The sequence below is a fragment of the Nyctibius grandis genome, chromosome 11 (genome assembly GCF_013368605.1).
Source record: "Nyctibius grandis isolate bNycGra1 chromosome 11, bNycGra1.pri, whole genome shotgun sequence".
NCBI lineage: Eukaryota > Metazoa > Chordata > Aves > Nyctibiiformes > Nyctibiidae > Nyctibius > Nyctibius grandis.
The window spans coordinates 13360162-13504340 of NC_090668.1; the positions used below are offsets into that span (position 1 = coordinate 13360162).

The window sequence follows — 144179 nt, forward strand, 5'->3', positions numbered from 1 at the left end:
ATGTTGTTTTGAAGTAAGTTGACTTTTATCATCTCATTTTGCTTTCAATATTACTACCAAAATACCCAGAAGCTTGTCCAGAGAAGAGGTACCTTTGTGAGTTTTCACCAAAGATACCATATTTCAGTGTTTTTCACGTGGCCTGATACAATCTAACCAAACATCATCCTTTCCATTAAAGTTCTATTTTTAGGGTTTATAACTTGCCTACATAAAAACATTCATAATGTGAAGTGGTTTAAGAAGTCTCATCTTTAAAGATTTTTATTTTATTGCATTAAAAATCTTCTGAAATCTGAACTGCAAAACAGCTAAAAGAAATAAAAAAAAAGTTTGGGAGAAATGCGTTTCAAAATGATACAAGCTTTACATGTTTTTTTTTTTCCATCCCATTCACTTACCTCTAAAGTGTAGCCCACAGACACAGACTACAGTTACATTAACATATTTTAGAATACCACTATTTATTTTAAGGCAAACGCCTCAGGGAAATAGTTCACAGTTGTACTAGTTGTAGTATAAATGTGAACTCAATAATACTAAAATAAAAACACCACATACTTTAGCTACCACACTAGTGATATTAAAATAGGAGAACCACGGGCACTAAAAATACTCTTTCATTTCTTAACATCCTTTCAACTCCCTGTGCATTTCAAAAAAAAAAACAATCAACAAATTTAGGAAGTTATGATTTGAGAGAAAAGAACTTTTTTTGTAATGATGAGTCTGAATTTCATTTGCAGCTCTATAGGTAGTTCTGACTAAGTATTACAGCCATTTAGATAAACTCACATGTATACTGTACAAGTAGTTCTGCTTGGCTCCTCACAAGTCTTTTACAGACCATAGCTTCTCTGTGACTGACCTTTGAACAAAGAAGAGAGAGTATTGAACACCACATTTCTTTTTTTAATCCATTCATCCACTATAGTTTACTCATTATTTTCAAACAGAAATACTTTAAGAAACTCACATCCTCAATGATACATACCCCTCCCCTCACAAAGTGCCCAGCTCACCGGTTCACTGCCCTCAAGTACAGACACCCAGAGCTGCTGCTGATTCCCACACCTGTGAGAAATTAAGCTCCACCCTCGGAGCACCTGGCTGGAAGCTTGCGAACACAGGCCTGTGCTCGGTCCCCTTCTCCTTACGAGAACGAGGAGAAGAACAACAACCACCGCCCCGTTCCCGGTAGCGGAAATACTCTTTTTCACCGTATATAGAGCAGGGCGGACACTTAAAAAGTTTCTTGTGCCTCATGACTAAGCAGGGGGTGATCTCTGAGGGGCAGCCTGGGCCCTCGACTCTTAGTCTTACCATAGGTGGGGTACGGCCCTGCCCGGGTCTGTAGAGCCACGAGAGAGAGCGCAGAGGCGCAGGCGGGTGAGTAGAGTGGCCGCAGCGCGGATTTAACCCCACGTAGTTTTAACCTGGCGCGTTTCCCCTCGCTATTTCGCCCTGAGCTGTGAGCGCAGAGAGCCGCCGCCTAAGCTGTTCCCGCCGTCGGGCGCTGACAGGACTGAGGGCGGCGCGAGCCGCGGGAGGCGCGAGCCGCGCTGCTCCGGCCGCCGCGCGGCGGCCAGGGCGGGAGCAGCTCTGGGTGTAGCCGCTCCCGGGTGGGATAAAACCCGTCCCAGCTCCCTCCCCGTCCCCTCGGCGCTCTCGTTGCCGCCGGCCGGTCCTCCCCGCTCGTGGTGCCTGGGAGCCGCTGGAGGTAAGGGGCTGTGCCGCCGGCTCGGCTCCAGGCACGGCTCCTCTCAGCCACCTTCTCCCGCAGGTCCTCCTCCCCGCAGGCTTCCAGCCCGGTGCGGGGCTCCGCGCTGCTGCCCGGCTCGCTCCTCGGCGGGAAAGCTCGGGCCATTTGCTGGGGCTCTCCTTGTGCCTCCGGGTAGCCGGTCGGCGGCCGTCAGGCTCGGCTTCCTCGGGTGCCTCAGGAAAACGACTGGGGGTGGGCCTGGGTTTTGCCGTAGCCAAGAGCAGCAATACTGGGTGCCCAGGGCTCTTCTGGTGGGTGCTGAGAGTATTTGATTCGTGCGGCGTTTGTTCTTCCTTACTTTGGGCAAATTTCATCCAAGTTTCTGGGAGTTCTGTTTGGTCCCTTGTACGTTTAGCATCAGCTATGTAACTTCATTGTATTTCAACTTTGATATCTGATGTTAGATGTCTGAGACTTCTGATTCCAAGATAATCTAGTGGATGATAAATATTCCATCAGTTGTCTTAGGGTATACTTGTTCACTGGACTTGGAGAAAAGCAGTAATGTGAGGATACATGAGAGTTCAAAATACTAGCTCATTGAAATGGGAAAATGCTTTTGTGTTGTTTTAGTGATGCCTTATTGAGTAGAAATGAATTTATATTTGTTTTACATCAGTTCTGTTTTCTCTTGAAAATAGTTCTGGTTAGGGCTTCTTGAGACTTGCTTAATTATGAAATTAGTCAGGATGGCTCACTTAGAGCCTTGTGGTGTTTCTGTCATGATTACTTTTCTAGCCACTGATAGGAACAGTAATAGTGTTTTCTTAATATATCATGAGATTTTAGCATATCGGCAATGCTGCTAGTACAGAACTATGATCTTCTGGGAATACTTGTTGCAGAAATGGCTGTCGTGGTGAGCTAGTTCTGCTCAAAAGGTTTGTGTCAGTTGGTGGGACTGATTACATGACAAGAGCAGGTTTTTCTCATTAAAAATTTTTCAGTGTTAAAATTACAAGTTTACTGTAATGAAAACTGCACTCCATGCATTGCAGTGCATTGAATCGGTTTTGGACTTTGATTCTGTGTCATAATAAACAGTGTCTTTTTACTTAAGCAGATTTGGATGTGTATATATAATAAATTGTTCCAAGTTGTTTACACTAAACAGCTGCATGCCCCATAGCAAAGAACACTGCCCAGAGGCCTGTTGCATAACTAAGAGTATTCGAAGAGCAAAATGGGAAAAGAAGTTCTTGTTGTCACAGTTTGGAAATCTTCATTATGATGCAATTGATACACACTGATTAGTGATTATTACATCACTATCCAAAAACAAAGGCTGATGAAATGTTTTAGTAGTTTTATTTCCAGTGTCTGATTCCAATTTTGTTTGTTATTTAAACATTCCAGAGTACAGCACAGCTGAACCAAAAACATCACCTTTCTGATCAATGTGTTTTTTTTATCTTAAATGAGTTCAAGGTCACTTAAAGCAGACAAAATGAGTGACTTAAAGCTTTGATGCAGATTCACTGCCCCTCAGTTTGAGATTTTTGTAATTTTTGAGGGGGGGGTTTCATGTGCTTTGGTCTTACCAGATTTTATATCTTTTGTGTTAAAGCAGTGTAAATAAGAATGAATTCTGTAGTCTTAATTATGGCTAATTCATTATAGAATCTGTGATATTGCATAAAAATGAGAGTCTTGTATATTACAAATGACTCTTGGTTGCATCTGTGGGAAGTCTTGACACAGGCCTAAAGTTTATTACTCTCTCCACCTTCCAAGTTATGTAGGCCATAAACTTGGAGTTGACACCACTTTAGTAGACCCTTTGATTCATGTGGGATTATGTTGGGATCATTGACTCTTTAAAGGACATAAATGTCTCTCTGCTCAAAAGAAGGTTTATAATTAAGAAAATATAAGGAGATGTCTCTCTGCTAGTATGAGGAAGCAGCACTTTCTCACATGGAAAACTGTTACTTTCAGTGAAGGTAGGCATAACTTAATGTGTATAAAACTAAGGTTAAAACCTGTCTGTAGGTCAGTAAGATGCAATTTTGTGGAAATAAAAGCTTACGTTCTGCCGAAACTGATGGCCCTTTTCTGTCATGTGTGCTTTCCTGTAAGAATTGATGAGTGAATGTCCTAAGACCTGATGAAAGCTATGCTTCAGCAGAGCATTTCACCATTCGAATATGAGTAATTCCACTGAAGATGACTTTTAAGTGATACTATTTGTATTGCGTAAGGCTTTGGAAGTGGCAAATTGTTCACATATATGTAGTTCTGTATAGTGCTTAAGCAATACTTCATTTCCTGTAGGTAACTGTTCCTGTAGTTGATAGGACATTCAGACACTGTATTTCAGTGTAAAAACAAATGTGGTTGTTTTTTCTTTAAAGACATCTTTTATGGCTCCAAACACACTTGTATAATGTATTTCTTTTTCAAATAAACTTTGTATATATGAATGGTCCTTGATATATGTGATTTAAAACCAAGCTAGCTAGCTCACATACGTTAATTGTTGTCTGACATGTTTAAACAACTATTATAAAATTGATAACTGTTGTTGTTGAAGCCTTTAATGACAGTGAAATAAAGTGGGATTTTATATTTTGGCACACATTTTTAATTTTTCTACTTAGCAAAAGAGCATCTCATGACACTTTTCTAGCAAGCTTAAAATAATATAACAGTTTATAGGGTAAAACAGTAACTTCAAGGAGGTGAAGATTGTTCTACTGTACCTTATGACAGTGTGTAAAGCCTGAGTGTTCTGAGTTGCTGATGTTTTCACTGCCCCATTTTCCAGCTTAGGTGCAACATAAACTATTTTAATTAATATTGTGTCACCAAAAGGTTTTGAGATGGCCAATTGAATTCTGCCAAGATAGAGTCTTTTGATGAAAACATACCTTTATTGATTGTAGAAGAAGAAAATAATTCTTAAAATGAAATCCAGAGAAAAATCATATCCCTCAGAGAAAATTTCTGAGTGGCAGGCTGAGATTAACATCATAAAATTGAATTTGTGCTGCAAACCTTTGATGTAATCAGCAGCTGGGAGATGGTGTTGCCCTTACTGTGCTCCTTCTGATTGTGGTGAATTATTGTGTGGAATGAAATAAGTGTTTCTTGTGTCACTCGTTCAAGAAATACAAACAAGGTATTACTAGGTGGTTCTTGCTAGTTAAAATGGGTTGTATTGATTCCTGGTCCCAGTCTCTCTCTCCCTTGGACTGCAAAGGCAGTACGTTTGCACGCCAGGGAAGATGTGGGTGTCACTCAACGGTGACTCCTCCGGCTGATTAGGGTGTAGCCCCGACAGGTCTCGAGGGAAGCCCCATTAAATCTTAAACTGAACGTGCAGTGGCAGGCAGGCAGGGTCTCCAGGATGGAGCCATGAAAAGCAAAGTAGAGGAAAAGGTGTCGAATACTGAGGGTTCTGGCAGAATATATTAAAACACAAGGAAGTGGGTCATAGGGTAGAAATGTTGATTACTGGAGTGTTTTACTTGTAGCCTGCTATCTGATTAGATATATTAACTAAAATATTTGAAATATAGAAATATTTTTGCTGCTGTACCCACAGAGAGCAGACTCTGCATCTTAAAGGAGACAGCTATTAGTGCTCTTGTAAAATGGGAAGACAAACTCATTTTTAATTATCTTTTTAAAAATATCTTGATAAATCTTTCATTGTTTTACTTTTTTGCTATTAATTACTTCAAATGTCTTTTTGTTACCTTTGTCTTGTCTTGCTGTCTTTAGTGTAATTTCTTTGTCATTCCCTTTTCACTTACCTAGCCTCATACATCTTCCTTTTCCTACATTATACGCCCTGCCCTCTTCCCTGTAGCCTCTGTATCTCCATTCTATTTCCATTTCTCTGTTCAGCATCTTTCTCAGTATTGTATTTCTCTCTTCTAATTTATTCCATTGCTCACACCTATACAAATGTGCGTGTACCCTGCTGCTTCCCAAATTGCAAAGTATTGTTGACCTGGATTTTCAGATTCATGGACACAATAGGATTCTGAATAGCAACTTATATAAATAGCAAATCTGTGAGCAGCATCATGAGCATCAATGTGGTACGTCTGCAGGCTTACAAAGACAGCACTATGTCCCTTCTGTATCTTTAGATTTTGTACTTTAGATACTTTTATCAAGTATTTTGTAAATGCAACATATTTTGTTATTTACACCTCTTAGATGGACTTCCTATATATTGTGGACAGTGGGTGAATATAATTTCTTTAAATACGGGAAAATATCTTTGCTGATTACCAGAGATAATATACAACATTTACATGATAAAGTAAATTGAGGAAGTTGTGAAAGTAATATAGAATGGATCAGTAGACTGCAAGTCAAAGCTATTTTTAAGGAAAATAATTCGCTTTTTACTAACAGTACAAAAAATTTGATAGAACTTCTGTTTTCCTATATAGACAGTACGAGAGAATATGTCAGAGCCAAAGAATAGACAGGAAGAGGAGAATGAGATAGGTTAGGAACACACAAACCTTAGGAATTTCTCATGAAAACCTACCAGGTTCTACCTAAAATTTACTTCCTCATGCTTTACTACAATGATGAATCTAAAGGGGTGTTTGGGGGGAACTTACGTTATTTTACTTGACCATCAAGAATATTGAAGCCTGGGCAAATAGAATTTTGCTAGACTGAGAAGACATGTGCTACTTTTATAAAATAGTCAATAATTGTTTTTGATTGTTTTGACCCATCTATCGTGTTTTGGTTTGTGTTTTTTTTTCCCTAAATATTTGTATTTTTAATCCAGTACAAACAGTTAAATGCTGCTAATCTCTTGATATTTTCAGGACTGTAAGCCAATTTCTGCATCTTTTTTGTGCCCGCACTGATTGCCACACATTCAACTGGACTTTGAAACAACTGATCTTGTATTGATAGTTTAGAAAATGTTTCATAGGAAACATGAAATAAGCATGAATATAAATTCAGAAAAGGTTTTTTTGGCAGGTTGACTGTTACTGGTAGAGTGATCTTTTGTTGTACAGTCTTTTTTCCTCCTATAAAACTATAAATTCCTATTTGGTAGCTTTTGTTATGGGCTGTAGCTATGAGAAGGAGGTTTCTGTCACAACCAGTGTTTTATGATGTGAACTGTTTGCGATTAGGTCTCTGGGAAGTTCAGTTTCTAGTTTTAAGGACCTTGGTGTACGTGAGAAGTGGTGAATTCTGAATTCATTTAAAAATCAGGGTATGTATTTTCTTTATCAAGAAATGTGATTCTTATAACTGTAGTTAATAGTTTCGTATTTTCAGGATGTTTCATACGGGAAAGCTTCCTTTATGCTTTTGAGCAAACTCTGCATGTAAATGCAAGGACTGGTAGGGAATGTGAGCTGCAGGGTTCAGCGGGGGCAAAACAGAACCCAGATTTTTTGGGAACCCAGGTGGTTCCCAAATCACCTGCCTTAGGATTATAGTTTTTATCTTGAGAAAATGTACCACAGGGATGTGTGCCTGAGGTTAAGCAGTAATTATGTGGCAGTGATCGGAAGGTCTGAGATGAACCTAATAGAGAAGCTAACAAATATTTTTTTTTTTTTACGGTCGGTAGAGGAGGCAGAGTCAAGATATGCTTACTATATTGGAATTAGGGCTCTATGGGGAAAAAATATGTTGTTATGATGGCACTGTTTGTTTATGGTATAATATGACTGTTTTCATTCTACTCCGTTCGTGACCAGTCCCAGTCAAAAAATGCTGAGTGATGAGGAAAAGCCCTTGCATTAATATGTGCTTAGAAAAGCATTCAAGGTCAGACCTCCTGCTCTCTGTCCTCTAAGAGCTTTTGACTAGACTTTTAGATACCTCACTGCTTCTGTAATTAAAAGGTGGTGTACTCAGCTTTCCAAATGAAACTTTAACACTGTGCAAAGTTGTTAAAGTAGTACAGCCAAAGTCCTTGAAGCTGTGCAAATTGGGATAATTTTCCAAGTTAACAGACATTTGTGGTGTGGTTTCAGTGTGAAAAGTGTTCATAGAACTAGAGGCAGGGTGGTAGAGATGTGACAAGTTGGTGGTGGGATGAAATGGAATGGTTTTAACTAAGAACAGGGTTGTGGTTTTTTTTTTTTCAGTCATGAGGGAGTTCTTTTTGGCAGTGTGATTGTAAGGGCAGGGCAAACAAGTTTATTAGGTTGTAAGCAGGAAGAAATGGGGAGTAGGACTGAGGAATTTGATTTAAAGTTGAATTACAGGTTAATACTGCAAATTAGACATGCTTGAGTGGACAGAGCTAGAGGAATTTGACATGTGCTGATAAGCTACATGCAGCTCAGATATGCCTCAGGCAATATTTGACTTTGTGGAAACAGTTTTTACCTTTTTTTTTAAAGGAACAGTCTGATAAATATCTGTTGATTTTATTTTAAAAGTTTGCTCTAGGTGCCATCAGCATCACTAAATAGCTTTGATAAAGCTAAATATTGTCAGACAAAATGTGGATGCGTGCATGTGAGTATGCAGTATTTCTAGGGAAGTCATGGTATTCTTAGAAGCAAAGCTTTCATGCAAAATACTTACCTTGTACATCAAAATATCTTAATCCAAAAGAAAAGTTAACCAAGCAACAAGAGAAAAAAGTTACACTGTTATATTAACATGGAAGGTCATATACCTTCTCTTTTCCATTTCTCTTATGCTTCAGTCGCAATATAAAGGAAAAAGTACAAAATGTTCTTATAACATTTCAGTCTAAATTAATTCTCTTATATAAGCAATGTTTTGTCCATAGTAGTAGCTGTTTATTATTTCATAACACTCATGGAGATCTAAAACAAATGTGTGCAAATAGATCATCTGTACATTAGCAAATTCTATCAGTTTGTTTAGTTTTTAACTTCTGTTGGTCGTCTTTGAGTTCTCTGTTACTTATCACTTGCTCAGCAGTAGGTCTTCTGCTAAGAATATTGATCTTGATTCTATGCTTCTTTTACAAGAAAATGTAATTTATGACTTCATAGTCAATGCACTACAAACCTGCACGTGCCTTATGGTGTTTTACACTAATTGAACACTCCCACGGCACAAGTATAAATGACTACATGATATGCAAGAAAAAGCATTTTAAAGACTGAAGGTTTGGCTTATTAAAGTGTTAACTTGGCAGACACCGTTTTATAAGCCCTATGAAAATGGTGAATTTTCTTTGCTTAGCTGATACCTAAAAACATATCACTAGAGTTTGGCTAGAACAACTTTCATTTCAGGGCATAAACTGGAAGAGAGAAGGACTTCAGTGTTCACCTCTAAGCATGATATTTCATATGACTAGAGATTTAAAAAATAAGTTTTAGAAAAGTCAAATTCTAAAGCTGAGATCCATAAAATCTCTCAGTATTTTCTGATATGCCCACAAAGATCTTTAAAATGAAACTAAATGTGATTTAGCCTAATAAACTCTTGGCCTCAATTAATTTTCTCTTAGTTTCCTCTTCCTCTGATGTTCTGGCTGAGGTTGTATGGCAGGACCTAGACAGTCTGCCATACCAGTCTTCTCGGCCCTTTTTCGCAGTAGCTGAGCCCTTCATCTCATGTTCTTGTCAGGAAACAAGGCTGTTCATATAGTTCTGTGTCACTTAAGGCTTTTATTAGTAGTAATGAAGATACCTCTTGTCTGTGTCCCTGCTTTCAGCTGCTACTGTGCTGGATTTAGTGATGGTTTGTAGTACTGTTTCTTTAAACATAGCTTAAAAGGCTGTTTCTGTGTTCTGTTTCTGACCTGTGGTCTTTTCTGAATTACCACAACACTTACAAATACCTTAGGTGTGGGTGTCAAGAGGAGGGGCCAGACTCTTCCCAGTGGTGCCCAGTGACAGGACAAGGGGCAATGGGCACAAGCTGAAACATGGGAAGTTCCATCTGAATATGAGGAGGAACTGCTTTACTTTGAGGGTGACAGAGCACTGGAACAGGCTGCCCAGAGAGGTTGTGGAGTCTCCTTCTCTGGAGGTATTCAAAATCCGCCTGGATGTGGCCCTGTGCAACATGCTCTAGGTGAACCTGCTTTGGCAGGGGGTTGGACTAGATGATCTCCAGAGGTCTCTTCCAACCCTTAACCATTCTGTGATTCTGTGCTGTTCCTGTCACTTTGCATCATTCCTCTATTACTTTCTTTGGCTGTCTCTTTCTGCTGCCATGCATTTTGTTCTAGCCAGTTCCTGTCTCTTCTCACAAGATTTTGGCTTTACTGTCATGTCTTTTGGCTGACCTCTACCAACTGCACTGTTCTCGCACCTTGTTACCGGCACCTGTTTAATTTAAAATATCTTTGCTAAGGATGTGCTAGGGGCTCTGTTGTCTCACCTTACTCCAGGACAAATAGGAGCACACCTTCTACGAAAGGTGAATTTTGCTTAGTGGCTGCAAAACAGCTTCTCTGAAGTATCTCTTCAATGGTGCTATTGCTGTTTGGATAAAAAGTAGGTGACATACAATATTTTGAAAAGAATAATTAAGATATTTGTTTATTTAAGTGACCCTAGACAATGGTGGATCTGAAGAGCTTAAAATCTCTTTCTTCTTTTTTTCACTCATGCTTGGGAATAACATGTTGATATATACTAATGTTTTTGATGTTGCTCAATATCTGCCAGCTGTCTGCCCATCACCTGCATGCTGGTGGTAGTCAAAACAGCCCTTAGTCAAGTTTGAGAGTTTCAGTTTTCAGAGGAGTCATTTCATAGGCACAAGTCAACTTCATACCCTTCTCCATCCCTGACAACAGTTAGAAGCAGGTGGCAACAATCTTCTGGCATTTTCTCTACTAAGCTGGAAGGGAAGTAAAGAGATGCTTCAGAAGCGTCTGTACAGGCTTTCTGGAAAAATGGAGAGAAGAGCCATCATAGGATAAAGGGAAGGAAACCTGGAGGCTGTTGTATACTCAAGTTAGTAGTTTGGGAATTTTGATACAGCTGGCTTGTGTATATGGGAATTGTTTGCATTTGGGCTAAGGTAGAGTCTGGCAGCTTAGTGTAGGGCTCTTCCATGTAAAGACACTGATGCTAAAGGTGTTGCTCATCTGCATCTGTTTTTAACAATCAACCCTTTCACATGAATTGACCCAAAAGAGACATACTTGTTGCTTGTGTTACTAGATCCCCCGAAAATTCTTAACAACAGGACATATGTGATTTTTTTTTTTTAGGTGAGTTGACTATTTAAGTGCCAAATTACCTATAGTCAGATACTTGCTGTTTTTTCATTTTGAAGGTATTGTTGGGAATACTCTAGAAATATGTTAGACACTTATGGACGTGGGAATTTGAATAGCAAATGATGTGACAGAAGGCTTGTGAGGTGACTGAGAAAGCAGTTCTCTCAGAGCTTTTGTTTGAAGCAAAACAAGTACGGAATCCAGCTATCTAGCAGAGGTGGTTTTGAAAAGAACAGGCATCAAATTTGAAAAGAAAGTAGAACTTTTTTAATAAGGAGGATTTTAGGATCTTTTGTAAGCACTGGTGTTTGAACAGACACTGAAATAGTTCCTGGAAATGCAGTTCATAAGAATCTATATTGAATTAACTAATGACCAGTAGTCATTTTGGACAATTCCATTAAATCAATTTTTCACAGTAGTGACTAAAATCTATTATATGATAAATTTTTTGGACAAGAGACTCATGAGTTGAGCAGCAGAAAGAGTCTGTCTGTTCTCCATGTTTCCCAGCTTGCAACTATGCCTCCCCCTTTCTTTTTCTCTAGGAGATGCCACTGAATTGTTGAGGGTATAGTGCTTTGCTGTCCAGGGCCTAATTTTTCTCTTCATCCCTGACCCACCACCTGGTCTTTCCTTCCAGCCCTATTATCTCTTTCTCTTGCCTTAACTTCCTAGGAACTACACGGTCTTTATTGACACCCTGCTCCCGTGCCATCTCTGTGCTCCAGCAGTTAGCTGCTGAGAATGAGCAGCACTGCTGGTTGAAGGGAATAGGGGAGGCATGGTATACTCCACCAACCAAAATTAGGAAGATGACAGTGACATGGGCCCATCAGAGCTAATCCAGGTTGTGTGGAGCAGCATATGACTCCTGGTGCTGATATTTCAGTATTGTGATAGTACTGGTCCCTGGTAACTGTGGTCCTGTGTGATACTGCCTAGATTTAAAATAGTCCTGCTGCATATTTAAGTTATTAGTGGATAGCTATCTTAATGAAAGTGTTAGTGTGATGTTGGCAACAGCTAGAAAATGTTTCAGTGCCTCATCAACTTTTTTTTTCAGCAGTATTTTGTAGCTCTATTTTCAGATGTTGATTAAATTGCCTTTTTAAAAATATTTTCTTGCATTTCGTGTTACTTGGAATCATCACGGCTTGTTTCTGTTTTCAGGTGCTGACTATGAAAGTGTTGGTACAGGCTGTGGCAGTATGGGGGAAAGTAGCTCCCTCTCACAGCATCACTGCTATTATGATTACAGATGACCAGCAGACCATAGTAACAGGAAGTCAAGAAGGACAAATATGTCTCTGGGATCTTTCATCAGAATTAAAGGTTTGTGTCCACTGTGCTACAGTCTGCAAAATAGACAGACTGGAGTTTTATCTTTTATTATTAACAACGGGATTATCCAGATTTATATTTACTTAGATTAAGTTTTAAAGATAGCATGATATTTGTTATAGGAAACTAATTAAGTAGAAAGTGTTGAAATGCCTATATGAGCAACCAGTTATTTGCAGATTTTTGGAAAATTTTTCATAGATTATCGTGATCTGTGGATTATAATTCGAGATTGTGTGCTGTGAGTAATGACAGCAAGTAAACATACACAATTATCAAGATTCCTGTCTTGAAGAGGTTTTTTTTTTTAAATCAATTGCTGAGCATGGCCTGTCATGTAAGGAAAAAATGTTTATTTATAAAACAAGAGCTCTCTGCTAGGTTAACAGTGGAAAAATTTGTAGAAAGATGGAAGTAAGATTAAATATATATTTTTGTTATAATTAAGATGCAAACCTCCTGGCATATTATTGCTATTGCTTTGACTATTTCATATTCATTTTCCTGAGAAATCGAACAGAGTCAAAGCAGTTCCAATATTTTATTCTGTGTTCCTAGAACTATGGTTCTGTTCTTTTTGGATTTGGCTGCCCCATTTGTGCTCGAATATAGCCTGAAACTTTGGTTTGCACTTTTATGGGGCTACCTTTTTCCATTAAGATCTTTGCATGCAGTGAAGCTAATCGAAGGGATTCATAAATATGTATAAAACACATACTAAAGAGCTTTGCTATATCAGTTCCCTACTTCACCCTACCACTTGCTGCATGCTCTAGGGTGAAGGCCAACACGTTGCCTGTTTTATAACATTAGATGCTCCATAAATTCTTCAGAAGGTGCAATTTTTAGACTACAGTGAATACAAAGACTGTACTTTACGCAGTTCGCATAATCCATTCACATCTTTGTACATTCCAGAAACATGACTGAAGAACATAAGAATATAAAGCAGATTGACAATTACTAATTAATAACAACATCTACAAGTAGTATTTTCTGGCTTTTAGATTGCCTTAGTTTATAAAGAAAATACTGTGTTTAAGTTAAACCATTGTATTATTCTCCTAGATTTCATCTAAAGAAATTCTTTTTGGCCATACTGCTTCTGTAACTTGTTTGGCAAAAGCAAGAGAATTTGAGAAACAGCCATATGTAGTAAGTGCTACTGAAAATGGGTAGGTAACTGAATATTCAATTATTCATTTCTTAAATCATGAAATGTATGGCAGGTGTAGGTCAGGTTCTGTATTTGGCAGAAGGTTTTTAATCCACTTCTTCCATGATATGAAAAGGATAGCAGCTACTTAGGGTAATGACTATATTGCTTATATACAGTAGTCTAAGAGCTCATCTCTTGGACAGCAGGAGGGATCAGCAGATTCAGATATCCAGGTAGTAGTCAGGAGAATGCATTGTTCAGGGGGTCAACTAGGTGCCATTCAAAGGGAAAGTAATGTGCTATTGAAGGGAATCAGCAGGTTCAGAAGCATTTTAATATCATGGCGCTTTCTTCTGTTCCTTCCTGAGCTCAGTCGTGAGAATTGAATCAATACAAGAGGCTAAGGTACTCTGATCCAGGTTATGCTTACTCGGTGAGTACGTATGGAAGCACAGAAAAGACTGCCCTTGAATAAAAGACATATATACTCCTTGTCTTTGTTTAAATCTGACTTGCAGTTTCGGAGTAGATCCTTTTAGAGGCTCCTGGTCTTGCAGCTTTCTCCTAGAATCATAGAATGGTTTGGGTTGGATGGGACCTTAAAGATTATCTAGTTCCAAACCATTCTATGATTCTCCTATGTGTTTGTTGTGACTTGGCCCATCACTTGAGTCAAACTAATTTCTGTAGTTCTAGAGTAGCTTTCAAGAATTTTTTTTTCTCTCTGAATATTTGATAATCTTTTCAGCTGGGGTCTGAAGCCATCAGTTCAGGATTTCAGCTGTTGAAAGTCGTTAGGGCTGGCTTCTTACTTCCTCAAGGGCTTTCCTTAAACAATTTTGTCTTGCTGCTTAATGATGTTTACCTCTCATTTGGGGTTCATCTTTTCCAACTAACAGGACAACTCTGTTAATACCTCTTCCCCTGAAGAGTTACCGTCAACTGCCCTTCTTCAAGCTATACCTTCCAGCACCTTAAGGCTACTACTTTATTGCTGAGGAGCTTGTTTATCCTTTCCAGCTGCTAGGATCTCTGACTCTTGCTCAATCATGAGTATACAAGAAAGGGATAACTTGAACAAACTGGTTCAGGCTTCTTAATCTTCAAAGGTTAGACTGCCCCACTGGACAGATAGTGGTAAACAGTTCTGGTTGTTATGTGAGGAAAGGAGGATGAGAAGTCTACAGAGCTAGTTTTTTATTGGCCTCTTACAATTCTGCTCAAGGGTTCAGAGGTGAAACTGTTTTTCATCTTAATTCTGAAGTTCTGTTAGTACAGTACTGTTTCCAGATCATACTGGGAGAAAAGATACTGTAGTTCCAAAGAGCTGGGGTGAAAAGCATTAAGAAACAAGTGAGGTTTTTGCTATAGGTATACCATACAGAGAGATGTTCACATCCTGAAGGTTCTGCCTCTGAAAGGGTCATTGGGCTTGCTTCAATGTGTATAGGTAGGACTGAATAGTCTTCTGGCCCCTTAAAATGTTCACTTTGACCAAATTATTGCTGACTTCTCATCCGTGTTACATAAGGGCAAAGCATCCATCACTGATCCCTAGAAGACTGCAACACGAAGTTGAGATAATTGCAAATAGGAAGCCTCATCTTCAGGAGATGCAGGGTTTGTCAAACTGCATTTTCTGGCTTGTGAATCATTCACTTCTGCTGTTTTCAAACTTCCATCTCCTTGTATTGAGGGTGGAGAAAATTGTACGGAAGATGATACGCTACCCCCATCCCACTTCAGAATCTCTTAAGTGTTTGTATAACTGACTTATCCCAGAAGGATGAGTATTGAACAGTATTTTTGTACTTTTTGTATGAAAATCTGTAAATTAATCCATAACGATACAGAAGTTCTCAGGGATGTCCTGTGTGTGCATATAGCATATGCTGTAGGACAGGTTTATCAACATGTGGTATCACTTGCTCCTTGTTAGTACACAAAGTAAATTAAGTGCAACGTGCAGAAGCTGAAGTTATATTCTGGTCTCATTTTTGCATGTTTGCGTGTATGTATCAACTTTACTGCTTCAGCTATGTTACTGTGATTGTCATTCTGATATAAACAAGGAGAGATTCACTGCCTTGAAATGTGTAACAAGCACAGCATAAGCATTCTGGTTAAGTTATGACTTTTGGTCTACCAACTCTGATGCTACACTACAAATGTATATATTTCACTGCTGTTGCTCAGCTGAAAAATATAAATTAAGTAATATTTTTAGATTATTGTAAGATGTGAAAGTGTGTAGATTATATCAGAAATACTTAGTGACTTACATTTTAATAAAACATTTTTTCCTAATGTGTTCTGTAAGTCCTCATATAGAAAATGTCTTACAGTGTCATTTCAGCAATCATAAAATGATTATTTCAACTGTGGAAATAATACTATTTAAATAAAATATTAAAACCATCAAAGTTTAACATTCAATTGCTGAGCTATGACAGCATGCCTCATATAACCTCATTTACAACATTTAATTTGCTTGTGTTTCTGTTGTGCTCTAGTCCCATAGCATGTTGACTAATGTCTAGATGAAGAAGACTGGCTAATGCGTTTTTCTCAAACATTAACCTTAACTGTAATTAAGTGTAGCTAGAATGTGACACGGACATTTAGGTCGTCGAGAGGCAAGTGGTGTATCAGTGACAGATTTCAGGAATAGCCTCATGGTGGCACTGTTTCTTCTTAACAGAAGTTGCGGTTCCTATCAAGAACTGAAGCCTGATGTGGCAGAAGATGCATTTATGTTTTTCAAAACGTGTGGTTTAAGCTCAGTGAAATGAATCGTTTTCAGGAGGATGTAGTTCCAACGACAGATAGTTACAGTGACACGTTGACGAGCTGTAATGGCAGTATACCTACAATTTGTTGTAGACCAGAGTTGGCCTTAAAGTCAAGTTTGCTGCAAGGCAGCAGGGTGTAATTACCAAAACAAAAAGAAACAGATACTGTATGTCATCCCCTGCTAATGACCACAACATTTTCTTACCCGCTAATCTGTAACAAAAAGCCACATAAACGACCAGACTGCACTTAAGTACAGCCCTAAGGAAAAACTTGGTGGCACAAAATTATTCCAGCCAATTGAGTGGAAATGACAGAGAATAATATGAAGTTATCTTTGGCAGGGAGATGTGTGTTTGGAACGTCACTAGTGGACAGTGCATTGAGAACGCAAAGCTTCCTTATAGGCATACAGCAATCTGTGTAAGTATAGCAACTTTTCATGGAATATCTCTGTTCGTTACAAGAGGAGTTTTGTTTTATTAACATATTTTTCAGAAGCATATGTTTTTAAACTTATAGCTCATAACATAATAGGAGGAAAAAAACCTGTTGCAATATAAGTATTTTTATATGTTGTTTTTTCTTTTTTGACTTCCTTCTCAGAAAAGAACTAAGACTTTTATGTTCCTCTGAACTCCTTAAATCAAACTGATTATTTTTAAGCCACAGATGTTTGGAATGCAGTATCAATAGCTGTCTTAATCTTTACTCTTGTCCTGGGTTAACATGGCATGGAAACTTCAAGTTTAATGTTGCCTTTTTGGTGACACATTTTAGAAGTACAAGCAATCCAGCCAAACATTGTGAGACTCTGAAGTTCTTATTTGTAAACATTTGAAAGGTTTTGATGCCAAACTGCTGACCTCCAAAAGACTGTTCTGCCCCACTTCCAAAAACATACTTTCATTCATCACAGAGCTCGGGACAGATCACTTATTTTCAGAGGCAAAATTGCTTTAAATACTACTTCAGATAATTTAAAGTGTCTGCTTTGAACTCTATCTGGGTACACTAAGTATCTAGATGTTGGAGTGTGAGGGTGTGTTTGAATTACATGTGTGTAAACAATTGAGGAATCCAGCAAGTATGAATTTGATTTGGAGAGATGGCTTATTTCTTGATAAATTAGTAGAAGAGCAGCTCAGGGCTCCTAGGTTAGTTAAAATGCTGGTTTTCTTCATTGAGGAAGTCTAGGGTGGAACTAAGCCTCCAAATGATGGAAGTATGAGACCTCATGTGATTCAAACTATGGCCAAATTCAGAATCCAAATGTTTTGAAGCTTTCAGAAGAAACACTGTTCTTCACGACACTGTTTTGGTTGACATGATGAATTCAAACACAATTGTTAATGAAGGGGAGAGAAAAGCTTGGGTAAATTACCAAATAAAAAATATAGAAGAATAACTTCTTAATAATGTATGATTTTACATATATGTGTGTGTGTATATATAAAAAAGCATAGATTGTTAAGAAGTGATTATTCTATAATTTTTATTTGTGTATATGATTAAACCATATATTCTTTTTATGTATGTATGTACACACACAATACAATGCCTCAGTTATAATGTAACAGAGGTGCAGTATGATCTGCTTTGTGTTATTGCTTGATTAGATTTTAATAAAGTTATGGAGGAGTTCTGCAGAGAAGCAGGCCAGATCTGCATTGCGGAGTTTTTTGTGGAGATCAGAGGCAGGATCTTCTTTCATATCCTTCAAGCAGGAGAAGCAAATACTCTTAGAAAATTGTTACTTCTCCTCTATTAGAAGTGAGCTAAGTCTAATTTTGGCTAGATGATGATTTTTGTTCTATAACTTGGGCAAGATGGCTAAAGGAAAATAGGAACATCTAACAGGAAGACTTTCTTAGGAAAAAGAATAGATGTCGCTAGGAGGTGAAACTATTCTTAAAATGCAACCTTCGGATATTTATAAAAAATTGATTTTTTTTTTTTGGTGAGGGTTTTTTTTGGGGTTGAAGTCTTTTTGTTGTGGTGGTTTTTTTTGTTTTGTTGTAGGTGGTGGTGGTGTTCCATGGGGAATGATTGCTTGTGGCATAATAGTACCTGAGGGAGTGTAATTTCCTACAGAATGTTACTGTCTGGGAGGTTTAATGCACACTGATTTTGATAGCATCAGTATTTAAAATTATTGCTTTATTTTTAGTTAATGTTTTAGTAAGTTTTAATTAAAGTACTAATCTATCTGGTCTAGTAGGTTCCTTTTGTTCAGTGGAGGCACTTCAGCTATAAATGGCAGATGTCAGGCAGTGCAAACTGAATATTTGCCATTTGAAACGAAGTTTAACACGAGGGTAAATTCTTAACCATTTATGGATCTTAATCAGTGTGGGATTTTCTCGGAGGACTGACTGACTATACAAGTCTTCCAGTTCAAGCCTAATTTAAGAGTGATGGTAATTACAAATGGTTCATACTGCTAAGCGTTTCTGCCTCTGATCATTCATATTATCTTTGGTAGTATTTGTCATATTCCCAGTTATTTATGCTGCTTTTGTTTTCAGGCTTCAATTAGTTAACTGATAGACCAAGGATTATTATCTAAGCAAAACTGAATGTACAGAGAACTTGTAGTAAATGAGGCACAATTTTGTGGGTGTATCTGATATTTTCCTCTATATGATTGTTCCCTTTACTTTAAGGATACTATTTACTTGTAAGTTCTATTTGAGGTGGCTGCTTATGCATTTATAACAATTATGTTTACAATTACAGACAGATATTACACAAAATGTAAATGGTATTGTACATATAAAACACCTATCAAAAAAAAAATCTTCATAGTCACTCAGCACCCCTGTCCTCTCTGTTCCTTAGTACTTTGCTAGGTCTCTTTTTTTCTTTTCTTTGTGATTGTTGAGAAAGAATGAATTTTCTGAACACTAGGGCATTTAATGTCACAATGAGGAATATATCTTATGGAGTAGAAATTCTTCCTGGAAAATAATGGAAAATTCCTGATGAATCTTCTGCATCTTCACCTGCTTTTTCCAACTTTATGTACCGTTTGATAACTGGAGCTTTATCAAATGTTTGGAAAGAGATGAGGCCTCTCAGAGAAACAAGTTCCAAACTGTTTAGCAATTTATAATGAAAATTAACACCTTGATTGCTTCCAAAAGTCCTAATATTTAGGCAGGGAAGATACTGCTTTCAATACAAAGCACCTCTTATGCAGCTGTATGCCTATATGAAATTGTTATAAAGGTATGTGAAAAGCTTGTGCTGCAAGCAAAATTGTGTATGGTCTCACATATGCAGTAGATTTTTAGTAATGCTACAAGTGTTGATTATAATTCCAAATATGACATGCTTAATGTGAAAAATATGCCTGCACATTTGTGGAGCTCTGTATGCTAACTCTCTTCTTTCCACTTGTACAGTATTACCATTGCTCGTTCCGAATGACAGGTGAAGGCTGGCTTCTTTGTTGTGGAGAATATCAAGATGTTCTTATTATTGATGCCAAGACTTTGGGTGTTCTTCACACTTTATCATCATCTCAGTCTTCTGATTGGATAAATTGTATGTGTATTGTGCACTCTGCAAGAATTCAAGGTATACATTGTAGATGTATTTATGTAGGCCAATTAAATCATGATAAAATATTTCTGTATAGATAGTACAATCCTACTAGATTTAATATCTGATGTTTTACAGAGCTGTTACATACAAGATGTTAACATTTCATTGACAACACCTAAGAAGGTGTGTTTAATACTCCTAGTGCTGGTCATGTTTCATTTAATAAGCTTCTTAAAGGGAAAAACAAGCAGCCTCTACACTGGTTGTAAGCACCTAATTTCTTGGATATAAGTACAAATTAACTTTGTAATACCAGGGAAATTAAGGGCACAAAACCGCTATTCTGTGCCTTTTATTGAAATGTATCTGATTGGACAAAATAAATATTCACTGTTTGCTTGTATGTTTTGTATTTCTGTATACCAATTAGTTATTTTTGTGTAAAATTAGTATTTCATTTAGTGTCCTGCAGAATCCTTGTTTTAGTGCTGTATAGAACACCAGTGTCTATACCAAGGTTCTCTTTTGGTGTTAGGCACTGTTTGAACTTGAAACCAAGTTGACTATCTTGCTCTTAACTTTTCACAGAAGACTCATTGGTTGCAGTGTCTGTAACTGGAGTTCTTAAAGTGTGGGACCTATCTTCGTCTTTGAATAGCATACAGGTCAGTTTGTATGAGGTGTGAAACAGCGATTTGAACAATAACATGAATGTAGTAATATTCTCAAGTAAAGGATACATTGAAGCAGAATATGAATAAATTAAAATCTTCTGGATATGTATTAAACCAGAAATAATTAATTTTGTCACAAAATTCTGAAAACACACCCCCATATTGCTATTTAAAATTAGCTGGGCCATTGGACAGCTCTTGCCTTGACAACTGCAATGGCTTTTGCCGAGACTTCGTGTCTTTCCATGTTCCGTGATGTGGAAGTTGTAACGCTTTCCTTCTGTCCTGGTAATGTCATTCCATCCTTTGAACCTCTTCACTCCTTCTTTTAAACTCAAAGCTCTTCAAAAATGGCCTTTGTACTCCCACTTCACCCTTACTACTTTCTTCAAAATGGTCCTTTAGACTTGGTTTTCCTCTGTCAGTCATTTGCCTCCCACAATGCTGTCTTCACTTGGAAAAGACTCTTGCTGTGTCAAGTGCCCTATTTCTCCATCTTCAAACTCTCCCGTTCTGTGCAACTTTTCTGTGTTAATATTCTCAGCAGCTGTCACTTGATGTGCACAAGTGTTAGAATTGGAGTACAATGTTTTGTGTTTGAATTAAACTGAGAGCTGGATTCACAAAGGGACTTCGGTACTACAGCTAAGTACTACGAATCATCAACAGAAATGGCAAAATGTCAACAGTCTTCTCTGAACATCCATAATACGTTACTGCCTTGCTTGACAAACTGCAGAGCATGCCACAGCACTGCTTGTTAATGGGTAGAATCTGGCCCCTCAGGAGAGTCTGTAAAGTCTGATACCGTACTGATGTTTTTGGTTTATCTGCAATGTTGTGCAGGGGTCTTTTCAACATTCCTAGGGCAAAAAATACTGTTGTGTTGTAGAAATTCTGGGGACTGTAACAACTGATTACAGACATCAGAGAAGCATATATACGGTATGGTGCCATCCTATTACTGCCTAAGGCATTCTTTTGTGAAGGGAGGAGTGCAGAGTTAATAACAATCCAACTACTTCATATGTTGAAGAGCAGTATTTTAATAAATGTTGTTGGATTTACTTGGAATTAATTGGAGCTGCAAGGTGTAGTGAGAGAACAGTTTGCAGTTTGGTAGCCATGATTCCATGATCAGCATACCCCTTCTTTGAGAGATTTTGATACTGGTGGTATCTTTCAAAACAGAAAATATCAGTTATCAGTGATTTAATCAGTAATTAATAAAAATAATTCCAATATAATAATTTTGAGCATGATGGCCTTGATAAGTCTGATATTCACATGAAAAGGGTGAAAATACATATTTATTTTAAACATTCAGCAATACAAAGCTAAGAAAATTACTTTTCCAACTACTTTTTAGAGGTGGTAAGTTCAAACAAGGCATATGACAACACCATACATCTCAGACTGTTCTGTTTGCAACAAGGATGAGTGGGAAAGCAGAATATTCATCAGCCATTCTGAATCTGATACTATCAGTTAATAGGTTGTTGTAGCTACTTTTTTGACTGAAGAATACTTAGCAGATATTACAGCAGATGCTATCTGTGACCTGCCTTTAGTACTTCTACATATTCCTTATTACTTCTTTAAGTGAGATCAAGGTCTGAACCATGCTGAACATCTTCTGTTTACATGGTGCTTGTGAACCCTGCTCTCTTCCTATCTCACTTTTAATTAAGAATTATATGTTCCTTTGCATTTTGAAAGTGTATGTTAACAAAATTATTTTGTTATTTGTTTCTATCCTAAAAGTAAAAGCTCAGGTATCTAGAATAAATCTTATGGCTTTTTTTTTCCCCCCTCTGTGCTGTAAAGGAGAGACAAAGTGTGTGCGAGAAGGAATCAAAGTCTCTGGACTGTGTAAACTGTCAGGCAGTACGGTTTTGTACTTACACAGAAAGGCTCCTTCTAGTTGTGTACTCCACATGCTGGCAGGTACATTATTGAGCGTTATACTTTCTTTTTAATCTTGTTAATAATTTTGAAAAGCTAATGTGACTTTTACATGCAGATACTTGTTTTTCTCTTCAGGTTAAAGAAAAAGTGCTTACTAATTGTCAGATCTAATAGTGCACTGTATCCCTGCTCTGCTTATCTTAACTGCCTGACTGGGATGAAGTGTTTATTTTTTATTAATGAATTTCTGTTTTAAAAGTTTAACATGACATTGGCTGGGTAGAAAGGGGATTACTTTAAGTATTAGTCAGTTTTAGCGCACTGGGTGCATTATAGTCCCCTCCACAGTGCGGTTCAAAAGGAAACAAAGATGCACAAAAACTGTTCAAGTATGACAGAAGTAACCACAGTTGGCAAGTCCTCGGTAACCAGGGCCCTTTGTTCCATCAGGGCCAATAGCCTGGGTTCCACTGATAGAAGCCAGCAAAACTAAAGACCCCAGACTATATCACTTTTTCTTGTAGCTGTAAGAAAATGTATTGTGTAGTTATGGGAACTGTTATTAGTTTATTTTAAATTGTAGTTAAACTGAATTTTATTGTAAGAATTCTGTATTTCTTTTTCCTATTGTTATGACATTCCTCTTAAAATAATCCTGAGCTATTAATGCAACATATGTACCTGATCCAAACACCAGTGCTGGGGCGGGGGGCAGCAGGGGGCAGAAATTTCACATACACCTGAGTCAACTTTGAATAATACAGTTGTGGGTTATCCTTGAGATTTCTCTTGGGCTGTTTAAAAAAAGTCTGTACAAAAGCATTTATAAATAAATTCCATGTATAGAATGGATAGGGTTTTCATGGAAAAAAATGTGAAAAAACATCATAGAAATTAATAAAAAACAATGCATGCTACACAGGAGATACATGTTTCTTTTAATATCTCCATTATGCATTTGAATACTTCCATTTTACTGCTTAAAGGATACGTAAGTCATGTTGGATTTTCAACTTTTATGTTTCAATTAATATATAGCTTTAAAATAAAACATGATGACGATCTTACTTCTCAATTAAAAAGGTATGTAACATGTAGCATAGGAGAGATTTACATGTGTATTTAGAGTGGCTCCTTAACCCACTTCTATAATAATGAAAATATAGAGCAAATTAGCTAGCAATTAGCTAATGAATAGAAAAGTAGCTACGAATAATTTGTAGAAATTCTCATTCTGAAATCTATTTCCTCACACTGCTGGAATAAATTATTAAAATGTAGCTATGAATATTCTCTCCATGAGGCCACAAGGAACATGAACCAGCAGACAATATCCTAGGTTGGCCTAGTCATATCCTGTTTCAACTTAACATGGGAAGGTCAGAGGAAGCAAACAAGTTACATAATTTTTTACCAGCTCTAGAAATGGAAGAGAGAAGAATTCTTGCAAGTAAAGGCGATTATATGTTATTTGCTTTCAATGAATTTGCAAAAAAGAAAAATCTCTATTGCTCTCCAAAGAAGAAAAGAAAAAATCTTCTTTAAGATATGTGCTGTGATTATGCCAGCAGATCATCTTTTAAAGAATACAGACAGAAGCATTTATAGTTTCTATCAAAGTCTTCAATGTCATATTTATGTGCTAAATTCATCACCTACCTCTTTATAAGAAATTAATAGTCCAGTAAATATTAATAATGAATGCAAGGCAAAACAAAGTAAATCCCATCCAAAATCCCCTAGCGTCACAGAAAGCTCTAATTCTAATGCTGCTTTTTGTTATTGTCAGTTCCTTTATCTTTGAAATATGGTTTGATTCTGACTTTGCAATAGTTTGATAGTATGAAAATTGCTTTGGCTTTAAAAGAGGGAGTCAAACTACAAAGAGTCAAGCTAATGTTCTACTTTTTGATCCATTGCCCGAAACCAGCTTGGATGAAAATTAATGTGCCAATACTGTTTGTTTATATTTTATTGTTTTCCTGAGCTTAGGTCTATGATTATTGTGATTTCTCCTTGCTTTGTACTGAGTTCTGTAAAAGTGATCAGTGCTTTGCTGGTGGAGAAGTACTGGCAGCTTACAGACTTATCATCTGGACAGAAGATGGCCACAGCTACATCTACCAGCTGCTAAACAGGTGCGTGCAGATGGGAAATTCACACAAAAAGTTCAGGTACAAGATGAACTTTGGGAGGGTTATTGTGGAAAATCTCTGCATGTTGCAAATGATCAAAAACCAGAACAAAACCACTTTGGCACTCAAAGATTTAGCCTGAGTTTGACAGCCCTCAGTCTTTGTTTGACACAGCGGGGGACACAGAAATAAGATTAGCCATGTAGAACTTGGGCAGCTGGTGCTGTGATTTCAAAAAGTCGCTTGTAATTACTTATTCGGTAACTTTTAATTGAACTTGTGAATCTTGGATGTTACTGTTCTGCTTTCTAAAAAATATGACTTTCTAAAGCTTTTAATTTTTTTTTTGGAATTATGCAGTGGGCTTTCTAAAAGCGTATATCCTGCTGATGGGAAGGTGCTGAAAGAAACTGTTTATCCTCATTTACTCTGCTTTACTGATGTGAAGGAAAATAAGGTAAATTCATAAAGGTTTACAGTGAGCTTCAAAAGTTGATTCATTATTTGTTTGCAGTTACCTGAGTGATGCCTGAAAAATTGTTGAATTCATCAATAGATTTAATTGTTCTATGAGAACAATGAGTAAGACTTATTCCTTCATTTTAAAATTTTTACTTAAAAACTTGAAGGTGGTCATAGCATATTTTTGTCTTAAATTCTGGCGATGTTTACTTTTTCACAGGAAAAAAATTCCAGTATTTTATATTTTTAGTTATAGATATGTTAATTGTTGAAGTGATTTTTCTTCTAATTTTGGCACAAAAAGGGAGAGCTTTTTTAAGTTAAAGGTGGTCTAAACTAGATTTAGAAGCTTTTACTTTCAGGTCTCTAAAAACAAAACAAACAAAAAAAATAAAAAAAACAAAACAAACCCAAAACCACCAAAAACCCAAACCCCAAAAAAAGCCATCCCACAAGCAAAATGTAAACAAGTTGCTTAGTTCTTGTTTTATTAAGAAATGTGTTCATGTTTCAGTGTAACTGCATAAATAGGTTGTTTCTCATGTGTATCTATACTAAATTGAAGGGGTTTTAATCTGTGATATTTTATCCAGAGTACTGTTACCTTGAGCCTTCAGAGACATAATCACATGCCTAATTTTCTTACACTGTGGGCAAACTGACAGTACTCACAGTGCATAAAATTAGACACGTGACTCTATAGTTAAGAAAAGAGGAAGCTAAAAAAGTAGGTGATCTTTATACTTCTGATTGAGAATTCATGTTTAGCAGAGCATATCTCATCAATTTCAAACTTAGAAGTTACTGTTTAGACAAAGTAGCTCAAGTGGACCCAGCTATGTTGGAAAACCTGCATCTTGACTCACTTTTTGAGTAGTGCTTTGTGTGGCCACAAGGAAATAGGTAAGGAACAACTGTTGATTTAAAAAGTAGAAAATTGATTAGAATTAGGAAGTTGGGGGGGGGGAAATCTGTGGCAGGGGTTTCTTATTTGGCAAAAATTGAACCAAAACAAATATAACATTTTTCTGTGTAGCTTTGGTTCTGGTTTTGTTGCTAAGTCTTATTGCTAATACAGTTCATGAAATAGTGATTGTTGAAAGATGTGGATTTAATTCTTGCCTGCAGTTGCATTAGTTTTTGATGTGTATTTGCATGAACTCAAGAAGGTCTTTAAACAGTTTCTGAAGATATGCAAAGGAGACATTTTTATTTGTACCTGACTAGAAACACTGTCAAGTATATACCTATTGGGAGATTTTCTAGTGTTCTTTTTTTTTTTCCTGTTGACAACTGTAGGTTCTTAGAAAGCATTTTTGTTGCATACTCTTGCGAAGCCTGACAGATTTAATTTTCAGTTGAAGGGTAATAGCACAAGCCATTCAGCTTTTCCCCCAAACGCTGGGATCTAAAATCAGATAGGATAACTGCTGAAGGACGCTAAAAGGTCAGATATCGTGAGGGAAAAGAAATAGCTAAAGCATGTGGCTTAGCAAATAATAGGGTTAGGATGGTGGTAGGAAGCTTATATATGCTTCCCCTAAAACATATCCATTTTTAAAATACTGTCCCCTGCCTTTTTCTAGTATTTCTGCTTTAATATTTACTGTACTACCTGAAATCTTTTTATGACAAATTTGTGAGACAACAAAACTGCCTGTGTGATGATCTGTTTTGATCTCCATTCTTTGATTATAAACTGAACCACATTACAGTACAGTTACTTAATGTGGAATTTACTCCCAAACTTCAGTGTTGTAAATAAAATATATCCAATGTATGGGGATGTTATTAAAATGTCTTAAAGGAGCAGACAGAGTCAAGCTGTGTCTATGCTACCTAAGTAAAGGCGATGGGTAGAACAAAACAGTTTGTGCTGATGAGCTTTCATGCACTATATATAGTACAGGGTGTGCTTTTTGGGGTTTTTTGGTGTGTTTCTTGTGTGCTCCTGCACATATCTCCCATTTTACTTTTATGCAAAAAGAATCCTGATTTGGTGCTCCAAGACAGCTCCACAACACAAACCTAAGCATTCACTTCCAAAGTACACACCTGATGTAAACTCAAACATAGCAGTGTTTGGAGCGTGTCCAAACAAGGGCAACAAAGCTGATGAAGGGTCTAGAGCACAAGTCTTATGAGGAGCCACTGAGGGAACTGGGGTTGTTTAGCCTGGAAAAAAGGAGGCTCAGAGGAGACCTTATTGCTCTCTACAACTACCTGGAAGGAGGTTGTAGTGAGGTGGGGTGTTGGTCTTTTCTCCCAAGTAACAAGCAATATGACAAGACAAAATGGCCTTAAGTTGTGCCAGGGGAAGTATGGATTTGGATATTAGGAAAAATTTCTTCACTGAAAGGGTTGTCAAGCATGGGAACAGGCTGCCCAGGGAAGTGGTTGAGTCACCATCCCTGGAGGTATTTAAAAGATGTGGTGCTTAGGGACATGGTTTATTGGTGGAATTTGGCAGTGCTAGGTTAGCGGTTGGACTTGATGATCTTAAAGGTCTTTTCCAATCTAAATGATTCTATTCTATACTAATGTAGACATGCCTGGAGATTTCCAGTTTTCTTGACTTTTGTGAGGGTTTTGAGCAACTAGAAGCTTCCCCTTAGACACATCACCTGGTTTTAATTGTTTGATACTTGAGAATGGAGCTTGTGTAACAACTAAACAGGATGTTCTTGGCGAGTCACCAGCAGGTTATCACATAGTTTGGGTGTTACTGATGTGGTGATACAGAATTATCTGTGGTGTTATACCTACAGGCAAAGAAAACATACAGACTTCTAGTCTTCATGGGAGAATAAAAACATGGTGTTTGTCTGAGATAAATGTAAGCTTTAGTGTGACTAAATGAAACTGGGTAGATGTCAGTATGTCTGTTTATCAATATTATACCTCTGTAGTATCTAACTTTTTCCAGATGACTGAATGATGGTGTTAGAGACTATTACCTATCTATGTAAAAGCATAATTCTTACCTTTCATTATTTGTAGTACTTTAAGCTATCATGATTGAAGCTTTACTGAATTTGTTTTGATGTGAAGATTATCAGTGTTTCACTGCATTTTCTTCAGCCTGATCTTGGTGCTTAGGCTGCCATTTTTTTAATATGCTGGTGATGCTATTGATAGATTCTCCATTTAGAGACAGTAAACCTAGGGAGCCCTCTCATTCCACTTTACCATTTGGGATGTAGGCTTAGCCAAGGATACCAGCAAAGTGGAGGTGATCTTCGAGGGGCTTGCACCAGACAGAGTAGACCTGGTCTGAGCAGGATTTAGTGACAGGTGAGGGTTCAACCATTATTTGTTTTAAATTTCTACAACTTTTGATGTAAAAAAAACCTCTGAATTTGCAATTAATTATTAGATTTTATCAGCTCTTTCATATCAGAATATTGATTTACTGTTATTTTTGGCAGAGTTTTCCTTTTGTCATGGGCTTCATGAATGAAAGAAAGGAGCCTTTCTATAAGGTTCTTTTTTCTGGTGAAGCTTCAGGAAGGATTGCTTTGTGGCATATTCCTGATGTCCCTGTGTCAACGTTTGATGGTTCGCCAAAAGGTTTGGCAATTCTCTTGTTATCAATGCTCTTGATACTGTCTTTTTAATTACATCTTTAAGTCAATTTTAATGAAAACTTAAATTCTCATGAAAATATTTTCACACCAGAAAATGATGCTCATTCATTCATTGTGTGATGATTGCATGTAGTTAGAAGGAGCAAGACACTAACAAAAGTGAGTGTCTAGAAATTCTTCATGGAACTGAACAAATAAATGTTCCTATTTCCTTACCATCTGCCTATAAATGCTTCTCTACCAAATGTCATGAAAATTTACTTAGTGGGCCCTGCTTATGGTTGTTAATAGGGAGGTATAAAAGAAAGGATTTAGTGAGATGTGATCTAGTGTTGGAATAGCAACTGCTGACTTTCTATTGCTAGGCTGTAGAAAGGATAAGCTAGGGGAAGTGATGAAGAGATGAAAATGTATATTTTGCTTTGTTTGGATTTTTATTTTGTTTTGAATTAAAAAAAAAATTTAGAATTCCTGACTTTTTCCCCCTCACCCTCTAGATATCCCAATTACAGCAACATGGACTCTTCAGGATAATTTTGATAAACACCATTCAATGTCAGAGGGCATTATTGATCATCTTTGTGCATTTAAAGATGGAATTGAAAGTGCAGTTGTCAGTTCCTCTGTATACATACCCAGTCTTGATAAGCTCGTGTGTGGATGTGAAAATGGGAAAATTTTTGTAACACCAGGTTTACAAACTGCAAGAGCAAGACTTTTAGAAAACATATCTTTGCTGAAAGGTAAGTTTTAACAATTTTGTCCAAATTCATCTCAGTCAAGCACAGAAGACTGCATACATCTGACATCCCCTCCAGTGATCCTTGTAAAAATTCTATGAAAAATAGAGGTGATGGTCAGAAATTGAATGAGGAAAATGGAAGAATATGATCTTCTTTCTCCCTCTGTAGCTGGTCTGTCAGATCACAGCTTAGTACTATGAAGGTGCTTTGCACTGTTAGGAGTCCTCGAATGGCTGTGGGGATGGAGTCACCTGAAAGTGAGGTGTGGGATGTCATGATATGGGCAGTAGGGATCTTTGTCATTTTCCCTCTAAAAGATCGTTCTGCTGAAGGAAGAAAAAGGGTACATCTCAGTAGGTGAAGCTCAGTGCAGATCTTTGTCCTCCCTTTTAGGAATATGTCCAAAATTTTTTGATCCCATTTGAAGGATTATTGTATTTAGTCTTTTGAATCTCCTGACTTTTAGCAAAGACCTATTCTTAAAGAACACAACTTATGTACCATCTTGTTTCAGATAATCCACCTTATAAGGTTCTGAATGGTCATAATAGCAGAGTCACTTGTTTACTTTATCCACGTAATAAATCAGTAAGATTTGATCCAAGCTGGCTGTTATCAGGAGGCCAGGATTCTATTGTGATCTGCTGGGATATATTTACTGGAGGCATCTTACACCAATTTAGTCTGGAATCTGGTCCAGTGACAGAGCTCTTACAATCTCCAGAAAACTACAGAGTAAGTAAAAGCATAATAAATGATATCTCAAAAAAGAAGTATCTCTATATATGTGTGTGTATGTATATATACAAGAGAAAAAACTATCTGGCAATACTTTTATCCTGCAGCACTTTATCCTTAATTTACATTAATTTGTCGTGTTTGAAAGTTGCTTTTAATTTCAGAGGGTTGATTTCTTGTTATTTTGTAATTTCCAGTGATTCAGAAAAATGATCCTAAACCAGCGACATATTAAATTGAAGCTCTTAACATTCTAGTCACCATTTTTAATATCACGATTATCTATCTATATGTTAATCTGATTATCACCTACCTTCTGAAGTTAAAAAGCATAATTAGTAAGGCTGGGCTTTTGAACGTAGTACGAAAAGAATTAGACCAATAGTATTTTAATCTAAACATATATGCTTGATTTTGTTTCCTGACACATCTTTGTGGACCTTTGCATGTATACTTTTGGTTTTTATGAGATTTAGAATAATTTTTGTATGTTTTTCTTTAAGTGAATTTTAAAGTAAAAATTTAGACGAACACTTTCTGTACTGAATGCTCTATGAAATTTTGTTGAACAAATTCTGTCCCTATTGTATTCCATGGGGCTGGGATTTAATCTTTTTTCCTCTTAAAAAGCCTGTGAAGACATATTTGATACTTATAGTTAACTCAGAGTTCACTTATGTGCCAACATTAAGTAGTCCAAAAGATATTTGCAATGGCAAAAATTCTTAATGCTTATAAGGCTCTCTTTAGCCCTTTTTCTGGAAACTAGGTAGGATGTAATGCCTGCTTTGATGGTGTTTCAGTTGTCTTTACAGGGCTGAATTTTTCTGTAGGGTGAATTCCTTCATGTGTCACCAAAAATTACTTGCAGAAAGGGAAGGCTTTGCAGAATCAAATCCATACAGTGTGAAATGAAATTGTAACACACCCAATTTTTCGTTAGAAATACATTGCCCTTGGCTTTTGTGTCATAACACCTGACATAATTTTATCACACAAACAGCAGTTTGGTTTAAGGTAATTCTTTACTATCTCTTCTAGGACAACTGCTACCATATATTTGGTTATATAATCACTGCTTTGATAGGCTAAGTATTATGAATAAATGGTATTTAAGTTATTTTTTTATAAATTGAAAAATTGGAGGAGACCATGTTTTCCTGTCAGGAGACCAGTTGTACAGCTAGCCTGTTAAAAACAAGTTGGAGATGTAGGCTGAAATAAAACATAACTTTCTAAAATGAGTATGTTCTGGGAAAGAAATCACTGGACAACTTTTACCAGGCTTGTTAAAATGATGTGGTTGTGACTGTGGTTACAGTGTTGAAACTGAAGTTCTTTCTGTTTTGCAGTTAAAAGATCACAGCATAGTATGCTGTGTGTGCAGTGATCACTCAGTAGCAATTCTGCACCTTCAGAAGAGAGTATGTCTCTTACATGCCAGAAAGCATCTGTTTCCTGTGAAGAAGATAAAATTTGACCATGTTGAAAATCTGCTAATTGTTGGATGTGAAGATGATTCAGTTTATATTTGGGAAACTGAAACAGGTAATAACTCAGAGAGAGGGGTTTGTTTCACTTTCCTTAAGTTTTGTTTGTCTGGTTTGGTGTTATACAAACCTAATTTATAGAAGACCAAAGCAGAAATACTAACACATTGCATATGTTAATTAGAGAGTTTAAACGTTTATGTAAACAAGCAAGAAAAAAATTTTTCATATGGTTCAAGGTATGCCACTAATAAAGTATGATAGCTTAAGTCAGATCCTGACCATCAAATGATTAGCTGATGTGCTAATTGAGTAGAACTGACATGCAGTGATTTGAGTAGAATATTTCTGGAAGCTATAAATAAAAATGTAAGTTATTCTGTTTAGTTATTAAAAAGCATGAAATTTTCAGTCCTAACAATCCAAAGTTAGGGCATGGAGGTCTGCTTACTTCAGCAAAATCATCATCTGAGAAACCTTTTGAGTTAATTGATAGTCAGTTAATAGTGGAAGATAGTTGCAAAGCTCACAACTGTGTAGTCAGGAAAACTAAAGCTGGGTGTTTCAAGATAAACTAGATTCCCAAGTGAACTGAGAGTGTAATGCTGATTCGCAAGGGTAATAAATGTAGTTATTTGAACTTTGACAGGCAGAAGTACTAGAAGCTGTAATGGTACTAGACGTTACAATATAGTGTGTCCATGCGATTCAGAGCTATGTGTCCTGGGAGGGGGGAAGTGCATAGTGAGTCTAGAACAGCTGAAATGCACAGCATATTAATACTGTATGAAAACATAGCTTTACTAATGCTTACTACTGAGATCACAATTTACCTTACAAGTTATTACAACACGCTGTCTGCTTAGAACAAAAAGTCCTTTGTTTTAAAGTAAAACATATCTGTGTTTAATGAAGGACTTCATTAAACTTCACAAAATGAGTACAGCAGAAATTACAAGCCTGTTGTGTTAGTAAGCTATTTAATATCATTAAACCACTGGCATAGGAAATGCCTTCTGGTACTTATTCTTTTCCCAAATGTACTGGATTGCTTCTTTAAATAAAAACATTTAGAATAAAATTAAATTGAACTAACAATTAGAATTAGTTAAAACCCCTGGTTTTACACTGGTGTTTTTTTCCTGCAGCTACTAAAAAATATGAAGTTTTTGTATTTTGCGTTGTATTTTGAGATTTAAAAATTCATTTAAATCTTCTTGTTCAAAAACATCGATAAAAATTAAGAAGAGAAAGTGTGACCTTAGGAGACTGTTAGATTGTATATAATGTTGTATTTTTTTTTTTCTGTCTTACTGTTGCTGAGTGACTATATGATGGTTTTGCTTAGAATTTTAGCTTTAGTTGACCTTGAATTGTTTTTCCCAGCAGTGCAAATTTTCAAAACTAAATACTAGACTCTCAGTTAGGGTACTCTAAACTTGTTATCCTGCTTTTATTTGTTGTTGTTTCCTGCATAACTTTAAATTCTGTTTTGTGGTAAATATCTAAGATTTTTCTTATGTATGTTCTGCTATTTATGTAGATGCATGATATTGCAGTTTTCAGTATACTTTGTCAAGTCAGGAGGGCATGGGTTTTATCCTTCTGCTCACTCCTCTTTCTGGAAGGTTTGTGGAACAGTACCTTCATTTTACTAGTCTCTGTCAGCACATCTGCAATATTTGCAAATTGGTATTTCCCTCTCCTCTTTTCTCCTCCCTGTAAAAGGAAGAATGTTTCCTCTCCAATGTGCTCTTTTCTGTTCCTAAAGGTATTACTAGATCTCATTATTTCCTCCCCTGTAATTACAGCATTCACTTTGTCTATGCAAATAGTATTTCTGTTAACAGTAAAAGCTGTAAGCTATATCTGACCCATACTTTTAGCATAAAGTAAATAAAACAGTAAAAATGAGAAATTAATTTGATTCTTATCATTGGCTGACTGCTTCTTTTGTAGGAATTGCTAGAAAGTCACCTTTACTAGAGGTAAAGTATTAAAGGTAGAATGGAAAGATATTGTACTAGATCCCTGTTGTAACTAAGTGAAACTAGAGCAGGCATCCAAATGTTCAGTAATCATTATTAAATATATGTGCTTTTATGGAGAAATTTGTAAAGATGCTACCTGTCTCCAGCTGTTCTATCTACATCTTCATTGTTCTTTTAAAACTAATGTTGAAATGTAGATGGGGGAAATCTTTGCATAGAATGTTTTATTTCACAGCTAAAAGGACATTTCTCGAAACCGTGTAACTGTAGGTAGGCTGTTGCCTAAGTACATATCAGTTTGGGTGAGACATCCTTGAAGGTCATCACAGAATCACAGAATGTTAGGGATTGGAAGGGACCTCGAAAGATCATCTAGTCCAATCCCCCTGCCGGAGCAGGATTGCCTAGACCATATCACACAGGAACGCGTCCAGGCGGGTTTTGAATGTCTCCAGAGAAGGAGACTCCACAACCTCTCTGGGCAGCCTGTTCCAGTGTTCGGTCACCCTTACAGTAAAGAAGTTTTTCCTCATATTTATGTGGAGCCTCCTGTGTTCCAGCTTGCACCCATTGCCCCTTGTCCTGTCAAGGGATGTCACTGAGAAGAGCCTGGCTCCATCCTCATGACACTTGCCCTTTACATATTTATAAACATTAATGCGGTCACCCCTCAGTCTCCTCTTCTCTAAGCTAAAGAGACCCAGCTCCCTCAGCCTCTCCTCATAAGGGAGATGTTCCACTCCTAAATGTTTATTAGCATTTCTTAGAGTCATCTTTTTACCAAAGGATTAGTGTACATTTGAAACTCTGCAATAAAATTGAGCAAATATATGTGATAAAGGACCACAGAATATTTTGTTTGCTTATAAATCGGTTGTCATAGCTATCATTTTTAACTGATTTGCATCAGTTATTTTCTATCAGAACTTAATCACTTTCATTAAATAAGGAAATAGATGAGATATTAAAGCTCTAAAACACTGATGTTGAGCCTGCAATGATTATTTTCATACATGCTTTCATGATGCATTTGTTATGGATCTGTCATAGTCTGTGCTGTTATATTTGTAAGATACAGTATAACAGCTCCTCAGGTGATCCTGTGATGTCAGTTAAGGTTAGAGCTCACAAGGTGGCAAGTCTTAATGTGCCTCTTGACAAGACATTGGATTCTAAGGGGACTCAGATGCCATAGTACATCAATGCAACACTTAATTCCCTTAAAAAAAAAACAACAACAACAAAACAACCCAAACAAACAAAAAAAAAACCCCTCAAACCAACCAACCAAAAAAACTCCAAACTTTAAGCCGAAATAACTATGCTAATGACATGAGAAAGTATAATTTAATCCATCGTAGCACAAAAAGTTAATATAAAAGTTGAATTATTAACAAAGCTTATTTCTGGAGCTGTAGAGGCATCGTAAAGAAATACACTAGTTCATATCAACGCCTATCTTTAGTAGTTGTGTTGTACACTAGGGTCTGCAGGAGGATAGCAGTGTACAACAGAATTGTTCTTGTGTTGTACACTAAGAAGGGGGCTTATGTTTTATACTTTCATACTTTTAAGATAAACGTGACATCTTTATTTTCTTCGTTTTAGATTTTTTGTGGAAAGTGTGTGTTCTGGCAAAAAATTTTGAAGATTTAAGTATATCCCGCATCTAAAAAAAACTATGCAAATTCCCAGCTTTACTTTTTTTAGTCTTTCAGTATTCTTATTACTTGATGGAATATATACTATTAACTAGAAATAGTGCTGACAGGCCGTACCTGTTCCAGACTTCTAAGGCTAAGTAAATAATTGCTAAATAATTCACTCTGTCATTTTTAAATTGAAACTTTTGGCTGTTGAGTTAAAGTCATTATCTGTGTATGCCCGAGAAAAGGCAGTTCCGTGTGTGGTGTTAGAGAAGGCCAGGTCTGCACTGCTCAGAAATGTATCTTTCAGGATTAAATGATACTTAGGCAGTGTATGCCTTTGAATTGACTCCTGACAGTGGGGATATTTTTATCCTCACAGTGTGGTGCGATGAGGTTCTTCCTTAGTTAAAAAAAAAACAAACAAGCAATCAATCATTTATTTCCTAGATTTGTGGACATTAAATATTGTGGAGTGAATTCATTGCTGCTGCTGTGTGTGCTTAACAACATGGAAAATGACTATGACTCGTTAATTCTATAGAGATGCTAGGCCAAAATGCAAATTGCTGCACTCAACAATATAAGAACTAACAGTGTCTATCACCATACAATGCCCAAGGCAGCCTAAAGAAGTTAAGGGTCTGGAGACAGAATTACATCTCAGATGCAACTTTATTTAATACAGCTAGATAACTTTACAGTAAAGTATAGTGAATTCTTTGTAATTGGTGAGATTTAATAGCACAGGACTCTAATGGTACCATAGAGACAAAAATTTTAACTGTCTCTCCTTTAGCTGTAAAAATGCTACCTATTTCAAAACAAAGGATGAAATAAAATTAATGCCACTGCTTATGTATATTACATACTCAGAAAGGATGGAGATGGTTAAAAAGTGTGTTTTATAATTGCTGTTTCTGTATCTCTTGTTACTAGTATCAAGCAAGAATGAAAGATACAATCACCTCTTAAGGAATAGCTGGAACACAAGAAAGGATGCAGTTATTTGCTATGTGAACAATTAACAAATTATTTTTTGTTGTTCCTGTTATGCATTGGTAACTAAAAAATGCTATCTAGGGTGAATACCTCAGAAAGCCTACTAGGATATACTGTAGTTGGTTTAACGTGAGTTATATCTGTATTGCAGGAGAACATGAGAGGTCATGGCACTGATCCTTGAAATTGGCCTGACCTAGATCAAGAGCTATGTAGATACTTCAGTGCCACTCAGGCAGACAAGGCGTTGTTCAGATGTATGGGAAAAATGTATACAGCATCACAGGCAAACCTTTACAGAAGCACAGCAGCCTTTCTTTGATTTTTCTTCTGTTGGCAAATGAACAGGCAGCCATGCATAGTACCACTTGCTTATACGGTTACCTGTGAGCATGTTCCCTGACTCAATTAAATAGGATAAAGTCTTAAGTGGTAGTTTTGTGCTTGGAGTCCTTTACAGAAATGGACATAAGTCAAAGTTTTTGTTGTTTCTATAGTCAAAAAGTGTTTTTTCTTTATTTTTCTTCTGGCTATGCAGTAAGCTTCATGACTGAGGCTTTGCGTCTTTAAGTGAATGTCAGTGGAGGACCTGATTTTGTGTCAGACTCATATATCACTGTTTGCAGTTTAAAAAAATCTGAACAGTGTTACTGTACTAGAGTTAATGGATAACTGGGAAAACAGCCAGTCTGTTTATAGTTTCAGGCTCTGGATTAAGGAATTTCCATGAATACTTCAATATTTACACTGTTGATTCAGCAATAATTCTGTTGAATTTGACAGATGACTTTTCAAAAGTTTAGGGGCATCTAGTACTTGTGACTGTCTTTCAGTTATACCAATTTAGCTCCAAAACTGTTCTTCCACCAGGTAATTAACAGGATGACCCCTCTTTGAGCAACCTGGTCTAGTGGAAGGTGTCCCTGCCAAATATCAGAGGAGTTGGAACTAGATGGTCTTTAAGGTCCCTTCCAATCCAAACCATTCTATGATTCTATTATGCATAACTGTTCATCATCCAATTTCCTATGACAGAGGCTGACACACTTTTTCAAAAAGCATTCTGAAGTTTTAAAAATATTTAAGTTGCCTTTTAGCAGGCTTTCCTAGTAGGTTTTTTACACTTTATGGGGTGGGAGGAACATTGTCACACTGATTAAAATCTAAGCCAGTACTACTTTATGTAAAACTTGTTGCACCCTCTCTTCATGAGATTGCCGAAGATACCTTATTTTACGTGGTCAATGGGAAGTTGCCTGAGTACAATGGGGCTGGCTTTATTCAAATAAATAGGCGTTTCAGCATAGTTTATACTGAATGTGTTAAATACCAAGAGTATACTTGACTTCAGGTGGAATTTACCTTATCTAACTTGAGACTCTTCTATTTATATTGGAGACCTCTACCTATGAGCTAGTAGTTCATGTTGTTTTTATAACGTGCAGGACGAAGTAGGAATAAGTAAAAGTCTGTATCTTTTCCGTATTGACTACAAGAGGAGTCTAAAGAAGAGTGGGGTGGGGGAGGGAAGCAAAGCTAATTCCTGGCTGCTATTATAGGTCTAGAATAAGAGGGATTGAATCCCATCCTTTTTTAGCCCTTTGGTTTACAGAACACAGTAAAATTCTGTTCTAAGTTTAAATGTTATTGCACATGCATGTGAATAGTGATATAGAAAACACAAGCCATGAACTAATACCTGCGTAGTTTAATGTATTTTGCCTAAATTTTAACATATGGATACAGCAACTTTCCATTACAGTGGAATATCTTTCCATGACAATAAATATTGATCTAATAATACATTTGGAATATTAATATAGCATATGTACAGGATATGTTCTGAACTTAGGTGTGCTAGAAGACAAATATGAAAATCAATAACAAATTTTATTCTAATTAAAGTGCAGAATATTTCTTCCAATAACCATCACTTGAAATCCACTTCAATAAGGAAATTAGCAGTTATCTATATTGCTCTTACATTTTCCTAAGCAGTTGGTATCTTTGCTTTTTTTAAAAAGGCAAATATCAGTATGATAACAAGTAGTAATAAAAGGATCAGTGTTGTTTTTCTTGCTGTATATAGCATATGGCAGCACGTCTACTGAGCCACATTTCTATCTAATATGTATTGAGTGAGGAAAGAATGGGTAGACTTTAAAGAGCAATCTTCCTTGCTCAGAGGTAGCAATCTTTATTTATCAGAGGTAGATTTAGTCTTTCAATTAGTACTAATTTGATATGAATTTATTCCTTGAAGTTCATCATGCTTGCAGAATGAATCATCTACTAATTTCCTGTCATTTTCTTCTGCTTTGCAAGTGTTGTTCTATTGTTTTACAACGTGCTTAGTGTGAGTTTAAAAATAAAATAACATCACTTAATAAATCTTTTTGTTCAATTATCATAATACGCAGTTAACTTTACACTGGCTACATTGTATTTTTCAGCTCACCCAGGAAATGCAAATTTAGAGAACTTTCTTCCATATTGCTAGCCCCAACACAGAAAAAAATTGAAATATATGCCTAAGGAATGTTTCTGCTGAGGTCAGATCTCCTGTATAGTTAAAATTAAGTATATGCTTAAGTATATGCTTAACTATAATCCTTACTAGAAAAGGTCAAAATCATCAATAAATAATAGCTTGGAATTGTGTAGTTAACCATGTTCTTGGAAGACTGTGTGCAGTTAAGTCATTCAGAAGGCAGATGAAATGGTTTGGATAGAGAGTATGTAAGAGATTAAGGCAAAACAAACGAGAGATGTGTTGGGGCATTACTGCACTTCAGTTTGAGAAGATGTGGTGGCTTAGTCGCTTTACAGGCTTCTTATCTGAATAAGCTGGGCGTTGTCTTATAGTGTTGCTGTCTGTGCCACTGTCACTACTGTTATTGCTAATATGCTATATTAGAATAAATTCAGGTACAGACACGTCACACTTGCATTCATAGTATCAGTGTAAACAGTACACTGTGATGGGGGAAATCCGTCCAAAATGCAGAAAACCTCCTCTGATCTTTTCAGAGGACCAGTAAGGGTACTTTCACATGTTATTGTAGTAACGTCGTTACAATTTTTCACTACCTGTTTAGAAGCTGTTGTTTAAAACTGGTTTGTGAGCTCTAAAACCAAAGTTCAAAAAACTTTGTGTCATATTCTAAGCCCCTACCCTGGGGGTATTGCTTTTTACGTACGCAGAGACAATTACTTTTTATACACAAAACCTGATTTCTTAATTTTTGCAAAAGCAGTGAATAATCTGAAGGATGATCCAGTCCTTCAGGAACAAGAAACTTCTTCATTAATTTTCTGATTGAAAAATATCTAATGCATTTTTACAAAAACACTTTAGATAATTATTCATATATCAATTTCAAATTCAATACAGTTGTTTTTTTCCACATTGTGCTTGCTATCTGTACAAGAGCTGTGGTGATCATAGTGATTTTTAGTACATAATCTGTTTTTCTGTTAATGGCAGTAGTGATTTTACTGTATCTGCTGGGAAATATAATTAAGATGGCATTTGATTACAAATGTTATAATAAGCTTTTTATTAAATAAACTACCTGCTTGACTTTTCTTTTTTTGATGACTGTCCTCACCTCTGAATCGTTTATGGATCCTTCTCTTTTACTTGTTAATATTCTGTACCATTTAATTACATACAGGACAATTAAATTAAAAATAAAGAACATAACTAGAGTGTTCTACATAAAATTGAATTGCTATAGATCACAAAATAAAAGGAAAAAACAGATTATTAAAGTACAGTTATATAACTAACTACACTTGAGATACATGTTTGAAGGAAAAGAAGTTTATGACGTTAAGCTCTGAAAAGCTCAGAGATATTAAGGCTAAGACCATTTGTGCAAATCTAAACATTTAGCTTTCTTTTCATGTACCTCTGAACTCTTCACAGAATCACAGAATCACAGAATGTTAGGAATTGGAAGGGACCTCGAAAGATCATCTAGTCCAATCCCCCTGCCGGAGCAGGATTGCCTAGACCATATCACACAGGAACGCGTCCAGGCGGGTTTTGAATGTCTCCAGAGAAGGAGACTCCACAACCTCTCTGGGCAGCCTGTTCCAGTGTTCGGTCACACTCCCCGTAAAGAAGTTTTTCCTCATATTTAAGTGGAACCTCCTGTGTTCCAGCTTGCACCCATTGCCCCTTGTCCTGTCAAGGGATGTCACTGAGAAGAGCCTGGCTCCATCCTCATGACACTTGCCCTTTACATATTTATAAACATTAATGCGGTCACCCCTCAGTCTCCTCTTCTCTAAGCTAAAGAGACCCAGCTCCCTCAGCCTCTCCTCATAAGGGAGATGTTCCACCCCCTTAATCATCTTCGTGGCTCTGTGCTGGACTCTCTCTAGCAGTATCTTGAAATACTTGAACTCTTGAAAACAATTACTAAATAAATATCTATATAATATTTTGTTTTATCCACACTGTTTAATGTATATTGCTTTTCCTATTTGTGCCCTATTTTTGAATCCTTTTTTGAATATAATACTTTTTCTTATATTTGCCATGTTGGTGATCACAGTATCTGAGTGCTTAGTAACAATATTTCTGCCATTTTCCTGTCAAGTACAGAAGCATTATGGTTGTCTCTGCTTCTAACTTCTGCATCTGAGCAAAGCAGGAATCCTAAAAATGTCAGTGCTTTCTATAGAATTATTCTTAGAACACCTAGTGTTATGTAATTTTAAAACATATGTTTTAATGTATACAATGCACCAGAGACTTGCATAAAAGTGCTATCTCAATTCTGAGATTTTCTTTGCTATTACTACCTGTCTTTGCAAACTTATGTTGATACTTACACATGATTTTCTACATGTGTATAGTTTGTTTTTTTTAATAGAGATAAGTGAAAGACTCACTTCTGTTCACTGTAATAAGATTGACTCTATGTAGGTTTTCATGTGGGATGGATTCTGTATAGACCTCTCTTGCTTCAGCAAACAGAGAAGGTAACGGTGCTTCAATTAAAATCGTCATAGTTGTGGGAGCAAGACTTCAGCGCTGACAGTGTATTTCACAGAAGTGTAATGATCAGCTTTGAGTCCATGCTTTAAGGTATGAAGATTTTGTGAAACGTCAATGTGTTTCATGACTTTAACATGAATGATAAATGGTTTGAAACACTTTTGCTGAGAAACAAAAAAAATCCCACCACCTTAAGGTAGCTTAGAAAACTTTAGCTCAAGCATTTAAAAACTACGCAGGTATCAGTAAATTAAAACAGGCTTTTAATGAGATTGGCAGCCCCCTTAAAATATGCAGTGTATAACATTAGTCAAATCCCTCTGTATGATTACTTCTAGCGCAAAAAAAAACTTTGCAAAAAATGGACAAGAGTTCAGAAATAGTCTGAAAATATTTCTTGTGATGTTAATGCCACATTGAGTACTTTAAACTGTTACATAAAACCTCTTCTATTTCAGAAGCATCCTTGCTGTGGAGAAAATGAAATTGCTCCATAGGTAGTGGTGTTAGATCGAACCTTTGATCATATTGATGGTCAGACATGCTGGAACATTTTCAAACACTGTTTAAAGATAATTTGTATGTAGTTATATATGCTCCAGTATTTTTAGAATTGGTGCCAATGATAAGAAGTCTTCTAAACCTTTGCTAAACACTCTGCAAGTATCACATGAGTTGCAGAATGTCTGGGGTTTTGTTTGGTTTAGGTTTTTTTTTTTTTTGAGAAGACCCTCATTTAGTATGTCTGACAGCTTTTCTCATCTCGGAAAGAGATTAGTGATTCAACTGTAAGGTTTACATTTCATCAGGTGGCTGTGGGGAAAAAGTTGTACAGTTTCAATGAAACTCTTAGAACTGTATCAAAGTAAACTCGGTCATTAACTTACAATACACTTATGCCTAGATAATTGTAGAAGCAACAATAATTACACTCCTGTGACCCTTTTGTCCTTGCAAAATTTAGTGATGTACAGTCTCTTTGATATATTTTTCATTTTCTCTTTCTCTCCCTCTGTCTCTCCATCTTTTTTACTCTCTTTTGCCCATCAGATCATTGGTCAGGATTAGATTTGAGTGGGTGAATGTGACCCAGCTGATAAATCCTGTGGTTGCGTTTCATATGCTGGAGAGGCTGTGGTGTACATAGGGTCAAAGTCATAGCAGTGACTACCTCTTTTTTTTTTTTTTTTTTTTTTTCAATGAACTCTGCATAGCCTAAAGATTTGGGCTGATGTAAAACTCAGAGTTCATGGTAACTATATCTGGTAAGCCTTTTGTGAAACACACTACATGTATATTTTTTACATGCTTGGGAGCAAAAAAGCCTCTTGAGTTTAAGTTTCTGTGAAGTCTATTTATTAATTAACTTTCTCCTGGCTAACAAAGTTTGCCTGTATCTCCATTGTTAATCTATTCCTATATGTAAAATATCCTTTTAAAGATTATTAGATTTTTAATAGACTGGGTTTTGTTTGATCTATCCCACTTCTGTTTGTTAGATTGCATTTACTTTTGTGTTGATATTGGTTGGAAATACATATGCTTACTTAACTCAGTGTTTCTTCAATCTGGTTTGGGCCATTTGATATTAGAGTGGTAACAATAACAGTTACGAGAAATTTTTCAAGCGAAGTGCTTGACCACTGTCTTGGAGCAGGATGGTAGACTTGTAAAATTCAAGCATCTTCTACCGAGGAACATAAAATTTCTGTTTGCCTGACTCTGCCAGCATAGAAGAAAGTGCGTGGGAGTTTCTTTTCAGATGAAGTAGGTGTTTATGAAAAGGAAGATCTTGACCAAAAATAAAAAGGCTAATATTCAGATAATACTTGTTCCGAGAGGTGAGTGTTTTATTTTGGCCACTAGTAAAGGATTTGTTCTTGACCACGTGCTATTTTTAAATAAAATCAATTCTGAAACTATTTTTCATTCACAGATCACTGTTATGCTGTAAGATTCAGCTGAGTTACTAGGTCACAGCAGCACTGCAATACTGAGGATTTTCAATACTTCAGATGTGACAGCAAACAGAAAGCACTGGAGCCTGATGATATGACAGGTCATGTGATGTCAGAGAATACCTCGTCTTGAGGCAGGATAATATGCGTGACCTCCCCACTAAAAACACATTGTTCAGTAAGAGCAGAATCCGGAGAACTGTGTGGACAGTGCTAACACCAAGAGACACAATTTGTAGTACTTGGTCCAGAAGAAGAGTAAGATGCTGTAACAGTCTCTAGCCAGTCACATCTGGTGGTCTAAAGCTGCCCAGGAGAGTGAAATACTCCACTCTTGTGGGTTCCTGAGACTTGGTTGCCATGGTCACAGCTTTAGAGAGATAAAGACTTTCTTTTCCTATATTTTGTATGTATAGTAGAGGGACATAGTGGTGTTGCTGCGACATAGAAAACCCTATCTTTTCCCTTTCATCCATTGTTATTTTATGCTCCCCAGTTAAAAGCTTTTGAGTTTGCTTGTATTTAAAATTTGAAAATTGTCTTTATTTGTTCTCTTTTCTGTATTTTTGGGTACAGGCTGTGTCTTTTCTTACTGTTTATTTTCCTTCAAAATCAGAGACAACACATTCCTAACAAATAACTGGAACACTGTTTCTGGGACACTAACCACCTTGCCCCAGTACTCTCTTGACTGTTTGCAGTGGTCGGAATGCCTTTGTCACATATCCAGGTTTCTCCATCCTCCCCCTGCCTCCGTTTGTTTCTTTTAAAGATGTATTCAGAAATCATAGAATACGGATCTCTTCCTTTATTTTGTCTCTGCCACCTACTCTGAAAATGAGTATTTTGGACTCTTCAGAAGTGTAAACTACACTGAATAACGTAAATACTTTGTAATACTTTCATGATCACCCCGCTGCTTCCATCACACTCATTTTCCTATGCACTTTGTGCACTTTTGTTGCAGCTCCTGGTGTACACACAAATCTGTACATATATATACATGTACAGAGATCCATGATTAAGAAGTATATGTGAGCAACAATGTTTTTAAGAAAGGAATGATCTTCTAGAAGGTGCTACTTATAAGGGATTTGAGATGTTATGAATGATATACAAATTATTTACAGATGGAACTGTAAGTTTTTGAAATTGATTTTATGATATCATAGCCTTCTGTGAGGAAGAAACTAAGGTGGTTGTCCAGGGCATTGTTTTCTATTCAATGTTTGTCTATAAATGTGCTTTTTAAAAACCAAACAAACAAACAAAAAAACAACAGCCCACCAACACAAAAACACACAAAAAAAACCCCAAAACAACCCACCCCAAACAATTGTAACTCCTGTATGTGAAAGGCTGAGTCATCTCTCTTGCCTACTATGAACCCAGAGGGATTTTTTCGGTTGATAAGAAGTTAATTTTCTTTTCTCCAAACTACACATACAAAATGGTATATTTGCTATGGCATGATTCTGACACTGACATTTAGAAGAGAGTTTGGTAGGTAGCAGAAGTATTCAGTAACCCAACAACCTGTTCAGTTGTTACTCAGTTTGCATCCATAAGTCTATAATATGTAGAAGCACATCTGTCAGCAGTTGAAAATAAGAAAGATATATGTATATATCTGTGTGTGTAAAATATATAAAATATCAGTTTGCTTTCATGTACATCAAGACTGTTTATTCTGCTCAGGCCGTGGTCTTCAAAGGTGAAATGCTGCTGGTCCCCATCTTCTGTAACTTTTACCACTTCTGGTCTGTTTCTTTTTATTTCAACTAAAAATTTTTTCTTCAACCAGAAGTTGAAAACTTGTCTCTGAAGCTGTTACCAGGGAAAGAAGCTCTAATATATGGAAAAAAAACGCAAGTCTTTAATATGTTTTTGTTTTTACTCTTGAGTATATATGTGTTTATAAGAGGATAAAAAGTCAGGCAACTCAGATCTTGATTGTCGTTGGAAACATCATTTTATCCTCTTCTGCCACTGCAGTATGATAGACTTAATTTTATTATATATGCACAAGATTATTGCACAGAATAGTCTGGCTCTGAGGGATGACTGGTGGTGAGGAACTCAGATGCATCTGGAGCTAACAAAACTTGGTTTGAATGTTTGAAGTTCTGTCTAATGCTAAAGAGTATATATAATCAGGTCTTTGAAATTTAATACCATGCCCCCAAAATTCTTGGATTTATTAAATTTATTGTAATCTCTGTCTTAGTTCCTTGCCCATAAAAATAACATGATACTCAGTAATTTCATGGGAATATTATGATAATAGTCTTTCTGAAGCACTTGAGTACTCTAGTAGTGAATTTCACAGACAAAAGTGATAGAGAAAACAAAGATGGATGTATATGTGTGTGTATACATATAAATATTCCCTGCAGAGTGGACTTGCTGCAGAGGGTAGTAGAGAAAGCTTAGTCCTTTGTGCTTAATGATAAGGGAGAACAGCTACTTCCTTGGTGACTTTTGTTCATCTTCTGCTCTGAATGATGCAGGCAGTTCTGTGGGGAAATACGATGCTTACAGCTTGAAAGACTATGTTGTGTATATAAAGAGGCCAAAATAATATTAGCTGACAGTGTTATTTCCAAACTTTTTAACTTTGCAAACGCTGTAATACTTTTAGGAATATGTGTTTGCTCATGTCTAGTATGAATTATATAATCCTTTCTTGTAGGCCTCTATTAATATAGTTTTTTGTGTTCCTGAAATATTGAGATGTTGCAATGTTGGGCGCTTTGTGGCCAGTATTGTTTTGAAGTGTTTGACGGTCCAGCTGTAAAGATCTGTGGACAACTTGCTTTCCTTCCAGTAAACATTCAGTTCTTTAATGATCCCTGACACTGGCTGCGAAACCTGGGGAGGGATGAAGAAAATGACATATTAAAAACGGCTGGTGCTGATCCTTTTTTTTTCAGTGCAATTTTATAGTAATCTATGGTATTCAGCTGATTTTGTAGGGGACAAAGAATCAGTTGCATTACTTCTGTCCAAATTCAAAGACTGCCATATAAGTAACAGAGGTGATACTACAGTGAACAGAAATGGATGCATTTCAGAGAAATAATTTCAGATAGAGATTTTATACACACATACACGCACAAACACTTATCGTATGAGATTCCTCAATCCCAGTCCGATATTTTTATCAGGTGTTACTGATAGAACTTCAATGTTATACATTTTTTCTGGTAGCAATGAAAGGGAAAATTCATGTTGTATTACTTGAGGCTACAAAGAATTCAAACTTAAGGGGAAAAAACATTTCATGTTATATCAGATATTTAATACTTTTAAAATTCTTCATGTCTTTTATCTCTGAGATTTATAGGAAACATGGAATTTCAGCAATTTCTTATGAGTTTAATTCCTATAGGAAATGTGTAGCATATAATAGGAACTCATTTCAAATACATTTAAGTCAGTTTAGATGTCTTTAATGTTAGTTATGCATTAAGTACTATTACTAAATTGATTACTAAAATAATATAACTGGGTATAACAGTTAAAGGAATTGTATTTCCTTGGGCCACACAAGTGGTGAAAGAGTCTGAACCATTGTATTCATATTCTTGACTACTAAGTTACATGTGGTATATTCAGATGTTTAAAAAGTGTCAGAGGTAAAGATGGCTTTTAGGAATGGAAAAAATTGAGCTTTCCCTTGCTATTTGAAATGTAGAACACTAGAGGACAGCACTAAAATATTACATAAATGTGTTATTGTTTACACTGTTAAGGATATAGATGCTCTGTGAGGGCTTTGTGAGAAGAAAAACGATGCTGTTTTGAACAGAGTTTAGGGCAAGTGGTATTCTGAATTTCCTTTAGTCCTTTTGAAAACTGCATCTGACTTCATACATTATACAAAATGTCTTAAGTTCCTTGTGGTCTGAGTCTAAGATATTTACTGCAGTGATTTCTTTAGAAATTAAGCTTTATTTTTTTAACATAGCAATGCTGTAGAACAGACTCTTGTCTAAAATTACATTTTTAAGGTCCAGAAATTAGGAATTAGTTGGCTCACCTGTAAATGTTTCGTGGTTTATCTGCTCACATAAAATGTACTATGTTAATACTATGATACTTAATGCTGAAATATGAAGTAGTTCCTTGAAAACATTACGGCTTCTGTTGTGTTTCTCTAGGCACGCTGGAACGACATGAAACAGGTGAAACAGCAAAAGCAATTCTTACTTCCATTGAAGATTCGGAATACTTAATAGCAGATACTCTACTTCCTGTATCTCAAGAGTCAAAAAGAAATAAAAATGCTGGATACAAACCCTCTAGCTCTTACAAGCATGGCATGACCTCTTACAACCTTACTCATACAGAAAAATCTTCGGATAAGGTAAGAATGAAGAGTAGAGCAATTCTGAAAAGCAATGAGTTGTGGTCCAAATTCTTTACCCTTTCACCTTCACTGATGCATACAGGAAGTATACTTCCTGCATAGGTGGCATGGAGGCTTGGTTTTAAGTTTATAAAGCCTTATTCTGACTGGCTCGGTTTTTATGCCTTAACCTCATTTCATAGAACAAATGGGGAAGATGGGGGGAGTGCCTTTTGCAAGGTTACCAGTAGATCATCTCAGGGGGATTTTCTCAGAGACTTAACACCCGTAGTTAGACCCTGTTTCCTTATGTCTCCGGCTTATGACTGCACCTATTGGCAGTACCCTCAGAACAATTGAACCCACCAGTTTGGATGCATATGTCTTGAAGAAAAAGCACATCATGGCACAATGGTACCGGCCTTTCCATTATTGCTTTTCTATTAAACCACAGATTCCTGTTGTCAGTTAATGATAGTTTTTATTGGGTGTTTGTTTTCTGTTAACATCATCACAGAACAGAGCGCAAGTGCCTTACTTTTATATTAGTGCAATTAAATTTGGCACCTTATTGGTTAAAAAGAAGATGGCAATGTTTCTTGTGAGATACTGGGCTGCAAATAGGTATGACAGTCTTCAGGACAGGTTTGGTCAGGTGATGTACTTAGCTTTATCTAACAATTTTTTTTACAGAAGTTGTTAAACCAAATAATTGTGACTGATGAAAAAGATGTGCTCTTTCTTTTTGTTTTGAAAAGATAATAGAAGGAAATACCATACTGAAACTAGTGTTAATGTGCTGTTAAAGCTGAGAAAATGAGTACAGAGACACTGTATAATGACAGGGTTGAAAATGCAATAGTCATTCAGTTTGCTTGTGGTCTAGGTATATCTATATTTTTTATCAGTTATTTGTAGATATTTTAAAGCCTGTATTTGCTAAATGTAAAACCAATCGTTAAAACTGTCTCAAATGTAATACAATCTCAAATTCAATGAGGTAGGTGTTACATTATTCAGGTTAGAAGTTAGTGTTGCATACGTTTTTCTGAAAACCCTGTTTGTGCATCAGGAGTGAATATATTCATGAGCTCTTGATATGAATGTATCTTAAGAATAGGGCCCCAATTTGTTTATCATTTTTTAATTAATGGGTTTTGGGAATTCCATTCTCTGCAATGAACAGAGGAAGTCATGTCTGCTGTTCGTCAATGCTGAATGTAGATAAAAAATATCTTCCCACAAGTATGGAAAGGTGAAAAATGCTTTCTCTCAGCTCACATGTGGAAACAGCTTTCAGAATTATCTCTGGCCTTTTTTCTGGCTTTATTAAATATGACAAATGAAATACCAGATATTCCAAAATCCTGTCTGATAAAGTACAGCTTAATCCAAGACCTCATTCGTTAATTTTCTTTTCTTGTCTTTTTTCTTTATTGTACATATAAATTTACATGTAACTTTGAGTTTATGATTGTTGTTTAACTCAGTATTTGTCTTTGACAATTCACTGATTTCTCAAGTTCCTTTTGATCCCATTTTCTGAAAAGTCTTATTAGAGTGTAATCCTGCTGAGCATGTTTTGGGGCAGATGGTGTGCTAGTTGGCCATTGACACAGAATCTGATCTCACTGTTAGTTTATTAAAAGCAGTAGTTTCTTTTTGCCTTTTTAAAGAGAAACAACAAAAAAAGTTGTAATAATTGTGTTTGGAGCGTAGTTTTGGTCATATCTATTAAATTGAAAATTGTTGGCTTTAACAGTGACTAAAAAGAAAATGTGCTGCTTATGGAATAAGGGAAAGTAGTTTTTGGTAAATTTTAAAACATGGAGTTTACCATGCTTTGGGGATTATCATGATCTTAAATTGGAAGTAATATCACAATAGGTGGCAGTGGAGTTGTAATAATAATTTATGGCACTTTTCTTGATCAGACATATATCTTGGCAGCTCTGATTTCTCAATAAAATATTCCATTTTCTTGTTTAAACTTTGTTCATTAATTATCCTGTCCCAATGAAAACTTTTTATTGAGAGAATATTATTGATGTCTCTTAGACTTCCCTATGACTGTCAAAATAACTTTTTTTTTAATTTCACCTTTTTTTGTCATTATAGTCATGTTATTTTAGTCTAATTTCCTAAGAAATGAAGTTCTATACTTGGGAAACTGCTTTTCATTCATCAAAAATCTGTCATCCATTACATCCAGTGCTTCTTCCCACCTCCGTCCCCCTTAGAGCAGGTTTCGTACGTTGGTGTGGGAGATGCTGGAGGCTAAATGTATAGGGTGTGGCTGAACCTGGGAAGAATATAATGGAGTTCCCCTTAATGCTATTCCAGAAGCCCAATGTGGGCTACACAAAATGAGCGTGGAGCTCTGTGGCTTTTTTTAATACTGTTTTGTTATTGCTGAAATGAAGGCTTGTTATGAAGCTCACTGTTTTTCTTAGTTCTTATGCAGGAAACTTTTTTTAGGTTTTTCAAAAAGTGCTGTATTGACTCTTTTGGGTCACTGTGTTAGCATCTTGAAATAGTCTCCTGAAATCCGTGAGAGTTCTGTGGATATCGGAGTTCAACATTTCATACTATATCGATAAGTATATAATGACCACACAGATGAAACTATTGTAAAACTTTCAGATTATCAAAAGGTTTTAGTATACATGTATACAATGAGTATTTAATTATCAATTGGCTTCTTTAGAAAATTGTGTATTAGAAATTTAACACACTAAATTGTTAATAACATTTCTATTTAAAAAAACCCAATGCAGTCAATGTTAGCCTGTTGTTTTAAGAATTCGATTTCAGAATATTAATGTAACAGAAAAAACGAGGTAGCTATTCTGTCCTGTTGCTATTACACTTGTGAGTGATCCTTATTTTGTACAATGAGATGATCCACATGAAGATCGCAAGTAAGATTCGGCATTTTTTCTTAATATTTATTATTGCATTGTTTTATCATTAATACTATATTTAAGAAAAAATAACATTTGCAAAGTAATGGTCTCTTTACTCTATCCTAAGAAGAAAAATATCCTTACATAGCAGTCCAGCTTCAAAGGCTTTCTTTCAAAACATTTGTCATCATGTAAATCACAGATAGAAAAGCAGAATGCTTTGATTTCATGGTGTTTTGACCATTTTAATTCTTTTATTGTGCTGCACGTGCCAGTGGGAGTACCAATAACAGATGAGTGTGACAAATGCAGTTAACACAAGATCCATATTAATGTTGTCAAATCCCCTTGATATATTTAAATAGATTTTAATTATTTTCCATGTCAAAAGACCCAAAATATATAGCTTAATAGTTCTTCAAGAAAGCTTTACTTAATATGTGAATGTAAAACCTATCATAAAAATGAAACTTTTATATTGGCCTTAGTCATTGACATAGGGTATTCATCAAGTCAGCAATTTGTGTGGCAAAGTGCCATTTGAATAGTGTATTGTTAGAATACTTATGGTCCACTTGACAAGGGCTCTTGCTGTAAATAGTGCAATTTGACTCCAGCTGTTAAAGAGTGGCTTTGACAGCAGCCAAATAGAATGGAGATGCTTTACTGCACCGCAGAAAAATCAATATTGGGTTCTTGTTCATAGTAACCTGTTTTTTCTTTTTCAGCAGATTTATACAAGATTATCTAGAGTTCATTTGTAGAAGTTTAAATATTATTTTTAAAGTGGATCTGTTTTGTTTTCAGATTAATATTGGTGATGAATGATGCTTGTGTTTAGTAAAAAAAAACCAAACCAAAACAAAACCAAAAACAAACAAAACAACACAACAGTACTTTGTGGATATACATAAACTACGTGGTAATGGAGCATTATTTCAACTCTCAACTTATAGGGATGGACATTAGGAAGTGGATGCATAAGCTATGTAACTAATGACAAAAAATAGTCTCCCCTTCCTCTCTGTATTTTTTTCCTTTTTGTAGTGCTACTGTGGTGTCCCTGTCAATTTTCTAAGCATAGGGGTTTTTTTAAAGCAGTTTTCTTTGTTGTTCTCCCTGTAACAACCCCCACAGGCGTTGACAATCTGTAGTGCCATTGTAGATTTTCCTGAAGCATAGTCTTGCTGGTGCTGAACAGTTTTCCAGCAGTATTCAGTGACACAAGGTTGCTATGATACCTGGCCAGGAGCAATAGGTATTGAATCACTGGTCTTAATTACAATAGACTACACACTAGATTGTGTGCTCGTGGTGTTTATATGGAACTAGCTCTCATTATGCCTTTAAGTCATAGTTATATTTGAAAACTGGAGCTGTGTGAAAAGCTGGTTTAAAAAAATAATTTAAATGCTTCAGTGTGTCATATGAAGATTTTGTTGATGCACATAAAAAGCTGGATATCCCTGGGAAATTTTTTCCTGGTGTTCCAGAAACCTTTCATGTTAGAAAGTTTTCTAGATTTTCAGCTTAAATAATTTGGATATAAATCTATATTTATCATGCACTGATATTTCTAGTGATTTCAATAATGCAATTAGAGCTGCTTCTAGGTAAAAATGTTGGAGGAAGAACAGCTTCTAAAAATTGTGCAATAAATGCTAAACCTTTGACTGCTGAATTATACTACTGAAGGGCTAGACCAGAAAAGGGAAATTTTTACTGTGTGTAGAAGACAAGACAAAGATGAGGGTGGAGAAAATTTGTTTACATATGAACTTTTATAGGAATGTTAGGTATATTTATTGCTTGATATATTCAGTTGACAATTTCTTAAAATCCTGTTCTTTGAGCATTAATGCCTGGTGCAGAAAGTAGAGTCAAAATATCTAAATAAGGGTTTACACAAGATCTGTAATAATTCATTTTGATTTATGCAGTTATTAGAAATAATTATGACCAGCGTAGTTAAGTATCAGTTACTATAACACTTGTAAATGCGTTTTAAACACTTTAAATTGACATACCTAGTGTTAGTTGTTCTGAAGAACTTTTTATTCACTTATGTAATAGCATACATCTGCTCTGAACAAAATATATAAAAGCAAGAAGCTTCTGAAACAGATGTATTTTCTTAGTAGGAAAGACAAAGTTTATATTTTTATAGTTGCTTAAAACAAGAATGTACAGAAATTATAAATAATAAAAGAAATATCTACTTTGTTATGTTGCTGCACAGAATAAGTAAAAGACAAATGAAGACTGTAGGACAATAGCAGTGTTATTTGTTTTATTGTATAGTAAAGGATGCAATATGAAAATAAAATTGTTATTGGAAGCCTGGAAAATCACTGCTGATTAAATCTTACTGATAGAATAATTGATAGAAAAATGGAAATAAGTTACAAGCACAAATACCAAATAATACTTATCAAATACTAAATCAGGAGAGGTACCATAAACAATGGTATGTTAGACATGGATTCCTTTTCTTTCTTTCCTTTTGTAACATTTAGAGTATTATTATGAGGAATTACAGATCTTGATCCTTTGTACGTTGATCATTTGTATGAAGTGGGTTATTAAGAACAAAGCAAAACAAAGTAGTAGAATATTTATCCTTAAAGTTTGTAGCCTTTTTGTTGTTGCTGACAGGTTACTTATATTTACTGTGACTGGTGTTCAGAAGCTATACTTAGTAGCATATTAATTAAACGTAATAGGAAGATGACTGAAGAAACAAAGGTGTGTGTGTATATATATATATATGTATATATTTCCTGTAACTTGGATGCAAAGCATTTCAGTACTATATTTCCTGTGAAATTTCACAATTAAGTATTTTATCAAGGGACAAAGGTAGCAACGTAACTACAGTGAATTAATAACTCTAGAGTTATGAGATTAAATTGGTACCAGTTAAAAGGCATCATGATCCTGAGAGATATTGATAGCTCGGAGCGTATGTCAGCTTTCTGAAAGTTACTGCAGTTTTCTGAATTGGTCCACCAAGTCAAGAATCTGTTGATTTCAGTATTTTCTCCATTGATTACCTCAAAGCAAAATGCAAGCAAAAAGCTGCCATTGTGGTGTACTGTAGCACATTTTACTCTTGCAGATGTGGATAGTAAGTAACACAGGCTGACAGAAATCTGAGAATAAGCCTTAACTATTTATTTCAATGCTTCAGACACTGTTTCTATATACTGTTACAAACTTTTTTGTCTGTTATTATACTGAAGATGACTGACTTAAGATTCCTGTTTTCCCTGCCTAGGCAACTAATTGGACCCTGTGCTAAAGCTAAAGAAGGTGCTACAGTGTCCTACTAGAAATAATTCTAAGGTCAACATCAATAGTCCTTGTGAAGTATTTCACATTGAAGGACCATTTATTGAAGCTAACCTAGCTGCTGTTGTCTTCTTCCTCTTCATCTTCTCCCATACCTAAACTGTCATGCTGCAATTCCCTTCTCTCTCTTGGAAACTGTAGCAAAGTTTGTGTTTTGTGTTTTAGGGACATATCTTTATGGATAGAAACTGTACGTTTCTATCCTACTGAAGTGCTGTTCATGATTATCTTATTCTTCACTTATGATTGTTTCTTTTAGTTCTGGTTGTGGAGTCATATACAGTTTGAATTTTTCTGTCTTACATTTTACCTTTACTACTTTCTAGTCCCTAAGATTGTGATTTCTTCTGTAGATCAGCCTAATAGATTTTCCTTGTAAGTGGTCTACCTAATTCTAAAAGAATTACTACATCTTTGTTGTAACCTTTATATTTTCACATTTTCCAGTGATGTTCTTGAGAATTCATCATTCATGACAGGAGGATGGTGGAATCTTTACACTAATCATCTTTTCTATTCTAAACATTAAGTACCTGGCGTCTTATAGTTTAATTAGTATTATTTTAGTGAAGAAAAGTATCAACAGGAATTCAGATCTGTGAGACTAACCTAGGTTTCTGCCTCACACACCTATTCAAAAAAGAGCAGTGATTTTTATCAGAAATACATTGGCACCTTAAATACAATTATAGAGGTAGAACTTGCAACTCCAAACCATTCTTTGCAAAAGACAGACTTGCTATCTGCTAGCTTCCTTCTGATAACTAATTGAATCTCTTGTCTCAGTTAAATAGCAGAAATAAAATACTAAGTTAAACCATGGCTCAATTTAAAATGAACAAAGCAGCAGCCGTGGTTGCATTTCTGTTCTCTTGACATGCTTTTTCTACATATTAATACTCCAACCTTAATTTGTTCTGGTGGTCAGATATGGTTCTTGCAATACTTACGGGAAAGATGAATCAGCCAATCAGATATGTCTGAGAAGATTTGCAAATATTGTCCTCTTGGAAGCCTATGCAGTTCTACTGCCTTCAGTAAGATTGAACAGCTCTCAAGGAAAGAACAGTATGAAATCTATGGGCACAGAGATTCAGCTGCGCTCCTGATACATCCTAGAATGATACAGGATCTGAAGAAAGTCCAGCTTGCCTATTCCTGAGTTTTCAAGAATGGCATTTTGTAGGATAGATGGGATTTTAATATTTAAGAATTTAATACCACGATTTTTTTTTGTTCTTTTCTTTAGTGGAAAGCCACTTGCTTAGGATTTGATCTAGTACTTTTTATGTAGATAAGTTTTATGGGTGGGACTCTTATAATCCAATATGGGAAATGTACTATCAGAGCAGCCCAGGGCAAATATGTTATTTCAGCTGAAATCAGCACCCAGCCATGGGTTGGTAACTTAATTTTTGTACACATCAATCCTTCTTAAGACAAAGCAATATTCTCATGCTTTACCCTCCTTCTAAGGTCACGTTGGCAGTATCTCTGTGTTCAGCATTATTCTCACAGACATTTGGACGTTCATTCATCCAGTAAATTGTTCAGTATAATAATTCCTAGATCTATGAGTCAGTAGTCTGTTTTATGAATTGCTGTAGCATTGTTTGTCCAGTTGATGATCTAGGAAATGTGGGAGATATTCCATCTTATGGCTTTTCTTCCTAAGTGCTGAGTAAGACTGAAAATGTCTTGGCTACCACCTATCACCAAGTCCCATGTATTTCTAAAGATATAGTTAGGGAATTTACTTCTACATTTAAGATAATGTATTAAGATATAGACAGAGTATTTGAATATTGAGTATATAAATTAATAAGACTTAATGTAAAAACACCTTCTCCTTTCCTTCCATCTAAACTTTTCATAGTGCAGAGAGTGTCCATGTGTCAAAGATGGATCTTATTTTGAGATGAGTGGATGTCCAGTTCATTTTTATATTCTTTCTGTAATAAAAATGTTAGAAGAGACTTTGTCAAAGGTATTGTGTTTAGAATTGCCTTTCTGATAGGCTGTGCCCAGACAGGTAGTGATATGAATTCTAGAGCAAAGCAAAAGTTGTCTGTATAAAGTAGTCTATATATCATGTATATTTCTTGAAATATTTTCCTGAAAAACAAAATGTAGACTTGTTTCCTGCTGTTGAAAACTGTTGTGAAGAATAATTTTCTGTATATTAGCTTTACTTACCAGTTATTCTTTGATATTATGTTATGATTTGTCTCCAGGTTGACTTTTATATGTACACTTGCATTAAATCCAATGAAAAATTTAAGTTTAGTATTTGTGATGGAGAGACAGTGTGAACATGAAAACAAAATATGAGAAACATTCATATCAGGTCTCTACATTGAGCAGTAGATGTGTTAGCAATTCTCCCTGAACAATTAAAAATTTGTTGTGCCCAGTAGATCCATCTGGCTGACAATCTGCCTGATGGTGATCTTCCATACATGATAAAAAGGGAGGTTTATTCAGTTACTTAGTCTATTCATCACACAGCTTGAGCTTGAAGACTTCTTGACTTAATTACTTTGTGCCACAGACTCATCAGGAGTGATGCCACAATTACTGTTTAAAGTGCTGCAAAGATAGTAACATTCTCCACTGAGATTAAAAAAAAGGAAGAAGAAAGGTTGTAGTGTTGGAAGGAAAAAGGTTAACTCTGCTTACGTTGCAGTTAAATTGATAGACAAACATTGGTGACGTAAGCTCAAAAAATATTGTAGCCTTATCTGTGTGGGAGATGGGTTCTTAGGAGAATCTGGGCATCCTCAGTAACATGACCAGAGTTGCTGTAATGAATAACATACAATAAAAGTGTAATGTAAGGCAAGTTCAAAGCAGTTTCTTTAAACTAGTTCATATGGGAAAATTCATAATGAATTGACACCTTTGGGACTGTGTGGTCCAAATGATGGAGCCTCAGATGAAGGCTAGATTGCATGTAAAAGCAAACTGGAGCACCACTGTTAACTCCAGGCTTTTTACACTTAGTTCTTCATGTGTGAGTACTGAGGTTTAAAAAGGGTAAATGAATAAGAAAAAAAAGTTCTGAATGCCCTGCTCAAAAGGATCCTCTAACCTATGACTAAGTGAAGTGTCTGAAGGTAAAGGATATGAATGTTAGTATAAGTAACACCTTTACTCTCTATGATCTTCACCCTATGCATAAGGCCAGCATTGCTTTGGAGAGGGTAGGCCTGACCTGTGTGCCCACTTTGGGAGGCTATGGATACTTTTAGTGACAAAACTGTTCACGTGCTCCCTCAATTTGAAGCTCCAGGAGGCAGGCAGGGTTAGACATAGGAGTGTGCATGTGTAGATTGCTGATAGGAGCTATATTGGATTAGAAGGTGCATATGGTCTTTATGTGGAAATGAAAGTGTAGCTGATAATTTGTATCCTTTCTTCATATGCAGGTTCTTTTAGAGGTGGTGTATGTTTAAGAGCGATTTCAATTATATACCTGCTGTTTGTAACTATTTTTAACTAAATGCATCTTTGCGCATATCTTGGATTGTCCCTCCTTTCAGCTGAGCAAGAAAATAGGACAGCTGTATATTTGCAAGCGACAGTGGTTCGTTGTTAGTGAGACTCTTTTGAGTTGTTGGTGAATTGGGATGATATTAGAATGAAAGACTGAAAAATGTTTTGGAATTCCTATGAAGCATCCATGACATCTGCAGAAATATGCAGATCAAAATTTTACTTGGGAATTTATTCTTCTGAAAACTAAACCAGGCTTTAAAAAAAAAAAAAAAAAGAAAAAAGAAAATAATATCCCATGGTTTTATCCAATTTAAGACATTTTCAACACCAAATCTAGTTAAGCCTGTATAACATCTGTTACTTAAGGTTATGAACTTGACAAGGCAGGTTTGCTGATATGATTGAGCTCAAACAAAAGACTGTTGAATGTTATTGTTGAACAATAGATTATCGTTTTGGTTACAAATACATAAATATGATTGAAAGACCACATTTATATCTAATTATTACCAGTTCTTCAAGAATTGCCTAGGGAATTTGAAGCTTTCTCTTGTGTTGTATGACTAAAATTTTGATGCAGTAATTAAGAGTAAGGGCTTTTAAGAAACTTAAGATAGGGAAATTTGAAATTAAGATCCAAACCTTCTCCGAGGGCTTTGTAGTATCCAGCTGGTTTAGTATTCTTCCACTAAATGATCTGTTTGATCATGTGTTGTATGCTGCGCTGACTGTCATGGTAAAACACTATAGTAAATTTTCTTCTTGCTTGTCTTTTAATGATTAAGGTAATTAGGCTTTTTAAATTCAGAAGTGACTTTATACTAATTAGATTTGTAAGTTATATCAAGTTTTTAGTTTTATCTGTAGAAGCTACAACAAAAAAAAATACAATTTCCTAGTAGATAAAGAGGTGTTGTGTTCATGGTATAGGCTTAAGATGTGCTATTTGAAATCTGAGATTTTTGTGGAACTTGCTAACAATGTTTTATGCTCATAAACCAGTTTGAAGCCCCAAACACAATTTCATTTATCTTTATATTCTAAGCTTTATAGAGTCTGCAAAAGTGTCCATCTGTTCAGCTGAGATTGCTTCAAATAGTGAGTGGTCAGAGAGACGTAGCTGATAAAGGTCAAAGGAGCCTCTTGACCCTGTGATACTTGCCAAAGCAATTGGAGCATAGGGACTGATATACAGTTAGATATAGCTTGCTAACGCGATCTCCGCTTTAATTGGTAATGATAGCAGGAATACACAGTAAAGTCATTGCTGAAAGAAAACAAAAAGTATCCAATATAGTAATTTATTACCAGTCAGTGGGTTTCACGCACTAGGTTGTTTTACCCCTGCAGTGGTCAGAGAAAGCAAAAAGGTACTCTAACACTTAACTGAAAATGGATGCCCTGCTGCTATCAGAGATGCATGGTGGTCAAATGATTGCCTGTGCCATTAGCTTGGTAATGTTTTCTCTATTGTAAACTCAGCTCCCCATGTTCTTCCTGTGCATCAGCTGCAGATTGAAGGCTTTCTCGTTTGTCTTCTATTTGTGCTGCCAATCATCAAGCTGCTGTCCACCAAGCACATTTCAAGGAGGCAATTTTTTTCACTACTATCGACTACCATCTCTAGCAACTGAGGGCTCAGAGGATTTAGAAATGAATTTAATGCTTTAATTTACACTGTGCCAGCCATTTTGTGCATTGTTTATGTACTTGTTTTCTGAGACAATTCCATGAGACAATTACAGGTTTCCTATTTTGCAAAACTATGCATGAGAGCACTTACAAATGTCCCCAAAACATAATTCTTTCTCTTATGTATATATAATGCTACTATCTTCTTTAAAAGGGTTAAAGAGAAAAAATGTCTATGCAAGTAAAGACATTTACTAAGCTGTTTCTGTATTTAAAAAAAAAAGCAAACCCAAACCAAACACAGTTACTGCTTCCTATGATCAAGGATAAAGCATTATGGAGAATAGAACAGAGCTGTTATTGGCCATATAAGTTAATGTTTAAGACCCTGAGGTATGGTAGCCATGCTTCAGTTAAAGCAATTCTTCCAGCTCCATGAAGTGCAAGTGTAGGAGGGTAGGAGTAGCTAAGTAACTTTTACAAGCAGCTGTGTGGCATTTGTGCTGGGTTTGGCCGGGGTAGAGTTAACTTTCTTCATAGTAGCTAGTATGGGGCTGTGTTATGGATTTGTGCTGGAAACAGTGCTGATAATACAGGGATGTTTTGGTTACTTCTGAGAAGTGCTTACACAGAGTCAAGGTCTTTTCTGCTTCTCACCCCACCCCACCAGCGAGTAGGCTGGGGGTGCACAAGAAGCTGGGAGGGGACACAGCCAAGACAGCTGACCAGAGGGATATTCCATACCATGTGATGTCATGCTCAGCATATAAAGCTGGGGGAAGAAGAAGGAGCGGTGGGGATGTTCTGAGTGATGATGTTTGTCTTCCCATTGTGTGATGAAACCCTGCTTTCCTGGAGATGGCTGATCACCTGCCTGCTGATGGGAGGTAGTGAATGAATTCCTTGCTTTGCTTTACTTGCATGCATGGCTTTTGCTTTACCTATTAAACTGTATTTACCTCAACCCACAAGTTTCTTCACTTTTACTCTTCCGATTCTATGCCCTGTCCCATTGAAGGGGAATGAGCGAGCAGCTATGTGGTGCTTAGCTGCTGGCTGGGGTTAAACCATGACAGTCCTTTCTGGCACTCAGTGTGGGGCTCTAAGGGTTTGAGATAATGACAGGTTTGACTGGAATGTGCTGGATTGAACTTACAGCTGTTGTTGTTGTTCAGCTATTAATTGGCAGGCTCCTATGCTTGCCATGGGGCTTGCTTTCCTTACTGTACATTACAGTCTTGTGCTTATTAGCAGCTGCTTTTTGGTTTTGGTGCTTGCTCTAGTGCTTTATCATCTTACTCTGTGCCTGGGAATGTTTTGATAACAGCAACGACAACATGCCTGGGCTGACAGATGGCCAGGGCATCGCTACTGTTTCTGTGCTGATGTACTGGACAGGCTGAAAATCCAGCGTGAACTCAAGTCAAAGGAACTGTGACCTGTGGATGAGTCCATGTGGAAGCGATACTCCGAAACATCTGTGGCTGTGGATAAGCCCATGCCAGAGCAGGTACCTCTTGAAGCCATCTGTGGCCCTGGTTATGTCTGTGCTACAGCAGGTACACCTCTGAAGGATTGTGGCCCAAGGATAAGTCCACACTGGAGAAGGTACACCTTGAAGCATCTATGGCTGTGGATAAGTCCGTGCTGCAGCAGGCACACCTTGAAGCATCAGTGGCTGTGCATGAGGTCATGCTAGAGCACCTGTAAGCATGTGGCCATGGATAAGCCCACGACAGAGCAGGTACACCCCCTGGAGGGACCTGCGAGCCGTAGGTAAGGCCATCTTGGAGCAGGTTTACTTCTGAAGGGACTGTGGCTGTGGGTAAGGCCACACTGGAGCAGGTATATCTCTGAAGGCATTGTGGCCCGTTGATGAGGCCACACTGGAACAGATGCCCCTCAAAGTGACTGTGGCTATGGATGAGTCTATGCTGCAGCAGGTATACCCCTGAAGAGACTGTGGCTCATAGATAAGGCTCCACTTGGAGTGGGTGCAACCCTAAGGGACTGCAGTCTGTGGATAAGTCTAAGCCGGAGAAGGGGCAAGGGAAGGAGTTCATTGCAATGTTAAACCGTATGGTCATCACGAGAGAACTGCTTATTTTTTCTGAGCTTAGAGCCAGATCAGTGATGAGACATGATTCTGAGAAAGCTGGGAGCTCTGAACTTCTGTTGACATTCAAGTGACCGGCATGATCAAGACACAGAAAATTCTTAGCCCTCAATACATTTTGTTTGGCAAATTCTACTGCCCCACCCTCCTCTTTCATTTCTGTAACTGAAGTTCTTCACAGTTTAGTTTTTAAAAAACAAAGAATCCTATTTTATTGTCAATGTCATTGATTGCCACAGAGGTAATGAACAGTTAAGTGATTCAAACGTGTAAGTGCTCTTTAAAGTTTCTATTGTCTTTGTAGTGTAATTTAAGGTCAGATTACAGCAAAGACAGATGACAAAAATAAGTGTTAATTTCATTGAAATAAGCATATTGATATTGTATTCTTAAACTTCATTGTGATATTTCAGAAATTATCATATCAAGAAACTTCTTAAAGACTATAAGAAGCAGTGGTTTTAATGATTCCATATTAGGTTTTGCTTAAAAATACTTGTTTGAAAGGGTGAAGTGCATGTACTTCGTTCACAGGATGTCTTAATTGAATATACATGAGCAGATAGTAGGATGGTGGTATTTTACTGATTAAATTAGCAAATTTCTTTATCGTAAGTATATTTAATAATGAACTAATTATTCTTTAAAAGAGGAAGTCTTGCTTATCTGGCCTACTTTTATCATGTACTTAAATGTGCTGTTGTATTGGGCCTGCATTAAAAGCCAATAGTCTAATGACTGTCAAAATAGAAAAGTATAAATCTGCCAAAAACTCAGACAAATAAGAGAGAGAAAATCCCACACCCCCAAAAAGTCAGCAGCAGTGCATCTTCTGTTCATGAAAGAATCTTCCAGTCTTCTTTGGCAATACTTCAATTAAGCTTACTCATACCCCCACAAATCTAACTAAAATGTCACCTAAAAATAAGTTGTTCAATTTCTAATATTTTCTTGAGCCTTAGTGGGCAGCAAGTTAGTGGATAAAGGAGGGGACTGATCTGTTTTCTTACTTGTTTAATTTTAATGGATCAAAATATACTCTCTCACAAGAGAAAGCTGAAAGGAACACAATTAAACCCGTTGAATGTTATGTAATTAAGAAACTGATTAGAATCAGTAGAATAGCTCATACTTACGCTTTGTACAGCATGATTCATTCTGCAGACACTGGGAACTTTGGGGCCAATTTTCTGTTACTTTTATCCTGTTATATTTGGGACAAAGTGAGAGCACAATGGATAAGGCCAAAAGTCTGTAAGAAAAAGTCACGTTTAATACTTCAGGACTTCTTTTACGTAAAGGTTGATGCTACCCATACTGTGAGAACTGAGCAATTTCTTTCCAGTGGTATCAAAGTGACATCTAAGTATATTTTGAGTTTGGTTGCCTTCTAAAAATCTACCATGTGATTTTGCCATTTTATTTCCTTTATGTAAAACGAATGTCAAGACCATTCTTGCCAAATCTGTTTTTAGCACAGAACCCACAACAGAATGCATCTGGTAAAGAAAGGGGGGGTGTGGAGAAAGTACATATATACGAGAAGTTGAAACAGTAGGGGAATCCCTGACAGCTAATGGAAGTGTGTATTTTAGGTGGAATAGCGTTCCTAGAACAAGTTGAATCCCAGTGGAAAAAAGCCTTAAGAGATGTGAAGGCAGCTAGGTAAAGTAACACTTGAGTTGTACTTCGCATGAAATTTTTATGTGGTATGTCTATCTTAAACCTGTTAAAGATAATGGCATGTATTGATGTATTTGGGGGCAACAGTAAGGAGAAAGCCCCCTGCCTCCCTCTTCACATAGACACAGGCAGATTTTTCCTTGGGTGCTAAGGTGATTTGTAAAGATGTGTAAAGGGAGAAGAAAAGAGGTAGAAGAACAAGCTTGTAAGTTGTGGAGCAGGAGTAGGTTCCATGCCAGAGGAAATCAATTAAAGTGAGTCTGCAGTTCGTTGCCCCAGCTCTTGTCTTGTCCTGGCTCAAACATCTTCAGTGGCAAACTAGGGAGCTATTGCAGAGGTGATAGCTGCCATGGATGGAATACAGCTTGCCATTCCAAAACCTCCCTGAATCCTGCACTTGGAGAAAGCTTGTTCTGCTGTGGGTCAGTCAGAGATGATGCACAAGAGGTTCATGAGTCTCAGGATATAACTTTGGTCTGTAGCCTGACTTCTTGCTGCTTTAAAGTTTACAGGTGAAGTCTTCATAGGGAGCCTTATCAAGCAATGCAGATCTCCAAGCAGTAAAAATGTTCCAAGTTCCAGTTGTTAAGCAGGAATGTTATCAGCACACAAATGGTTTTATTTTGAACAAAGGAGGTGTAGCCTTGTTAGTAACTATTCAGCTTCAAACAGTGATTTGTGTTAATTCTAGGAAAAAAAAAATTTAAAGTAGGCTATTTTAGTTTGGGATTTGGAAGTGTTTAAATTAAGACCAAATTAAAATCTAATAGTTAATTATAGAAGCTTTCTGAGATACTTATTCATCAGTTTTTGTTAGGGACTAGCCAGTATTTAATCTAATGGCTGGTGCTATTAGATTAATTTTGAGATCATGCATGCAGGAAATAAAGTGCTTCCTACTTCTCAGTTTCCAACAAAGATAAGTGGTAAGCTGTATCAGGACATAAAAACCTGGGTTTTGCCCTGAGCATGACAGTTTTTTACACTTTTATGAAACATGACTTTTCTTATTTCTAAAGTTTTCTTTCTTGACAAACGTACACTTCCTTTGGAGTAACTCCTCGTTAGACTTACTGCTAGTGATGCACAAAAAAGAGGGTAGCACATTCTGCTAGTTTCACAAACTGAACTACAGTGGGGATCCTTAATGTTTATAGTTGCTTTAGATTCATACACTTGGACAATGACAAAGAGGACAAAAATCAGCTTTCAAAATCTGGATAAAATTACTGAAGCTGTGAAAAGTCAGTTTGCCCTCTCTGTAATAGCTTCCAGAAGATTTTCTTTAAAATAATTTTTTAAAAGTCCTAATGTTTCAGCTAAATAATAAAAGTAAATGGAACATTCGTCATCAGGGGAGACTTGTAAATAGGGAATCAGGAAGTTGGCTATGTCAAAAATAAGATTTAAAACTGGCAATGGTAAACTAGAAAAAGTGCCTCAGTACTGTCTTCCAAAATTATGATTATCAAAATCTGTAGGTTGTATTCAGTACTTCGTAGTGTGGTGGTCATTTAACTTGCAGAATTAAAGGAAGCCTCTGTATTACTAAAATTAATTCTTTTTTGACATGTTGATTTTAAATTCACTGGGAGAATAGTAAGCTTGAATGGCTTGCTATTTGGATATATACAGGTACTATCTGATTAAACAGTCAATTTGAAAGACAAATCCTGTGATAACTGAGTCGGAGTTGAGCAAAAATTGTCAGAAAAGAAGGGAAAAGGGATCTTTCAATTGCTGAAAGCTTGTGTGTTGGCAATGGGGAGGTGTCAAAGTGGACTGTGTGGTGCAGAGACAACTCATGCTTTATTATTGCTATTGTTAGTAGCCTGTTTTTTGACACTGAGTTACTAAACTCTTAATGTGTACATTTGGGAAAAAAAAAAATAAAGATAATGGCAACATGTATCTGAATGTAGTAGGATTTTTGTGAAATACTTCTGGAACTTCCGGAAAGGCACAGTACAGAATGTAAATATCTGTTAATCTGCTTTTCAATAACCACCATCAAATGCTATTCCCAGCTCTCTAGTTCATAGTTAGTTTTATGGGTTTTCCTTCCATTTTCTGTCATCTTCTGTTACACAGAATAGCTTGTCCATATTTCCTAAATAATGTTTTTATGTCTGAAGCTTTAGATGTCCACCTTCTTTCATTGGAATGAAATGCCTATGGCAGAGAGCTAAGATAACTTGGTAGATGCTTTTAGGATCAATGTCAATAAGCTTTCATATTGCCAATAAACATTTATTGTGACTTCACACACAGTAGCGTCACCAGATGCCTCAAGCAGATTGACAGTGTCACAGTATTTTCCTTTGTTTGATGGTGTTTTTCCTAAAGGTTTCTAAATGTTAGTCAACCAAATGTAAATGTAGAGGACAGAGAAAATGAAATGATAGGCCAGATGATAATAGCTTCTGTTAATGTCAAAGCTAGCTTGTGAATTCCAGTGTTTTGCATTCCATGGGGTTCTCCCTATGTATTAGGAAACACCATAATTAAAGATTAAAATAATCCTAGTGCTTAACTACAATGTATTACTTTTTAAAAAGGAAAAAGGAAAGGGATAAAAAGAAAACCTGAACAAGCAGTTATAATCTCTTACTTATTGACTCCCTATGGAGGTCTCTAAATAAGATTATGTATTTAGAGTGCATCCTCATCTAGTGGGAGCATCATTATCTAAATAACAGAAAGCCAAAATATATTATTACCCCAAACTAAATAGTCAAATAATGTATAGGTTATAGAGAGTAAAATTTTTTCTTGTGTTATTTGTAACTACAATATTAACAGTTTAAAAATAGCTAATCCAATAAAATTGTAGTTTGTAATTTAAAAGGAGTTAAATAAGGAGTGGTCTTGAGAAAGATGAGTTAATCAACATTGCATTCAAGTTAAAGCCAGCTGTTGCCGTGTTTACTAACATTTGATGGTTTCTTTTAAGATTCAGCTGTTTTCAACAGAAACAGTTGTTTGTATTAGTGGAATATTTCTAATTATCACAAGAAAATTAAAACTAACATAATGATCTAGAAAAGTCTATATCACTTGTGGTATGGAAGCTGGCATGATTGTTTGCAAAAGTATCACTAGGCTGAAAAGTTGCTTCCTGTTGCTATCTTTCTGCTTGTACATGCTTGCTTGTAAAGGTGAAATAGCTGGACTGAACACAGTGCTGAGAGCGTAGGCTTGTGCAGGACAATAAAAACATACAAGTCATAAGTGCTTAAAGAAAAGGGCAAAAGCACCAACAAGGAATTTATACTCCCTCACGTCTGCTGTTCCCCTGAAGGTAAAAGATACCTCTTTAATAGATACAGCAGGATTCTGATATAAGATGTTGTGTCACAATCTTGTAACTTAACTTTACCATTGGATGATCCTCCCAGTACCTTCATGGAATGCCTCTTGATAGTGCAGCATGATGATTCCTGTGAAAGAAAGTAGTTGCTCTTCTACAAACTCATCTGGAGTTTCTCAGACAAAAATTTAGAGTTTTGTCTCTATGGTGGAAACTTACTGGAGTATTCTTAAAGATTCATCTCTGTTTCATTCAGTTCAGTTTCTGATCAGTTTTTTAGCTGCATTCAGAAGTAATAGGATTTTTGCTTCAAATTACAGATGGATATTTGTCGTGGGTCTTTTCCTCAGAAAATGAATTCTGAAATACCGGCAGTTTCATAAAAGTATCAGTGACATGAAAGTCTGTAGAGCCGGGAAGTTTGATGAGGTGACCTACAGACATTCCTCCCAGTAATCATTTCTGTGATTTCTATGATTCTATGTAATATTGCATATTTCCTATGAAAAAAAAAATTTGAAAAATTCATAATGCCTGGAGTCAATATTTACAGAAGAGTTCATTTTTTTGCTTTAAAGGAATTATTGTTTCAGACTTCTTATGTTTTAAAATGCAGCTAAAAACTAAAATTGATAAGAAAAATAGATTTTATTGAAACATTAAGATATCCTTTTAAAATTTGAATATTCATCATTTACCGTCACTGGTAGCATTATTATCGCAGACTCTTCTTTGGGTGATAGGTAGGTTTAGTCCTTTTATAATAAAAAGAGGAGTAAAGAAGCGGTGAAAGAGGCTAATATTCTACTGTGCCCTCATTAGTAAGTTTTTTCTCCTTTCTGAAGCCTGCAGAAGCTCTGACATGAAAATTCTGTCATGCTGGGAATTCAGACACAGAAAGTTATATGGGGAAAAGGGCAGCAGGAATGTGAAGTGTTTTTCTTCTGAATTTGCAGATATGTAAGGCAGGAAATCCACTCGTGTAAGTGGATCTTGATTGGAATATGGGATCTGAGGTAACTTTCTATGATAACTTTGTGTTTCCTCTCCTAAAAGACTCTTAAAAATTAGCTGGCACAGAAGCCCAAGACAGAACATCTCTCCTGAAGTACTCATGGGGAAACTGGGAGTGGGGGAAAAGCAAGTATGGAATGTTTTCCATATATAGAAATATACCAAGGGCTACAGGACAGGTTTTGGAATTTCCCACTCTTGACTTGTTCTTCCTTAGGATCTTATTCCTGCCTGCATATATCTCTTATTCACATGGCTTTATATGAATATTTTTCTTCATTCTTGTGTTTATTCTTGTTCTTTCCTTCTTTCCACAGTTCTACTTAGTATCTAATCTGTAGAGTTTATGTCCTAATAGAGAAGACTTTCTTACCTTAGTTTATCTTCTCAAATATTCTATTTTTTCTGTATGCTTGGACTACATTCTGTCTAAGATTGTAATGTCCAGGAGAGATTGTTTTGATGGGAATTTGTAGGGGTAAGTTCTTCTGTGATATCTGTATAAGGAGCTGATTTTTAATGTGTCCAAAGACATCCCCTCCTCAGGAGTTTGTCACAGCATAATATCTGCCCTATGCCAAAGACCACTAGCAAAATAAAAATTAATTCTAAAAGATGTAAACTGTTGTTCTTAATAATGATTTATCATTTGAGTAATGAAACTGCAAGAATAAAACACAGTTAAAAAAATTTGAAGATTATTTAGAACACTTCCTCACGTTCAGCTGCCACAGTATTACAGTTCATAATCATTAGGTTACTATTATCATAGTTTAATATGTCATTTTAAAGTTGTGAGTAACTGTAGCTATTCTAAAATCTTTATTTCTGCCAGATTTTAGGAGGTTTCATAAACAACTTTCTTTGGGTGTTTATTAAGAGCAGTAATCAGACGTGTATTTATACCAGCACAATTGTCACTTTAGTTATGTGGAATTTAAATGATGCTCTGCAAATCCATTGCTGTGAATGGCCTTTAAAGTTGGTGACGAAGTACTGGGAGTTTTAGAAACATCAAAGTGGGAAATAGGGTGGCACAAGGAGAAGTCAGATATTCATAAGCGTTGTAGTAGCTCTGTAGCCTTTTTTGCTCAATTATTTTCATCTAAGGTAATTAGTTTTATAACTGGAGATCTAATTACATAAGATTGTTATTGTTGCTCATAAGGTATGTGCAACTTAACTCAGAATTAAGTAACTTTTAAGACAGTTTTGCATGTTTTGAAATGCCAAAAGACATAGTCTTTATCTCAGACATATTTCAAATTGCTACAAAGCATACAGATTCTGAAGGTCTGCAAGAATTTTTCAACATCATAGGATTTGTTTCGCTAGCTTTACTTTTGAAAAAAACTTGTATTCTTCAAAAATTTCCTAAAAGCTTTTCAGCTTGAAATATGACCTAGCGGAAGAAATACCAGCCTAGAGTTTTGGCAAAGATGTTTCGTTACAGCATGGCTGTGTAATCGAAGATGTTATGGAGCCTGTATTATAGTATTTACATGCGTATGTCTCTGTGTATCTTAAGCTATTTAGAAGAAAATCCTTTTTCTTTAGTAAGGAGTGAATAAATATAATTAAGTTGAACTTAATGGAGTTAATGGATTTGGTCTATTCCATATGCAAGTCTATGCTGATATCTTGAAAATTACAAAATATTATGGATTTGTTTGTACCCTTAATATTTTTCTTTCAGTTTACTGATACCAGCCGCATCGAACAGCCCTTTACTATTTTACCAGTTAAAACAAAATGGAACAATGCAAACTTTCATATTCTCTTATTTGATCTGGAAAAACTTGAGGAACTTCTGCTGTCATATCAACTCAATGGATTAAAGTCATCGAGTTCATTCCACAACTATGACGCTCTAGAAAGAGCCAAAAGTACTACTGAGAAAAGGGCACCAACCTTAAAAAGAAATAAGACTGCTGGCTCTGTATCTCCAGTGGATGGGCAAGTAGATACTGTTTGTTCAAACCAGGTCTGTAGGGATAATAATGCAGCTAAGCCTTTGGAAGAAAGTGGTGGCATGAAAAGACAGAAAAAAATGAAGAGTTCAAGAAAGATTAGAATGCAGCCATCAGGAAACATTGATGTGAACATCACCACAGATACAGCTAAACTGCTTTTGTCGTGTCTCTTACCATGGGGCATAGATAAAGAAACAGACAATCTTTGTGTTAGACACTTAGATATCTTGAGGCTTCAGCATCCTGTTTCTTTTGGACTTGTGTCAAATGAAAACCACCTATCACTGATGTTGCCAGGATGGAAATGTACTGGTTGTGGTATGCTGGAAGAACATGCAGTAGTCAACTTCTTTTCAAGAAGAGTGCTTGATTTATCAAACAAGTACCTTGCTGCAACTGAAGGACAAACTGAAAAGAAGGATGGACCTGAGACTAATGTTTATGGAACAAAGCAATTGGAAACAGTATTCTTATTTAGCAGAATAGCTTTAATCAACAGGATAATTAATATGCCTTCAGCAGTTACAGGTGAAATTGAAAGGTAAGAACCTTTTCATTATGAGTATTTTCTTCATTTATAGTGGTTAAAAAGTTAAAAATATGAAACAAACACTTTTCTTAAATATGGACTTTTGTAATAGTTCACATTCTTTCTCTAGAGCTTTTTTATAGGCTGTCCTTTGAACAAAAGGAGATTAAGTTAAATATCTTTATATTTTTCTATTTAGCACATTAGAAAACTGATGCAAGAAATTTTTTTTGAACATAACAAGAACTTGAACTATCCAGGTTCCCACCCTGTTTGTTCAGGGATCACTCTTTTCCTCACAGTTTAAGCTAAGTAGAATAATGAGGTCTCTTCAGGCACATTTTGAGCTGTGCATTAGCATATTTGTGCTGTTTTAACTTCGACTCTATGTAAGCAAAATACTTCCTTTACCATGAAACCCTTGGCTCCACAGATAAATAAAACATTGAGAGACAAGAACAGTCTGTCCTAGTTACACTGTCTAAAGTACAACCCCCCCAGTAATAATGGCAGCCACTGGGAATGAATGCCTCATCAGCCCTTATGTTGTAAGAACCATCCCAAATAACATTTATGTTACTCAAAACAAATTTATTGACTAAATGCTTTTTCACCATTAAAGGAAAAATACCATGCTTGACATTATTTGACCAAGCCAAATAGAGCATAGTAATCAGGCAATGGATATTGTCCATAGACTTTTATTGTTCAGCAAACCTAGGTTGGTCTGTATTTAGCATTTTAGGGACAATTAACTTCAGTGTTGGTGATGCTATGGCCCAGAGGCAAGAAGGGGGACAAAAAAATATTGATTCTAATGCTGCAAATATCTGTGCATCTTCCTACCTACCTTAAGACACAAGATTTTTGTAAGTATGTTCAGGTTTTGTTTAATAGTTTCATATTCTTTTAGTCGACAGAAACCAGAATCTGTACATGACAAATGTCGAAATACAGAAACAGTAATGCCTTCATTCCCCCGTTTTTATGGAGAGTTACTAAGCAGTAAGTATATGGAGAAGTAGCAATATTAGCTTTTAGGTGTTAATTTTTTGCGTGCTTTTTGTTGCTAAAATACATCATTTAACTTAAGTAATGAAAAATTTATTTATATTCTTTAGCTTTGAGTAGGTCCAGTTTGCAAATATGGAAACTGCACAAAAGCATGTAAACAAAAAGTTGACTGTTAAGTAATACTGGAATCAAGGATGTTTGTGATGGCAAAACATTCACCTGAGTTTCTAAAGACATTTTCTAGCAATCTGAAAAACAGGAATGTATTAAGACAAACACTATCGTCTCCCTCATCTCCCTCATCGCCATTATGTGCCTGCCCAGTAATATATACATCCCTTCAAGCAAACTGTTGCCTTAGTAATACAAGAGTTATCTTGACTGTTCGATAATGCCCTTATACTTTTGCCTTAGGGCGGAATAAAGTAATCTCTTCACGTTAATGTCCCACAGGCAGTTGTTCGCCAGTCATGGCTTTGCAAGCCAGTATAAGTTTCTTTTTACAGTATGCAACTAACCAAAGAATGTTTAAATAAAAACCTAAATAGAATAGGGATATTTGTCAGGTAATGTATAGTGTTCCTATTATAGACTAAGTCCTGTCTAGACTGATAACGCAAATTCTTTCAAGTAAAACTTCACCCTCTGCTATGTAAATAAGACTTAATATCCCCATCCAAAATCACTTTTTAGTGTACCTTTCCTTCTCTGTCTCTTGTATGCTCTGTAACTGTAGAATTTGTGATGACAGCAGAAATGCCTGTTGGAAGAAAGAGATGAAAGCATATTCTAAGAAATTATGCTTTTGCAGATCTCTTCAGTTATGTTCTTGAAGTGAAAAATTTAAAATGTTAAATATCTTTCTATTTGTGTACTTCTATGTATATTGTCAGTTCATAAATTATGTATGTGCTTTTCAGGTAAAAGTAGATATAATTCCCCAGATTTTGGGAGTGTTTCATTGCTGAAACTCATTTGTTGTTGGAGTGACCAATCTATAAAGGTAGGAAATAGCTGTTGTCAGTTGTTGCAATGTAATCTTTAAGTAACATTGGCTGTAACTTAGTATTTGGAATCTGTATTGTGACATAATAGTTATGGATTTATGGTGAAATTATTACATAAATCATGCCATTCAGATCTATGGAAAGCAGATTATTATTTCAGTATGAAGTATGCTATTCATGAAACTATTTTGCCTTAAAGTACATGTTTAGATGTGGGAAAGTAACTGTCCCTACTGGTCTTTAATCTAGGTGATCATGTTCATAGCATGTGTTTAAAAAATGAGTTACCTATTCTTTAACAACCAGATGTTAACTTACATTACAAATGCCATTTTATGCTCCAGGAAAACAAAGGCCAAAATAAGGGCAGTGTCATATACCAATGTATTATTATAGAAGAAACAGAAAATGCCTCTTAAAGGGATAAATAATTAGTCCCAAGTCCTTACTTATTAGAACACTCTTCAAGAATGACTCAGAAAAGTAAGTTATGGGTTCCCAGGTCATCTAAAGCTCATGCCTATTGTTAGTGAAGGATCTGATGTCTTGAGAGATAAATTACTGTTTCTTGAGAGTTGACGGGTAACTGTGAAATAGTCTGAACAGTGAAATCTAGAGACTATTTTTCATTTTTGGAAATATGCATTTAAATAAAGTTTTGTGCCTGCTTTAGTGGGTTAATGTTCAGGAGTACAAAACTCAAGACAGTATACGATGACCACAAGGGATTTTACTCCAGAAAAGGGAAATACCTGTTACAAGTTTATTTTATGTTATCTTTAAAATTGAACACAACTCTGTGCTGCATTTCAAGGTTGAAGAATATTTTCCAGAGCTGAGGTGTGCAGAGGTACTGCAGTGACAGTCCCCTGTTCTATTAGACAGGCAGTAATGGTTTCTGCAGATATTCGCATTCAGCTTAATTCATCATTTTATCTTGAGCTTATCAGTTGTTTATTATATCTCCACTGTCTGCACATCTTCCATATTATTTCAGCATTCTTCTTCCCTCACAAGCTGTCCCACTTTCTCTTACAATAACTTTTTTTTTCTTTTTTGAATCCTTTTAATAAAAAATCGAATACAGGACCTCAGTTTCAATAGCTGCAATTGTCATGTGAAATCTATATAATCTCTTGCTGACCTGGTCAGCCACTGAAACTCTTTAGAGTAGAGTTGTATAGCCATGAAACTTGTATTTGTAGCATAGCTGATTATGTGAGATCTATGTATTTGTATTGGCCAGTGAATTCAGCGACTGATCAGTTTATACAGTGATAATTGTCTTATCTTCCATAGGAGGTTAGTGTGCAGGAAGATAAGGTGTGGAATAAGCTACCTCATACTTTTTTCATCTGAAAAGACTTTAAATTTAAGCCACTGAAGTTGTGAAGTATTGCAAATACCATGCTATCAATGCTTCTCAAATTTTAACATTATTTAGACACAGTTTTGTAGTTGCAATAAGGTTTGTTAACCTACTTTGCAGTGCAGATTTTGGGTTGTTTGCAGCCAAACTGCCATAAACATTTCAACATTCAAAATAATTTGTGATGTTGGTAATAGATGTGGGTATTCAGCAGCCAATGATTTATACAAAATTATAGTTTTTGTTGATACTAGGGTGGCTTTGTTAAACCTTTTTTTATACACACAAAGATTTATGGCCAGCTTATTAATACTGAGCAGCCTTATTAAGCACTTGTATACATTTACCCAAAACATCACTAGTTACCCTCCTTTTAAAAACTTTTATTGTTACCTTCAGTGGAGGATACTGACTCTCAGACATGACCCAGAGGACTTGCCATTTATTGATTCCTCATCTCCTTACAGTACTGTAACAGATTCTGTGCAAACAAGGAAACTGAAAAAACCTGCTGCAACTGATTGATCTGGGGTCTACTGACCTGTTGAAGTTGAAGGACTGAGGGAGGTCTTTCTGTCTTAAATTTTAAAAATGTGTATATTTAAAACATATTTTTCTAGGGTTTTTTTTTTCCCTGGGTGATTTTAAAGGAAAGGTCATTGTCATGCATTTTGCTGTACTTTCAGATAAAATATAGCTGCTTGTTGCTATACTTCCATCCCATCCAGAAATTACTTAAGTGTGCTCGTCTTCTCAGATAGATATATAAAAAAAACCTTGCCCTGGAACAGTGGTTGCATTTCGTACTCTATATTTAAAATAGCCTGTTCCTCAGTTGTATCTGTGATAAGTATTTGGTTATATTTTTTTTTTAAATAATACTACTATATTATTGCGGCTTTATGGAACCTTTTTGGCTGAAAGGGTGAACATTGAAATAAAACTTAAAAAGTTATCAGAATAGTCAAACTGCAGTGCAGTCAAAACGTTTTACATGTTGTTGGCTCAAGCAGATATAAGGATATTTTTTTCTGCCACAAGGATTTCTTAGATAATTATTTCCTTGCTCTTCCTACCTCCTTAGTCTTCAAAGGATAGATGTTGAAATGCCTTCTCCCTATATGTTTGTTCAGGCATTTCAAGAGGAAGAATACAATAGGAAATAATTTGCTTCCTTTTTTTCCCTGCTCTAAGATCTTTTTAAATGTCATTGAGTGAAGTTAGTTTTTGTTAGGTTGACTTTCCTGAAGTCCTTTATCTCTTCACAAAATTATTGTAGACCCAGTAAGCTTCCTTTTACAAATATGTCTTACTCCTTGAGCTGGATAACCATTTGTAAACCAGAGTAAATAACCCTGTCTCCATAGCTGCCCTCTTGTTTTCAGTGCTAATCTCAGCAAAGAAATTCAGTACTAAACATGACAGTAAGTTTTGCGTGGAACTTTAATAGGTCAGTAGTTCCACTAACAAAATGTTAAGTGTACAGTCTTCACATGTATGGCCAATAATTTTGGTTACATGACAACATGGGGGTGGTCTGTCATGCTCACAGGGTGCCCATCAGTCTATGGGCCTTCAGCAGTTTGCCTTTCTGTTATGTACAGCAGTGTCAGGGCTCTGTGGTGTGACATGCTCATGTAGAAATAACTGAGTTTTATCAGATTCATTACTAATGCCTACGTGATCAGTAGGAGTCATACATTTGTTCCTCCTAGTTCTGAATGACCTGGACATGAGTCAGCTCTAACCTTGAAACAGTCTTCTTGTATAGTCCCAAGTAGTAAGACCTTGTTAGAACTTGGATGTGTTAATTCAAGAGCATCATCAGAAATACAGTTCATACAGCTTCAGCGTATACTTAGATCCTGATTCAGAAGTCCTCTGCTGCCATCCTGATGTTGCAGTATTCCTTTTCTGTACAAGAAAATTTGTATCTTCTGTTATCAGCTAGCTACTTAGCACAGTCTCTGCTTGGGAAAACTGTTGATGTCATATTTATGTCTCTGACATAATCATTTGCAAGAGGAACGTAGTTGCTTTAGCCTCCCTCTTTCACCAGTGGAAAAAGGCACTGTGGAGGGACTGCTGAGATTTGAGGAGGAATGAATCATCTCAGGAATTTCTTATGTCATTTAATTCATTCCTGCAGTGCACCTGTATTTTTTTAACTTCAGTTAGTTCATTTCCATTAATATCTAAAATAAGGTGGGGTGTATCTGATATATATGATAAAAGACTTTCAAAGAATAAACCACTTCTTGTTAAAGCCATTGCAGGGAGTGATAGTGATAAGCTAGTACCTTCTTTACTGCTGCCCAAGTTTACAGTAATTTCTCTAACAAGCTCCGAAGGCATTTGTTTTTACAGCATTTGACTCTACCTGAAGCCATCTGACTTCAATATAAGTGTCTAGACAACTCTCCTGACAGTTGCTATCCAGAATTAGAGGAAATCAGACTGGATAATACAAGGCTGATGTTTTAACGTGTGTTTTTTGCTCCCCGATGTGACTATGTTATGGAGGAAGTTTCTGCAAGGCTCAGCCCTGTAGAGGTTAAGACTTGAACAATGACCAGGAGTGATGTCTATTGACTTCTCTCCTTAGACCTGCTTGCTATAAAGAGAATAGTAATCCTTGGAAGAAATTGATAAAGTGTAGAAAGGAAAGCCAGTATGACTTAGTATAGATGTAACAGTACAGCTTGCCTCAACTTTTGTTCACGTGTCTTTTTGAATTGTTCTCTAGTATTGGTGCTGCAGAGTTAATTACCTTTCGCTCCTTAATATCTGTATTTACAGCTGGACGTATGCTATTTATACTTTCTCAGGCATAGAAGCAGCATAATTTCTGTCATATTTCACAATCCCAGCTAAAATCCAGCTAGTATTTACAACAGTGGTTATGATTATGGGGGAAAAAATGAACACACATATTAGTAGCCAACAAGATAGCCAATGTATATGTAATCCAGAAGGATGCTAAAGATAAAGGGGAAACTATCAGAGAAAATGAAAGGTGCTCATGTAGATTTGTGTTAGAAACAGGCAAAGCTTCTGGAGATTTTTTAAACTTGGTGATGATGATAGATGAATTACATGAATTCTTGGGGAAGATGCAGTGAGAGGACAAAGCTAAATATGTGAAACCACACTGAGCACTGTGGAAATGCAGATTCAACAAAATAAGTAGCATGCAGAGACATAGAGGTGCCTCTACAATATCATGGTGTGCTATTTACTACAGTTTTTTATTTTGTTTTAAGATGTTAGAGGAAATTACATGTGACAAATGCTGCCTGGCTGGCATATACAGCGATGGTACAGGTAACAAATATCTGAGCCAGATTAGTGGCAGGTTCTTAGCAGATGAGAACACCATGAAAAACACATAATGTGTGCAATTCTCTGGTGTACCTTGGTAAGAGATTTATTTTTTTTTTGTAAAAAATTTTCCCAGGACAATGCCAACATGTCTGTGTTTCTCTTTCTTAATTATCATAGATATATTGTAAGAGCCTGCTGTAAAGTCAGGATCTGTAATCCCCAAAGCTCAGGGTTGCATGGATGTGAGGAATTGGAAACTGCCTTTGGTTTCCCTTGTAAAATAAAGTGCTATTATAACAAGATGAAGGTTTGTGCTATGTCAAAACACATAGGGCTGGGTTCACTTGCTGTGAACTTTCACACTGTGGACCTGACTATGGTATACTTGTCTACAATAACAGGTTTTGTCACAAAGGACACCTACAGCCTTTGTTCTGCTTAATGATTTGAATTTACAAGGGCAGCTAGAAATGCGATTGAGGACAGCCCACGAATTCATTGTACTTGATTACTGAGATGAAACTGTCTCTCTTCCAGGCAGTTTAAGGGAGCCTGCATATAAATTTCAATTCATATTAAACTTAAACAATTTTTAATAGATTGTTTATAATAGAAATATTATAGAAACATCAAATGTTTATAACATAAACATATTTAACTTAAAATTTTCACATTAAATTTAAATTCATGTTTAAGTTGGGGTGGAGTACACTGTCCTGGGAACTTTAGATTCTCTCTGTCTTTCAGGAAATTTCTTGTACTTGATAATGAATACCTTCCTGAGGGGGAAAAATTGTATTTCTTTTCTGAAGGAAATAAGAAATGAAGAGAAGGTAGGCATGCTGCCATTCTGCACCATGCTGAAATTTAGAGTGAGTAAGGATTGCAAAAGTTTGGGTCCTTTGTGTAAGATCTTCATGTGCTTTATAAATGTCTTAGGTCTTTCGACTTTCTCAGTTCTGCTGGGGCTTCTCTGCTAAAGAGAAGGAAAGTAATAACTCTATCACACGGTCTCCACACTGCATTTTCTTAACACCTATATGTGGTGCATCAGCTATTGCAGGTGCCATTTATAGGCTGTTCATAATTCTAGCAGATGTTCCTTTTGGATGAGTTTGAGGAATGGTGTTTCTGTGTTAGACAAAAAATACAGTATTATTGTGTTTGAGCTAGAGCGATAGAGGATCACCACTAATAGCAAAACATTCCTTAAGCTTTTTAGATAGACTAGACACCAAAAATTCTAAACATGTCAAAATACAAGGTCCTTATTCGGTCTATGAAGCATTTTTGCACACATCATAGAAAAAAAGGAAGATAATTCTTATTAGCTGTTATCACCATGGGCTTTACTAACTTATATTGTCATGACCCTTTGAAATCAAGAAGGCAGTAGACGACCAATTCTAGTTTTGAGATTAAAGAAGATGGAAGTTTAATTAGTGGGAAGCAGTCATGATTGACAACTTGCACCATTTCATTGCTATCCAGTTAACATTTATTTCTCAATATGTATATAGAGATACATGATTATCAGTGTCTGAAAGATACTGGTAAGTGTTGACTTTCTAATGACATTCACTGGAACAGTCTTAAAATTTTGTAGTAGGTAGTTATTTAAAATTGCCAAATGCTTAGATAAATAATTGAACTATTGATGTCATCCAATAATAATTTGCATTTATGACAGATTATTGAGGCAATGCAAGCGGTGCTGCTGGCAGAAGTTCAAAGGACTATGAATACCTTGAGAAAGACAGCAATCTGCAGAGAGCCATTGGCCATAGTAGAGAATGGAAATGGTAAGTTGCAGACACTGCCAAAGACTGTGGAGAGGGACTTGGAATACATTAAAAATGTTTCTTTGCCATGTAGGTGGAAAATTTATTGGTATATTCTTTTAGAAGAACTTTCTCTAGTACTCAGAACAAGGTAGGAGTATGAGTTCATAATACATTATTTCTGTGTAAGACAAGCCAAATGGCCTATTTCTGACCTTATCAGGCTATGAGTTTTCTCATATGATTGTCGAGGAGTTAGAGGACTTTCACACTCTGTCATCATCTCTCAACATTAAAGAAGAAAAGGTAAAGTTTCTTTGATTGTATGATAGTTCTGGTATTGTAAATACATTTGCAAATCAAAGAAGCAATGTGTTTGAAATCAGTAAATCTTATTGAAAAGAAGTTACAAATTTGTCTTTTCAATGACATCAGAACTTATACAGTGCTAAAAATCAATTGCTTAAATTTTCTAACTTCGTAATATAATACAGAATATTTTATATTTCTTTTAGAAATAACCTCCCTGCAAGGAGATATCAAATGCATTTTACAATTGGATAATTTCATTTTACAAGAAGCTTACTCTTTGCAACTTTACAGTGGTGCTAATGTTTATGGTAAAAAAGATTGAACCTGAATTTATGTTATGAAGTTATACTCATTTTTTTTAGCCCATTAGCTAAGTCTTAAAGTTAAGTGACCTAAATTTTAGATCCAATCTTATTAGTGAGCCTTCTCTTGGGAAACTAATTTATAATCTCATTGAGTGTATGTGTCTGTCATGAAAATTTTTTACTGATCTGCTTGTTCCAGGATATAAGAAATGATCAGTGATACTTGCTTCAGGCCACGAAACAAAACGGTGTCTCTATAATTTGGACTGTTGGAATATAGTGAAACTCAAACATTTGAATAGTTGTCATATATGAGTTTATTCTTTGCTTACATTGAAGATTGCTTTGAATCATTTTATTTCATGTGATTTGGGACAAGACTTATTGTAACTAAAACATCCCCAGCTATAAAGTTCATATATGGATTTGATTTCAAATTTCCTGAATTTTCAGGGTATATTTCAGGGTGGTGTTTTGACATGGGTTACAACAGAAATGGGCCTAACCAGAAGTAGCAAATGCAGATATCTGCAAGCTCCAGATGTGTTTAGGTCTTTGGGTTTGTTTCAAAACCCTCTATACTAGATGAAAAAACATTTCTCTTATGTAAAGTGTGCTGGAATGATTACAAGACTCTCGTAGTCAGTTGTTGTTTAATTCTTTTAAGTGTTAAGGCTTACACAAGTTATGAATTCAGGGGAGCTACATCAGTTTTCCACTCTCTGAAAGGAGGATTTGGTTGGTTGTATGTCTAGTAAAAGATTTTTACCACCGTTTTGTTCTTATTTGAAGGTTATTCAACAATGAGAAAATTGCTTTGCTAGAATGAGCATAGTATTCATATGCATTTATATTGGCTAGGACTTTTTTATACTTCATGATCTGAATTACATAAATATATTCTGTAAAGCAGAGTGGATATTGTTCAGCAATTTAATGTACTCTGGAATAGACAGAAAACATACAGGAAGACTGGGAAAGAGATGTTACGCTATGAGTATTTAATATCATGTTAGCTTTCTCGTTCTCATTTCCATTCATGTTTTAGTTTGTTGCATTATTTATCACAGTATGTAAATAGCACAAATATTATTTTGGTTTGTATGGTTTTCTAATAGGCACTGCAAAACTTGATGGGTTTATTCAGAATTAAACAAATTTTTTAGTGATTTCTAATATGTTAAAGAGTAAAAATATTTGTGGCATGTAATGATATGCAGCAATTATTAAAAACCCCTCCAGGAGTAAGACCACAACCAGAGTAGTTACTAAGACAAATAATTATGTCTGGTTTTAGTCATTCATCTGATAGGTATGCTGTCTTATATCTTTTTAACACTCTGTATTTATGGGTTGTACAGTAGCTGTCATCTTGTGCGACATCAAGGTAAAGGTTAAATATTGTTTCAGGTTTTTAAGTCATAATTCAAGACTGAGATCATGCACTCTGACCCAAAGTAAAAGTATCTGAATCTTGGCTGCCATCATCATTGTTATATTGCATTTTTGTATAATTGGAATTAATAGGTTTGATCTGAAGTCAATAGAAGTTTTCTTTAAAAAGACAAACAGAACTTTTAGGATTTGACCTTTAGGTTTTATTATCTTTAAAGTTTATAATATAATATATAGTTGTTTTTAAGAAAGCTCCTTACTCCTTAGGAAGCTCCTGCATCCTTACTTCATGGATAAGGGTGATAGCATTTAGACAACAGCTTCACTTGCTGAATAATTTAAAATGACATATTTTTCTCTGTGGTTCCATACAGAGTTGTTAATTGAATAAAAATTATTTTTTTTTTCCAGAAAAAAAAGATAAGGAATTTAAAAAGCTATTCATGTAAAGCATGCCAGAGAAAGGGTTAACTGTATTGTGTCCTAGTACATTCTCCCATTGTTGCTAAAAGGAAATGTAAATACAAATAGTTGCAATTTCTTTATGTTAATGTCAGAGATAATCATTTTGGACCTGTTCCAAACATATTGATAGCAATCTTACCATTGATTTCTGCAAGCTTTGCTTCAGTTCTTCAAAGCAGCTGAGGCTTTCCCTAATTTTTTTGGCATTCATCATAATTCTGAAAAAGTATATTGCACTTTATCCCTTCTTGCCTTTTTCCTAAACACTGATAATGTGAGGTTAATGGTACCATTTAACAGGTTGTCAGTGTGATAGTGTTTTCCACTGCCATGTGAGTCAGAGGCAGTGATTTTAAAATCTTAAGAATCTATTTAGCTACTTTTATTTGCATAAACTAAGAGGAACTAAGTTTGCTGGCATTCTTCATTCATTTTTCATTTGTAGTATTTGATCTTATGACATATTTACCTAGTCCATACCCAGCCATATGTAGGACTTCTTTGATCGGAGGAAAAATTATGGTAATACCACTGTTCTCATTCAGTAGCCCAGTGTTTGGATACAAAGAAATTGGATAGTTCCTCCTGTAGTTCGTTTGAACCCATACCTTCCTCAACAGTAATTCATTGCTTATCCCCAAGGCATTCTGCAGTGTGCTATCTGCAGAAATTGTTTAACTTTTCATGGAAATCTCAAAATATTTGCAAGGGTAAGAGTGAGAAATGAGGTTCCCTCACCTCCAGGTGTGTTGTGTGTAGGACTGTCATCTCCTTTTAGCTACTGCACTGAAGCAGTTTCCTATGTGCCATCCTTGGATAGCTATTTCTTCTAATGCATAGGGAGACAAAACTATGTTACCTGAAACAGCATTATAGCATATGAGTTCTTCTGGAATTGTGTGCCTCAGTTTTTTGTAAAATGTGAAGAACTGGATTTATTTACCTTTTAAGAAAATTGTGAAGATAAATGTCTTTAAGATGCTTATGTTCAGATATTAAATTGAGGAACTGATGTATGTGATATTCCAGGAATGCCAAAAATGGGAAAAGTGAAGGGAAAGCATAAAGTACAGGTTTTATTCCTAAATACAGAATATTATTTTAACTGCCTCCTAGATTTTTTGAAAAATTTAAACGTGAAAAATCATACCACTAAGACTAGCTTGCAATAAATTCTGGTTTGCACTTAAAAATTCCTAGTTTAAGAAACTGATAATGATTCAAGCTTCTAAGTATATTTGAAAGCTATTAGCTATAACCTCATCTTTTGTATGTGGTTTTGGAGCTCTTTAAACTATTCAATTAAATAAATTGGTTCTTGCAGGAAAAAAAGCTTCTGATAAATACCAGAGTGAAATTAATGGTGGCAATTGAATTCCATAGGTTAGTGTAAAGAATTGTCAAAGACTTGTCTAGAATATAACAATGTTTTGTTAAAATGAGGGATCTATTCAGTAATGGCAAATCAATGAAAGGCGGGATATAACAGCTTCTGTTCACTAGAAAAGTGTAGTGACTTGCAGCAGAGGGTTTCAAACACTTCTGTTGTCTGGGTTTCAGAAATCTGTCCAGTTGCAGACAACTTTTTTATGTCAACTGTTAGGAAGTCATTCTGTGACAGTGTCTTCTGTATAGCAAATGAATCTTCTTGCCTGCCTCCAAAGTCTTAAGGTTTTGTCAAGGAAGTGCAGATAAGAAGGGTTGATCTGTCTCTCATATTTTCTTTTTATGTTGTCATCTTGTTACAACCTACTGCCTTTTCATATTAGTCCAAATATACATTCTGACTCTGTATTTAAACAAACAAGACCTGAAAGACAGCTTTGACTCTGAGCGTTAGTCTATTTGGAACATTGATACCACAAAGATTACACAGGATTTCAATGAAAACTTTTCCTTGGTTGCCCAATTGCTGGGGAAATAAATTTTAGGGGTATAAAATGCGTTGATGCTCTTATTTACTGTAACCACATTAATGTAATTTGTATTGTTTGTGTTCTGATGAAATACTACATGCCCAGAAAACTTGAACATCTGAGGAATCGATTTCTTGCTTAAAATTTTATGTTCAGATAAATGTACATCTGTCCTCATATCCCTACATTTCCCTCACTGTGTTAGTTTCCAGTTTGGATTTGGGTTTGTGACATATGTAATGTATGCAATCTTTGAAACTCCTTGCCTTGCTGTGGCTGGGTTCCATATCCAACATGAATCAAGTAATCAAGCAAAATCTGGAAAAAGGTGTCCAGACAAAATGTGCTGGACTCTTAGAAATGCACATAACCAGAAAATGAAAGCTATCAGTGCAGCCCTTGGGAAATCTCTTCTCTTGTGGATTGTACTTGTACAATCAGGGATTAAGTAAGTGGCGGGGGGAATTCATGGGAGAATCTCTGATTAAAAAAAAAAGAAGAAAAGGTTAAAGAGAGAGGAGAATGGGATACAAAGGAACATGGAGGTAAAAAGAAAGAGAGTCTAGGAAAAATGGAGAAGAAAAAAATTATAACGGAAGGGTAGTGTGAACATGTACAAAAAGATTACCAGTTTTCCAATGAAAATCACAACCAGGAAACAGGTTGCTGATTAAAAAAAATTCAAGAAGAGAATTTGAATCCCATTCTGGTATGATAAAGGTTATTGAGAATTAGTTGGAACTAGGAAATGAGGAAATTTTGACAGTGTGCATGATTTTAGATTGAAAGAGATTGAGAAAAGATATCATTAAATGCACAACCAGTTAAGAATACACGTATCCCAGCAGCATGGGTTTTAGAGCATAGGAGGAAATGCTCCTTCTTTAGCACGGTCAAATCCTATGACAGAAAAAGACAATTCAGTTGTCTGGAGAAGAAAACCAAAGACAATAAGAAGCATCTTCATAATGACAGATATCCTAAAGGAAAACATGTGAAGGATTTGTGTTAGTTTTTATAACTTATTTGTTAAACTCACAAATTTTACTGATTTTATTTTTATATGCAGATATTTGAAGGAAGCCTATGTTTTACACTATGCAGGCTGTTTAAAGATTTTATTGTTTTAGAGGAACCAATAGTACTTCCTGCTGCTTTTTCAGGCTAGTTCCATTTTTCAAGGGTATTGAGATTAAGTGTCTTTAGTTTGGCATATGAAGATCTAGAGTATGTCTCGGAGGTTATGTTTCCACTGGCCAAAAAGTAAATGCAACAGGAGTAATAGATTGCACTTAGTAGTGATGAAATTACAGTTGCATGAACCCACCCTAAATTCTTTTCAAGAGCAACATTTCTACAATATATCAAAATCCTGTTTACAAAATGCAGTGAGAACTGATCTGGTTAGGTCAAAGTAGACTCCTGTTCATATAAGCTGAAATCTGAATCAGGCCACTGTTGTCATGAGGTAGACATAGGTTTTGGTAAAAATGAGTGAGAATGTTGACATGAAGAAATCTTTACACTTCAGGAATTTTTTTCATACATGGATCCTCCAAAATATATAAACTGAAATGTCCTTCTGAGCCTCACAGTATCTGTGATTAAAATGTAGTATTTCAAATGAAATTGATCAAAACTGTCCTTCTTCCTATGTAGTCTCTCTGTGCTTTGAAGTATTTCCAAACTTCAGTTTTAGAGCAACACCTGAACCAAACACTACGATCATATTTTCTTGCAGTTATTACTTTTCAACTGGTTTGACTTTTGGCTTCAGATATCTTCCTGTCTGGCATCCCTAATGTTTTTCTAATCTAACCCTCTTGTTGCATGTGACATCTTCCACCTGGATTTTTCCAGGCTGTTTTATTCCTTTACATTCCCATCTTCCACTTCCCCTTTTTCTTGAGAAACAAGAATGCTAAAAATTTTCTGCAAAATGAAATTTCCTTTTGCTGTCCGCTCTGTTGTTGTTCTTAGTGCAAACATTTCAGCCAATAAGAACAGAAAGCTTTTTAGATGGACTGAAGTTTTGTGCTCTTGGACAAGTTCATGCACATAGCAAAATTCATTAAACTATTAGACTTCAGGCTGTTTTAAAAAATTCTCTGGCAGGCCAGTTTTGTGTGTGCGTGCATTAGCAATAAGCAGTGTAAGAAATGATTGTATAATCAACGCTTCATCACTATTAATGAGAATGAGATTCATCTGTAATCTCATTTCAGTCTGTGAAACAGCAAACCAATTAATCTAGCATTTGTTTGATGAATGGACTTTGAGTATAAGCTGGTGACAGCAGTAGCTTTCCTCTGTACAGAATATGCATTAAAAATGAGTGTATTATGTCCTAGTTTCATATTACAAATATTTCCAGTAAAAGAATACAAATCAATGTTATATTTTAGCATCTAACCTGCGGTTTAGCTATACCACTGTATCATGTCCTATATATCCAATTAAAACTGTATTTTGATCCAGTAGTCTTTAATATTAGTGGTCAAGTACTAAAGGAAGTAAGCTTAAAGACTCATTCTAGAACTGCAGCTTATTTCATTCCATGCGTCATATATTTTACTAGAGAACTCCTTAATGTAGCAGAAATCAGATTGGTGTGTATTTTTACACAAAATCAAATTGTATAGGCGCCATCTCAGACTCCTCCAAAACATTAGGAAGGATAGGATTCACAGGTCAAGGAGGCAGTAAGGATGACATGGATTCTAAATTCAAATGCACAACACAGTTCGGACAATTTTGTTTTCTATGTGCTTTTTTCAGTGTTTACTGAATGGGAAGAATCTCTGATCTACCTCCTATTTAGATATTTAGAAGTAAACACGCTCTTTTTTTGGGCTGTTAATACAGACACGTAAAATCCTGATTAGTTCATTTTTAGTCTCTACTGTTTATTTAGAAGTTCATTTGGTACAGGCAATGTACAACACAAGTCTTTCAAAGATTTGAAAGCTGATTCTGAGCTGGGGCTTCAAAATAACAAGTGAAGGAACTGCAAGTACAATGTTTAAAGCAGCATCCCCAGCTTTTTTGGAGCAAGCCTAGTCTCCTCTGTCTTCTACTGGTTTTTTGAAGAACAACTCCTTGTCACTTCTTGCTTCCTTATTCTGAATGTCTCCTTGCCTATATTGTTGTTCTTAGTCAAACACAGTGTTCAGACTTGCTAATAGCATATAATTTGTAATTGTTATAGTTTAGTTGGAACCCTGCTTTTTAATGACTATTTTAGTATACTGAGCCGTGGGTTAAATAAGCCTGCTGATGTTCCCTTAGAGCTGGAAGAGATGTAAACATACCGTGGAAAATAAGTGTGTAAGTTGCAATGTAAAGTTTTAATTTCTTGTGTGTCATACTTTCTTTTAATCAAGCTGTGTCTGTATAACATGAGTCTTAATTTCATCCAAAAACGTAGAGAGAACAAAACCTATTGTTTTTCATCCTGGTTAGGTTACATTTTGAAGTTTGTCGTTCTACTAACTTAGCAATACTCAGAATGTTTAGCTCCCCAGATCCTCTCCCATCCATTGTCCACACTGTTAAGTAACTCACAGGCTTTAATTGTGTTTCCCTGCTTCACTCTTTATTTGTTCTTCTTCCACTCACCCAGCTTCTGTAAAAGCTTGTGAATAAAACAGCAGAAAAAGAATACTTTAGTTCGAAGTGTAACACTTCCTCTGGAATTTTCTGTGCTAGTAATTCTTGCAAAGCTGGAGATTTTCTATTATAGGTCTGAGAAGCAGACTGGGGCGCATGGGGCGAAGTACTTCTATGTATAGTCCGTATCAGTACTGAAACTTAGCCCTGTGCTAATAGCCATGGAGCAGAAAAACACAATATCAGAATACCTTGTTTATATTTATAACACCACACCATCTAGAATTTTTCTGGGCTGTACTGGTGTTCTGTAATCTCCAGCCTCCTGATACTATTTTTATTAATTTCTTCCTATAAAATTTCTTTGCTGTTTGATGTTCATGTACAGTGTTTACAGGTACCTGAAGGTCAGAAAAGGCTTAAATACCCTAGAAGGACTGGAAAGCTGGATGCCTTTCTGAGAAAGGATTGGTTTAGAAAAGGATGGATAAAGGGGATGATCCCCGAGGTAGAAGACTTTTCCTCTCCATATTATGTAATTACACTGCTACCCTGCTTGAAAAAGATTTGCAAGAGTTTGGTAGGTTTTTTTTTCTTTGGGCTCTGTTGCCTGGCTTCTGCTTGTTGTGGGGAATAAAATCATGCTGAGAGGTTTTATTGCAGTTAGCTATGGCTTGTATCGTCTTGGGCTGTTGGGCAGCCAGATCAATCTGCACTGTGCAGTTAACAATTTTTCCCATGCTTTGGTTAGTCTTCTCTTCTGTGATCAGAATAGCATTTATTTCCTTTTTTTTTTTTAGGATATGTGAAGCAAGTGACTGCCTACCTCCTAATTTTGAATTTTGTATTTTTGAATCTTTTGGGAGATACAGAATTGGTTCCTGAACCTAGTCTATAACTGTATTTGAAATGTTCCTGTCCTTGAATTTCAGAATATCTGAATCCCCTAACTTATATGAAAGAAAATTATAAAATTAAGTGAACTCAAATATTGGACTAAAAAGTAGTGCAATAATTATCTGGCAGTAAGACAAGTTAAATGCTTTAATAATATTGTTTGTTTTTTAAAAAAAAATCCTTGTAGAAAGAGACTGCTAAAAGTTTTCAGTAAGATAGACATTTTCCATTACGCGTTTTGTGAAAAACACACTGAAAGGTAGAACTACTTTATTTATACAAGTCTTCGTTATTAGTACCAAAGTTGAGAGTCTAGCTAACACTCACCCAGCAGAGCAACACAACTGAACAGTGATTGTCTCTAATGATAAGAAAGCAAGACATCTACCTCAGCAAACAAAAAATGGAAATGACTTAAAAGAAGCCTTCCTTGCCTATCAAGCTTATCAAGAAAATATTGAACCAGTTGGAGGTACTTACATATATATCCATCACTATGTAGAACATAAATGAACAGAACTGTTAAATTTCAGGATGGAGAACATGTTCATCTGTGTGCGCTTCTGCACCTTCACAAATTTTAAAGTCTTAGTACAACCATTTGTATTCTATGTCTCTTATGTAATCCAAAATCTATTTTGCTTTTTATATAAAGATGAGCTCACTGTTGTTTCAAAGCAGATAAACATCATTAATAGAAATAGTATTTCATATTTGGGTGGTACATAGAACTAATCAGCATAAGATGACTTCCAAATTCTCAGATTTTAGTAGTATATTTTTTAGTATTTTCTCCTCTCATGCCTGATTCATATTTAGTGTTTCAGCATATGCTTTATTTTAAAGCCTAAAGTTAGATCCACCAAGTATTCTATCTTGCTTCAGCATTATATTTTAGTTCTTCAGTTGTACTTACTAATAAAGATGGGAATTCAAATGTTAATGAATACAGAAACCTTTCCAGTACATCTGAGGAAAATTTTTCTCGAATTCAAAGTGTATCAGCAGAAGATATTTTTTTCTCTACTCTTGGAAAAATTCAACTTGTGTCACACTTAAGATACCTATCACTAATTCCCTAAAGACCAGGTGCCTGTATTGTTCTCATATGATGGATGTTGGTCACATCACCTGCTGCACTGCTAGAAGATGTTCAGATAGCCTAGTGAAGAGGGTGAAGTAGGAACCTGAATCCAGGAGGTTCTTTCTGTAGAATAATTAATAGCTGGTCCGGGTATTCTTTTCTTCTCTACCACCCTTATGTCAGGATAGGTTCTGGATTTCCTTTTTCCTTTCCTTTTTTGCCTTAAGCTTCCGAAGTAAATTTAAAAAGAAAGAAACAAAATTTATCTGACATAAGCAAAGCATGCCTGCTCAATTTTATGTACTGATTATGTTCTGTTGCTAAATTTTAAGTTTCTTTTGGAAATGGAGTGCTGTTAAGGTTTTGCGTCTCACCAGACTGGAGAGTTTAATGCTGACAATGAACATAAATCTTTGTCTTGACTGAAAAGGCAATCTATTAATCTATTTTTTTATTGTTATGTAAGTTAAGTAGGCACTGGTTTTAACTGATGTTTTCAGGAAAGAGTAGAATTTTTGTATAAGTTAGGAAGATCCTTCAAGTAGGTGTATACCAGATAATTTTAGCAGATTAAGGCCATCCTCAACCCACAGGAAAGATTTCATTATTTAGTTAGCATGTGCCTCTTGGAAGGTTCAAAAGAAGCCCCTTTTACTAGTGACCATTGTTATCCATGTCAACATATGATATGTGGTATATTATATGAATTACACTGCTGGTAATACGCTATATTAAGCAATAGTAAAAAAGATTATGAGTGTAAACCTGTGCTTTTCTGTAATTAAATTTAATTGTTTAGTTGTATGGTTAGGAATGTTTTAAAATAGGACTCGTGATTAAGGACTTACGTCAGTGACAAGCATGCTAGAAATAAAGCTAAAGCATCAGTATAAGGTCTAATTTAACAGGCATAGCAAGCAGATCTACCTCGTGTATGGGGACAGCAAGGCAAAAAAAATAAACCAATGGACAGCACAAATGTATGCTGTTTTTTAGTTATGCTCTGATATAGCTCATATAAGGCAGTGTTCTTTTTCACTCTTTGACTGTGCCTCTTAAAATATGCCTTTCACCATTTGTGTTCTACTACCTAAAGAAGATATAAGGGGTAGGGCTACTCCGGAATAATACCCCCCCTTCCCTCACTGCCCACTCCCCCCGCCCCCCTCCAAGTTCCACCAAAGTTGATATTGCAGTTTGAACCTTAACTGTGTGATGTGGATGCGTTTTTCCTAACTGGATAAATGAATAACATGATGAGAATAATCTACTTTATGCAGAAGCAAGATTGATAATTTGGGGATCAGTGGTCAGATATATTACAGTGTATTTTCTATCTTAAAAATAGATACTTAATATTGTATTATATTCATAGATCCATTAGATAGGAATATAATAATACAAAATTAAGAATTTTCAGTATTTTTCCAGCTGTCTTTGATATTTGCAATTATATATGAGATTTTAGAGTAGAATGTGAGGGGGAGCTGTCCCACTTATAAAAGATATTGTTGTAGTGCTCAGTGCTTTTAGGAGTCAAGCAGTAAAAGCCTTGCAACAAAACAAAAACCTTTAAGAACGTTGTTTATTGAATTCTGTTGGCTAAAACTGCCAAAAATAAATTAATAGCTGTTACCACTGCGGTGCTTTTTTTGTTCACAAGAAAAATATCTTGACATATTTTTTCATTTTGTGATTGGTGCACATTTCAAGGGTATAAATTAATCTTCAAGGGATCCTAGGGAATATCTTTCCTGGACACTTCACTTATACATCAAGTTGGCCATGTTAGCAATCTAATCACAAACCTGTAATTCAGTGGACAACAATTTCTTATTGTGAACAGCGTAGCAGCTTTTACTATCATTTAGGTCAGCCTAAGATTGCTGATGCACCATATGTTTCAGGCCATGGATGATGGATGGTATCCTCTGGTGCCCATCCCTAAGTGATTGGAAAGATTGAAGACACACAGTTCACTTAAGCTTGCTTACTATTACATCAAGTAATCAGCGTGATAGGCAAACCTGTGCTCTTTATGTCACACTGCCCAACTTTCTGCAGGGACATTGTGTCAAAAAAACAATCTAAGAACATTTCCAGATGACAGGCCAGTTACTAGAACAACCATTTAACAACTGGATTCGTCTAAAATGCTTAATAACATGAAAAGTCAATACAGGTTTTTAAAACACCTTTATTTATATGAACCAGACATAGTGTTTTGTTTTTAAAGGATTTTTATTCCTAGGTTGAACTTGTGCAACAGAAAGATGTAACAATGCAGTCCTTCTCGTAGTTCAGCCTTTAGGATGTCAAAACATAGTGTTCCCAATATTAATCAGAGAGAAAGGCTACTTTGAAATAATTTTAAATGCTTTAGAAGTTTTCTTAAAATTTTGTGGTTAGAAACACACAACATCACTTTAAGGTTTAAGACAGAAATCTGTTTTATTTCCCAATGCCTGTCTCTGTTGATAGCAGTCAATGTTATTTTCATTTTCCTCAACTCCATTGGACCAATATCTAACCCAGGCAATTAGAGCATCTCTGTTTTTGTCAGGTGGTACTGTGGTGAGGAGCCTTTTGTATAATACAGGAGGAAAACCCTAGATGATACTCTAAATCTCATTTTGCATAAAAACCCTGCAAGACTTGCAATGTGTTTGCTATCGATCAGAATAAATCCAACCACATAATATCAACTGAGGTGTTTAAAATGTTATAATTTAAAACTGCTAGTGGTGTATGTTATTGTATAAATAGGTATTTTTTGTTGTAAAGTAACTGAGTTGAAAGCTGAGTACATAGGCCAAAGTATCTATGTACCACATCAACCATGAAAAAGGAGCTAGGCAGTTCTGTGAATTCAAACTCTAAAATGCTCATATAGGCTGTCATTAATGAACATATTTTTGTGTATGCATTTTCTAATTAAAAAGCATAGCTACTGCATGCACTTTGATTAAATAGCTCATAGAATTACAGAATGTTTTCCTGGATTAACAGACACTGTTTTTATTTTGAACACTAAATTCTGGCACCTATTCTGCTGTTATTTTTTAATTTTGTCTCAGCTTCTTTGCCTTACTTAATCAGTTACTGGTTTCACAGTTATTATATTGACCTAGTTAAGTGTCTGTGGCCTAACACCAAAATAAATACATTTTTCATATTCGAAGTGTGCAGTTAGTGAGAAGTGCTAGTAAAATTAGTTTAAAAAAGCATTTGAAAACTAGCCACTCCAAAGTCAGAGTTTCAAGGCAGGCTTCCTCTTGTCAGTACTTTGAAAGCTGAGACACTGAATTTCATAACCAGTGACAATATAGGCAGCAGCCTCTAAAGTAAATACTAAACTAAGGGAAAGAAAAAGCTATTCTGAGGAAGAGAGTTTGGGGACAAGTGATTAACACTGACTTTAAAACCAAGGCTGTCAAAGAGGTGGGGAGGAAATGTGTTGATATTAGTAAGGCTCATCACTTAACTGCAGAGCAGAAATTATTAGAAAGCTGAATAAGAATAATTGTTTTAGACATTGCCTGAATACATTAATCTGTCCATGTTAGAACTGTGCTTTTTGCAGTCGCTGACTCTTTGGTTGCTTACCAAGACACCTCCTGGGGAGACATAAGTTTACTGGGCTTTGCTGTAACTTGTTGTGATGTGGGGATGCTCCCACTTAAACCCATGTGCTCACACTGGAGCACTAGACCTGAGAGAATAACACAAATTGAAGTATACAAATTAATGCAAGGATGAATGAAAGCATTTCAAATATAAAATGCACGAAACTAGAATAGTTAAGTTGGAAGGGACCTACAATGATCTCCTAGTCCAGGCCACTACTCTGGCCTTATCAGTGAGAGAGAGACCTATAATTGAGGAAAAAGAACTTTAAATGTCTGAAAACATGTATTTCTTCAAAGGAGTGTTGATGAGAGTGAATGAGAGCAACTTCTGGAAAGTTGTTTTAGCAACCCCATGAGCCAGGTATGCAATAGGAATGTTAACTAAAATAGGGCACAATCAGAGTCAAACTCCTATACTCTGAAAAATTCTTTGTGGAATTCCTTGCTTTTCTAAAATCAGAAGTGTCAGTCAATGTGAAAATGTCTACAGGATAAACAGTTGTAGTCCCCACATCTTTTCTTTCTTCTTTCCAACTGTTCTGACTTGGGTAACAGTGAAAACACACTGGTCATCTTCATTTGAAAGTACCCTGTGGATACCTAAAACTGCATTGAGGTATCCAGAGTGAAGTTTGAGGAGAGAGAGGGCCAGAATCCCTATAAACAGGGTTTAGGTATTTAAGCAGTGAAGAAAATCTTATTAGCCTCCTATACTTGTGTTAATATCAGAGAATAACATGGGGCTCAAGCTCATGCATTGATCTTAAATGTTGTGCTCTATGGTTGCTTCACATTATGACTATTATGTGAGAACACTGACAAGGATGGGCTGGAGTGGCAGAGCTCATGCCCTGCATGTAAGAAGTCTGGAGGTGACTGCGTCATAGCGTTTGGCTCTGAGATTTTCAAACTAAAAAAGGCAGTGCAGCCTCAGCCAGTGTGAATCCCAGGCAGCTAAATACCTTTTAAAATCTGAACAAAATATCCTCAATTCCTAATGTAAAGAGAAGTCACTGCTCTAACCTGAATTTAATAGTGCCCCACAAGTCAGGATGGTTTAGGTGACTGTAAATGTTTTATATTGGTCAGGCAGTGTTGGCTCTTTTGCTTAAAAGGAATGTTTCCTAGATATCACAAGCATGGAGATAAGCATTCAATTTCTGCTAAAAGCAAAAATTTCTGTGAATTCTGTGAAGATGGAGATTACATTTTGGGAAAAGTAAATAGCTTAATTTCTGAGGGAAGCAGCACAGCAGGTAGATTTTGGCTGTTATGCACAATGGGGTTTTTTCTGTATCTTTTAGATGAGGCACTTCTGAACAATCAGCCTTATCATTGCAATAAGAAGCCTGTGATAAAACTGATTATATTTTTTTCAGTAACCACAATTAAATAGAAAGGAGGTGAAGCTTTTACTACCACAATCTGCCGTCCCTTTTAAAATCCTGTAAAGATGGCAGATGCTTATGTTAAACACAGTGGGTTGTTGGTAAAGTTAACCGTGTGCATCCAAAAGTGGCAGAATATGGACTAAGGTGCAACCTCAATCTGTGCCGTAATAAAGTAGCTGTTCATCTGTGGTCAGAGATCGTCATGAAAGACCTTGAGTTCCTTCAATTTATTTTGCAGAAAGGCCATCAGACAGCTTTGCATCATCTAACTCTATCAATCAAGGACCTCAACCACTGCTTTCTGCTGAAAGCTTTCCTGTTTGGCTCTGTTTTTCACAGACAGCTCGATAACTTGTCTGTGGAGCTGTGATAAATGTACCATGCGCTTCTAAACTGTTTCTTTAACACTGAACTGAAATTCAACTTGTAATGCTTGTGACTAATTGTTTTCATCAGAAACATTTTATTTATTTCGAATCATTATTCCATAGTCCCTAATTATCTCTTTTTCATTTATTCTCTGGCAATGGTAACATTTGGAGGCTGCCCTGCATACAATGGACAGCTAGAAAACTAGGTTGTACTTGGTGAATAAGCTGCATAGTATAAAGAGTAAAACTCAAGTGAACCTTCATGACAAGAAGTATAAATTTCTAATACTTTTAGCAAAGTATGTTTTAAGCCAATTTTTAAAATCTAAATTTTCTTGCCTCTGATTTGTGAGCGAGTCCTAAGTGAAACATTCTGGTGGTTTTTTCAGTATATATAAAACAGGGCTGGTATCACAAAACCTCGTGCTATTTGGGCACAATTGTCTGTTTTTGCTGAGGAGGCCCAAAATTGAGCTATTATGACAAATGAATAACTTCTCACTCTGAAAGAAGGTGGTTCTTTTAGATCAGGTTGTAGGTCAATGGCAGGGGGCAGAGTGAGGAAACTCGTATTGCAGCTGTCTGCAAATGAGCTTCACTCCTGATACAATATAAAAAGGACTTCAAGGTTGGTAAAGGTTAGGAGTTGGATATGGGGACAAATATGTAAAATATGGGTAGGCAGAAGTGTTTGTAGTTGGACACAAACTCCCCAGGCAATTGCGTAGCTCATACATTTTTAGCACTTGTAACATATGGTCTTACAAAATCCAAAGGAGAAGACTGAAATTAAATGCAGTTTAATGATTGAGAAAGTATTATGATTTTTGAGAAAAAAAAATGTAAAATGTGTTGTAGTAAATTAAGGTCCTAATAAGGAATGCAAGTAAAAGCCTTATGTTTTGGGTTGTTAGACATTTTGGAGCTTATGTGCAGAGAAACTGTTCCTTCAAAATAAAAACAATGAATGCAGTATGTTTATCACTGTGATAATGTGCGAGTTCTACTTAGAAAATTCTCAGCTGATTAGTTCATGCAACTTGCAAAACTGTAGTACACATTCAACATCAAAGTAAAACATAATCTTTTCAGGGGAAAAACGGCGTATGAAATGACTTCTTAACAGGAAGTAAAAGCTACAGATGGCAGAATCTGTTCTGGGATATATGAATGTGACTCCTATCAAGCATAATTGTGCTAAAAACTGGCAACTAGGACTTCAGTTTGGCCCGAAGTTAGATAAAACATACCAAAATGAAGAACTAGTTTTCTACTTTTTTTTTGTAGTTGTTTTAGTAGGAGAAGAAGAAAGAGCATAAGTCATGTTAATTGCTTTTGGGAATATGCTATTCCAGGTTAAGAAGAATAAATATTGTACATTCTGGAAAGCAGGTTGATTTTCAGTAGACAGTACTAATTTACACATTCCTCATTTAGAGTACAGAGGTAATACTGCAAATGGATCCTTTGGTGGGTGTAGTAAAAAATAGATATATTGGGACAATTCTCATGGTCTGTGTCACTGCATAAACATGCAGAATGAAAAATAAAATGGAATGGCATTGCACTGCGTGAAAAGCAGGACAAGTGGTAGGAAGCAGCAGCCCACCATGCATTAGCTGTCATGACAATGGCACAGGGCTAGAGGGTACAACACAGCTAGGAGATTTGTTTAACAAATTTAGTGTGTAGGACCTATCTGGGATGATTTTCTATAAGAGAATTATTTCCTATTATTACAGTGCCAGTGGGTACAGTAACCTTTCTGACTTCTCCTTCCCGTACCCTTGCAAGCCCATAGCAAGATCCACTCTGTAGTACACATTTTTGGCTCCTGCTGAGCAAAGCCAAGTAGAATTTCTGCTTCCAAGTGATCCCACTAGGTGAATCTCTTGGATTAAAGCATTTTCAGATGTTAGTTCAGAGATATATCTCAAAACTGTGGATCTAATTCCAGACTGCACTGTTCTACTTCACACTGTTTTACCAGTAAACAATTAACATCAGCCCAGCTCATTTATGTAATGGAAGATATACGCTGCTAGGCAGAAGCTTCTGCTGGTGCGCAGCTTGTTAGGGCCTTGTCAGGGAAAAATGGGTATGAAGCTATTGTGAACAACTCTTTGTTGACTTCCAAAATGAGTTGTACTCTCATAGCTATAAAACAGAGCAGCCCTTAAATAATCTGGCTGGGTTTTTTTCCTTTTGTGATATTTTCTAAATATCCCAGATATTTTCCTTTTTGAAGAGAGATGTGCCTTTGGAATACCAAGGCACTGTTCAGGAGGAGGGAGCAGGGGGAGGAGTTAAGCTAGGAGCACAACTGTATATTAGACACTGGTTACCCACTATAGAGCTCATGTCAATTGTAAAACAGAGTGAATGCGATTTAAGGAAATCTAGCAGACTCACAAAAATACACATTATCTAGTAGCCGTAAAGAAATCAAAGACTAAGTACACTTTACTTTTGCACTGGCTGCAGTAAGAAATTCTTTCCCTTCTGGAGGCTACTGCTGTCTTAAATACATCAAGCAAAGCTGCAGGCAGATTTTTGAGCAACTTTTATAATCTAATCTATATATAATCAAATTTTATTTCAATTGCATGCAGGCTGGAAGTGCAGGAGCTGGTTATTGTTACTGGTTCCCTAAATGAATGCACTAAGATTTAGAAGCTGGGTTCACTAACAATGAGTTTAATTGGTCTCTACACACAGTACTGAAGTCCCAAAATTGTATTCCCGGCACACACTTGACTCAGTGAAAAAGTGGGGTAGATTATGTAGAGACAGTGTGTAATTCCCCTTGCAAAGTCCTCACAAGTGCAGAGGGGGGATGCGTGGTCAAGACAGTCCCTTGTGCTAGCTACCCTAGCAACTGGCTGCTACAAGGTCTTTAGAGGCAGTGATGAATTTGAGGGTAGTCATCTGACTTGCCTTAATCAGCACTGATTAAAAAGATCTAAATGGCTCCTGGCAGCCCCTGTATCAGGAGGATACAGATGCTCTCTCCCTGGTGGCATGCCAGTCACCGCTGTGGAGGTAAATTCCATCTATAAATGTCAGCGGTAAAATTTCAGTCAAAAGTTGTACAGTGGTACTCAGAAGAGCTGATACACTGTGAAGGTATAATAAGAATGTAAGTAACAGTGCAAATATTACAAAGTTATTATGTACATTGATTGTGGGGCCTTTTGGGGAGGTCATTTTCTTTTCTGTTGACTCTCTCTGAAAAGATATTACATAAATAGAGGTGAGCTTAAAAATAGGCAAGAAAAATTAACAGGCTTCTGTGTAAGTGTAATTTTAAAAGCTGGTTAGTTTAAAGACGAGATATATAGGACAGAATGTTGTAGAAGTATGCAGACTTATAAATTATTTGGCAAAAGTAAATCTTTATCCTTTCTCATAATTCAAGAACATACAGACATGCAGTTAAACTGAAAGGTTGAAGCTTTAAGAAGCTTAAAAGAAAATCTTTCTTTATGACACCTAACACCTCAGATTCCCTTTCACTGAAATGGGGCAACATTTTTTCTCCGTCTCCACCAAATGTTAAAAGTTTCCAAGTTCTTAAACACCAGTTGTGATGTAAGTTAAAATTAGCTTATGCAAAGCAATACAGAATTGAATAGAGCACAGTAACTTTTCTGTAGTTTTTAATGTAGCCTCTAGACTTCAGTGTCTGAAGGACATCCTCCATAAGAGTAATTATGGTGACTTTAAAAAGACATAGAAAAGCTCTTATAGTTTTTGTAGTTCCTGTAGCTAATTGTATTCATGATGAAAGTATTTAGACATTAGGAGAACCAAAGCAGTTATTTTTCCTTACAAATCAGATCTGAAAAAACCTCCAACAACGGTATTTAGAAATTTGGCCTCACATTCCTAACTCATGCAGAACATAAGCAAAAGTATTCCTGCCAATTCATACAAGCAGCTGTAGCATAGATGAGGAATGAGATGGCACTTTACGGAGCTCAGACCTGGCGTGAAGTCAAAACTCAAGTTTCCAAGGTCTGGAATGGAGTAGTGATCCTAGGCCATTTTGGGTGACAATGAATTCTAGTATACTGCCCTCTCTTCTTCATGAACCATCTACTTTGTAAGTCTTTCTGAGTGAACTGTTGATGAAGTGAAGAGGAGAAAATCGTTCTTGGCCTTGCAGGCTCTAGGCTTGTCTTTTACTCACTGAGGAAGGAATACGTTAGCTTGAATTTAAATAAAATAAATTTAAACTTATCTTAATACAAGTCAACAAAAGTTACTTTTAAATGAGGTGCCAAACAAATGCACTACCGAAGTATATATCTTCAAAGTGCATCCACTGAATGGGAACCGTATAAACATGAAGAGAAAAGACCTTAAAGGAAATGTTAGTCAGGTATTATATTTTGTGGTTAAAAGGCTGTCTAGGAGAAGCAGTAAAATAATTGCTGTAGTGAGGATTACAAAGTATGTCATGTTACACCTCACTGTAAATATCACTTTAATTTTTTATGGCACAGGTTATTTGTAAGTTTATTTTATATACTGCATAGCACTTAAATGTCACTGGACCTAAAACCCTTATCCAGGAAGCTCATTAGTTGAGCTGTCTGCGTCTGTATATCTGCCATCAGCATCTGGTGAGAGGGCTGCTGCTGACCCTGCCAGACTTGGGTCATGAGGTCAGCAGGTCTCATTTATTATTCAAAATTGCTTTCTGACCTTTTATCAGCTAGGTCAAAGAATGCTGCATTCTCCTTGGTCAAATTTTATAGTGAAATCAGTATCACGCACAGATAATATAATTACCAATTCTTGTGAATCTCATCCCTCTCTCTCCAAGAATGTACTCACTTTGAGATTGATGAAGTTCGAAGAGTCGCCTGTACAAATGCATGTATGCTTGAAGACTGTGCGTATACCTTGTCATCCTTGTGAAATAACACAGGTAGCTTCACATCTAATTCATGCTTCAAATCGTGCATTTACTTTACACTGTTGCGGTTAGCAGATGACCTCTCATTTTTACCACTCCCATTCTCTTGAATAGATTCCTTCTCACTATTTATATTTTCAATATATTATTCAATATATTTTCGGTAGTAACTATATCTCCCCCTTCAGCTGCACCTGTGTATCAGTTGAATATAGGAGAGCTTAGAAGAACTATAAAGCAAGAAAAGCCAATAAATATGAAGATGGCTTTCTTGGAGATTATAATAGATTCTGTAAAGAAAAAACACTGAGAGTTCAAAATATTTTTAAAATATTTTCTGATTACAGATGCGATCTATATCTGGGAAATCACTGGCCAGCATGATTTCAGTCCCAAACAGAATCAAGGACCCTGGCAAAATTAACAAAGAACTAATGATTGGAAGTTTTCATTCTATGGTGAATAAATAGGAAGCATAAATAAGAATAATGTTTTTGGAATTTTAGAACACAAAACTTTGAAGAGAAAATTAGCCGTCAGAACTTAACAAGCTATACTACAGTATGGAAGATTGGAAACCGTAAATGGCAGATTGAATCTTAAAGGGAGCTGTACAGTTCAGCATTATTCCTCTGGAATGATTTCATCTTCTTTAAAAGAAGGAGTCAAAGGTCACATTGGTCTTGCCCTTGAAGCAGACAATATGAGATGTCAGCTTGTGCTTTCTGACACTGCATATGATGAATAACCTTGACATAGTAATAAACAAATAACCTATATTAATGTTTATAAGTGCAGTGAAGTATTAATATATTATATACTTCAACAATATATTGTGAATATACAGCTTTCATAGAAGTGGATTTCCTCTAGTAATACTGTAGTAAATTTATGGTTTGTTAAATATTACTGTAAAATAAGTATTCTTTAAGTAAAAATGTGTACATATCTGAAATATGGCCAACCATATATGCATAAACTGAGAAGTACTTTAAACAAGCAGCCACTGAATTACAACTATGCAAAAATCCTGAACATATGTATTCATAGAGATACTCGAATTGTCGTGAATAGTTTATTTCTAGTGTTTCAAATACCTGTAGTCAATTGTCTTTGTAAGTGCAGCTCTGTCATAAATCAGTATCCAGTGAGGTTATCAGCTATTCTCTTCTGGTATTTCCAGTAGCAGAGAAAAATAGTTGTGTACTGGTAAGATGTCAAGGTGTACATAATGTTTGGTTGGAAAGAGGTGTTTCCTTCAAAGTAGGGGAAACTGGGAGTCCAGTTGTTGTGGGGAGAGTTATAACACAGTGTAGTAGTCCTTTTAACAAATTTCTTAGCTTTAAGAATAGTCTTGTACACTTTATAGCTGTCTTGATGGCATATTAAGGTTTTTTGTGGTTGGGATTTTTTTAACTGAAAATTAAATAAAGCCATTGAATATTAATGAAATGCAGACTAACCTTACAGGATAGTACTTAGCCCTGTGCAGAGTTTGAAGTACAATGTTTTTCTTGTTCGTAAGGCAGACCTATATCTTGCAGGTATTCTGTAATTTTATATGTAATTTTTGTTTGATTTTTAACTCCACACCATGCTCCCAAACAAGTAATCTATTTCTAGTATAGGCGAGATGTGTTGAGATTTCTCAGTATTTTTTCTGAATCTTTTAGAGACATCTTTGTGTATGTGCGTAACATGCAAGTTAACCCCAGGTCCTACTTCAGCCTTTACTATTATGCAAACTCTATTATAATCATGGTACAAGAAATAGTCACTGTATGTGACAGTTTGAGAAACACCTTCCATCTTCTATCTTAACACTTGCAAAACACCCTAGCGCATATCCGTGTACTTCACAAAGTGAAAAAAGGCATTTGTCGCTCATCCTTTGGCATATTGTGAATGTTACATGTCCATGAAAGATACTTTGCAGGAGGTATGTGTACAGAGAGATCAAGGATATGTTTCATAGTATCACAAAAATGTTTCAGAGGTTCTAAAATTTAGATGAGAAATGTGGAGAATGGCACGCTATTGCTGGAGATGAAAGAAACCAAGATTGTTAGAAGTCAAGAGCAATTATACAATAATACTGCAGAGATTAAATGAGAAGAAAAATGTATAGAAAACAGTACTAATTAGATTAGTGAAAAAAGTTTTATATTCCCCTTTTAACAAATATTTAACTGCTCAGATATTGACATGTCTTTACATGTGTCCATCACTGTTCCTATTGTTAAGTAGGGTTAAGTGCTAGAGCTAAATGAACAAAGAGAAAGGACAATTGAATGTTAAGTGAAACTCCTTAAAAAGTGAAAAGGAAAGGAAAGAATGAGTATGCATCCAAAAGGCTGTGTAGTCCCAAAGAAACCAATAAAAAAAAAAAATCTCTTTAGTGAGCGGTATTGTAAGAATAAAAAATAAGACAACAAGGTAAGTAAGAGCTGACTGTTCATTTGCACTCAATAGCTGCCTTCATGAACTAAAACAAACCAAGTAGTTGGTTCTTCTAAACCACCTTTTCACTTTCCTTTAGCTCTGAATGACTGAGTGATTCCCTTAGAATGGAGCCTGAAGTGGCAGCTGAGAATGCAACTATAAAAGTGTCAGATACAGATAAAATGTGTTTTATAATAATACGATATGGTAATACTGCTGTGATCCCAATTTTGTAAGTCTGAATTTAACTCTTCACATTGATAGAATTATTTTAATCTGTTCTTTAGCCTTTCTGGTTTTCCTAGGAACAAAGAGTGTCTCTAAGTGAATTAATGAACCTAGGTACTAAATGCCTTAAACAACAAAGCTGTTTGCATACTCTTGACATCCAATAGGCCACATGCACTGTAGATATTCATTCATATACTGCCACAAGAATTCTTGCAATTCTATTGCAATGCAAAACTGTAAAGTGGAGCTCTCTTGGCAGGGGTAGGCTGTTCACCTCTGGAAAAAGCATCAGGCTATGGGAGCAGTTTATAGCTAGAAGCTCACCTGCATTTGTCATTTGGCTGTGATAAAGGATGTGCAAAGACTGGAGTGCCTGTGAGCTTCAGTGGGCTTTGTGCATTTAAGTAATCATTGAAATCGGGTATACTGCTGTGCTACAGCTATATAGTCTCAAGTCATTGGACTAAGAAGGCTGAGGCTTTCTTTTGGAGCTGAGAGTTTATTTGGCTTATTTTAGAAAAGATGAGGCAGATTCCAGAGTGACAGTTATATTCTGGTGAAAGTGACTTGTCTTCTGCTCTTTTGAACATAGTTATGGAAAGTCATCTTACTTACACAATATCTGTTCTAATCTGTTTTACATATCCATTAGAATTTCTATACTGCTTGCTTCATCTCAGCCACCTTGGCCAAACTCAAGTTGTGGTAAATCAAGAGCAGCTCTATTGTTTTTAATAAAAGTGCACCTAGTTAACACAGAGATGAACTCAGTGCCCTGAGCAGGGGGTGAGCATTCTGTGATTTATTTTACAAGAATGCTGTGTTCTCTGTTAATTACGCTCTAGCCATTGCAATGTGCTTCTGAAACTGCAGTCAAGGTCCTACTGCACATTTGTACCGGTTTTGTGCAGGAGCCCTTTTGGCATTTCCACTTCACTCATCTTACAAGCTGGAGTGCAACCTTTAGTGATCTCCTGAACTGGCAGTTTTGTTCCCTGAAATACTATATTTGTTTTTATCCTTCCATATGTAGAGGGATATATATGACTGTCCCTAGATTCACCTCTGATTGTGCAGACAAGCTGGTGGTTGAAAGCATAGAGGAGCAGAAACAAATCAACCAGTAAAAGAGAAGAATACTAGCAGTACAATTTGAAGTACCTGCAGAAGACAGGTAGGACACCTCCCTATGGAATTTCTTGTTGAGGACTGGATCATTTCCAAATAGTCAGTGTATGCCTACCTTTTCTGTGTGTGAATTGAAATATACATGTGCACACATAAACAACATCCTGGAGCAGCTAGATTTCAGACTACCTAAAGATATTCCAGATACTTTTGACTAGGTATATTGCAAAAAGCAATAGAAATCTCTGCTTTCAGAATTAACAACAAACTAATGTGCAGACATCAATGAAAAATCAAATTCTATCCAGTGACTTGGCTACCATGATAATAGAGCCAGAGAATATAATGTTGTTTCACCAACCTTCATAATTTTATGGCAAGTCTTATGGTACCATGTGTGTTTCTTTTTTGAAAGTCCCAGTTCTTATAGCAAAGTGATAATATGAAAGTATTAACTTTTACTAAAAGCAAAAGAAACCTAGAGAAAATGACATCTTCCTGAGGAATAAAGGCTCAACACCCAAAAAGGCTAAAAAAACTTCAATTAAAAAAAAACAAGTGAAAAAGAACCTAAATAAAACTTTTTTTTTTTAACCTTGTACCTCTGAGGACTTGAGTCTTCTGCTGAAAGTGGGCAGTACCAAAACTGATTGCAAACTTCTTCAGTTTGGCTGCACTGCTCCTGTTACAGTTGACCAACCTTATTTAAGTGAAGTGCAATGAATTTGACATTTTAAAAAGTCCTGCCACTTCTCCATCTAGATTGTTTCTGCCTCACACTCATGTGGCACTTGAGTGCACCAAAGAGAGCACGGAAGAGCTCACGCTTGTGTTACTCCTTGGCTCTTCATCCCCCTGTGGTGCTTAACTCCGGTAAGAACATGGTCTTGTATCATGTTTCACCTATAAACAACAGATCATGTGCATTTTTTGGAATCATGCTTTTTAATTCCTCGCACATGTGGTTTCACACAGTGTCTGAACCACAGAGATACTTGTCAGTCACCTCCTTAGATGCCTGTCTTCTTGGAAGTCCCTGTAGTGTCTTTCTTACCTGTTTGTTACCCATTTCAGAGTGGAGGGTCCAGGCTCTTTTGTCCACTTACAGATACATCTTGCTGGTGGCCTGAGAATCAAATTGAGTGTAGGTGAATGGAGTGAAGGTGCAGTATTAGACAGGGGTCATCTTTTACTCATTAAGTACTTCACAGCTCCTTGCTTATCTGCTTATTTGAGGGAGTGCCACATTTGTTTTCTGGAGATACATCCTGTGATGCTTAAAGGGGAGAGTCTGCTTCCCAAACCTGTGTGTCTTCTGTGGTAACTGAAACAGATGGTCCACATTCATTACAATATAATTATGTATCATCCATCAGTTCAACAGTGTACCTTTCTGATACTTAAACATATCAACAAATATTGCTTAGTAATTCAGAGAATCGCAAAGTTCAGATTTTGTTCTCAATTGCATCAGGAGAGTAGCTTTCTTAAAATTAATCTAGACTTATGCTTCTGTAATACAGCCCAGAACCATGGTCCATAGATTTCCAGCTACACAAAAAAGGGACAGCAACTCCTAGTAGCTGGTGTTTGGGAAAAAATACAAAATAATATAAAATTGTCAAATGCTAGTTTGCTGCCCTAAACACTGCTTCACTACAAATCTTAACCATGTAACTGAAAATCATTAATTAAATCCTGTGCAGTCAAGAATCATGCATAATGTAACAGAGCTACTGCAAACAGTTCACTCCTGATCATTTAAATTTCCTTCTTGCTCTTACAGACATGAGGAGCCTGTATTTGAAGTAGTCCCTGATGAGATTTTGCTTTTACATCCTTGGAGAATGTTCTTGTGCATATTTATAAGACAAAGTTGAAGGATTACATATGTGGTTTTTTGTTTTTATGGTATTAACTATAATCATTTAAAAAATACATACCTTGGCACAATACGATCACATACGCACACCTCAAAAATCTTTCGACTGTATGGAAAATAAGTGGTCTAATGCTCTAAGCCTTTCAGTAATAATATTACGATTGGGCTGTGTACGTGAGATAGCCACTTTTAAATTGAACATGCCATTTCATCTGAAAAATAGGATTTCCATATCTTCTATTAATTTTTATGAAGAGGATTTTAGTAAGCAGCCCACTCTGTAGGGCAGTGTTATTTCTATAGTGCTGTCATGTTAGTGGTGAGAATAGGTTACCACATCAGCAGCGCTAATGTTCAAAAAGGCAATTTGTTTAAAGGACAGGGATGGAAGAAGAAGGAAGCGGACTTCACAAATTAAAAACTGCACAGCAGTTTCACTGCAAACCATCTACTAGTCATACAGCACTATCCAATTAATCCATTACTCTTAGAAGAGGAATCCCTGTATATCCAGGTACAATCCTTGCCAAATATCTGGACACAATCATAGGCTTTTAGGATTACAAGTAACATAATAAAGGATAATGATCAAAAATTAAGCACACCGATACAGAATGCTTGGGTTAACTGGGCCTGCCATGTGCACTATAAGGCAGCAGTCTGTTAGGTTTAAAGTGAGATTAAGGAGTTGTGTAACCTGCAATTATGCTGTTTTTCATTAAAAAAAGAAGATGATTGGGCTCAGTAGGGCCCTTCCTTATATTTACCTCTGTTTAATTGGATTGGGAACTGCTTAAACATCTTTGAGTTGGAGCTTATAAGAAGATGATCCCAGCTGTTTTTCGAAGCTTAAGACAGCAGGCAGACAACATGATCATGTCAAGACTCATACTAAAGCCTTAATCCTACTTTTTCATCAACTAGCACTACAGCTGAGTCTTTAACCTCCTAAGTACTAAATGCGTTTTGGATCTCTCACAATGCATTTGCTGTCAAATGTTATTGTCTAATAATATTAATTTTTGCTTCCTTTCTAAGAAGGACTTTAAAGGATAGTCTCTGTCTATCTGAATTTGGAGAGCTATAGTGTAAGACTGTATTTTCAGTTCTTTTAAAAATACAATTTATAAGCTTGCACCTATTGAAGTCTCTTGTTCTCTATGGAGGCGAGGAATTGCATTGACCTGTACCTCACCTTGTTATAACGTAAAACCCAGTATATTGGTAACTATTTTTCATTGTACGTGTATTACTAGATTGAATATAGTTTTATTTTCAATAGGACAGAAATGGCAGCAGCTTTAGATTTATTCAGGTCTTTTTCTTAGGAGCTATTAGCATGACCAAAATAATTTTTTCCAGATTTCTAGCCTCAAACTTGCTAACCAGAGCATTATTTAGTTTGATAATCCTGGAGTTGTGTGAAGATTAAATGTTCTAATGAGATTTTCCTGCATCTGTTAATAGTATCCATGCAATGCAGTCATCTGCTCTCCTCAGCCTCGTTTTCTCTCTTCTTTCCTTTCTCTCTCTTTCCTTTCTCTCTCTTTCCTTTCTCTCTCTTTCCTTTCTCTCTCTTTCCTTTCTCTCTCTTTCCTTTCTCTCTCTTTCCTTTCTCTCTCTTTCCTTTCTCTCTCTTTCCTTTCTCTCTCTTTCCTTTCTCTCTCTTTCCTTTCTCTCTCTTTCCTTTCTCTCTCTTTCCTTTCTCTCTCTTTCCTTTCTCTCTCTTTCCTTTCTCTCTCTTTCCTTTCTCTCTCTTTCCTCTCTCTCTCTTTCCTCTCTCTCTCTTTCCTCTCTCTCTCTTTCCTCTCTCTCTCTTTCCTCTCTCTCTCTTTCCTCTCTCTCTCTTTCCTCTCTCTCTCTTTCCTCTCTCTCTCTCCTCTCTCTCTCCTCTCTCTCCTCTCTCTCTCCTCTCTCTCTCCTCTCTCTCTCCTCTCTCTTTCCTCTCTCTCTCTTTCCTCTCTCTCTCTTTCCTCTCTCTCTCTTTCCTCTCTCTCTCTCTCTCCTTTCTCTCTCTCTCTCTCTCTCTCCTTTCTCTCTCTCTCTTTTCTTTTTCCTCTGTTGGGCAGTGCTCTGATTTGTCCTAGTGACACAGGGCTGCCAGCAGGAAAGCAAGCGTAGTTAATGCTCAGCTGCTCAAACCAGTCAAGCAAGCTAGCAAGTCCCAGCTGTGCTACTTGATGTTTTTTGATTGCACCTAGTCCTCAATCTGTGAACTGTTTTCTGGACTTAGATTCATCAAGCTCTGCCGCTTTAAAAACTCATGCAGGCAGGCATCCTAGGATATGCCATTATAAGCTGCTGCCAGGGGATCTTCTAGGAGATAAATGGAATCTGTGTGAAGTAAATTAGTGTGAACCAGTCAATCTGTGTGTCAGCCTTGAGCCACATCCATGGGTAACTAGCTTGCTGACTGAAAAGTCCACTGTCTTTTGCCACTCAGAGATCTCATCCACCAGGAAGCAGTCCTATACAACATTAGTTTTTTGGAATAATGCCTGTTTGACCAGCTAGTGAAACTCTTCAGTGTACAGGACTGTAATGCCTGAGTTTACTTATTGCTTACAATTGAACTGAAAATCTTTTAAAGTCAGATAACATTTTAACAGTGGGGAGCATCACAGAAATGTCTGGGAAATAAGTACTTCCACTTTCATACAGCAGCCATTCAGCGGAGTCATGCTGTGCTGCAGTTGGCTTTACCTCCCTATCAGTAATACATCTTCAAGGCCATAATGCAAAATAATAACAATAATCTGGCCAGAAGAGGTTAATAAAGAGGCTCTGCATATGTTTTTTTTTTTCTGTGGATTAAGCTATTTGGACAGCTTTGATCAAGAGAAGTGAAGAGTATGCAAGCTGTAACGTTCACATTATGCACAGGGATATGTCAGTGTTATAACCATGCTGCACGCTTTGTTTCACTTTGGTTTTAAAAGCAAATTGAGGCAATCTACAGCTAGAATTCCTCTGTAGAAATGGACTGAACCAGAATCCTCTGAAAATTCCCTGATTAATGATTTTAGACTTGAATACCAAATCAATCTATTGTCATGAAAATAATGTCAATACTGTCAATAATGTGATTTTAAAAATACAAAGTATTTATTTGTTTGTTGCTTTTATAGAAGCTACTGGTACACTGATAGGCGGTCAAATCTGCAATATGTACTCTCCCACACCATTGATCTAATGTGTAAAAACCAGGGGGAATTTTGCTATATATTTTTAGAAAATTGGATGGGTGAGGAGATGCTATATACTTTAATTAAAAAAAGAAACTAATTATTTAGTAACTACCAGAACTGAAAATTTGCCTTCTTTACTAATCCCTGTAAAAATCATTTTTCTGTTGCTTCTCAGTTACTGGTTGATAAAAAGTAGGGAGAAAAAGAACACTGATCAAATATGATAAAATAATTCAGTCATACACTGTGTTTGGTTAAAATTTGCACTACCACACCTTTAGGGAAATTGGAAAAAAGAAAATTGGGCTTTCTAGCCAGAGAGGACATAGAGAAGCAAAAGCAGTGTATAATGATAGAAGAATTAATTAAAGACAGTTTGGGGTTACATTTTCTTTTTTTTAAATCCTCCTAAGTTTTACAAAAGCATATGCTTCAGAGCTGTGCAGTAAATGTTGTGTGGGATTTTATGAGAAAGTGTTTTATTCTTTGCAGCAGAACCCACTGAGACAAATTTAACTAGTTAGGTGTTTTATTATCTATACTACACAGAATACCTGGACAGATTCTGACATAAATCACAACTAAGATCAAGACAACTGCTTTAAAATTGAGTGAATGTTTCATTGCACTAATGAAACAAAAATGGGATGTCCTTTGAGAGCATAATTTGTTATATGCCATTATATTTTAGTTGAGAGAAGTAGGGAAGTCCCTCTGGGTGAATAAAACTTCAAGGTATATTGGGAAAAGAATCACTGAAAATTTCAGTTTTCCTCTCTGGAGTAATGCTGTCCTCATAGATATGGGGAGGGAGGGAAATGGAGTTTCAGGACTTTTTAAATTTAAAATATATAAAATCCTTAACAGAAATTTCACACTTACAGAAAGAAAAATGTTCTTTAGTTGCAATTCACTTAGCGAGTAGAATGAGCTTCGTTTGCATGTGACTTCACAGAGTTCAGGAGCAAGCTCAGGCTTCCCCAGGTGCACGGGTTAGTATTTCTGCAGACTGAGTTCTTCAATCTAATATTAGGTCCTACCTCTGCATTCAATGTAATGGATTTAAACTACTATAGCTTCCAGTTTGACTTATTCCATACTGTCTTATTTCAAGGACAGTTCCAACTTTCATATGCTGCAGCATTCACTTTAGAATAATAATGTGTTTCTCCAGGTTAATTTCTTAATCTCTCTTTCTAAAATTAAAATGTAATGAAAACTGGGTCAGTGTGATGTTTAATCATCAGAAGATAACAACCAGCCATTCTCAATTAAATGACAACTACATACATCAGTGCAGGTTTTTTTAAATGACACTAAAAATTATGAAATGACCAGCAACTGATGTCTTCTGTCAATGAGATGAATTAGTGGTTTATATGGCCTGAGAAATGGTCTGGGAAAAAAAATAGGGTTCAATTCAATAAGGAGGAGAGTAGGGATCTAGACAGAGGTAGGATTAATCTTCTGCGAAGAGACAGGATGGGGAAGAAGTAGCAAGGTAACAGTTTCTCAGGAAAGAATCTGGATCACAAGCTGAGCATGAGTCGACAGTGTTCATGCTGTGGCAACAAAGGCAAACGCCATAGCAGGCTCTGTAAGCAGGAGTATCGCCTGTAAAAGCTGTGAAGTAATCCTTGGGCTATGCTCAGCGCTGGTGCCATCGAGGGCGCGTCCCCAGCCTGACTCCCTGCCCACTGCTCAGCAGAGGGTGCTGGCACTGTAATGGCAGGATGGGTGCTCCATACTGGCTAGTGTAACCTCATCATCTGCTTTTTCTGTTTCTAGATGATAGTGGTGAGTGCTGCTAATATTTCACTTGCCGTTTCATGAGCGTTTTCTGCATTTCTTACAATATTAGTGAAATAATCATATCCTTTTAGGTTGGCATCAAAATACGTGGAAAAAGCTAAGTAGCATAGTAATCCTCAACCTGGAAAAGAGATGATTGAAAGAGGGTAAAATAAAGGACTGTTCAGTCACAAGTGTCGTGGAGAGAGTGTGCAGGGCTCGTACACATGCCTTTTCTCATACAAGAATAAGTTTCAGGTTAAGCTAACGGGGACGTGCACAAACAAAAGGCGATGTCTACTTATGTGGTAAAACAGCAGAGCTTGCTGTGCTAAGGCAAGTTAGAGTGTAGGATTAAGGATGCGAAAATTCTACGTGTTTAAGGGAAAACTAGAGAAGTTTCTGGAACAGAAATCTACTGTGAGTTATTAAATGTAAAAAAAAAAAAAGTTTTTGAATTCCTCAAGTTTCAAAATGGAGTTTAAGAAAATTTCTGGTGAACTGTTATGTGTGGTTGTTGGACTCTTAACACTGATGATACGTGGTCTCAGCAAGTACAGCTGTTCTTATGCTTTTTATGATATCTATGAAATGTGCTGTTTAAAATAGTACTCAAAGCATTTATTGTCCAGCTCTTCATCAAGCTTCTTAGGTATAACATGGTAAGTGCCTGTAGATCCCATACAACCCAGAAGTGGCATTGCAGTACGATTGTTTCATCCATTTACAAAAATTAAAAAATACCAGCATTTTGGTTTCCTTTACAGCTTTTTTTATGCGGTTTTATTTAGATTCAGGTTGCTTTGTGTTCTATATTGGACCTTAAATATATTTCTCACCTATAGCCTATTTTGCCTAATGTTTTCAGTTGAAAAATAATTTTTCTTGCCCTATCCACTTGTTTTGAATGACAAAGAAGTTATTGTTTTCTCTGCAGACAGACTGTCTTTAAGTTACTAATCCACCTTATCAAGAGCAAAGGCATCTTATCAGAAAATGCTAACTGGATTATTCACCTGTGTTATGCAAACTTCTTTCTCCAATGTGTCTGCCTTCTGAAAATTGGTATGCAGAGCAGGTTATTCAGACTTCAGCGTGTGCTATTTCCAGAGTGGAACAAGGCTTTTCAGAGTTTAAACAGAACATGTAGAAATAAATGATAGTGATGAGTGTTGCTGTAATTAGTGATTAGTGTATGTTCACAAAGAACAGTTTATCGTTTAAAAGTTTGTTCACACAAGGACTAGTCTTTCATAGACCGACAACCAATCAGTCTGTGGTCTTTTCAGAAATAATTTGGTTTTATTTTGTGGAATTTGAAATATTTTGAAACTATTTACATAAATGTTTAATTGAATACTATGATCTTTTGACATTCTTTTACTATTCTAAATTCCATACATTTTATGTCTTTTTCTATTCCAGTAATGTAAGAGAATGGGTATCAAGTTCAGTAAACAACTCTTCAGCGCTTATTAAGATGTGTCAGAAAAAAATACCACGATTGTCAGGACTGATCCTGTATAATGAAGAGTTATGTCATTTTTATATGCTAAGTTCAAGGTCATTTGCCTCAATGAAATCTGTCCTTTTGCCTTACTTCCATGGTAACAAAGGTGATTTCTACTCTTCATGTAATAATTGAAATTACATTGCACTGAATAGAAAGAAGATATCATTGGAGTTATATCAGAAATTGTTGTTTCTTAACTTTTTCTCTGACTTGTAGATTTGGGGCTAATTTACACTCCAGACATTTACATCACTTTGGCGACACAAATTAGCTTTCAAATGGAAGCAAAAGTAATTTTAAGGTCCATTTAAACCCAAAGTAGGACAGAGTATCCTCAGAATGAATAAAGATCACACTGTTTATGTTTCAATAACTTAAATTCCAACAGCATCCTAGGTATAAGCAATTTAGAACAATATTTCCCCTATTGACATTTGAACATAAAATCCTATTCCCTTAAGGGAAAATACAGTAAAGTAGGTGTCAGTGTTATTTTTTTTTTTCTACATTTTTTTCATGATTACATAATGCCATTTTTTACTTTCACTCTTTATTTGGGCCAGACTGTTCTTTCCTTATTTTTAACTTTTCAATTCCCTTTGTTCTTTTATGATATTTTTCAGGAATCTTCCTCTTCAAATTGAGCATATAGCATGTGATGTTTTAAAAAAGAAAGACCTGAAGGTCTCTGCCTACGTCCCTTTCTCGCTCACTGCATACACTCATTATGTAACTTCATAAATCTGGGCTATTGTGAAGTTTATTTGCCTGAGTTTTGTCTAGTGAGCTACGTGTACTTCTGAGTGAGTGACAAGGCTAAGATACACATCCCTCGCTCACACCAGTGACGTGATCCCAGCCTGTCCCAGCCTGGTGCCTGGTTTTGTGTAATCTGCACTTCCCTCCCTTCGCTTTTTCCTGCTGAACCTCATTCTCCGACAGCTCTTTGTACACAAGTTGTCTAGAGGTCTGCTTCTCTGTACGTGTGAAAACCCTTTCCATCCGTGCTTTCCATTCCCTTTAACTGTTCCTAATGAGTCCTTGCCACCAACTATTAGTGTGAGTGTTTCATTGTTGGTTTTTGTCATTTGTCAGCCATATCAGCTCTGCCTCTGATCCCTTTTTTTTCTCATTTTTCTTTCTTGGCTTTCAGTGACTCCATCCTCTCCTGAATCTCTGCAATCTCTACTCAAGCATGTCAGCTGGAGATCCTCCTGCTTTGTCCAAGGATCTTGCTGGCCTGTCTTGGTTTCTTTCTTTTTCACTTCACACCTTCCTTCTGATGTATCTCACTGTGTATGAATCTGCTTCTAGCTGTCTTTTATTCATTATGTTCTGAGTTACTTCTCAGCTGAATCTGGTACCTTCCCTAAAAACACTGCTCAGCTCTGCCTTGTTGTAAAATCAAGCAGGTTAGTTTAAATTATATGAATTACGCTGCCACAGTCTGGGACAGAGGGAGAGCACTTGAATGGGTTTGTCCTGATCCCATTCAAGAGCAATTACAGCGCAGACTTCCAGCAAGGGAAGTACCTGCCATCCCCTGACTGGGACTGGTGCTTGGTGCTGTGAAAGCATCTCCCCTCCTTTGCTGACTGTGAGAGTTCTTTACTGGGTGAAAATACACCATTCGTTTTGAGAGGCTGATTCTGAATTTTTGGTTACTGCTGTGTTCTAGAGAGGACCACTCCTGTCATTTTTCTCTTTCTCTGCAGAAGCATAGCCGTAATTTTTGTTTTCTCCCTTTTATCACAGTATACTGTGTTGGATATTTTCCTATTGCGCTACTTCAGAGTAGGTCTGACTTTTAAATTCATGCAGCTGTAATGACTCAATCTATCACTCAGCGCAGTGGAACTGACTGCTTAATGGGAAGAACTGTTTTAGAAAGAATGTTTAATAAATTTGGCACAAAACAATTTTTTTGAAAATATAATGTGTACATTTGTATTTTCCAATTTTTCTTTTTTGAAGTGGGAATCCTGACCTTCGATTAGTGTATTTGAAAATTATTTAAATGTTGTAAAAATCAGAGAAAAGCACAGATTATCTTTGAAGACATTTCTTCTGCACATATCATAGCGTTTTCATGTGTGAACAAGAACATTTGTTATTTATTGCAAGTTGTTCTTCAGTGTTAACTCACCTCATGCAGATTAGCATGTCAACACTTCCATGGCAGAGACAAGAACTAAAACTGATCTTCATGTGGATAAGTTGACCACTGATACAAGTCTACTGGCTTTTTGTAAGCTTAGAAATTTAACCAGTGTTCCTGCTCTACCTGAGCAGGGTTTTATATACTGATTAGTTGCCATCCAAGTCAAATTTTTTAAGCAAATTTACTGTTTGTTTTTTTTTCAGGTGAAATGCACAGTGTCACTATCATAGATTTTATTAATTCTTGTGTTTTAATATTGCATTTTCAAGGATCTAATTCCATAATTGTATTGAAGCCCTGATTGCATCAAACAGACTCTGTGTAGATGCAGGAGTTGAGAATGATGGAACCTCCTGGTGACCTGGGATCAATAGCTGCAAAGCGATGGAAAGCGCAGAGCACTGAAGGGGAATGTGTGTCTTTTGAGCTCTTCCTGTCTGAATAACGCCCTGAGGCCTTGGTGATTCACTCATAATTTTGGAAAATTTAAATGGGTGTTTAAATTAAGTAATCCTACAGCAAATATTCATTTGGCAAAAAAACCAACCAACCAAACAAACAAAAACTAATCAAAAGTTATAAGGGAACAAATTTCTTGTTTTGAAAACAGGACAAAGCTACACTGAGATTGTGTATAGCCATTGGTATCCCCATCCACATGGAAGTTTGGAACCTTGCTTAATTTTCTAGGTATTAGAAAAAAGTGTTTTCTAATCACCACTATTCTGCTAAGAAATGGGATCAGCTAAGGGTTTTAATGGGACTGAAAAACGGAGTCTAGTCTTTACTGTGCTATTATGTAATATATTGTTTAATAATGTTACTTTATCTTCAAGCTATGTTTGTGGCTCCATATGGAGATATGGAGCAGAAGAGAGGGAAATGGACATTGACAAAGGAAATACCTCTCTTCTGTTCAGGAAAACTTGTTCAAAAGCCAAGTGAATTAAAAAGTCATATACAGACAAATAATTGTTTCCATGAAAATATTTTTGTGCTCTGAAATGAAAATGTTTTTAGTAATTAAGTAAAAGAAGAAACCAAATTTGGTAATCTCTAAACTGCAGCTAAGCCTGGTTTTTACTACATTTTGGAATTATCGCTGATTTTATTACATATTCTAGCTTGTTATATACAACATATTTTCATCTTAAAATGTACACCATTTCTCTCTCTGGTGAATGACTCCAGTAATTACAAAACCATCTAATTGATCTTTTATATTGTTTACTGGCTGCTTTGGTGAAACAGGCAAGCACTTTTTATGGCTTCTAAATTACTTTATTATTTTAGGATTCTATAAGAAAAAAGTTGTATTTTTACTTTAAAGGGATCACTTTTAATCTGGTGCCTCAAACTTCTCCCTGAATGAATTCCTGTCTATAGATTTTTCAGCTGTGCTATGGTTGCATATAAGTACTTCGAGTTTCTGTTTTATTTCAGTCTATTATTTGTGTTTACATATTATGTCTTCAGCATTGAAAGCTCTGCAGAAAATCAGGAAGTGTTTGTTTCTGAATACATTACATGTCTCCCTCCCCCTGTTTTTATTCTTTATTGCTCCAGTCAGTGCGCTGAAGCATCAGAGCTCAAACTCGGCAGACTTCCAAGATGTGGAGGATACCCCTGACAGATGTGTCTTGGAAGAGTCTGAGAGTCCAGGTGAGAAGCATTTAAAGACAGTCACCAAGTATCAAGTGATAAATCTGACACAGCTTTTGGGTCTGTTTAAAAAAAAAAAAAAAAAAAAAACAAAAAAAAACAAAACCAAAAACCACCACATTGTAATGCTGTTTCCTTTTTAGCAGCTTCAATGTCAAATTAATGGTCACCTCCAGGGGTCACAGTGTGGAGCTGTTATCCTTCCCTCTTTCATCAAGAATTCAGGTCTTAGAAAGGATAAAGGCTTTATGACCAAAAAGAAAGCTGACACTACTAGTTCATTATAATTAGTTTTGGACTACACTGCTTACTTAATATATGTACAATGTCTTACCCTTTGAAGGTAGCATGGGATTATGAAAAATTAGAAGGACTGTATGTACTGAGCTGAATGTAGTGGTGGACATTCAAACACTGTATCTCTGGAGGAAAGCAAATTGGTAGCATTAAATAGCTTGATTCTTTTCTTTAAATCAGATCACAATCATTATTTCATTTTAATGGCTCTTAACATTGATTCAGTGAAATACAGGAACATCCATAAAGTGCATTCTTTTTGGTGACTAAAAGATTTGCTTCATGTAGTTTCATTATCTTTCTTGTTATGAAACACCTATGAAATTTATTAAATGAATCCCAAAGGGAAACAATTAGATATAAATTGTATCGAGTCATAGCTGATTAAAAGCATTCTGTGCGACTAAATACTAAGATCTTTTAAGCAAACTGTGAGCTTGACCCACATACACCATATACGTAACCTGCACACAGTCCTCATTAGTGAAAGGGTTAAACATCCTTCTTCACTTGATATTTTCCTTCCCTGCTTTATCTGGTCTCTGTGTACCCTCCTGCATCTTTGTGTGCTGATCCGTGTATCATATTTTTGATTCATCGTCTCTGTGGCCTGTCAGCTTAGTTAAGAGATTTCCAAATCTTGCAGCCTGTGCTGACAGGGGGCAGCTGCCAACAGTCCCCTGATCCTTCCCCAAGGAACGCTGCTGAGATTTAATTTTCAGTCAAAGGGTGCAGTCTGAAATCCATGTCAGGTCCCCTAAGTCATCTCAGAACCCAGATAGGACCCATGTCTGGGGGATTGTATTTCAGCACACTCCACTCCTCCCAGATTCCTTGGGAGTTCAACTGCTGTCATATACCTGATTTGAACTACATTCCCTTTTCATCTTTTCCACAGAAATGAACACCAGTATACGTTAGAATAATTGAAACCAATGAATTGTAAATCTGTATTCATTTTAAAGCCACATAGGCTTGGACTCAATGCTGTATGGCAGAAATCAGCATGATATTTAGAAAGAAATAGATAATCTACTCGGGCAGGAGCCAAGTTTAATTCCTTACTGCACCTGCAATCTGTGGTGCATGGCACCTCCTTCAGAAACTGTCTATAGTTCCTTCAACAATGATTATGGGCAAAAATGTGAATTGTCCAAGTTCTGATCTGTTCTGAAGTGAGAAGGCATTAAAACAAGATGGCACTAAAGCGTTCAGGTGAGAATTAATGTACCTTAAAGATAACATTAATTTTAACCTTAAATTAGTTCTGTGTGGGAAAGTGCCCACATTTGGATAGGAACTTGAATATCCGATTCTGCACTCTGCATATCTATATGAAGTAATGGAAAGAATAAAAGCCTGTCAGGAGGTGAATATTGACTGGCAAAAATACATGTTGATAAAGCATCTAAACTTAAAAACTGAGTTCCATTTGGTCCATCTGACATCATTAAACTAGTAATAAACAATGAATTACTCTGGCTTTTGTTTCTGTCCATTCCTGCATTTTAAGACATCTTGTCTTATAGGTCTGAAAACCTCAGGAGATTTCACTACTGGTCTCACTGCTTTCCACTGAGAATTTGTGGCTTGGTTGTCATGGAGACATCGTATTTCTCCAAGAATTGCTCATATTGATCCGTGGACAGGCGTAAATGGCCAGGCGAATGTGAGGAGTAAAGGGGGTTGGGCAGTACTATAAAATGACCAGAGGTTATGGGTCGGAAATAAGCTCATAGCAAACACTTAGGTAAAGAGAAAGAAACAGTTTCATTTTGTTTCAGGATTTCGTTTTTGCACTTTATGCCATTGTCTTCTTTCACTATAGACTGAAAGAAACTTGTTAGTCACTTGTCATGTCAGATCTTTGGTGCTTGTCCTGACACAGCTGTCAGCCTTCCAGCTCTGTGCAGTTCAGGGACACACAACAAAGAGCTGGGAACATGAATTATTTATTGCTCCTTGTGCGGATGAAATTCTGTGATAAGAAATTAAGACACTTCTGACAGAAGTGCTTGTTTGAAAGGAAAGATTTGGTAACACAATACATTTGCTTAAAACTTACCACTTACTTTTAGTAGCAAACATTGAAACAATAACATGACATTTAGTTGGCTATGATTTTCTCTAGTATTTCTCAGGTGCTTTAACTTTGAATCATATATTGGAATTTGAGAGTGCCTAGGAGGTCAGCATTTGGTTTGGTGAAACCTGTGACTTTAGAATCTCTCTCACACATATTCAAAGTCTGGGCGAACTTACAAACTTCATTTATAAGTTTTTATTAAAAAGTCTATATATGTGTTTTGCAGAGTCCCTTGTACTTTGCTTACAACATGTTGTCATACGTGCAAAAGTGATTTTAAGAAATATATTTATTTATTATCTGTTCTGATGAGGAAAAGGTGAAAATATGACAATATACCTGCAAGGAATTCCAACTATTCCTAGGAAGGGTTCTTCTTTATTACAACTTCTACCAGAATCAGGAAGGCTGTAGAGCAGCCATTAACAGATGTATCTGTGCATTGTGTTTTCTAATGGTGAAAGGTGTAGTCTCTAACCTTGACTTTAGACTGAGAGTTATTTCCAAAGTGATCTTGAGCTTGCTTTGCTTATTTTACTTCCACATTTTCTATGTGTCTGCACATGTTCTCACTGCTCTGGGTGTGGGCCTCCAGCAATTGCAGAAAAAGGCATATACTCAGATGAGTAGCAGGAATCCATTTGACTGCCCAAGACACCAATTTGAGACTTACCTGTGATTTCTTGTGTTCAATGTGTGATCTGAACTACTCTCAGACAGGTAATGAAACCCCTCAACCTGCACTTTTCTCTTGGATAATTCACAGCAAACGCTTTTCACATGTGATGGACACAGGTAAATATCAGACTGCAGTTTCTTGTCTAAGTGAAATGGATTTTAGTTGCTCCCTTCATGTGCCTACAAGCTGCCATTATCTGTGATAGTGGCTCATGTCTATTTTAGCCCACACACAGAGGAGATGCTGGGCTTCTCTCCCAGATGCCTAATAGTAGGTTTATCACTGCCATTTTCCCCACATGCTGAGGACTACTTCTCTTTGACATGCAAAGCCTTGGCTTTTCAAACTTGTCTCTGCTCTGGCCTTGAACGTAATAATCAGATAAGAATTACAACAGCTTTTTGTAGAACTTGACTTTTAATCATATCAACCCCCCGTAAAGAATTCACTATCCCTTAGAGTGCTTCTTTAATATAAGAAAATATTCCCAGCAGTGTTTTCAATTTTATCAGATGAATTTTACACATTTAGAGAAACTGAGAAAAAGGCTTAAACTGGGTGAACATGGATGTATAAGTTAGACTTCTAGGTCTGAGCTATTCACCCAAGTTTTCTTGTACAAACAATGGTGGAAAACTCACATCTCCAGAGGGCATATCATCTTGTGCAAAGGGAGATGCCTGAGATGGGTTTTAAGGGGATTGAAAATGCCCTGAATTTTGTCAGTCAATATCTATGAGGAATGTAGCAGGACTTGACACAACTTGGGGTGTCTTAGCTTTCATGTGTGGTGCAATCCCGCTAAGGAGCGTTCTGCAAGTATAGCTCTTATGAGAAAAAGGAATAGGTATGGGCTGAAGTCACAAGAAACAACATGGGCACGGATGCCCCTTGCCTCTTATTTCCCCAAACAGAGATATTGCAGTAGACTAGGCAATAGACTATTACTTTACTTGGTAATAGAGGGAAATTGAGCCTGCCTAATGGAAGATTGAGTTGGAAGCTGTAGACGGAAATTACAGAGTGTTTTCTATCTTTTGGATGAAAACCGTATAAATGATAAGATCCCTATATGCTTACGGCCCTCAGTACCAGTCTCTGTCTGAGTCAACTGGTTCCTTCTGCAGCTCATGATCTCTCCCATCTTCATTCCAAAACCATTGCCCATATTAAATTTTTCCCACTTCATATTTTGACTTGTCAGGATAGAATGTAATTCTGGGTGTATAACAGACAATAGTGAAAATCTGAGCAGTTTTCACAGTCTTGTCCTAGATAGACCTTGTCACAGAGATGGGAAGGGTCTCTGTCCCTGAGATACAGTCTGTGAGAGACAGAACTGCAGCAAACAGAAATGAGAACGAGGACATGTATCAAGAACAACAGATTCTTATTAGCCACAGTGCTTCAAAATACAGCACTAAAATTGTGACTATCTTGTTATCAAGCAAGTTATAATTGCTGTATCCAATATTCACTTACCAGCTCCAAGTTCCATCCACTGGAGAGTACGTTATTTAAACCAGCACTGTGTTACCTATATGATTGTTGATCAGTACACAGGAAGAATGTAAAAGTAAATATTCAGGAAATTTTCAAGTATGAAGCACCCTAGAAAAGCATGATTTTCTGTATTTGCGCCATCATGAAGAGTAGGTAGCAGAAAGTGTGGACTGATTCAGGAATGCAGTGCTGGAGGCTGATGATGATGATGCATGAGGCAGGAAGAGGATGCAGTGTAGAGGCAGCCCATTGCTCACAGGAACTGATAGCCCATACTGCTCAGCGACTGCCTATAAAACGTTAGTGCCTGGGAATGATTCCAGAAAGACTTTCTGGAATTTCCAATGTAGGCACAGATGAATCCGTAAGAATTTCACTGCAGGAGATGTGGTGTCACATCCTATCAGCATCCTGGGTTGCTAGTATCATGACTTGTAGGTTTTGTTTTGGTTTTTTTTTTTTTTTCTTTTGAATAGTAAATCAAATTGTAAAACCAGAAGGCTACATAGTGGTCATCAAGAAAATGTGTATCTGTGTGTATGACACAGACAGAAAGATGATAGATAATATGATAAATATACAAGATATCCATTAGACTGGGAAAGAATAGCTTGTGCTTTTTTCTGAATGTTCATGTACTCATGAAAAGTATCTGTTTAAGCAGTGTTTCTGCTACAAGTATTATTTAAAATTCAGGTTGTACCATTCATCAAGTAAGAAGAAATCATGAAGTTAAAACTGATGACTGAGAGTGCTTTTTGGTGGAATTCTAATAAGCCATGACAGAGTTAAAATGTAATGCCTTATTAGTATAACTTCCTGTTACTTCTGCTTACAGCTATTGTGGGATTAGTTCTGCTGAAAGGAAATATATATAATTTTCAAATTATATTTGCAGAGGAAACATAAACAATCTGTTAATTTAAAACAGAAATTATTTTTCTGCTGATCCACTGGAATGTTTTCCTTTAAAACAAAAAAAAAGGAAGAAGAAGGAGAAGGCTGTTCAGGAGAGAAGTTTTGAGGAATGCCATACATTCTCTTGAGCTGTTTTGGGTTCCATATTGCCTCTTGTAGTATAGCAATTATAATGTAAACAGTCTTCTGGAGGTAGATTTGTGATATTTTTTAACACTAGCATGTTGGTGCTGAAAGTTTTCATTACGTTACAAAAATTATAGTTTATTACTCTGTAAAAAGACTCTAAAATAACTTGTTTTTAAAAACAAAATCTTCCCTGTTACCTCAAACTGTAAAATCATTAAACCAGATGAATAAATTTCTTTTCCAGATGACATGAAGCCACATCCCTGGATATCTAAGGTGTGTTCCTGTAAGGTGTGTTAGAAAATCCCGCATAGCCAAAAGAATTAGAAGATGAACAAGAACTGCCAAGAAAGAGGACATATGTGGCGTGGTCTTGAAATGGCTTGGTGTATTTATTATTTGTATACCTTTAAAAATTCATTTTCAGAAGAAATACTTTCCATAAGATTAGCTTCTTTTTGCTGATTTATTGACTTCAATTCACACTTCCATCACTAATAGATTTACGTTTATTCAATTAAATTTAGATAGTTGTAACACAGAAAGTGTCAACTCTTTATTTTTAAATGTTTTTCACTAGTTTATGTACTGATCCCAAATCATACAGCTTTGACCATAAAGCATTTGCATCAGTTTTAATATTCTTTTACATACATCAAATTTAAATTTTTCTCTCTCCTTGCTTCTGACTTTTACCACCAATAACATTTTAACACTCAGCAAAACTAAATGCATTTGAAATAATCAGAAAATTTGTGTTTAAAGGAAAAATGTACATTTTGAATTAAACACGGAATATTTAGAAACAACTAAAATATAAAGAATATTGTGTGCACAGGATAGCATGGGAAATTGATTATAAATCTCATCATGTCTAGGATGTAAATTTTCAGTTTCTATAAACATTGCCATCACCATCATCTGTAGAAATGTAGCACCAGTATGACGTTGGAGAAGCTCATTGGAGTATTCTGAAATTATATACTTCATTGAATTTCTATTTGTTCTCATTCAGAAAAGCAGTTCTATGTTTTTGTCTTTAAAAAAATATATCATTGTGTTTGGAGAATATTTGCAGCTTATTAGATTCATTTATCACCTAAAGTTCTGGGGGACCGATGCTGATTTGACAAAGAATGGCCACTCAGAGCAGTAAGCTCCCTTTCTGTATTACCAACAGTCGGAGTGCTAGAGAAGTCAAAGGGACCTGAGGATGTGCTTTTCTGGATCTGTGTCTTATGGTGGAAATCATGGTCTGATACTTCCTAATTGTCCTTGTCCTAATTGTCCTAATTGTCCTAATTCCTTCCTAATTGTCACGTTCAGCCATAAGCTGCCTTAACTAGGAGGCTGAAGATTTCTTCAATGTGGGAAGATTCTCTGGCAATGAATCTCTTTCTTACTTGTGGGGAAATGTCATGGCTGCAGGAGTGTCAAAACCAGGTTTCTGTTGCCACGCTATGGCTTGAATTTGGTTAAACATTAAACAGACGTGAAACCTTCTTTCTTCTGCTTTTTTATATCCCATGAGTCCATATCTCTAAGTGCAGTGTATGGCAGTGAGGTCTTCAGAAATACTGACTTAAAGGGCCTTCTGAGAAGCAGTGTTTCAGATTTTATTCAACTAAAGAATGTCATTAAAATAGGCAGCAATCCAGAGAAGATGAAGATATTTAATGTTATTTTTCTGTAATTGTGAATACCATGCAGAAAAAATTACTTCTTTTAACAGAAAAGCCACTGGTTTTTACACATTTGGTATTTTTGAGAAACAACTTTCCTTATTCTTAGAAGGCATTTTCCTGTGTAGAACGTATATTTTGTGACTAAACTATCTGCATATTGAGTGTTAGGGCTTCATTCTTCCACTTATTGTGCTGGATGTCTGGAATAATCATTGACTTGTTTATACTTGTACAACACAACTGAGCACAGAACATGTCTTCGACTGACATATATCCTCCTCTAAACTTTTTTGGTTAAATCAGAGTTGCAGATATCTAGAAGGTAAAAATAAAATTGCAAATATAAGTACAGGAACTTAGCGACCCTACAGGAACCTTGCAGACAGTAAAACAAATGGCAAAATGGACCTTGCTGTCTCCTGTGCCACACATCCTTGTCAACAGTTGCCCCGAGTTTGCTGCAGTAGCCTTCCATTGGCATTGAAAAGTCCATTTCCCTTCACAACAATCATCACTGCTTTGCATCAGCATCTGCTCACTTGGGCCAGCTCTGTTTGTAGTGCCAGGGTAACAAATCTCCTTAAAACTATTTCTACTAGATATTTTAAAAACTGATGTGTTCAAAGCGGTCTCGTAGCTCACGGAATTGGCATTGTCCATAACACCCAGTACTGCTCTAGTAGCAATTACATTCGTGCAACACAATATTTGATTGCTTGTCTGTAACGCTGCAAAGCCGTGCACATCAGCAGACTGCCAATACAGACAGCCCTTTGGAGTGGTTTGTGCGGTGATGAGTGGTGTTTGGCACATGCTTATGTGTGCTTTGTGCTAATTATAATTACAGTATTGGTAAGGTAAGGCAGGAACTTTTTTTATTAGGTACATTTATTTCCCAGTAAAGCAAATATGTTTCCCATGTGGTCTCAATGTCTTTCAAACAACCAACTTTACAGTATATGCTCAAGACGAACTCTTGCTCAGAACAATCTTTTTGCATCAAAGTGACAATTTTAGAGCTACATACAAAAATACATATTAACCTCCTGCAATTGTTTCTTGTAAGCCATAACTGAAGAAATACTTCTGTACTAATGCAGTCTGATGTACCACTGTATTCATGCTTACGGAGATTGATTGTACAACGAAGTTGCAAGGTCATTAAGAATATGTTTTTCTGTTGTCTTACACTGAAGGAGTCCTGCCAAAAGGAGTAATCTGCTAGTATTTCAGAGTAGTTGTCTAAATTTTAGATAGGGGTAAAAAATTCATGAATACGTAAACTGCTTAAGGAGCAAGGTCGGTTTTTGGTTTGTTTGGTTGGTTTTTTTTTCCATCCAGAAGTCACAGGGTCCAATAAACTGCATGGCTCAAATTGTGGTTTCATAGTCACGGTAATTTCTCCCCACTCCAACCATACGCTGCTATGTCTCCTCACTTATGTTTGCACTAGTGTTTGTATGACCAGGCTGTGTCAAGACAAGCACTGGCCTCAGCGCAAAGAGCAGAGAAACGAGCAAGCCAGGGCGGGAAGAAGGCAGAGATACCATGTAAGTGTGGGACAATCCGCACATACATCAGCATTATCTTGGCACAAAATTGAAGTTTTAGGGTGCTATATGCGGGGGTCTTTCTTGAACATAGATTCACAGCTTTCAAATCCTATAGGCATTTTTTACATTATGTGCATAATTCATTATATTATGGAAAAAAAAAAAAAAAAGGAAGTTACTGGTCCTTTAGTATAAGCCCAAACCAAAACTCATTGATGTCTCTTTGATTTGAGGGATTTTGAGTTTTCTAAATGATTCACACTTGCTAAATGGTCACTGCCCTAGATTTCTGCTTGAAAACATTCCTAAACTTTGAACTCTTCATTTGTGGCTCCAAATCCAAACATTGTATTTTGAAATCTCTTGTGCCATTTACATATTTTTTGAATTTGATCGATGAAATCAACTGCTTCCATTTTTGGGGTGTATTTTGTTGAGCAATGCTCATCCCCAATCCAGTGAAAGACGTTCTGAAAGCAAATTGGCATGGAACTTGAAATATATATATATATGAGATTCAGTGTTCTTTAAAAAAAGAGACACTTTAACAAAACCACTATGTAACAGGGCTGCAAGCTCCAGACAACACCAGAAATCTAGCAAGGGAAATGATTTTGCAAGTCTGACTGAGCTAAGTGTTGAAAATTCAGAAAAGAATGGGACAGGTGCTATAAGCAGCATTACGTCTCTTCAGGATTTTACTCCTTTTGAAAGAGCATCTTCGGTGAAGACAGACGAGGGCAATGAGCTCCAGCACAAATCTCAAAGTCATTGTGCCAATGCAGAATATCATTCCATGCACGTTCCTGATGGGGGATCTGCGAAGACAAAGTCCTGCTTCTTGCAATGGATGTTTCTGCTGAATTTTGCAGGCCATTCTTCTTGCATGAGAAAAGGGTGCAGAGGAATTTCAAGGGCTGGTCTTCCCCTTTTTCCTTCCTCATAGGATGTGGAGTCTGAACTGCTAGGCAAAGCTCTTAGAATTATTGCTAGAGTTTGAGTTGTTATAATTTTAATTCCCCAAAGTGAAAATTTGTCAGTCTTACTTTTGAAGAAGTAATACCGAACTTGGATGCAACATAAAATTCACACAATAACCCGGGATTGTCTTATTGGGGACCAAGGGAAGTTTGTTTCTTGAATGACACCTGCTGGAAAGTCTGAAGTGTGTCCGAGAGCTATGCTGCAGGACAGAGGCATGTCCTGTAAAGACTACCTTCCCATCTTCAGATGAATCGTTGTGTCCTGGATATGGCATGATGGGTAAGTACAAATGTAGCTGTCAAGATGAAGCAGTGCAAGTTGCTAAACAATATTAAACATTATGAAACTTAACAAACATCTGCAGTGTTTCTTAGAGTGGACTGTGCCTTTGCTAAAATTCGTACACAGTACAAATTTAATTGCACTTATCTTTTTCTTTCACGTATTTCTAGAAACCTTAGCTTGAGAAGACAGAATTATGCAGCCTGAATTTACATTGTGTCTTGCAAACATAGGGGTAAAATCTGTTTTTCTTCCTCTGGAAATACTCTCTATAAGATAGCTGTGAAAAATAGCATCACTGGAGTAAGTAGTATATGTTGTTTCATTAAGTACATTACTCCTTCTGTTTTTACACCAACTGGGAGAATTTCTTTCGTTTTTGTTTTTTTTTAATATTTGAAAGCTTAATACTCAGCAGAAAAATATTAACAATATCCAGCACTAGTAAAATAATAATATTTTCATTATTTATTCTCAAATTTTAAATAATGTATAAACTTCTTGATAGTAAGGACCTGGGGAAATTGTGCTCTAAATCATTATGAATTTTCCACACAGAAACTCAGGATAATAAAATATTCTGTTCAGTTTCAGAACTTTATTTTCTATAATCACATTGGTAAACAGACTTACGGCTCTGCCCAGTAAACGCAACATAAATATTTTTGTTGTTTGTTTTAGTTTATAGTCTTCCTGCCATATAGATGGCAGCAGCAGTCAAGCCTTGAAATTCAGTCCAGCTTTTTCTGGAGTTTATTCCTAAACACCGTGTTTAAGAATATTATTGTCGAGAATGAACTGAAAGTGTGATTACTTTAAAGAAGGATATCAGCTTAGTTATATATATCTTTAAAGAAGCCTGTAACCTCATAAGCAGTGTTTAAAAGGCAATGTGTCATATCTGTCTGTATGAATATAGATGCAACTATTTGGTTTTTTGTACATTGTGACATATTTTCTTTCTATAAATTAAATTGCTAGTATTTTTTCTAAAGCACTAGGTTTCAAGACACACAGGGTGTTTCTGAAAGTTCAAAAATGTTAAGATTCACTAGGATTCCTTGCAGAATGAGAAGCAGCTAGCAGGTGCTTGGGCAGGAAAGCTGTTGACTCTGGGCATCCTTGTCAACGATACAAAGAGCAAGGACAGAGAAAGGTAGTGGGATACACAGTGTAGGATGTTGTGCTATGGCCTCTGCTAATCATAGTGCTTTATAAAAAATATCATGAATTATCCTGGAAAAAAAAAAAAACAAAACATTTTGAAGGTCCAAATATCTTTAGCTTGGCATAGCGTGGAATTGTCTGCACTCTGACATTTACTTTGGCTAAGAAGTAGAGAGGTTTTGAAAGAAAAGCCACGAAACTGAGACCCAGAATCAAAGCTGTCTGGCAGCCTCAGTCTCTTCAGCATCAGCTGAAACCCCAGGGAGGCTTTGTGGGATCATCTCCAGGCCCTGGGAGATAAAAGCAGGTGTTACACACATGACTCTGCACAGAGGAAAAAACTAGCACAAAAAAGCATAATGATGGTAGTTCCTTGAAATAAATACTAAAATACTAAAAATACTGTTTAAATGCTGGAGGCAAATGGGAGTGTTTTAGTAAGCTGTCATACGAAGTAGATCAGCACAGCTCCTTCAATGCTTCTTAACCAGTAGCAGCTGAAGTAACAGGGAGAGATTAAATATCTAATGGACAGCATTTCTCATTCCATAGGATCCTGTCTGGGGATGCATTTGCTGGAGGTTTAATCCATACTGAGCATGGAATTGGGTAAGGTAACTGGGAAAGTGGACAGGCTGTGGCACTTAACCATCCTCATCCAGCTGCCACAGCTGCAGATTTGCAGAAGCTGGGAGAGAAACAGGAACCAATATCCCTCTGATGCCCTTGTTATGTGATATAAAGTAGAAACCCTTGGCCCAGTGTATCATCCAGCCATTTGTAGTCAGGCAGATGATCTTTAGAGGACAGAATTCCACACTGGAGGGTCCATTACAGCTTCAAGCTGCACTCAGTGGATGATCTGTGACCAAACAGGAGCCAAAAAGGCTCCTGTTGCCTAATGGGGTTATGATCAAAAAGCCATTACAGATGTCATGATACATGTCCTCAAGTGGTAACATTCCTGCTGCTTAACTAGTGCTTCAGGTAAAGGACTAACAAAGGGAAAGTATGAATTTGTGGCTGATAAAATTTGTGACAACAGTAAAAGCAGAATTAAGGATGGTGAGAAAAGAGCAGCAACAGGATACGTGTCCCATCAAACCCTGGGATAGGCCAGCTTTTCTCTCTCCTGCATACTGTTGAGTACGATGCCACAGCTGCTACATCGGACGGTGCTAATGGGAAAGGCACTTCCCTTCTTAAATCTCTTCCAGATAAATACATGCCTAGAGCAAATATATTTTAACTGCTCATAGGATATGTTTTGGAGATTTGGTGGTTTTTATTCTCTACTTCATAGCATCCTTTAAATCAATCTTCGATTCCATTCCAGTGAGCAGATATTTGTTAGAAAGCTGCTTCAAGGTCTCCCAAATCCACACGGGATTTTTTTTGATATTTTCACAATGATGCCACTGCTTAAGTAATAAAAATATCTTTTCACCTTTCCTCTATCACACTGGTGCTACACTCAGTGTAGTTGTGGAACAGTTCTGTGCCTTGCAGCCAAAAATGCATTTAAATTCCAAAGAGTTCATATTAGGGCTGATTGTTCAGGACCTATAAAGCATACATATTTTAAAAGCTCTTGGAAAGTTAAAATAACTTTCTTTGTGTTAGTATGTTGTCTGTGGAATGGAAATACTTGCAAGGCCCGACCTCGGAGAAGTTTTATAAGGGTATAGTAAGGGCTGTGTGGGTGGTCATGGCATTTTGTAAGTAAAATACACAACCAAAATTACATAATAAAAAGCTTGATAGATTTTTGTTATCCCTGCCCAAACTTATTAGGCTGAATCAACAAAACTACCTGAGCAATATGATATAGAAACTCTGAGAACTACCAAACATGGCTTTCCTTAGAGATATTTTTGCAGAATCACCTTGGAGTGTAACTGCTCCTTAGGAACTTGAGATTTGCAGCAATAAGATTTCAAGCTTTTAAAGACGTTGATGAACAATTTTAATGGGTTGGATACTGAGAAAAACATCAGAGAAGGCATCACAAGCGAAGACTCATTCCAGGCACTGTTTCTTATATTTGTTGCTTTAGTTATATGGAGTGACAGTCCAATGAATCACTGGGTGGTCTTTTGGTCTGACAATTTGGGTATTGTCCGAGCAATTAACAGGCAGGCAGCCAGTTGCTGTGGCTAGTGATTAAATTACAGAGGTTCTTTGGTGGTTTCCATAAAGAAATCTCTGGGAAGAGTTAGGTGGATCCGCTATCTATCATATGATGAACATGTGTCTTGTTATGTTTACGTGTTTATTTAACTAAATACTTAAGAATATTATGTCATTTGCAAAGAGTTGATATTTGAAAGACATTTCATGCTTTTGGTTTCTGCTGTGCTAACCTTGTGCATGAAGAGAATTTATGATACTGTTGGGGTAAACCTTTAGCTTTAAATTTTTTTTTTTTGTAGGAGATTTCAGGAATGTCTTTCCTCATGTCTTAAGTCATATCTCTGACTAACTGCATGAGTATTTCACTGGTTTCATTCCAGATTTTTTATTAAAAATTGCCTCTCTCTTATTTAAGTCCTTTAAGCAGATATTATTAGTGTTAACTTTTTGCTTAGCCCACGAAACATGTAGTACCCTGTGCTGGCCCACTTTTTTACAACGCCTAAATCTATAGATTCTTGTCTGCTTTTCTGCTATTTGGCTGTTTCTTTTCTTCCTCGTGTGTGAGACAAATCTATCACACTTCCCAGAATTTTGAGCTTTTTCTTCCTTCCATGATAGGCAGTGGTTAAACTTCCACAGGAAGAGAACAAGGTAAAAGCAGCAATAAGGAAAAATAAAAAGAAGTAAACTCTATTAGCAAGAGTAAATATACTAGCATGGCCAAATTATGATCACACTGACCTCCAAGCTGCACTCTCATCTTTTATGGTAATTCTGAACAATGCTGCTGAAGGTAGATGTAAATGTCAATACTCTAGGAAGACTGGGAATTTCTGGGAATTTGCATAGGATACATATAGCCATAACCGCAATCCTGCAGGTGTTGGGTACAGTACCCACTGCCCTGAGCTCACATTTGGCATTCTTGAAAAGGGGGATGGGACTATAAAATAAATCTCAGCAACATTAAGTTTTCTTAAGCATTTAGCCCTGTTTCCTGGGAGTAATCTTCCTGGATTAGCCAGGAAAGTGCCCTTGCTGGCTAGCAGCAAGGGGATCAGGTAGTTCTGTACATTTTAATGCTTTTACAGCTTCTCTACTAAAAGACACTGGGAATAAGAGGGAAGCTTGCATGGCTTCCTTAGAGAGAGGTTCAGCTCCCTTGCACACAAAGGTTTTGCTAAGGTTTTGACAAAATAAATCCCCATAGTAGATTAGTCCTATTTTCTTATCCAGTATTCAGTCCCGGACCACATCCTCCAGCAGCTTTTATTCAGCCAAAGCTGCTTCCAAAAGGGCTCAGGGGCATCACTTGGTCAGCAGCAATCAGTGGGTTAATACAGCCTGGCTTCTGCCTCTCTCAGATGTTCAGGAGAAGATAATGAGGCAGGGATAGAGCCTGCAGGTTAATGAGATACCCCAACTGGAAGGCAAAAATCCAAGAGGAGAGAGGGGGAAAGTGAGGATCTTTATACTCAGGTGTTACTCAGTTGAGAGAATTGCTGGGGCAGGATTGTTTTCCAGTATTATAAAGACCATTTGATTTGTAAAACATAGCTGAAATTACTTATCTACCTGGCAAAAATAGTCTACCTTTTACACTCCTATTAAAACCAATGCTGGACTACATTCGGAACTCTGTTACGCTAAAAAAAAAAAGTGCCCCCCCCGGGAACCCCAAACAAAACGCCAAAATCCAAAGGCACTCATGTTAGGATAAACAGTGGAATCTTTCTGACAAATTCTAACTAGTGCTTGGGTAAGCATTGTTAGAAACATCCATCATGTATTTGAATAAAATCTATTAATAAAATGAACAAGTAGAACTTAGACAAGTGTAGGGAGGTAATACAGTAAAACAAATGGCCCTACTACAGTACTGTTGTACTATGCTGTTTTGAACATCATCGTGAAAGCAGCTTACCTTTTTGCTGAATCTTTTTAGTAATCCTGGACTGTAAATGATGCAGCCATGTAAATAACTCTGACAGTTGCACTTTGACCATATAATATGAAAAATAGCTAGTTCTCCATAATTGTATTGTCAAAAAATTCCTCCTACATATCAGTATGCGACCTCCTGTTACAGACAAGCAGAATACAGAACAATCTACACAGTCCGCAGCGTTCAAGATGCTATTCTTACTGTTATTATCAGCAATGACTATTATCTCTAAATGTTCAACAGTAAATCCAGAGGAATAAATGGAAACACTTCTCCTAAGTGGTGTATAACAATACCTGACATTTATGTAGCACCTTTCATCTGTAAGAGTCCCAAAGTGCTTTACAAAGTCTGCTGGGATCACTTCACCCACCAGTGAAATGTAGCTCTCTCTATGGTGAAATTCAACTTCTATTCCACACCAATGCCATTGCACAACGGTGTTTTTGAAAAAAGTGACAACTAAGTGAAATGCGTTGAACTGTTCTTGTGAAAGCTATGATAGGATCCTCAGTGACAGCCAGTGGTTAAAGCTTTGGTTTAGCATCTAGAACAAAAACCAGCAGCTACTTTGTCCTCCTCTGCCCTCATACACTTCCTTCTCAGCAAACACACTCCTGTTCTCTTTCTGTCCTCAGAACACTGTGCCCACGGTAAGAAGAGCAGCTGCAAATATACTGACAGTGCCCATGTTTGTCTTTGCTTATCTTACCTTTTACCAGCAATGACTATCTATCTGTTGAACTACTACTAATGAATGAAGTTCTACTAAGGAAATCAGGCTAGTAAGCTTGGGTGCCTGGAGTTATTCTTAGGTAGTGAGTAATAATGAAATCAGAATGCTTAAAAGTTTATAGGAATAAAATGGGCATAACTAATTCACAGCTGTGCCTCTCTAACAACCTTGGTCTGTTTGAGCCCAACTCTGTGAAATTAAGTACTAATCTGTTTTTCTTTGTAAGGTATTTATATTCTTCTTCATGGTCTTAGTACTATATCTATGTATTTATATGGGCAGCTATGCCTGGGCCCTCTCTGTAAGGTGACTGTAGAAGCAAATGCTGTAGCTGTACTGGTAAATTAGAGTCAAGGAACATTCTCAGGTATGGGAACTCACATATGTTGATAAAATGATGGAACAATTTCCATGTTCTTCATCTACAACAACTAATACACTCCTGATGACCATACCTGCTAGGAAGTGTTTGAACATGTCCATGCTTTTCTGGAGGGTAAAAGAGTTTCACTCAACCTTTCTTTCAGGTCTTTCTCTGGCAGTTGGCTTTATTGCCAAAAAAACAGTCCTAGGCACATTTAATTTGCTGTTATAGATATATACACAAAGGACATGTACAGAATAATAGCGTGTATGTTAAGTGTAGTATTTGTGCATTCATGGATGTGATAAAGGTTAGTTTAAAAGTATAAAAACATCACATTTATTTGCTGTGACCCCACTGAAACAGGCCCACTGATTCTAAAGTATTTTGAGTCGTCTTGTATGTGTGTGTATGTATATGTATTTATTTATATCTGCTAATGTATATTCCATATTGAGTCCTATTTTAAAAGTGAATGTGAAGATTGCAGTGACAGTATGAAATGTCAGCTATAGGACTGCAGAAAGAATGGATGTGGCAATGCTTAACTCTTCCCACTGCCTGTATGTATTACACACCAATCTTTATGTGTGTTAGTCCATGTCCGTTCATAATCAATAATACCGCCTCATCAAACTCTTCTATTCTTTTATATACACATATGTTTAGCTCTCTTAAAGATCTTTTAAAGATAAATGGGTCTAATTTTGGTCCTGACAATGGGATCAGAACAATACAATTGATAGATTTGGCTCCACATTTGAAATGTTAAGCCATTACAAGGCAGGTCTTAGCAAATATGCCAACAAACAAAAAATAGGAGAATCTTACCACTTATTTTCCCTGTCTTCAAAGTCTTCATCTTTGAGGCAGAAATTTATAATTCTGCTTTTTATATTTAATTATCGTTTGACTATTGCGTCTTCAGTAAAAGCCATATCCTCCTTAAATTTTCCAAGTTTTTTTTTCCGTAGTTGACAGACAGTTGCTAATCACATATGTAATACTCTGAGCAAATTTCAGGCCATATGGGGATAGAATAGCTTCCTGCATATTTTACCCCTTTCCATCCTTATTTTTTCCAGTTTCTATGAGAGTGGTTTGCATTTGTGAATGAATGTTATGGTGTGTATTGTCTGTGATAAGAAGAGGGATCGTGTGAGTGTTGAGCCTTTAAACATAGACGGTGAAGTTTAACAGAGGCTTTCAAATTCACACAGACAACATTTACTGCTCTCTCTGCCTGCTCTGAAGCACTCTGCGAAGAATCTGCCGAGTACCCACAGTAAAATATTCTTTATACCAATCCTGGACAGATATTTTGCAGTCTGCCTGGCAGACAGGACAGGGCGGCATGCTGTCCTCTGAATGCTGCACTGGGCTTTGCTGGCGAAGTCTCTGCTGTTGTGAGCACAGGGCTATCGGTCTTTAGCCAATATGTAGCAATGACATAAGAGCTCCAGAGAGATTCTTTTGAGCAGAATCATCCACTCCTGAGGTTGGATTCAGAGTTTTAAAGATTTAGCATACGGATTTTGATCCCTGAGTTGCCTTAACAAAAAACGAATTCCATACCTTCCTCTGCAAGGTCTGTTTGACTTTGCTGGAGGAAGAACGCTTGTTCAAAGCTAGCCCAGCAATCATCATTCATCACGCTGTCAGTCACACTCAGATACCAAGGTACCTTCAACATACGCTTTGTATTGTAACCTCTTGGTTGGTTATTAAATTAGTGTTTCCCACAAAGTTCCAGTAGTCATAGGACATTTCATGAACTTTATGGGATTTATATTAACTCATTGCAACCTTTACAAGGTTGCCAGAAGGTATAAAGAAACTAATGATTAGCTAGATTCTTCTTAGTAATTTAGAAACATTGATGAGTGCTAGTTCAAGTTGCTAACGGCAGAGTATTTTCTGCAATGCTTGACTCCTAAGAAGGAATTCTTCTACACTCAACACAATCTTAATTTTCCTTATTTCATATTTCTTAATGTGCAAAATACTGTTGTTGTTATATCTCTGTCAAAATTCATTTTCAGAACCTGCTGAAATCTTCAAGTCCTGCCAAAGACAGTCATCAACTATAAAGTGAGTCCTGAGTCTAAAGCAGATGCAGAATTCTCCTCAAAAACTATTGTAAGTAGTAGTTACAATAATTATCACTAATTAATTTCATCTAGTGTCATATGAACTAATTTCAGAAGCAGTTAGTATGACCTCATAACATGTATGTAGGTTATCTTAAACTATATATTTAGTCTTATTTTACTATGTGAAGAAAAGTTTAAAAACATAGACTTTGTTCAAACACTGTCTTGTGTACAGTTCAGGAAAATGTACGTATCTGATAACATAATGACAGTACCACATGCACCTGTTCCCAGAGAAGGCTGTTTACTTAAGGCCTGAAGCAAGGTTCAATTTTGAAGAAAACTTGACAAGGACAATTTCTTATTTACTAGATGACAAAGCACAATAATAATAATGATGGGCAGTTGCATTCCAAGCTTTCACTCACCTGAAACAGCACAGAGCAATTTGTATGTGTTTGTTCTTTGCTTTCACCATAGTATTACACAGCTAGGTGGGATTTCCAAAGAAATCCAAGAAATAAAGCATTCAGCCCTCAGAAAGAGTTACTGAACTGTGTGAAGCTATGCTTATTCATTCACAGCAATGCTGAGTTTTTCTGAGACCCCGTGCTTAGGAGTGGGAAGACCACACTCCTGGCGCTTCCTTGCATCACTCCTCTCTCTGCAATATTGTCATGTGCATTGGGCACTTTCTGGAACTATACATGGATTTCCTTTATCTCCTTACCTAGACAGGCTCAGCCAATCCTCTAGAGCAGTTTCGCTTTTTAATCCACCTCACTCTTTCTCTTTTCCCAAGACCTAAACCCTCATCTCCTTCTGCTGCATTCACTGAACTGTGGATGTCTGAGGGGTACGAGAGGTGCTTTTCCCTCTGCTGTCTGAGAGGTACCAACACAGAACTGCTCCCTTGAAACCTCATCGCTGGCAAGAGAGTAATTTTCCTCTGATGTCTGGCCCTGATCTGTATATTCGGAACAAACACTTCATCCTTCCCCACACATCCTTTCTGTGCCCAACTAGTTCTGAACTGCAAATACAAGAGGTCAATGTTTCCTGGTCAGCTTTTTCATGGATATTCAAAATAGCTAACAAATAAAAGGGACATTTATTTAGCTCTAGAAAATCTGTTCATAGGCGTTTTCGGTTGAAGCAAAGTATTTTTTACTTTTTACTTCACTCTACTTGCTTGTAGAGCTCTCTAACCAGGATCCACATACTAATCCAAAACACTGAAGTAACATCACTGCAAGATCTGCATTTCTGCATTTTTGTCCCATAATCTTCTATAGACAGTTCTGTGTCATAAGTTTAGACCTTTATCCTTTAGCTGGACAAACAGCCCTGGAGAGCAGTTGGTTGCTTTTGTGACAGAACAAAGATTGTCTGATCTCCCTAACTCACCTCTTGTCACATTCAGGCAGTAAGGTGCAGGATTTTAACATACTTTCCCACACTTTTCAGTATGTGTTTTTATGGTTTCCCACATCAGATGCTAAAATCTTTCCATGGATTGAACATTTTTGTATGGCAAGCTTGTGTGCCTGTCTGACTCACCCTCTGGTTTTGAGCTGTGGATCAGTTTTTCCATGATGCCTTTTGAAAGACAGAGCAAACCAGAGCAGGCAGTTTCCTGTAATCGTCTACGCCATCATCTGTGCTGGATCATGGCAGCGGCTGATCAATAGAGGAGTATTTAAATATGTTAGAGCCTGAATCTGATATTCTACATGTTTAACTGCATAAACAGATCAATGGGACAGGATTGATCTCCATTGATATTTGGCAGTTTTCAAATACAATTAAACCACATTTGGAGTACTGAAAGCACTTGAAATAAACAACTGGGCACTATTTATAATTTAAAGAGCTACTCAAAAAATTTAATAGATCAAGTGGTTGTTTCAACAATGCCAGTGTCAAGGGAAAAGTTGAAATCCATATGCTGTATATAAATAGCAAACTGAAATTAATCGCAAACTGAAATTCAATGTGTTCTTTAACACATATTATTATATACAAATATTTCAGTATTTATGATGATAAGGATATGCAATTAAATTGTCATTATCTGATATATATGAATGATTGTGCCTGAGCAGAATCTGGGATTGGAACGATTTGTACAGTAGTGGCACAGATTCTTTAAAAGTATAAATGGTGCTATTAATAATTGTCTTCAAGTGAGTAAATTGCCAGTTTATAAATGAGATGCTGTTGATAAAATGGCAACCTTGGCTTTCTCACATCCATAGAACAGTGGAATGCCAGAGTTACCCAGCTGGTTTTTGGTTTCGATGACCTCTGTTGGCTGTATTCCCACTGTGTGTGATAGGGCTTCAGCAATTCCCTGTATTCCAGAGCACCTCCGAGAGCTGACACCTGGCATCTCTGTGGTTCCTTCTGAGAGCCTGGCACCAGCGTGTGTTTAGGCTACCATCAAAACCTATTTGCTCAACTAATGACAATCCAGGAATGTCCTTGTGTTGCCTTTGAGGGTAATGTCATTGTCACCACAAAGGCCCATTAGATAGCCAAAGGCTGCTCAGTGTTTGACTCATTGACATTCCAAGTATATAGATGCTGAAGGTTATAAAAAGGACCAGTGTCCACAAGTTTTCTCCCTGGCCCATTCAACTGAGTCACACCAGAGTTGCCCAGAAGAATATTCATTTTGGGAAATAAGATATATTGGCCATTCTGGTATCCCTCTGGGCAGTTCTACACCGCAGCACAGATACAGTCTTAATGAAACCTAGTGTGAGAGCTAAGAGGCTGATCCAGAACATACAAGGCATTAGGAGGTTTACTTTCTAAAGAATTCTTTGCAAAGAAAGGCTTATAGTTTAAAGCAACTTGAAATACATAAAGGAAACATGAATCTGTAAGACTACTCTCTGCTATAAACCCAGAGCACAAATCGTAAAGACAATAGACTTGATTCATTACAAGGACACTGAATGTCAGCTCAGCAGTACATTTACCAGCCAACTTCAGTGTGAGCATGGGGAGATGGATTTTTGCACTTTATGCTGACAACATTCTGAAACATATCTAAACAGTATCAATGTGTTCTCCTTTCTCAGACACTGAAAATAATCCCATGTGTTTGTGCTAAGGTCCATATCCTGAAAAGCTGCAAAAGTTATTTCCGTGTGTACCATTTGCTTAATCCGATGCCAATGTAAAAAAAATAAGGTTTTTCTTGTGATATGGTTTGAGAAGAAGAAAATATAGCAAGCTGCTTTTCCCCAGGAAGAAGGACTCGTTAAGCTGCATAGAGACAATAGGGCTTCCCAGTGTATGTTTATCAGAGTTGGGACACTGCAATCCTTGACTCTTCAAACCTTCTCAAACCTCTCGTAGCTTCTGGAGGGTTCAGAACATGCATATGAGTGTGTACCCCTCTACTGAAAGTACATATGTCTCATTCCCAAGGGAACTGCTTTTTCTGTTAATAGTATCAGAAATACTTTCACCTAAGAGGCTATTACAGGGTAAGATTAAGAGGATATGTTCAGTATTAAACTCTGCACTGTTCTAATGGCCATAAGTACATCCCGCTACCAATCTGTGTTGCACAGAGCAGCACAGTGAAAACTGTACAACAGAAATACTTCGGCATTTTACCTGAAGAGACATGGTGATGACTTATAGTACACCCTGAATAATATTTCTTTTCTGTGCTTTATCTGGACCAATAAATGCTTATGCTTCTGGATGCAGAAAGAGCTGTTTGTTTTCCTCAGCTGACAACCCATTAAAAAGAAAATAAAGTAAACATATCAGAATTAGTACCCTAAAGCTTCCATCAAGCCTTCTGCCATGAGCACTTTGCTCCTGTTTTTGTTTTTTCCCTTTGCCAGCTTTTGGCAGTCAGGGCAATCTATCTTTGGAGGGAGAATAGCATCACTTTTCTTCCCCAGGATGTACGATCCAAGAACTAAAAATTGAGGCTACCCAGAATGATCAGAGGGCTGCATAACAAGTGAGTAGCCATTATTGTTGAAGAAATCTTCTTCAAGGGGTGACCAGTACAATATACTTAAGAAAAAATACAAAACCTTACAGTGAGCAATTATGAGATAACTAATAAAAAGATAAAGTTATTTCCTTACACCACCCAGTAGTGGTCAGTTTAAAACCTGAACCTGGGGCAGTTTTCCCAGGATAACTCTGAGGAATTACCTGACCTTTGATTATATTTCCTAAAAATAACATTCCAGTTTTATTGTTCGTCATCAGAAAGTAAAAAAAGAAAGAAGCATCACCAGCAGAAAAAAAAACACAAGGCGCTGTTTCACCTGAATTTTTTCTGTAAGGACTGTCAAGCAATGGGCTTTAGGACCTACTGGAAATGCAAACCCTCTAACAGCTTTCAGGCAAGCCCTTGTTTTCAGCTGATCATTACTAGTTCTGACCTTTTAAATCCTCTGCTGCTAAGGGAGAATCTGGTCTTTACAGAAAAGCTGTTCTGTATTCCATTCATAGACAATGGAGAACTTAACTATATTTACTGGTATTTAACATATGGAGCATATTTGCCTGGAAGGTAGATGAAATCTCCTGCATTTAAGATCAAATCAATTTGAATTTAAGGTCACATTTGCAGAAGTCAATGTTCCATAAAATCAAAGAAGAGCTTAATTCTACTATTTTTTTCTCCACCAATCAACTGTGTAGTTTCACACAGCACAGTTCTGTGAGCCATCCTCCCTGAAGGAATCCTTGCACGCACCAGCATTCGGACGGGAGGCAGCGGCATGACTTGGATCTTACGTACCTGAGTGGACCTATGAGTATTTAGGTCCAAGACAAACATGAACTGCATTCTGCAAACTTCATATTCTTAATTCTCACTCCCACAAATAGTCTCAGTCCTATTGCTGAGACTACTGACACAAGTATCTTGCCTGCTTAAAGTGAGGCTCTCAGGATCAAACCTCTTTTCTTAAGATGAGATATATCTAATTTGGAACATCTAATTCATGTGCTTCCAGGACTAAATAGAGAAAATAGGTTCATGTGATTTCAAGGTGAAAGCGTGTGCATCTTCATTCATAAGCAAGTGCTGCTACTTCAAAGGAGAGAAGATTTGCAGGAATCAATGATCTGCAATATCTTTTTGCTTAAGGTGTAATTGCCATCTAACAGCACTTAGGGACTTTGCTATTGCAGAGGTCTGGGAAACACAAGCCCAAAATACAACTTTCTGGTTGGGAGATTTCTCATATTGGAACATTGTCTTTGCACGCTATTAACCCACAGCCTTTTCCCCTGGAAATCTAAACAGGAGAGGAGAGAATAGGAGCTGCTGTTGATTTCCCCTTTTACTTTCCTTGTGAAAGTGCGATACAGCAGGTCTAAAAATGACATTTATGTTGTTAATAATAATATTTTTTACTTTATTTTAAAATGAAAATATTGATTACTTAGCCTTGATGAAATAATGAAAATACATAGTCAAAGTGCAGTGGAAAAAAGAAAATGAAGTATTAATTGCTCCCCAATGGTCTAAAAGAAGGAGGATTTTTTTTCAACACAATGGAAAGAGGGACAGAGAAATAGTGCAGAAAAGTGGGGAAAATACATAAATTCTTATTTAGTGGATTTTTAAGTGACTTTATTCATACTGCATATGAGATAGACAATTGAAATGTGTCTAGGAGCATTTTCTGTTCAGATGAAAATTTGTCAGCTACTTGAGCAAATGATTTTGAAAGATAAAATAGAACAGGACAAAACGCTATTATCACCAGCACATTACTAACAGAGTCCAGAAAAAGTTAACAGAAGCATCTAGCTGGCTGCTACTGTTTAGATCTTAGGTAAACACATGGCAAACTGTAAACTTCTCTTTATATTTCGTGTTGTTTAGTTGTTGGATTTTTTTCTAGATGAAATAACTTTTTATTTAAAGAAAACAACTGTGTGAACATATTTTGGTAAGATGTCTTCATTTTTGAAAACCAATGATGTCTTCAAATAATATTTGGAGGAAATAAGCAAAGAAATGAGGAATGAAGGGAAAGGGGGAGGGATTTTTTTTTTCCCTGTATGAAATGCCATGTATTTGCAAACATTTCCAAGCCAAGCCTTCTTCATTACTGGGCGTGCTGTATCTTTCAGGAATATAAGGATTCTACTTTTATTCACAATAGCACTTCCTAATCTAGCATTCATAAGAAACCTTCTCTCATATTGCTGAGTTGACAAACCACTCTTAAGTCATCCCTGGCTGCTGGGATTTGAATCTGTTTCCACGCAGTCTTGCAGGACGAATTCACCGCTGATGTAAATAAGCACAGTTCCACTGAAGTCAGCTGAGTTGCTTTCTTTTGCACCAAGGCTTAATTTGATCCTAGATGTTTAGATCGCTAAGCTATCCCCTCTGGCTTAGCAATCTCCAGTTGAAAGATTACTTTCTGTCTGTGAACGCCAATAAACTTTTTACTCTGGTAGCTGAAGAAGTAGTAAGTGCATATAAGGGTTTCATGAAGTGCTTCACAGGTGAAGGGAGACAGCCCATTGCATTCTGGAAGTGTCTCTTACCCTTCAAATGAAGAAGAGGAAGTCTGAGTGAATGAAAGGTTAGTATATTTTTGTGACTTCTACATCAAAACCAAAACAGTTCAGACCTTTAGAGATGAGCGGGACCATTGTAACTCGTTTCCCTACAGCACTCATTCAGCTCTGAATTAACAGAGCTTGTAAGCCTCTGACATATAGATCGACCTGAGGGTGAAGAGGGAAAGAAGGATGTAATTGTGCCAATTAATCTGGAAAGGCATCTAAGAGAACAATGTCTTTAAAGAAAGCCTGATTCTGATCTTGGTTAGACTAGAGTAAATCTAGAGCAATGCCACTGAAATCAGAAGATCAACCTGTACTTGTTGGTTATAATCTGGATCAGAATTTGGCCTGGCATTGGTTATTCGTCCTGGACTAGCCTTAGTAATTCTAATCACATCTCTCTAAGGAGAACATCAATGGTTGTAACTAACATCAAATATTACATAAAATAGCAAATATTTTCAAGTGCATAATTAAAAAAAACCCAATGAATTGACAGTGCTGTTTCACTACTTTTGCATTTTGCTACAAAACCCACAACATATTTTGAGAAGGGATTTGTGTAGTGCTTATCAGGAAGGGAGGCAGAATCAGTAATTTGTACGGATCTGATTAGTAGGTTTATTCTAAGACCTGTTATATTCTGCAGAGGAGTCAGAACATCAGAAAGCAAAGTAACGTGGTCTCCAAAGCAGAATGAAGACAATGAGCCATGTATCATTTTGATCTATTTTACATTAAGAGATTAGCAAGTCTGGGAAAAAAGAAAAATGTAGAACAGCAGTACATTCTCCTTCCTGAGAAATGGGGGCATTTGTGAGTCCTTGGGAGCCCTACAGCTAGAAGTAATAGGAGCTCTTGTGTGCTGCTCCCTTTGTCCATGCCTCTTGTCCCATTGACACAGAAGCAAAGACAGCCTGTCTGCTCACTCCTCCCATAAGAAGGGCTGCAAGCCAAGGAGAGAGGTGCAAAATCCAGTCTGTGGCCTTTGTATGGACCTACAACACAGATGAATGTGAGCAGGTGCCTCTCATCCTTCCAGTCCCACTTCCTGATGCAGGATTTACTAGACTTAATGGAAGACACACTGACAGCAAAGCCATAGCTAACACATAATTTAAATAATCCCTGATTAACTAGTGAAATGATAATTTTAGGAAGTATTGAGTGAATTGGAAAGTGTGGAGTCCCACTGAAACATAATATTGATTTGATGCCTTTTAATTTGTTAGAGATTGTAACTAGCAATTCTGTTCACCTATTTACTCTTCCCAAGTTATTTATTATTGACCAGAAATGGGTCTGGATGAGAGCTGTTAATACAGAAGGAGCAGATACTGCCTAGATCTGAATGGGGGAATGAATAGTTGGAGGTGAACCTAAAACAGATCTGGGTTCTAGTCGAGGCTGTTTAGTTCCAAGCCTCTCCATTTTCTATCTTGCACATTGTAGTTTCGTGGAATAGTCTCCACATAAGTATAATTGTTCAAATGTAAATCAGAACACAATGTCCTAGCACCAAGCCACTTCTAACACCCTGGCAGTAACGGTAGCTGTTGCTGGAAATGTTAGAAAGAGCAATTAGCTCTGCATTCTCTTATTTTGAAATGATAGTAAGCTTTTCAATCAGAGGTTATGCTGTTTGGTGTAGAGGAAAGGTTTGGGAATCCTAGTTTCTTGGCTGCCTTTAGCATGGTCACTTGGATGGATTCACTTGCTTCATGGGCAAAGGATCTAACATAAAGTGCTATAACCAAAAAATTTCCACTCACTGAATTGAGGATTAGTCCTAGATGATCAAATTGAAGCCTACTGGAATGGTATGAGTCTTTTAGACTCAAGGGCTGCTGCCGTTGTTTCTCTGACATTGCCAGACACAATGAGACATTAGGTCTGGATTTTAATCCACCTCTTTTCTTAGAAAAAATGCATTTGAGAGATTTAAGATCTGATCCTGTAAATTCTGTTTCACATGAGCAATCTCACTGCAGATTAAAGACTAATCGTAGAAGGATTTGGAGGATTGGGCCCTTTTATTTCTCTTCATGCTAAGGCGCTCTTTTATCTGGATCATCCCGTTGGATTATCCTTCTCCATCTTTTGCATAAGGCTTTAGGAATAATTAGAAAGAAATAAAATTTTCTGACTTGAACTTAATCAGTAACATGTGTACTTTGAAAAGTTACATTTTTACATGACAAAGAATGCATCATCCAAAAGCAAATATCTCCAAGGTATTTGGACTTGCTTCTAACTGACAGTTTGGACGTTATCACAACTGTGTGGCTGCTCTTTGTTCTGACTCACAGACACTGAATGTTTGATAAATGTTACCTTTTTTAATTCTTGATAACATTATGAAAATGTTAAGAAATGTTACAGCAGATAACCTTTCTAGACTAAACAGCTACATTAACCATGTGAAGTTAATAACTGACTACAGGACATTTACTTAATTTAGCTTTAAAAAAAGTTTTGCTCACACTATTCAAACTTTCCCTTCATTGTTATCTCCTTTTCTCCAAGGCCACAGATAAGATTTTCCTCTTACTTACTTGCAGGTCAGCTTTCCATGACACTCAGGTCTGCCTACAACCAAAACCAAATATTTATGGGTATGCAGGTATGAAACACCGTAATGATAAATGCATGATAATACACCAGAAGGAAAGATTTCAAGACAACAGTGTTTGCTGTCTGAGCTGGACATTTACTTAGTCTGTGTAGCCAGGAGCAGGTACTTTGATATAAATCAGATGAAGTGTTTTTGAATGAATAAGTCTATACTCTGAAGTATGACTTCAGGGATCAGGACATATGGGCGCACAGGTGTCATTTTGCAATGAAAGCTGCTAATGCTTTCTGTGCATGTCTAAAACCACTTTGTTTCAAGGTTGTGCTTCTGAGGATATAGCTCTGCAGGTTTCTTTTAAAGAATGAAGTGCTAAATAATGGATTAAAGGCTAAAAAAGGATTTGAAAGGTCTTCACTGTATTTTTAGCACATTTCAGTTATACTTTTTATTCCTTAGAAGCACACTTCCAGACTGTATTTAAATTTGAATCATGTCATGGCGTTGCATATTCTTAGAACGATCAGATAGGCTTGGAAAATTTAATGTTTAACCTTCATCAATTATTACACAGAGCTCCTCATCTAGTAAAGCAGATGCTTGCTTTTAAGCATGTTAGCAGCCACACTAGTTTTATTCTTAAACACTTTGCCAAACTGAGAACATAGTGAATTTCATTAAATTCACTCTAAGTCTCGCAAAAAATATAAACATATTCTTCGTTTTATGCAGATTAGTAATGAATGGGATTACCAGAGTGTTTAAATCAGCTTTTGCTGCCTGACAACCTAAGTAGAAAGTCTCTTCCTCGCTTTTGTCATTAATAACACAAATCAGGTCCTTTCACTAATTCTTATGGGAATCTGACAGTCAAAGCACAAGTTTCTCTTCTGTTGAGTGTTTGTGAACGGGGCCTTGTTACTATGAAGTGCTCTGCACATGGAGCATGGGCTTGTTTTATACAGGGGAAGGCTAGTTTTGAGGCTTTTAAGAAATCATCACTCTTCAGCTAAAAGGAAAAAAAGAGAATAACGGGGTTTTGCAGTGTTTATCTGCTTCTACTTCTTATATTAGGGGAAACCTCAGTAGTACAGCAAGAAGGAAGTGATAGTTCTGTTAGTCATTGAATTTGTTAGTACTGGCTGTCTTCTGTCATCCTCATCAGCAATGTACTGACTTCTTGCTCAGAGTCCTCATACTGCAACGGCAGAGATTAAAAAGGTCAGTAATCGCTAATTGTCCTACCAAATTGTTACCATTTTATCCTGCTGTGTGAAAAAGGCTTAACTTATGAAGGAAGCATTTTATTTCCAGGCATGATTAGTTGATTTCCATAATTAAATATACGATGAGAAATATAGAATAGAATCATAGAATTGTTTAGGTTGGAAAAGAACTTTAAGATCATAAAGTCCAACCATTAACCTAACACTACCAAGTCCACCCCTAAACCATGTCCCTAAGCACCACATCTACATGTCTTTTAAATACCTCCAGGGATGGTGACTCAACCACTTCCCTGGGCAGCCTGTTCCAATGCTTGACAACCCTTTCAGTGAAGATATTTTTCCTAATATTCAATCTATACCTCTGCTGGCACAACTTGAGGCTGTTTCCTCTTGTCCTATCACTTGTTGCCTGGGAGAAGAGACCGACACCCACCTTGCTACAACCTCCTTTTGGGTAATTGTAGAGAGTGGTAAGGTCTTCTCTGAGCCTCCTTTTTTCCAGGTGAAACAACCCCAGTTCCCTCAGCCGCTCCTCATAAGGCTTGTGCTCTAGACCCTTCACCAGCTTCTTTTTCCTTCCCTGGACTCGCTCCAGCACCTCAAACATCGGTGTGCCACCCCCAGGCTTATCTCTAGTGAGCCTTGACCGTTGTTGCTCAAGCTGTATTTTGAAGAACTGATAAACTTCTGTCCTATTTTTCAAACAAATGTTAGAGTCAGAGTGTCTATAATTGGTGGCTGAGCTCAGCTCCTATGTTTTTCTAAACTAATAAGAGTCAAATAAATGTTCTTACCTTTAGATTTAACCAAGCTAAATATAGGTAATATTTAAATATAGCTAATCATATCAAATATGATTTATTATAATGCATGTCAATCCAATACTACCACGACTCTGGTCCCAAAAATGTGCTGATTCAGAAATGTTACTTTCGGAAAAGATTATTTCCTTTAACAACATCATGTAGAATTT

General features: G+C 36.6%; 1 protein-coding gene across 1 annotated transcript; it reads left to right on the forward strand.

Moving 5' to 3' along the window:
• The first annotated feature begins 12110 nt into the window (after nt 1-12110).
• On the forward strand, nt 12111-120184 carry WDR72 (WD repeat domain 72). The gene is made up of 20 exons (XM_068410749.1): nt 12111-12263; nt 13341-13447; nt 16569-16647; nt 19632-19806; nt 20362-20438; nt 22275-22394; nt 24348-24493; nt 24851-24947; nt 25861-25868; nt 28383-28522; nt 29037-29282; nt 29797-30017; nt 31373-31568; nt 47282-47487; nt 68676-69493; nt 70395-70486; nt 71416-71498; nt 77886-78066; nt 114087-114272; nt 120129-120184. The coding sequence occupies exons 1-20, from the start codon at nt 12111-12113 to the stop codon at nt 120182-120184; spliced, it is 3387 nt and encodes a 1128-aa protein (XP_068266850.1).
• Nucleotides 120185-144179: the final 23995 nt, after the last annotated feature.

Bases quoted from the DNA above. Each gene is read 5' to 3' on its own strand.
- WDR72 (XM_068410749.1), top strand. From the start codon at position 12,111: ATGAAAGTGTTGGTACAGGCTGTGGCAGTATGGGGGAAAGTAGCTCCC. The intron at 13,448-16,568 runs GTAGGTAACTGA...TATCTTTGGCAG, and splicing joins GTAAGTGCTACTGAAAATGG to GGAGATGTGTGTTTGGAACG. The intron at 24,494-24,850 runs GTGCGTGCAGAT...GGAATTATGCAG, and splicing joins ATCTACCAGCTGCTAAACAG to TGGGCTTTCTAAAAGCGTAT.